The sequence below is a fragment of the Stegodyphus dumicola genome, chromosome 7 (genome assembly GCF_044657685.1).
Source record: "Stegodyphus dumicola isolate Sdum_Otavi_A_Nest chromosome 7, ASM4465768v1".
Taxonomy (NCBI): Eukaryota; Metazoa; Arthropoda; class Arachnida; order Araneae; family Eresidae; genus Stegodyphus; species Stegodyphus dumicola.
Genome location: NC_140774.1, coordinates 63054182 through 63198360, shown reverse-complemented (window position 1 = coordinate 63198360; position 144179 = coordinate 63054182). Strand labels below are relative to the sequence as shown.

The 144179-nt window shown below is 33.3% G+C and overlaps 3 protein-coding genes across 8 annotated transcripts in view; 2 read left to right on the top strand and 1 right to left on the bottom strand.

Moving 5' to 3' along the window:
- The window catches only part of LOC118183548 (retinoic acid receptor RXR-alpha-B-like), a 67651-nt gene extending 10677 nt beyond the window's left edge, over positions 1–56974 (bottom strand). Inside the window, exons 1-9 of one of the 3 annotated variants that reach the window (XM_085820343.1) lie at positions 56828–56959; positions 56425–56555; positions 49025–49066; positions 43667–43821; positions 43381–43496; positions 35745–35902; positions 25748–25881; positions 20022–20142; positions 13655–13879 (exon numbers count right to left, since the gene is read on the bottom strand). In XM_085820343.1, the coding sequence (XP_085676469.1) occupies positions 13655–13879; positions 20022–20142; positions 25748–25881; positions 35745–35902; positions 43381–43496; positions 43667–43821; positions 49025–49066; position 56425 (952 nt within the window). In that variant the 5' untranslated portion in view covers positions 56426–56555; positions 56828–56959. Of the gene's footprint in view, positions 1–13654; positions 13880–20021; positions 20143–25747; positions 25882–35744; positions 35903–43380; positions 43497–43666; positions 43822–49024; positions 49067–56424; positions 56556–56827 lie in introns of all 3 variants that reach the window. The other 2 variants (XM_035353143.2, XM_035353145.2) reach the window with 2 other exon arrangements.
- Positions 56975–93068: 36094 nt separating this feature from the next.
- LOC118183547 (uncharacterized) lies at positions 93069–110397 on the top strand. 4 transcript variants are annotated; one of them, XR_004757259.2, is made up of 2 exons: positions 93069–94914; positions 110060–110397. XR_004757259.2 is itself a non-coding variant. In XM_085820342.1 (2 exons), the coding sequence occupies exon 1, from the start codon at positions 93172–93174 to the stop codon at positions 94858–94860; it is 1689 nt and encodes a 562-aa protein (XP_085676468.1). In that variant the 5' UTR covers positions 93069–93171; the 3' UTR covers positions 94861–94883; positions 110060–110397. The 4 variants fall into 4 exon arrangements, 2 of the variants coding, with proteins under 2 accessions (XP_085676468.1, XP_085676467.1); XR_004757258.2 differs by lacking the exon at positions 110060–110397 and adding an exon at positions 104630–104780; XM_085820342.1 differs by having other exon boundaries at positions 93069–94883.
- Positions 110398–117978: 7581 nt separating this feature from the next.
- On the top strand, positions 117979–119807 carry LOC118183549 (uncharacterized). The gene has a single exon (XM_035353146.2). The coding sequence runs from the start codon at positions 118190–118192 to the stop codon at positions 119528–119530; it is 1341 nt and encodes a 446-aa protein (XP_035209037.2). The 5' UTR covers positions 117979–118189; the 3' UTR covers positions 119531–119807.
- Positions 119808–144179: the final 24372 nt, after the last annotated feature.

The window sequence follows — 144179 nt, the reverse complement described above, 5'->3', positions numbered from 1 at the left end:
TTTTTAATACTTAAAAGAACCAACGGATGGCAGCACAAAACAGATCTTTTTTTCTGTATTGATTTATACCTGGTTAAACTTCAAACATAAAAAATTACAATTTTTCTCACTAATTCCATAAAAAATTCATCTAGTTATCCAAGTACAACTTATGAATTTTTTTATTTATATACTCTTTTATTTTTAAAAATGCTAATATTCAGGGAAATCAATAATAAATTTTGCATTTTTTTTTTTTTTTTTTTTTATAATTTAACAAAATGTTCCTAGGTATTTTTCTGTTTGCTAGGGTGTAATATGATATGTAATACGATCTTAGAGATAAAACTTTCCTATGTATTTTCTGATTTCTTGGGTATAATGTGATCTATTTGTTACACAAGATGGGGGGTGTTATAAGTTTGGGGAGAAGGTATTGATTGCTCTTTCAGAAAAATAAATAAAAGAGTAAGATCTTTTTATTCTTTTATCCTCTTTTTCTAAAGATAGCTGTATCTTTTTACTTTACCATTATGTAATTATCAGAAAGGCATCACATGTTTTCAAAAGTTTCATAATTTGTAAAGTTGTGTGAATATGTGAGTAATAACATATATTTTAGATAAATTCTACATACTACTTTTCTTGAAAATATGAAGATAGAATTTTATAAAATTTTACATTTTTAACATTTACTTAATATATTTATACATTTAGAATAACATCATATGAAATTTGCTTCTGAAATCAGATCAGAATAAATAGTATTATTTGTACTATATTTTTAAATTATGCAGTTAATTATATTTAATTAATATTTGACAAATAATCATAACTAATTATACTTATATGTATTGCTATAAAAATCAATGCTAAAAAGTTCACTCCTAAGTTACCACCCATCTCCCTTCCAAGTTGTGCAACATTTCTTTTTCCTGTACATTTCACATTTAGGAAGCTCAAAGGTACTGGTATTCAATTAATTTCGTCAAACACTGAAAAACTTTTAATGTGCTCCTCAAAGGGTTAAATCAATTTTATAATTTTATCAAAGAAATTCTTTCTGAGGCACCTTTTACGCATATTTAGGCAGGGATATCCATTAGAACTGCATACTGATGCCTTGGCTGTGTACTACTCCAGTTGTCTGACAATGGCAGTTATCACCCAATCCAGTACATGAGCAAAAGGACAACAAAATGAAGATGAACACATACAACTGATTTAGAATTTAGTTATTGGAAAATGGAAACGAGCTGCTAGTAAGTACTGAGAGCATTACAAAACAAAATTATACTGAAGGTGCAAAAAAAAAAAGGGGGCGGACAGTTCTGTATCTCCTGTTCTACTGGGCCTATTGACGAAATTCAATTTGCATTTTTCAAGTCTCAAAAGCTCGACTTAGGACATGTATTAGATTTACATATAGCATTGTTCTAATATAGGTATTTTGACACAAAAGCAGACTTAATCTGAAATGATATGCCATTTTTTTTCCATATTTCGATCCTACAACTCAAATAATGCCAAACTGCCAAGTTCTGTAAAAATTGCACAGGTAGTTTTTGAAAAATTAGCTCTTCAATGTTAATTGAATTTGGTATATATTTATTAATCCCACTTTTTTAATTAAACTTATTTGATTCTTCCTTTCCCGTTTCGAAATTTAGGTTCATTCCAAATAAAATTTGCCCATTTTTTATGACTTATATTTAAAATCTGTACTTTTAAATAACTTTTATAAATTTTTTAAAAACATTTTGAATTATAATCTGTAAAATTTTTACCATCATCTTAACCCTCTGAGCGCCAAGGTCGGCTTTATCCGATGATGAGATTTTTTGTTACTTTGCAATTGTTTAACTTTGTTGTGAAAGTTCACTTTTTTTTCCTTAGGTGGAAGGATGTTAAATATTTGCATAATAGCCTCTAGTAATGGCAACCGCCGTCAATAAGAAGAGGTGCTTTCCTTAGTGGCACCGCAGTTCATTTTAGTTCAAGCCAGAATAGACCTGCCCGCGGAAGAAGCCAGGGGATGAGAGATTCCGGTTCCCGTCCTGTTCCGGTTCCCGTCTTGTTCTGGATCCAGTCCTGTTCCGGTTCCCGTCTTGTTCCGGATCCAGTCCGGCCGCTTAAGTCCAAAACACGTAGGAGCAGAAGTCTGAATCCAGCCAATGGAGATATATGCCGAAAGGGCTACATGGATTTTGTCTTTTAAAAGAAAGTGTTCTTCACCGTGCCGGCATAGCTGTTACTTTAAAGCACTTTGAATGTTTTCCACCTAAGATGTTAAGTTTTCGTTTATGATGTTAAGTTTTCATCATTTTTGAAGTTCCAGTTAAATAAACCTGTAAGTTTTAGACAAGGTTTTGTGTTCTTCAGAAAATTTTAGATTCGAAGTCAGACATATCACATAGGATTTAACGGAAAAATCAACATTTGGCGCCAAGCGACAGGACATTGTCTGCAAGGTAAGCGACTTTTTTATTTTTGAATCATGGAAGCCTTAAAGTTAGCACGAAGTCAATAATACAGAAGAATTTAGCAAAGCGTGTAATGAATTTGACAATGAAGAAACTAAATTTAATCAGGAAGAAAAATTAATTAAAATAAAAGTTATTGCCGAGAAAGCTAAGGTTTTGTTTGATACTGAAATGAAAATACGAGAATTAATGTTTAAAGAAATTACAGATGAGACTTTACCTATTAAGGTGAATCTGAATTATATTTTGGTAGTATATTTTGATAGCAATTATGGAAAGTAAACTAAAAGATCTTACTTCTGGTACCCCGAATGTAACTTTAACTGATCCGTCCTTTGTTCAGAATAAAATGTTATATTATCCGAAGATTAAATTGCCTATCTTTGACGGTAACGTGAAGAAATGGCTAGGATTTTGGGGGCAATTCCAAAAGATTGATAAAGATCCTACATTAGATAATAATGATAAATTTGCTTATTTGGCACAGGCTATGGAGAAAAATTCTCCCGCAGAGGAAATAGTTAAAAGCTTTCCGCCAACTGGCGATAGTTACAAGAGCGCAACTGAAGCATTGCAAACGCGTTTTGGTAACAAAGAATTACTAACGGAGATTTATATTCGTGATTTGTTAACCCTTGTTATTCAAAAACAAGGTACACACTCTTTGCGGAAACTATACGATGAACTCGAATCTAATCTAAGAGCCTTGGAGATATTGGGAATAAATAGAGGCAAATATTGTGCGATATTATATCCATTGGTAGAATCAGCATTGCCGAATGAGGTCTTAAAAACGTGGGAGAGACTTAGGTTTTCGCGTAAAGGATCAGAAAGTTTAACCGGCGAAAACGCCGAGTTAAGAGAAAGGGAATCTGACACTGAGCGCCTTTTATGTTTCTTGCGCGGTGAAGTTGAAAGTGAGGAAAGAATTTCTTTAGCAGCTAAATCTTTCAATGTTTTCGATCAATTGCCTCACGGTAATAAGAAAGGAAATTCGGGTTTAAAGATAAGAGAACCTCATTTAAAACCTACGGCAGCTGAACTGTTTACTTCTTCTCATGAAGATAGAAAAGGCTGCATATTTTGTTCCAGTATAAATCATGGTTATGCGGAATGTTTTCAGGCGCGTAACTTATCGTTGTCGGAAAGAGAAGTTTTGGTCCAAAGAACACGCTCTTGTTATCTGTGTCTGAAATTTGGACATTCTGTCAGGAGATGTAGATTAAAAACGGTTTGTTTTACATGCGGTAAAAGGCATCATATTTTTCTATGTAAGGGCCATTCACAAATGAGTGAGACAAGGGCAATGGAACAGCCTCCGAATCAGGCTGAAACACTTGCCAAAATTTCTTCAAGGTCTCCTAAAGTTTTGCTGCAAACAATAAGAGTAATAATTAAAGGAGATAAAAAATCTCATTCGGCTCGAGCTATAATTGATACTGGTTCTCAAAGGTCATATATTCTGCAAAGCACAATTCAAGATATGGGTTATAGGTATACGGTAAAGGAATACCTTAGCCACGCATTATTTGGCGGTTCAACGACCAGTTTGTGTGAACATAAAGTTTACAAAATTCATTTATCTAATACGTCTGGCTCGTACAGCTGTAACTTTGATACGTTAAGTCAGCCTGTTATTTGTAATAGTATACCTTCTATTGGACAAGGAATATGGCTTAAAGAGCTTGCTGACTGTAGAATAAGTTTAACAAATCGTTTAGAAGGACCTATAGAAATTTTAATAGGAGCCGATGTTGCAGGATGATTATCAACAGGGAATCGTAAGCAAATTTCAAACGGTCTTGTAGCTATTGAGACAAAGTTAGGATCGACGGTTATGGGAAAAACCGGGGAGTTGAATAGTGAAGGTTCCACATTCTTAGTTACTTCAATGTTGAATAAAGAGACTTGTATTTCTGATTTATGGGCCCTTGACTCGCTTGGTATTACGGACCCATCCGAACAAAAGAGTAAATTGGAATTGTATGAGGCTACCAGGCAACATTTTCTTGATACTGTAAAAATAGAAGACAACCGCTTTGTAGTGTCTTTGCCTTGGTTGGAAGGGCACCCTCCCCTGTCGGATAATTTTGAGTTATCGCTTAAAAGGTTGCACGGTACGATTAGGCAACTTGAACTGGATAATCTTCGCCAAAAGTATGAAAATATATTCCAAGAATGGCTCAAAGAGGGCATAATAGAGGAAGTATCCGTAAATGAATTGGATTTACCCCATCATTATTTGCCACATAGACATGTTGTTAAGGAACATAGTACTACGAAGTTACGGCCAGTATTTGACGCTTCGTCTAAAGCAAAGGGTTCTCCGAGTCTCAATGATTGTCTTGAAAAGGGATTAAACCTTATTGCATTTATTCCTACAATCTTAATACATTTCGCCAAGAAAAAATAGGGGTGATTTCTGATATTCGTAAGACCTTTCTACAAATTGGCCTGAATTCTAGTGACAGAAACTTCCTCCGATTTCTTTGGATAAAGGATGAAGATGGCTTGAAGCATTTTCGTCATTGTCGAGTCGTATTTGGTGTAACCAGTAGTCCATTTTTACTTGGAGCTGTTATTCAATATCATTTAAATTCAATTTTAGAGAAAAATGATGCAGATGTAAAATATCCTTCCAACATTATTGTTAAATTAATGAATAGTTTCTATGTTGATAACTGTGTAACAAGTGTCGGAAGTGAAGATGAATTACAGCGCTTCATGAAAGTATCTTCAGATGTTATGGCAGCACGAAAATTTGAATTACGGGGTTGGGAATATACCGACTGTAGTTTAGGAACCGAAACTATTGCGAATGTATTAGGTTTGTTATGGGAAAGACAAGGTGATACTCTTCAAATAAATGTTGCTAATTTACAAAATCTTCGTTTCAAGAAAGTCACGAAAAGAAGTATTTTGGCAATAGCCCATAAAGTATTTGATCCCATCGGTATAACATGTCCAGTCCTTATATTACCCAAGATGTTATTACAGCGTACATGGGAAACAAAAGTAAAATGGGACGAAGAAGTTAACACTGAAATTAAAAGTAAATTTTTGAAATGGATAAAAAGGGAAGAACCATGGGGGACATTTGTACAAAATAGAGTACAGGAAATAAGGCTTTTGACACGTGTGGAGGCATATACCTGGTCACCTTAACCCCGCAGATCTTCCAATTAGAGGGTGTTCAGTTCGCCAACTCTCCCGGTCAAAATGGTGGGAGGGTCCGAGCTGGCTTTTAAAATCCCAAGAAAATTGGCCGAGTGCCGAATTTATAACTGATGAAGCAGAAATAGCCAGCGAGAAAAAAAAGGCAGTGGTTTCATCTCTAGTGTCTACTGAAAGGTTTAGTTTGAGTGAGCGATTTTTTAGCTATCGAAGAATAGTTAGAGTTGTTGGTTGGATTCAATGATTTTTCTTTAATTGCAGAAATATGAAAAAAAGGAAAGGTGAACTCACTGTTGATGAAATTGATTTTGCAGAAAAGGTTGTAATTCGCTTGATTCAATCGGAATCGTTTCAGGATATAGAAAGAGGCACGCTTACGAATTCTTAGTCCATTTTATGATGCGGGAATTTTAAAAATTAAAACTGGTGCGTTTCGAAGAGATGACACGTTACAGTTTAGAACACCTATAATATTACCAGGAAAACATCCATTAGTTAGGAATTTAATTATGGAAGAACATAAAAGGAAAGGACATGCAGGTATACAATATATACTGAATACCTTAAGGGAGAGGTTTTGGTTGTTATCTGGCAGAAGAACTGTGCATTCTGTTTTGAGTAAATGCATTACTTGCAAGAGATATTCTGCTGTACCTGTCGACCACATATCAGCCCCACCGCCAATAGAGCGAGTAAATGATTCAGCAGTATTTCAAGTAACGGGTATAGACCTTTGTGGTCCTTTATTGCTGAGAAACAAAGAAAAGGCATGGACTTGTGTTTTTACATGTGCCATTTATAGAGCGGTCCATTTGGAGTTGCTGACTTCTCTATCTACAGAAGTGTTTCTTCAGGCTTTTCATCGGTTCGTGTCGCGAAGAGGTAAACCCACAACTGTGTACAGTGATAATGGAACTAATTTTGTAGGAGCTTCAAATACATTCAAATTAATAGATTTTGAACAAATTAATCGGCAGGCAGCCAATGAGCGAATAACATGGAAATTTATTTCCCCTGGTGCTCCATGGTGGGGTGGTTGGTGGGAACGTCTGATCGGAATGATGAAGCAAGTCCTTAAAAAAGTTCTTAAACATGCTTGTTTAAATTATGAAGAAATGTACACGATACTGTGTGACTGTGAAGCGATTCTTAATGACCGACAGTTGACAGTAATTCCTTCCGATCCTGAATTTAAAGCTTTAACTCCTGCCGACTTTTTAAAAGAAATTAGAACTAGCAGTTTGCGGGATATAAAATACGGTATTAAATCAAGTAATTTACAAAGAAGATTTCAGTATATTCAAACTGTACGAGAAGCATTTAAAAAAAGATTTCGTAAAGAATATTTGGGAATTCTCAAGGTTTCGCATAAAAGAGCTGAAAGGAAAGTTACTATTAAATTAGATGATATTGTTTTGATCGGTAGTAGTGACAAAAGACTTTTTTGGCAACTTGGTCGTGTCATAGAACTACTTCCAGGACCTGATGGAATAAATCAGCTTACAAGAGTAAAGACCCGAAATGGAATTTTGCTTAGAGCGGTTCGAACTCTGTATCCTTTAGAGGTAGCGCAAAATGATGTACCCGTGAAGCTGCAGAATGAAAAACAAGATTCGTTGTCTAAACTTAAACTCAACGTAGATGATAAATCTGTGAGACCTGTAACACGATCTGGTAGAACTGTAACTCCGCTAGACAGACTGGCATATCAAGGCTCTTTGCAATTGTTTAACTTTGTTGTGAAAGTTCACTTTTTTCCCCCCTTAGGTGGAAGGATGTTAAATATTTGCATAATCGCCTGTAGTAACGGCAACCACTGTCAATAAAAGAAGGTGCTTTCCTTAGTGACACTGCAGTTCATTTTAGTTCGAGCCAGAATACACCTGCCCGGGGGAGAAGCCAGGGGATGAAAGATTCCGGTTCCCGTTCTGTTCCAGTTCCCGTCCTGTTCCGGTTCCCGTCTTGTTCCAGATCCAGTCCTGTTCCGGTTCCCATCTTGTTCCGGATCCAGTCCTGTTCCGGTTCCAGTCTTGTTCCTGTTCCAGTCCGGCCGTTTAAGTCCAAAACACGTAGGAGCGGAAGTCTGAATCCAGCGAATGGAGATATATGCCGAAAGGGCTAGATGGATTCTGTCTTTTAAAAGAAAGTGTTCTTCACCGTGCCGGCATAGCTGTTACTTTAAAGCACTTTGAATGTTTTCCACCTAAGATGTTAAGTTTTCGTTTATGATGTTAAGTTTTCATCATTTTTGAAGTTCCAGTTAAATAAACCTTTAAGTTTTAGACAAGGTTTTGTGTTCTTCAGAAAATTTTAGATTCGAAGTCAGATATATCACATAGGATTTAACGGAAGAATCAACACTTGGTATATACTAGTTTATAATTTCAGATATTTTGCTTTCTTACTTTCATTAATAATATAAACATCATCTTAAAGAATGTAAGTTTATGAAAATAGAGACTAAAATAGCTAAATATACAAATTTAGCTAATGAAGGCTCTTTAAATATAGGTCTTCATGACAGATCCCAAAACCCGGGCCGCTCATAGGATTAAAGTAGATATATTTCTAAGTATACCTGCAAAAAAATTAGAGTTTTTTATTCAAAATTTCTGGATATTCGTGAATTTATATATATTGGCGAATTTTAAAATTTGGCATATTTGTTGAAAGCTATAATAACATCAAATGTGGTTCAGGCACTTTGCTAAAATTATTTGAAAGTACAAACAATGCAACATTTCTTCGCTCATGCAAAATGTAAAAAGGGAAAGGATAATAAGTTGCCATATATCAAGAAGTTCACCAAGTGAATTATTCTTGGTGCAAACTGAAAAATATGAACCAAGATAAATTTTTGAATTTCTCCGTAAATTTCCCACCAAATTTTACAAAATTTAATATTCAGACATAATCTGAGATGTAGAATCGAAATATTTATAAAAATTGGCATGTCATTTCAGAACAAGTTGGGTTTTGTGTCAAAATACCTATATTAAAACAGTGCTATATATAAATCTAATATATATCCTAAATCGCACATTCGAGACATGAAAAACAAAATTTGAATTTTGTCAATTGGCTCAGTAGAACGGGAGATATAGCACTGTCCCCACTTTTTTTTTGTACATCAAAGAAGCCATTTTGCTGTAGGGAAAACTGCAAATGCTGTACAGCAAGAATTCTGTATTCCTAGACTGAAAAGCAAAGTTGAAAAGATAACTGCAAACTGCGTACAGCATATATTATACAACAAGAAACAAGGAAAAGCAGAAGACTTTCTTAATCTAATACCAAAAGAAAACGTTCCATTAAGTACGTGTCGACTTTGGACCACTTTCATTAACAAACAAACAATACCAATGTATTTTCACTGCAGCTGTCACTTTCATGAAGTTTACTCTGTTCTAGCCAGTGAAATCTCTACCTATGCAGGAAGATATTGCAAAATCAAAGCAACATCAGACTGTACTTGGAAATTCCCCCAGAATCATTTCTGACTGAGGTAGTGCATTTACATCAAAAGAATTTGAAACTTATTGCACCAAAGAAGGAATACAGCATATCAAAATTTACTACCAGTGTACCATGAGAGAATGGATAAACTTGAGTGAATCCATAGGATTTTAATTGATGTTTTGTCAAAGCTGCACATGAAGATTTGACAAAATGGTTTAAATATGTTCCAGATGTGCAAAGAATAATGAATAGTACAACCACAACAAGCATAAAATAAAATAAGAGAAGAAAGAAACCCAGACTGTATAAGATTGGTGGTTTAGGAGTCATTCAGAGAACTCAGTACAGGATCAGGTTGAAATTACAATCTAAATTTCATGCACTTAACAAAGTTACAATCTATCAAACTAAATAATAGACATGAAGTTGAGAAAGTAGGATGCCGTGATGGACCTAGTAAGACATCCACTACAATTGATCATAAGAAGCCATGGTGAAGTGATTAATGAGTGTATTGTATCATCTCAAATCTAAGAACCTGACACTTTTTTTGGTTCTGTTCTCTTAACGAGACCGGATTCAGAAATGTACGAACATGTGTTTTCATTTATGTGCTTATGTATAAACACATACATTTGTACCTACATACATACATACATTTCTAAACCTGGTCCTGATAACAGAACAGTAACCTTTTTTTGTTTGTTTTTGCAGTTTGCCCCATGATCATGGTGATGTCCACACAACAGACATCTGGTCACATATCTCGGTTAGGAAAGGCTGAACATATGTGAGAAGGTATACTCATTAATAACCAACGACACTCGAGTTTGCTAGAAGCGCAGAGAGTAAAAAAGTCGAGCTCCAGATGTGAACAGAAGCAGACGTGCGTAAATTCCAGATGCAAAGCTTACGCCTTTGGACACCATAAGGTGGATATGGTGGTCAAAGGGTAAATTGGCAATAGCGATCAGCAATTGTTCGTGTAAACTTTAAACTTGTTCCACGAGATGTGAATTACAAGGACTTCGTAACTTCTCTCATGAGCTCTCTGTTTGGACTGTGCTATCTCCTATGGAATTATCTAGCTCCTATGTTATTTTCATATTTACCACTTTTGTAATTCATCATAGTAGTTTATTTAATAAAGTAGTTCAGTTCTAGAGCAATTTTATAAAAGTAAGCTTGAACTTTCGAATATGTCAAATAGAATTTCCGATGCTGAAGCTCCCAAAGGATCTACAAAGCGAAAGTATGTTTCGATGTCCATCAAACAAAAAGTGGAATTGCAGCAAAAAATGGATAAAGATATATCCTTTGTTTCTCTAACCATTCTGAAATCTGTTTATCAATTTCATGCTGCTCTGGGGGGGAAGGGGGAAATGTTGCAATGAACTGGAAGTTGATCTGTCAGCACTATCCTTATCTTCAGGGCAGATATTTTTATTTTATTCGGCTTATAATTTCTTACTAAATGTAGTATTTCATCTCAATGTACTCCGTCTTTGATATTATTTAAATCAAATTCCTCGTCATTGTAACTCGCTTCCGATAGTGAAGAAAGTGACACAGAGGTTATTGAAAACGAAAAAATTTCGATTGACAAATTAGTCGGTATTCTCGACACAGCAATTATAGAACTTGAACAGCGGAATAAAACGAAGCAACTTAAACAACTTACATTGAAAGAAATGTTTAATAAAGTAAACAAATAAATATTAAGCTTTTTCTTTTGTAAATTTTGATACCCTTTTGATCATAATTGTTCTTTATTTCATAAATTACGGTTTCATATTTTTAATTTTATAATTTCTGCATGCCATCTTACCAGATTTAAACTGATGATCTATAATCCGGAAAAATCGATAATCCGGAATCGCCGAAGTCCCAACGAGTCCGGATTAATGACTTTTGACTGTACAGTTTCTTCAGAAAGCACTTCATTAATTTGCAGATAGAGGGTTTTTTTTTTTAATGCTGGAGACCTGAAAAATGTACAATGCCCTCGCCAGGGCTCGAACCTGAACCTCTCAAATGCACATTGAATGCGCTACCGTTACACCACAAAAGCATGCTGGAAGGAAATAGAAAATATCACACACTCCCCCTTTTAAATGGCGACTAGGGATTAGAAGACCCAATTGTCAAATCCTGAATTAAATGGTGACAGACGATAATCCTTCACCTGGTGGTAAAGAATTATCATTTGTCACTATTGAATTCGGGTGCCACCATAGAGACATTAAGGTATTTTGAAGGAGGAGATGTGAAAAGCCCTTGCCGGGACTCGAACCTGGACCTCTCAAATATGAAACAAGTGTACTACCATGACGGAAAATACTTTATAAATTAATTCAAAGAGCTGCTATGATTAAGGAATTTGGGGGAACCATATTTAAAAAAGTTTAGTCACTTATAAAGTATTATTTAGAATCATTAATAAATTACACACATGGGTCAGAAAATTCTGGTTTCATACTAAATTTATGGATTTCTATTCCGCTTATACATTTCAGCATTATGCAGTCTGCATATTATAAGCAAGGAATATTATGTGACATAAAAAAACCCATCACCGAAACATGCACTGAGATATTATTTCTGTATAGAAAAGGATATAGAATTTTACTTCTTTTCCACTAGGAGTTGTTGCAGAATATTCCAAAACAAATAAAAAAGTAAAATATTACAATCTGAAAATTTTGAAATTAAACCTAACGTCTCCCACAATTTACCATTATTATTTTTAAAGCAACAGAACATCATATAATACACAACATTAGAAATAAATTTCATTCAACACAACAAAACTGTGAATGTTCATAAAACGTATCATTTGGATTTATTATTATTATATTAAATAAAGATTTAAAACTGGAGTGTGTTTTAAATCACTCAATGTACTAATAATAAAATTATGCAATTTAAAAGGTACTTTAAAGACCTTGTGCTTTTCAAATGATAACACTCTGAGAATCAGCTATGCATGAGGGTGGGCAGATTATAATCAGAGGGTTCATGCTTTACACAGTGGTGTGTTTGCAAACACACAATCATAAATGCTGTTTCTAGATGTTTTCTATTCTTCATCCTTCAGTTTCAAACAATGATAGTATGCATAGACTTTATCTTGCCTGGACATGATTCAAAAATAACTAAAAACAATATATGTCCAATATATACTAAACTAATTTGCCAGCAACTGTGAAAGCTAGTTCTCATCAGTCATAAAAGATGGCAGAAATCCTGCCAAATTTGTGCTGATCATTCTAGTGGAATTTTGAAGAAATAGATGACCCTTTTTTGATTAGATAATCACAGATTGCTTTTTATATAATCATATAATTAATAGCTAAAAGTTATGGACATAGTACACAAAAAGTTTTAAAAAATATAAGACCAAGCTTCGAGATTATTTGACAAACAAATTCATTAAAACTCATGCCAGTTATTCTGACAGTCAAAAACTATAATAGTATTTAAAATACTGTCAATTCGGTACCATATAAATTCATTAAAATATGAGTAATAATGTGCAGTTCCATTGTGCTTCTTACTACACCATTTTGCCCCACCTCAGAGTCTCAGTGGTTTGAGTATGCGCATCAGAATCTAAAAAATTGCATAAATGATTAACCTAAAAATTATTCAAATCATGTGGCTCGTAATTAGTTTTGTAAGTGGTGAAAGAGCTGGAAATGTTTTGTTGATCAGAAACAAAATGGATCAAATATTTTTATGTTGATTTAACAACAAAAATTAATAAATTATTACACAGCATAAAAAGAGAAATATGAAAATGCAGTGTATCCATTAATGGCCTTATGTCGCACATTTTGCCAACATTTCCTATTTTACTCCTGAGGTGGTTGATGGGAAAATTTCAAATTCAATATATAGGCATATGTGTGTAGACTTTTATCACTAGCAAGAAACATTTTCTTCTTGATCAGCTACTAGATAGCCATTCCAGATAATTGAATTTCTTATATTATGGCAAAGCACCCGAGAACTCTGCCTAAAAGAAAGAAGAACACTGTGAAGAAGTTTCTATGGGGAAACTGGCTTGTAATCATGCTACACATGAGAAAAATTAAGAAAAATCTATTCACTGGGATTTGAATTTAGGTGGAACAACTAGCATTCAGGCTAGAAGTAATAATATTGAAACAAGAAGCACTGGTTTGTAGTTAATATTATGAACATAAACTACTAATTTGTAGTAAAAAAAAAAAAAAAAAAATTAAATTAAATGAATTTTGATACTAATATTTTAATCATATTAGGATTTGCAAACTAGACAAATGAATCAAAATATGTACATAAGCCACATACACATTAAAAAAAATGTTTTGGCTAAAGATGCAAGTTTAATTATCAAAAGTGCACAGATTGCAAGTTTGAATGAATTCAGCATGTCACAGAAACAATTTTGACCTTGACTGTAGAGACTGTTTGCAGCAACATGCAACAAGGAAGATCTTGGAATAGTTCTAAAAGCATTATTAACACTATATGTTGAAAATTTTTTAATATTTTTTAAAAAAAAAACTAAATACCTGGATTGAAAAGAATGATTGCTTTAAGACAACCAAGTTCAGTTTTATCCATCTTCATTTCCCTCATCTTAATCACCAATTCTGACAGCAGTCTCTCAAAAATGGTTCCCACACCAGCATTGTGAGCACTGTTGCGGTGCACAATATGTCCAGAAGCAAGCACTATACCATCCTTCACACCAACAGATTTATGGCAAAAGGAAGCAATTAAAAGCTCATTCCAGCCTGCAAATACATCATGATACAACTTATGAAATATTAGCATATTATATCTTACACAATTTACATGAAAAATTCTATACAGCTGGTAAATTGTGAAAAAGTATTTATGCATTTTGAGCACAATAAGAATTCAAAAAATAACAAAAAATTAACAAAATTGATAATAATATATATATGTTTTCGGCATAAAGTATGAAATGCCAGCATTCTATATATATGTTTCCGGCAAAATATGAAATGCCGGACGTTTTTAGGCAAAGTATGATATCATATATAACATAGTATGAAACAGGAGAATTATTATATACTTTCCCTAGACATTGCATATAATCCCTATGCATTCTATAAAATGACAAATGCTCTTTAAGCAAAGTATGAAAAAAACATTTATGATAAGGCTATTATTTAAAAGACGTTCATTCCTCAAAAATACAAATGTTATTTTGAAAAATTAACACATTTTGTGCGGTCTATCTAACATATGCAACAATGCTGCTTAGCGGTAATATGAATAATAGTAACATATGATGTAATATGAAAACTTCATAAATGCAGTGTTCTCAACTAATGTGTTGATGGATATGTAGATGTCTCAGCACATAACAGATATCTGAACAAGCTGATTACAAATAAGTTGACTAAGTTAAAAATTTGTTCTAATAAAAACATACCAATCCATACATCATATGAAACATTATATTTCCCTTGTGTCACTTAAAAGTGGTGATTTTAAACGGTACTAATACCTGCCCCGCTTTTAAACGGCAATCCGTGGAACGGGTACTAGTACCTGTCCCGCTTATAAGTGGCAATCTGCAAAACGGGTACAAATACTCACTCCCGCTCATAATGTGTTAATGAAAGAGTGCCATTGAAAAACCTGTTATTCAAAATATGTAAACAAAGAAGTGGGATGATCTTGATACAACATAATAAGTTTATATTTTCTATCTGACTAATCCTGGGAACCAATAGAATCTAACTAACAACGGAAATTAAATTAAAAAACAATCATAAGTTTCACATAAATGCCCTTTATAATACTCTTTTTTTTTCTGGCAGGGCTCATAAAGATGGTTCTGCACTTCAATATCATTACATGTAACGTTTTTGTACTTGGTTGAAAATTCTTTCAACATTCTGTGACGTCATCCATATGCAGTACTCAAATGAGTTCTCATGAAATACAGGATATAACTCAGCGTCCGTGACGTAATACTGTACAGTACGGTTGCTTTCTTTTAATAGGATAAATGAATGCACTTTTGTTTTCCACAAAGATCACATCCCAGCGATTCAGTGGTGGGCAGTCCCATGGTTCCTTCTCAGTAGACATTTTGGCTTTTTTAAGTCATTTACTAACTTCTGGTAAGTAGTTTCAGTTCTTCTATATGAATCAGGAATGTATTTCATCGGAGGTGGCCAATCTGCGGCTCGCGAGCCACATGCGGCTCTTTGAAGGATTATTGGTGGCTCTCGATAAATGTACCCAAGTTCCCCTTTCATTTTTGTATTATATTTTAAAAAATTATTATCATTCCGTATGTGTTTCAAAATGTCTTTTAAATTACTGAAAACAAATATCAAAAACTAAGTGCAACGTTGTAACAAATTTCTTTTCTATCCACGTTAAGAATGGTATGACTCATCGAAAACTGTGTGAACAAACATAAACAGTGGCGTAACAGTTCCGTTCATCGGATTCTCTTCCCCTTCGACTGTGTCATGAATTATGAGAAACATACGGGAGTCAAGGCCTTGTCCAGCCGATTGCTTCTCGATGAATGACGATCTACATCAGGGATGTCAAACTCATAGGTACACTTGGGCCAAACAAACAAGGTTTAACTTTAAGCGGGCCGAAAAAAAAAAAAAAAATCAATATTCATAGAAATGTAGATTTATTTTGAATAATACAATAATAAACATATATATATATATATTTATATAGAAAAGAACAAGAAAAATTTAATGTTTACGTCCTGATATTTGACATCTCTTCTCTGCTCCTATCTTTCCTATTTCGGGAGAAATTTTGTTTGCAGTGATAACTTTCAATGCTGACCCAAGGTGAGCATCATTAATACGGTTTCTAATAGGAGACTTATTATCTTTTAAAACTGAAAATAACTGCTTGCACCGATAAGTGCTACCAAACATGGAAATAATCTCATATGCGAATTTTCGAGTATTTTCAAACCTGGCTGGTAAATATTTGTAAAATTCAGGCACACCCACTTCAATGAATTTTGCTTTCAAATTTGAGTTGCATTGAATCTCGATCACCTCCATTTGCATATGGCTGGGTACTAAGTCAATACTTATTGAGAAAATCGAAGAAAACAAAAAAAAATTTGTCTTCGAGGGAACTAAAATCATTAAACCTCGTTTCAAATTCAGTTGTTAAATTTGCAATTTTTTCTGCGTACTTTTGATACGAACAAGTATCATATAAACTTGATTTGTTCATGCTGCACGTCGGGAAGTGCGTCAAATCTTCATTTTTAAGTTGTTTTTCCCAAAGAACTAATTGACATTTGAATGCTTTAATTATGTCAAACATGTTTGTAATGATATGATCTTTTACTTGTCACGATAAATTTAAATCAGTTAAGTGTTTGGTTACATCAACCAAGAAAGATAAATCTTGTATCCATATTGGATTGTAAAACAAACTTACGTCTTGATTTTTCGTTTTTAAAAACTGACATATTTCTTCTTTCAAATCCAAGAATTGTTTGTGAATCTTGGAGCAAGATAACCAACGTACCTCGGTATAGTAGGACAAACCCGAATATTCACTACCTAACTCACTTAAGAAAGCAGTGAATTGACGCTGATTTAAAACTCAAGATCTTATAAAATTTATAACTTTTTTTATATATGACAAAACATTCTCCATATTTATTACTTTCCTGCATAGAACTTCTTGATGTATAATACAATGCATATGATGAATGTTTGAACCGTGAATTTCACTAAGTTTTTTTCTTAGTAATGCTACTAAGCCCTTGTTTTTTCCAGTCATTGATGGAGTGCCATCTGTAGCTACAGAATTTAATTTTGCCAAAGGTAGATTGTATTTCTGCAGAAGTCCAAAAACACAAGTAAATATATTTTCTCCTGTGGTAGTACCAGGCATCGGTATTAGTTCCAGTAATTCCTCAAAAATGTTAAAATTCTTGTCACAAGAACGAAGAAACACTGCTAATTGAGCTTTGCCACTAATGTCCGTGCTCTCGTCACAGGCAATGGAGAAACTTTCGAAACTAGATGATTTTGCTTTGATCTGATCACTTAAATTCGCGGCTAAATCAGTAACTCTTTCCGCAACTGTATTTCGAGACAATGAAATTGATTGAAAAGCCTTGACATTTCCAGGACAAACAATTTCTCCAGCTTTCATTAGGCATTCCTTGATGAAATCACAGTCAGTAAAAGGCTTCGAATGTTTAGCTATCAACTCGGACAAGACTTAGCTTGCATGTACCGCCGCTTCACTTTCTTGCAATACTTTACTAAACATGGACTGTTGCTTTTTCACTCCTAACTTGAGCTCTTTCAACTTTTCTTCTCTCATTAATCCTTCGTAATTGTTATATTTCGATTTGTGTTGTTCGTAATGACGTTTAATATTATATAACTTTGGTACATTAATAGTACTACTACATATCAAGCAGATTATTTTACCTTTTATTTCACAGCAAAAATATTATAATTCCCATTTTACTTGGAATATTCTATGTTCGTCATCGATTTTTCGTTTAATTTTACTACCACTTGGTTTTGATATAGACGTACTGAATACAAAGGGCTGGAATAAACACGGTTAACGTTAAAAAGTTAACAAAAATCTATCCTTTCCACAAGAGATAAATCAAAATGCTGAAATATTTCTACAAAAATATTCTAATATCACAAAATGTCAAACGTTTAGCAAAAGTCAATTCAAAACAGAGAAACTAATTCTATCTCACAGTGAAATCACTACAAATCAATCACAGCATTAAGTAAACAAACAGTTCGCTAGAACTACAGCTTCTATTGAGATGAGTTGTTTGTTCTCGGCTTTTATAAGCTTTATAATTAATTTCTCGAATATACTGGAAACATCTATTGGATTTTTGTGGATGGCAACAGCAATTACGAGATATTTATTTATTAGGTATTATTAAATGCACGCGCTGTTCTATTTTTAACCTATAATTTCTAACAATAATTTCTTTTCTGTTGTTAAATGGTTATCTAGCTACAACGTATTAAATCGATTTGTAGATTTGTTTGATCCGCTAACTGCATTTCTAAAAGAAAAAGAAATAAACTATTCAGAATTAGAAGACGACGAGTGGTTACAAGGCTAAATGTTTTTGACTGATGTCATGAAACATTTGCAAACACTGAATTCACAATTGCAGGGAAAAGATAAAATAATATCTGACCTCTCACAGTGTATATTTAGTTTTCAATCTAAATTACAGCTTTTTCAAAAGGACATTAAAAATAAAACATTTTGTCATTTTCCTCGAATTAAAAATATTTGTTCCACTGAATTCACAAAATATTAAACAAGAAAAACTCAACGAATATATAAAAAAGCTAGATGGAATATTGACAGAATTCCAAAATAGATTTCAAGACTTGAAATATTTTAAATCGTCTCTTGATTTTTCTCGGATTGCATTTGAAATTAACATAATTCAAAGTGAGTTTTCCATTTCCAATACAATTATGACCCAAAAAGCATCTGGAGAATTAGAATTAATAGAGATGTAAGAAGATCAAGCTCTATAATTAAAATATAAGTCGATGCCGATTACTGAATTATGGAAATTTGTACCAGAATCGAAGTATCCTGAATTAAAAAAGGCTGCTTGTCGAATTATTTCAATATTCGGAACAACGTACTTATGTCAATCATTTTATTCCACTTTAAAATTTGTGAAATTCAAACACCGATCAGTATTAACTAACCAGTATCTCAAAGAATTACTGAAAAGTGCTGTCACCAATTATTCACCAAATTTTAAAGAATTATCAAGAGAAGTAAAATAAATGTGTTTAATTTTTAATATTTAAATTCAATACACACATTTTGTACTTTTATTTATATGTGTTCAATAAATATAATTTCTGTAAAAAATTTCTTTAATACCTTTCAAATATGTATTTAATTGTGGCTTGCGAAAAATTTCAAATTTTGAAAAATGGCTCAGACTACCAAGGAGCTTGGCTTACCCTGCCATTTCATACTTTGCCGGAGTGTCATTTAGCATTCTATAGAGTGCCTAGGAAATGTGTGAAATAGGGATTATTTCATACATTGCCGGCTAGTTTCAGGCATTATATACAATGCCTAGGCATTCTATAGAATGCTGGATTTCAAACTTTGACAGTAACATATATATATTATTTATTTATAATATTTTACTCATAATATACATATATATACACACATAAAAACATATATTAAATAAATAAATTTAAAAAATTAAAAAGCATAAATGAAAGGAAATCTGAAATACGACATCAGTGTAAAGACTATAATACCTCAATTGCAAAAAGCATTTTATTCAAAGAATTAATTCGGGAAAGTACATTTATGTATTAATGTTTCTTCCAACAGAAAGAGATTTGTTGGAAGCAGGAGAAGTGAAAAAGAGCAACGCCTTCACCGAAAAAATGGACCTCTGGAATACGAGCTCAGTATGCAGACCACTACACCATGAAGGCACGCCAAGAAAGAGGGAGAAATACCTTACATACTCCCCCTTTTAAAGGGTGACTGGGGGTTTTTAGGGGATCTAATTGAAAAATCCTGAGTGTGGAGAATCATCACCCTTTTAGTTCGAGCACCACTGTAGAGACATTAGGTATTTTTTGGATGCAGAAGTGAAAAATGAGCAACACCTTTGCAGGGAATTGAACCACGGACCTCTGGAATTACCACCCAGCATGCTACATCACGAACGCACGCCAAGCAAGCGGGAGAAATACTTTATGAACTACATGTTTCCGAACTCACAAATTAGTAGAAACTTTCTATAGCTGCATATTTCAGGAATTGACACATAAGATATTAATGTTACATTTTTTATGTTAAAAATCAGTGACTTTTTTTCCCCACCAGAATATAACAAAGAATTACCAGATTTTAATAATATCGTTCTGTCTTCTAGAGGTAGATCATTAAAATGTGGTATATGTTTAGCCCATTCCACAAGTTGGTATAGTTGTTGATCTGCAACTTGGCAAATGTTGGTTACATCCTATAAATCAGAAAAATTTGGTAAATAAGTGAATCACAATATACAGTAGCTCACAAAATAATCGGACACTTCGGACTTTTATTTTGATTATATAACATATATAAGTTCAACATTTTTTATAGTAAATATATTTTCAAAAAGATGAAAATTAAATTGAAAAATCAATATCGTTTGTTTAAAGAAGAAAAATTAGACTTGTAATTTAAAATATGAGAAATTCAGTATTTATTCAGAGAGAATGAGCATTACTCAACCATGGAAAACAATTATATTCCTTTTTTTTTTTTTTTTTAATATTTTAAATAACAGTTCAATTTACAGAATTAATTTACAATGAGAGAAAAAAAAAACTATGCAGAACTAAATTATATTACAAGATTTAATGATGAAATTTCAGTTCAAAATAGAGAAAATAATAATAAGCAATATCTATTATATTCGCTTGGCACCTACAAATAAATACAATTTATTTTTCCACTCATATTAATATTTAAATAATTTAAATCAAAATTCTGAACATTTTGTAAATTTTTACTGTATAACAGTTTTCCCTTAACAGATATTGCAAGCAAAGTAATTTAAGTAAAAAATGGAACTTTTCTGGAATCAGAAGATAGGAAATTGCTTCATGCAGTCATCCTTTAACAGTTAAAGCTTAACTAACCGGCATACTCGGAAATTGCCGAATATCTGAAAATTCCGGATAGTGGAGCGTAACTGGTAAAAAGGGAAGGTGGGTAGATTGTAGCCGTTCTTTAGATTTTTCAGCTAAATAATGATTTTGATATCTGGTGTTCCATATAAGGAAGAAAAGTTGTTTATTTAGTTTTGGCTGGGGAAAAAAATCTGCATTCGTAAAAAAAAAAAAAAAAAAGCCTTACAGCAAAAAATCAGCACTGAAAACAAAAAAATAAGTGCTTTAGCGAAAAAGTAAGCACCTATGAGGGCTTTTATATTTTATTTTCAAATATAAGGACTTATAAACACTTGTAAGAACCGCTACAAACCCTGTAATTGGAAACTTTTAGTAATAGCCAAAAATGACAAAAACTAGCATTGGCTTTGGCTCTTAATTGTTACGTTATTATTAAATTGTATTTCATTATTTTAACTTCTCTCTAACTATCAACATACAAAAAAAATAGTGTGAACATCTATTACCATACTAAATATTTCCTGACTTAATATAATAGGAAATTTTATGAATAAATCTTTTTTAATGCCACAGAAATATTAAATGATTATAAAAATCATTGTAGAATATATACAAAAATAACATGTCAAATCTAGATGGGGGAGACTCAAAGTAGTCTTTTAACTATTATACAAATACTATTTAATCTATTAAAAAAATAAATACCTGAACAGTTGAGAAAATAAACTGTATAATAAGCTTGCTTCATTAATGTTGTAATATGCACTAATAATGTGTTATAGATGTTCTCAATTACAGGAATATCATATTTTAAAGAGAGGGAATTTGTTCAATTTTCAGATTGGTAGATTCAAAAGTTATCAAAAAGTTATTGGCAAAGATCAACTGCTATGTGGTTGAAATTCTAAACCCAAAAAATCAGTAAGAAGTTTAGAATATAACCTCCTACTAGTACAGTGAAATTAATAATTTTCCTTACTTACATCTATTAAATAATTTATATATTAATAATACATTACTAAATATATTAATGATATATAGTGAAACTTACTGAAGACAACCATCTACAGTCCCAGGAAATTTAAGTCTTTTATATAAATGATTGTTTTGGCAAATATAATTATTGATGATATACAATAATGATAGTCATCTATGTCCTCAGAAACGACATTTATTTTCATAGGTGGCCTTCTATGAGAGGGTTGTGAGAAAAAATTTGGGGATTTTATATTGTTATAAATTTTGTATACATGTAAATAATTTTAGTGAAATTATATGTAAATTCTAGTATTTCTTGTACAATGTAATGAATGGCATCAAAAAGTGAAACATCGCCAGAAAAATAGGATTACATGGTAAGTCCATTTAACACTGAGGTAAATGGTTTGGCAAGAAATCACCAAAAGTCACCATGCTTGACAACAATTTGGCAACACTTTTGTATGAGCTCTAAGTAATTGTAACTGCATCCAATCCTACAATAACTGTAACTGCCTTTCAACAGTTTTGAGAAATCAAAGGTACTCAATTTCTCCGTAAATGGGTGAAAACTATATTTAAGACAGCATCAGTTTTCAGTTGAGTTCAGAACATTCAAAGATCACCATGCCAGCCTTGCTTTTACATGCATTTTGCATTGCCTTATGCTTAATATTTTTAGAAGTGTAAATTGGTGACTACTGATTGTGCTGACATACTAGAGAAGACCTGTATAAATATTTTTGTCTGAAAAATTCCAGAATTGTAAGTTTTTTCTGGGAAAATAAACCTCATCAAGCTATCATCAATTCTGTGTGCATTCAATCCATTAAACCTGCACGTATGTAACAATTTTTGGCATAAGAAATGGAATTGAATGTTGGGACAAAAGGGTTGGAGGAGAAATTACGAAAGCTGGTTCCATTGCTGCATTCCTAGAAAAGACATAAGGAGCTGTCAGGTCCAACAAAGAGGAGATGAAAATGAGCCAAGAAAAGACAGACTATCAAGTCAGTACCAAGAAAAGACTGAAAAACAAGTCAAGTGGAAATTACTACCACAACAGAAAACAAATTTGATGTTATGGAAGGCAAAATACATATGATTGAAAATAAAGTTGAATAAATAAAACAGTTTCTGCTGTCAAATAACAAATTTGATGACAAAGTTTAAGCTGTTGTCAATTAGGCTGACAGATTGAAGAAGTCCATAGTGACAAGCGGAAACAATTTTGTTGGCTTTAAATTTGTATCTATGTCTTTTCAACCCTCTCAATTGTTCTCCACATGTAATGGAAAAAACTCCAGGCAAGAGAACAAGACTCTAAGTGACTATAGTTCTCTATAATAGTGGACACGAATGAGATTCTGAAGCTAAGGCCTGCCATCTCGCCACTTCTCCAGAAAGCAGATGCAACGAATATCATTCAGACTCTCTCCGACTAGAATTATGAAGCTCTATCTATTGCCTTGCAGCTGCACTTTGGCAAGAAGTATTTAAAAGACTACAGCACACTTCAGCTAAGCTTGCACCAACAGAGGCCCCATTTTAAAACACTTCATATTTCTGAAATGAGTGGTGGCAGTAACAGACTCTTCATCAAGAACATATAAATGGAGTTCTTTGCAATATAGCTATCAATACAGAAGCCAATATTAGATCATACGAACAGTTCCAGCTCAATAACGGGGAACTGAATTCAGCCAGGACGATGCCCTGTGTTACTCTCCTGACTGCAAATGGTAATAAAATTGACATTGATGAAAAGTTAAATGTTAACATCAGTTTGTAGGTGTAACATCATAACATTACATGGCATATGTGGCAGATATTATAGACCCTTGCATACTCAGTTTAGAGATTTTTCAAGGAAATACAATTTTTCATTGGACTTTAAAAATAATGGACTGCATTCTGCCTCTGAGGACATAAACCTCTTCGGAATCAAAGATAAAGGATTTAAATCCATCAATCCATCCACCAAATAATAGTTCAAGACAATACTGCAGTACCAGCAGATGGCAATAAAAACATTCTCATTGTCATGAATTACTTTGCAAAGTGGCCTGAAGTCTATCTTATCTTTGATCAAAAGGCTGTCACAGTAACAGAGGTAATGCTACATTGTTGGATTTCCAGGTTTGGAGTGCCTCTCCAGTTCCATTCTAATCAAGGAAGGAATTTTATCTCAACTGTCTTTTACGAACTCTGTAAACTAAGCGGCGTAGACAAAACCCAAACGACACTTTTACATCCACAGTTAGATGGCATGGTAGAACAGTTTAATCAAACCATCTTTAATAACCTCTTGCTGATGGTTTCCAGAAACCAACAGGACTGGGACAAAAAGTTATCTCTGTTTTTACTGGCCTTACTGCAGTGCTGTCAATGAGACTACCAGCCATTCTTAATTCCAGATGCTCATTAGTCGTGACCTTTGTCTGTCTTGTGATCTCTCTCCTCTTTGGTCACCCTCCAGATGCACCTTCATCACCCGATGAGTGAATTCTAAATCACCACACATGGTTTGAAGCAGAGCTGTGGAGTCGGTAGGGAAAATGACTGACTCCGACTCCTGGAATTTTAATGATTCTGACTCCTATTTCGACTCCCTCATATATATATGTAAACATATACACATGGGTTAAAAAGCATTTTTTTAATATAAAAGAAGTAATATATGTTACAGATAAAAAAATTGATGGCATAGCAAATTATTTATATTAATTACTATTTATTATGAAATGGAAAAACTGACATTAGTTATTTCTAAGTTCAAATGGATAACTTCGAAGCAGATTAAAAAAAGCTGAATTCAGTGTTACATACACCAAAACTTCAACTGAATACAAAGCAGAAGAGATACGCTTTTATTCTGATTCCCTCATAGAAAAGAGCTTTCGCCGCCCAACCGGTATAGTGGTTAGTGTCTGATGAACATAGTGACTGACACAAAAAATGTTAAATGATGCTATGTCGAATTTAAAAAAACAATTTTCGACAAATAACGAAATTTAACTTTTCCTTCGGTCTCCCAGTTCCTACACTCGGGAAAGTTTTGAACTCATTGTGAAAAATAAATTAGAAGTTTGACTCCCATATGACAAAAACTGGCTGGGATATTTAATTCAAAATGCAATTTTTTATGTCATTTTCAACTTGCCTTGAAGGATCTGGTAATGAAGTTAAAATTATTCAAGGAAATAACTTTAAATGAAATGCAGCAAAAAAAAAAAAAAAAAAAGGGGGGGGAGGTGTAATTTAATAGACGATACACGGATGTGTCTCCATATGAGATTTTTAACTATTAAACCTGATCCGATAAAAATCATTATCAAAATGTTGGCTCCCGGAAGGCTGGAATTTTTTTTTTGGGGGGGGGGGGTATTGCAAATTTATTGGGGGGTCAAATTTTTTTTTTTTTTTTCCCCCATAGGGTCCCTAGAGTTCTAGTCACGCCACTGGTTCAGAGAACTGAGTTGAGCCATGCAAGCTTAACTTTTAGATGCATTCTACATTGCCTTGTGTTCAATGCAATGGAAAATACAGTTCCTAGTAGTTTTAAGCAATAACTAGTAACTGGTCATATTGAGTAAGCTGTTGTATGAATATTTCTGTGTGAAAAGTGTTAATGTTTTTGGAAAAACAAATTTCACCCAGTCATCAGTTCTATGTGCCTTAAATCCACTGAAAACCCATACACACGTAACAATATGTGTCTTTATATGAAATTAAGCTGAAATATTTGATTTTCTATTTTATATAAAATGCACTATTTGAATGAGAAAATGTAATCGGGGAAGAAACGTTCTGACATATAAGTGGGACGGCAGCAGGTAGCGCTAGTGTAGCAAGTCAATTATGAAATATATCATACATTTGCAACATCATATCTTAATGCTACATACTTAACAAATTATTCTAATATGACATAAAAAATTATCAAGAAAATCATAAATATCAATAGCTTACCGGTTCTTTTTTGGCTTCCATCCATAATTCTGCTTCTAATATTCGGTCAGTACTAATGTCTGCTTGTATATTACTAGTGCTTTCAACTTCATTCTCACTTCGTTCTCTGTTTCTTTGCCGTTCTTCCTGTACAGCTACATGAAATAAGTAAATATTAATAAATTATGATGAAAACCTACATTAAATGAGTGCCATTAGCTACAATAACAAAAATGAATATTTATTTTTGCCAAATTTTTTTAACAAATTAAATCTATATAAAGCTAAATTCTGATAACTAAGTGAATGATTATTAAAAATTATGAACATGTAATAAAAGAAACACTCAACATTTAATCTAGGAAAAAAAATCACAACATTTACAACAAATATTTAACGGCTCACAATTTTTTAAGATGACATTTAGAGGAAGATATAGTTTGAGATAAAAATTATGTCTTTCGATAACTTTTACACTGGTTTTGAATAAATGAACAGTTTTAAATATTTTAAACTGAATTGTTTGCATTTCAACAACAAAATCTATATGCTTTCACAATCGAAAATTTAAATCTTTTAAATAGGAACCGAAGTGTTCCTAATCAGCTAGTGTGCGAAGCATTTATTATCTTTATCTCCCGAGCTGCCAGTGGAGAGTCTATGGCAAAGTCAAAAGGCACATCACGTTCAACATGCAATGCTAGCATCATCTATTTATTAATCAAAATAATTTCCACAACCATCTAAAGGTAATTTGGAAGGACAAAAAATCATAAATGTTGGTTTTTCTATTTTGTATCTTAAATCAACTTAATTTTTTCCATTCCATTTTATTTTTACCAAATTTTATATCTTAAAATATGCAAACTTATTCATTTAATATAAGTATTCAATTCTAAGCTTGGAATCTTGCAGATTCGAAAATGGAAGTTTGGGAGAGGATTGATTTAAAAATCAAAAATTAGTTAATGTACTTTTAAAATCAAACTAAACTTTTTCCCTTCCTTAAAACCTTCAATTAGCATTTACATCTAAAAATTATCCCTGGTCAAGAACCATCTTTATATAAATTTTAAAAAATCATCCAAAGGACTCCAGAAGAGTCAAAATGGATATTTCCATTGAAATAAGATACCCAAAATTTTTTGTGATTACAATACTTCCTTTACCTAGTACAAGAAAGTAATAATGATACTTTATTAAGTAACCACTTGATCTGGTTTATTTTTCATACAATGATAAAAAGGTAATTATTATTATCCAATTCAACAAATAATAACATCACACTGTCAAAGATGAGCACTTTGTGCAAAATACATTTCCACAAACTTCTGAAATGGAGGGTTCAATTTCAGTATTTTGCAAATCAAAGTAATTTTCTAATGGTATCATCTAACTATCATTTGGAAGATTTGAGATGGAAAGTTTGTATCCACTCAGAAGAAAACCAGGGAATAAGGGAAAGACAGCTGTATTAGGAAAAGACACCTGAAAATTTCAAGATATATAGAAAAGCATGATACTGCCACAGGAGAAAAAAAACTGCTTTTTTAAGGCAGTTTCTCTCGGCAATTACCTATAATAATAAGAATTCAATTGTTAAGCAGCAGAATCAGATTCTTCAGCTACTATTGTAACCTCCATAGCACAGCAAATTTTACACAGAAAGCTTAAGGAGAAAAGCATTTATGCTAGAAAATAGATGGAGATACAAATATCTCGATGGCCTCACATGAAAAGAAGGCTCTTCTGAATTATGGCAGAGAATATCAGAAGTTTACAATAATTTTCTCTTTTCAATGACAAATGAAGGTTTAGTTTAAGATTTAACTATAAATGTGTTTCTACCTGGACGGAGCCAAGAATATGAAACATTCCTATCAACATTAAAGAAATGAACATTGTGCCACTGTAGATGTGATGATATGGTAAGCAATGTGGTGATGTGATATGGTGCATATTGTGATAAAGTTTTACAATTTTATGCAAAGACTTTTTATACATGCATGAGGATCTAACTTTTACTTTGGGGAAGATAATGGGCATCTACTCTGAACAAATCTAACTGTTAAATTTTTTACACAAATGGCACACTGGCCAGAAAAATATCTTGATTTAAATCCCAGACAGAACTTACAGGAACCTTTGAAACAGTTTTCACTATGAAAACTATACTGGCAAATCAAAGAATTTAGCCCTCAAACTCTAATTACTGATAACAAAAAATTACTTTATAATATATAGACATAAGTCATGTGTACAGTTAATAGTACAAGTTATATAGATACTATTCTGTTATATATAGCTAATATGTGTACAGCCAAGTTAGGGAAGATTATATTACCTACTAACATAAAAAAAAAAAAAAAACCACTCATTTCTGAGGTACTCAATTTTTTCTTAAAATTCCATTGTCATGTATTATTTCAATTTTACTTCTTTTGTAATACAGTTTGGCCCACCAATAACCCAATGGATAAGACCCTCAACAATGATAGCTCACCCTTCGTTTTAATTCCAATTTACAGGTTCACTGCAAGGCATTTCCAAGATTTTTCCACATAATGTGAATGCAAGTAAATTTTCCTCTAAAAATCCCACATGTAGACTAAGCTTTCATTTTGTTATATCAATTAAATTAACTTTCATAATACAGTTTTGAGTTGTATGCATTTATAATCAAGCTTTTCAGTTTTTTTTTTAATATAATGATATGCATTATATTACTATGATATATTACTACTATAAATGCCATATTACTATGATATACTAAATCATTTCATTCAATATTTTTTAAACAATCAGCTTTTTAAGCAAATACAGGTAATTCAGGTCATCAACATATTAAATTAAGGAATCGTTTGCTATTTTATTTGATATTTTAACAGTACGATTTTTTGGATTACTTGTTTAATTTACACTTATATATACACTTCAATTATTATTCTTTAATTCAGCAAACATGATAAAATCAGCAGAAATGAACTTTATTCCTCATTTGGAGAATGCACCTGGAATTTGATAAAATTTTGCTTTTCCAATAGTAAATGCAAACATCAGAAATATTTAATTTAGCAATTCAGTACCGAGCTTCTGAATGGATCCAGCATTAAGCACAAAGTGATAGCAAAGTCCAACCTCTATATAGCAAATGTCTGTTTTGCAAATTTCTCTGCTTAGCAAATTTTTCAGTAGAATACTGAATGAAGTATAAATTAGGTATAAAAATGATTTTAAAATGAAATTCGTTCTCAAATTTTAGAGGAAACTCCCATTTTTTGAAAATTCTGTCAATTCATATTTTTTAATTCTGAAAAACATACTTCAAATTTATATGATACATAATACACATGTACACCTATAAGATCTGCCCTGTAAATGACAAGAATAAATTTCACCATATCCACTGTTAATGATGTTTTATGCTCATGCCAAACCAGAGATAGTTGCCATCCTTAAGATGTCAAGCTGAGAGAAGCGTATGTGTAACATGGACCTTATAAGAAATAGACTAACCCGGTGGGCGGGGCGTGCGTCACCGACATGTCAGCAAGAAAGAGTAGGGACGATCTGCTTTACTTTAACATTGAAACCTATGGCGTTTGTATCACATAACTCTTTTTAATTATTAAATGTGATACGTTGTATATTGATGAGATTATGAAAGCCACATTTTTTTCCAAATAGGATTTAATATATCTCATTAAAACACTTTTCACTGCATTTTGCGCATTTTTTTTCCACGTGTAATTCTTGTACAAACACCTTTACTTTGGTAAAAACTCTAAGCACAAAATTTATGAACTTAATTTTTGCATAAAAATAAAGTAAAATTAAATAAATTAAATAAGATTGATAGTACGTGACACTTTGAAATAAATAAGGTAAAATTAAACAAGATCTGACAAATTTTTTTTTAAAAATTTAATGAACATTTTCAAGACAGTGATTTTCCAAACTATAACAACATTCAAAACGATCATATTTATTTGATGACATGATCATTAAGTTATTAAAATTAAAGTGGATTAGTTATTTTAATAATTCATAAAATTCGGAGCATAAAATTTTCTGAGCATAATGAAGGGGGAAAAAAAGATAAAATAAAATAAAATCCAATCTAAAAGCACTCTTTTTTTAAAGTTTTGTGTGCTACCTATATTTATTGAATATCATGTTGTTCGGCCGTAAACCACATACATTTGAAAACAGCATATCTTTAGAATTTCCGCACTGGAGATAAAACTGTTATTTTCCATACAGTACTCGCTCTGAACTCGTTGAGTTTGTTAATCAAAAATTCGTTAAAGTTTTACAAAATATGAAATAGATTAAAACAAATTCGGACGTCCAGATGCCTATGTTCAGATGGAGGATTACATTATTCAAAATTTGATGGCTCTAGATACCGTCGTTTTTGTCACAGTGCAAGAAACATGCATGTATTCAAGCAGATTCTTCATTATTTAATTTCTTTAAATACAGGGCGATAATATTTGGTAACAACAATTTGCAAGGAGACACGGACATTTATAGTGAAACAGCGCAAAATGCCTCTTCCAGCTAATAAATTAAATTAACCGTAAATAAAAATCTTATGCAGAACTAAAAATAAATTTAAAAAATAATTACTATAAAATACAAGCAAAATTAATTATTACGGTTAAACACAATTTTAATATTAGAATTAAATGTATAAAAATTAAGATGTCAAAAGTGTTTATCACTATGATGTATTATGAAATGTAATTGAAATAAAATTCCTTTATAGAAATTGTGCTATAATACTCATCTGTAATTTTAAAAAAGCAGCACAAATTTGTTTTGAAATATTTCAATATTTTTTACTTATTTACACCAACAAAAAGCATAAAAATTGCTTGTTTGAAATTTTCTATTAGTTCAGATTTAAAATATTATTTTCTAAAAGTAGTAGTTACAAATTTCCTTACAGCATAGGAAAAGCTAAAAAAATATCCAGCCCTGAAAGCATGGAATAGCTTTATAATTATTTGAAACGATAATGATGCTCGATAAATATGCTAAATTGTAAAAATCAATCTCAGTTTCAAAAATAAAAATATGTAGAAATTCTAATTTGTGAAATGAGATGCTACATTACAGCTTTTTCTTGACAATTATACACGCTGCAATAGGCAACCACTGTTAAATTACTGGAAGTCGTCCCTACTCCTCCGGATGTTAACAAGGTGACAGCCGAGAACGCATCAGACGAGGTAGGAAACCCATTTGAGTTAGTCTATTTCTTATAAGGTCCATGATTCTTCGCTTCTGACGTATGCAAAACGCGATTATCAAGGTTCAAGGAAACTTCGCCTTTTATTTATCTGGTCAAAATTTTATGATGACTGCCCCTATCTAAATTATTCTGGCTCTTTTTCGGCACAAAATTAAGACCTTCTGAGATTTTTGCCTTTTTTTTTTTTTTTGTCTCAGTGTGAAGGTACTTATTCCAAGTCATTGGGCTTCTCAAAATTTTTACCCTATTAGACAATCCCTCTTTTTGATGATCTAAATTCCTATGATAATGTGGAGGTAAAGGCGTAATTGCCTATGAACTCCGTAAATTGCACTGGTGGTTGCCATAGTGTTGATTGTTGCAAACGGACTTTGTTTGCAGAGTAGCTCCTATGTTTATATGCGAAGACTTACTCATCGGCTGAAATGAGATCTTTACCCTTAGCTCGGTTTCTCAAATACGTCATGTTTATAATAAGTTATGTGAGATTCCTACGCAATTAAATTCAGGATGAGGATTATGCTCAGGAGCCTGCCAAACGTGACTTGCACCTAAGTCTTCAGTTCCAGCCCAACCTCCATGAAGGAAGGACGTCTCTTGTTATGCTGCCATAATATGCCTATAGCTTGTCCATCTTCGCTATAATTTGAACACAGAAACCTGAAAAGTGGTCTTTTACATAATTATCAATCTGTTATTTTAAAAATCACATCTTCCCACAGAACTTACTTCTACCTTGAATATTTTATCGTGATTACCTTGCTATATTTGCACTATTACATCAAGCCACATGCCAATGAGCCTATTAATCGTAAAATCTTTCCTATCCGCTTAAAAAAAAAAAAAAAAACTGTGAAAATGGGGGGGGGGGGGAACTTAAAATAAAAAACTACAAAAAAGTAAAATTTTGAAAGATGATTATAAAAACTAAAATTTCATTTTATTAATTGTTTATATTCATCTCTATCCCTAACCTTTCTCGAACATATGTGGCTCCCTCTAGCTTGCATCAAGTAAACTAACGCAATTTTCTTATTTCTGCTCACTTTATTTAATTCTGATGAGGAGGTAAATGGTTTTAAACCATAGGCGCTCCCTAATTTGAAATCATTGCCATTGGCAACATCCTCTATTCATCAACTCATTCCGAGCTGAGACTTCAAGTGCGTAGCACGTACGTTGGTTACATTCAACATTGGATCTGAATACTGACCCAGTACCGTAGGCGATCGGTGATTTTAGTCTTGATAGCAGTTTTGGTACCTTCGGGTAACAAAAACGTCCTTTTTTTTGGACTCCTCGAGATAGTTCAGATGACGATGAATACTTCAGCGAACGAGATTAACAGAGCTCATTCAAATCAATCCCCTGAGAAAAGATTACTGTTTCTTGATTGCTAAAGAAAAGCAAAGCGAAGAAGGCCAAGGCAATGTTGGACGCGGAAAATGATCATTCCAATAAAAAGAAGGACGTTAGAAATACCAAGAAAAAAGGAGAAAGCATAGTGATGAACACTGACGCGATGGAAATAGGTGGCGTGGTGGTGTATTTAATTATGGCAAAGCACACTAGGGCTATCTGCCTAACAGCACTTTTTACTGCATTTTGCGCAATTTTTTGACACGTAATTCTTGTACAGACATCTTTACTTTGGTAAAACGGTAAAAACTCTAAGCACAAAATTTATGAACTTAATTTTGCGTAAAAATAAAGTAAAATTAAATAAGATTGATAGTACATGATGCTTTGAAATAAATAAGGTAAAATTAAACAAGATCTGATATTTTTTTTCTTTTTAAATTTAATGAAAATTTTCAAGCAGTGATTTTCCAAAGTATAATAAAATTACAAAACGATCATATTTACATAATGAAAAATTACATAACGATTATATGATCATTAAATTATTAACATTAAAGTGGATTAGTTATTTTAATAATTCATAAAATTCGGAGCATAAAATTTTCTAAGCATAATGAAGGGGGAAAAAAAGATAAAATAAAATCTAGAAGCACTCAAATTTTATATTATAGGAACCTTTTTTTAAAGTTTTGTGCGTTACCTATATTTATTGATTATCATGTTCTTCGCCCGTAAACCACATACATTTGAAAACAGCATATCTTTAGAATTTCCACACTGGAGATAAAACTGTTATTTTCCGTAGAGTGCTCGCTCTGAACTCGTTGAGTTTGTTAATAAAAAATTCGTTAAAGTTTTACAAAGAAGAAATAGATTAAAATAAATTCGAAATTCGGCCATCGAGATGCCCATGTTCGGTTGGAGGATTACATTATTCAAAATTTTATGGCTTTAGATACTGTCGTTTTTGGCACAGTGCAAGAAACATACATGTATTCATGCAGATTTCTTCATTATTTAATTTCTTTACATAAAATACAGGGCGATAATATTTGGTAACAACAATTTGCAAGGAGACACGGACATTTATAGTAAAACAGCGCAAAATGCTGCTTCAAAACTAACAGCCTTTCTAGGCTACCGCCCCTTTAGGCTCATAAATTAAATGAACAGTAAATAAAAAAATCTTATTAGGAACTAAAAATAAATTTAAAAAAATAATCACTATAAAATATAAGCAAAATTAATTATTACGGTTAAATACAATTTTAATATTAGAATTATATGTATAAAAATTTTTAAGGAGTCAAAAGTGTTTATCACTATGATGTAATATGAAATATAGTTGAAATAAAATTCCGTTATGGAAATTGTGCTATAATACTCATCTATAATTTTAAAAAAGCAGCACAATTTAAAATTTTAAACAAAACTTTCAAAAATTCTTTTTTAAATATTTTAGTACTTTTTACTAATTTACACCAATAAAAAGGATAAAAAATGAAAATTGCTTGTTTGAAATTTTCTATTAGTTCAGATTTAAAATATTATTTTCTAAAAGAAGTAGTTACAAATTTCCTTACAGCATAGGAAAAGCTAAAAAAATATCCAGCCCTGAAAGCATGCAATAGCTTTATAATTATTTGGAACGTTAATTATGCTTGATAAATATGCTAAAGTTTTAAAAATCAATCTCAATTTCAAAAATAAAAATATATAGAAATTCTAATTTGTGAAATGAGATGCTACATTACAGCTTTTTCTTGATAATTATACACGCTGCAATAGCCAACTAATGTTAAATTTCTGCAAGTCGTCCCTACTCCTCTGGATGTGATCAAGGTGACAGCCGGCAACGCCTCAGACGAGGGAGAAAAATCGTTTGGGTTAGTCTATTTCTTATAAGGTCCATGATGTGCAAGCCCTAGCTGTTTATTCTGTTCAGAGTTCTGACTGGCTGTGATTTCAGTATGTTCTGTGTGTTGTGCCGTCAAATAAATATGGTTTAATGTGTAACCTTGTGTCTGCTCTCTACTTATTCCCTGGTTCTACATAACATTTTTGGTGTCAGGAGTGGGGTGATACCGGTGTTTTCAAGCAAGATTTTTTGGTGAAAAGCTGTTGTGAAGGAACACGTGAAGCTAAGCTGTTGTAAAGGACTGGGTGGCCACTCAAACAGGAAAATGAAATTCCCTGACTTTTCCAGGTGTGTTTTAAGTAAATTCCAGTCTATCCGCGTAATGCATATTGGCTGTCCTAAGAGGTAAATTAATTATGGTACCACTTGAAAACACAAAACTTTGCCAATTACATATGACTTATATATATGTATATCACATACAATATATAAGCCTCAAAGCATTACTATTATAACTATAATAGGAGTTGTTTTCTTCACTGAAGACTGAGATTAGAATCTGCCCAATCTGGATTTAAAAAATGTCTTTTTTTGCAGACATTTTGCAGCTAAACAAAAGAAAAATCTATTTAATGATATTTTAAAATAAATTCAGGTATTTTATATTTATTTAATAGCATGCATAAGCAAAAAATATGTGCATTAAATTTTGTGATGGTATGTCATCATACTGCTAGAATTAATTTCAGGATTATGCAGAGAAATTTTCCTGAAATTTTGAAATTATTATTTACAAATAAATAATAAATAAATTTAGAGAGAAGAAACAATATTAAATGACACAAATAACATTAAAATAAAGATAATTATTTAAAAATTGAATTAGAATAATCAACAATATTTTGGTGAATATAGTTATATTAAATGGTTAACCTAGGTTACTGATTACTATTTTTTTATTTTACTGCAAAATGACAAATAAGGCATTTATTAAAAAAAAGGGGGGGTTGAAATTATTTAATAAGCTACTAATTTTTTAGAAAGAAAGTATCATGCTTATTAGTTTTCTTTGTCCCACTTTTGCTTTAAGCATTCAATATTCTTTATAATATTGCATTATTATGCATATTATGCTTTATTTTTCATTAACTAGCTCATATTTGCTTTTGTACTTTGTCTTTTTCTCAGGTCAATTTTAATTCATTTCCCATTTACTTAACTCTGTCTCCAATGCAACAACTGATTAAGTTTTCCCATCTTTCCCCCCCCCAATTTGTATTCAATCTTTTTACACTGAGAATGTAGCTTTCATTTGTACTCACTAAAATATTTGGTTTCATTTACTCAATTAAAAAATATGAGATTTAATGCAAAAACTAGAACACTGAAAAATAAAAGAATTCTTTGAGGATGGGAACCTAAAATAATTTAAATCACTTCTTGATTTATGCTAATAAATTTAATTAAGAATGCAAAAAATGTAATACATTTCTTTTTCCATGTTATGGAAAGGTATGTTTGCAAATATTTTAACTTACCTTCTCGTTTCATTCCCATTGACAGACATTTCTGATAACGGCAATACTGACAACGGTTCCTTTGACGTTTGTCAATAATACAGTTGCGCTCTTCTCTGCATGCATATGTTAAATCTTTCCGAACAGTTCGCTTGAAGAAACCTTTGCATCCTTCACAACTATAATAATAATAATAAAAAAAATTTTTTAATCTGAAAACTTTTTTACAGATTTTACATTATGCCTACAGGGGAGTTTTTTTAAGGTTTTGTATGTCACCTTTATTTATTAAATATCATGTTCTTCACACTTAAACCATAAAATTCAATTAGACAGCACTATCACAAAATAATTTTTAAATTAGCATATCTTTAGAATTTACAATACGCAGTCTTACGTGCTGGAGATAAATTCCCCCCCCCATACAGTGTTTCCATTGCTCGCTTTAAAATTGTTGAGTTCGTTAATCAAAAATTTGTTAAAGCATTACAAAATATGAAATTGATAATAAAACAAATTCAAAATTAAGGCTTCCAGATGCCCATATTTAGTGGAGGATTACATTATTCAAAATTTGATGGCCCTAAGTACCGTTGTTTTATCACAGTGCGAGAAACATAAATACATTTACACGGATTTTCCATTACTTAATTTCTTTAAATATAATAGAGGACTCTATTATTTGGTGGCAACAATTTAAAAAGTGAATCAATGCAAAATGCCAAAACGAAATTAACAGTCCTTCTGGGCAAATTGCCCCTTTGGACTAAACAAAAAGATATAAAATTTATATATTTAAGAAATATGTATATTTGGGGGGGGGGAGGAACCAGATGCCTATATTTTTGGTACTTTCTGATTATCTGTACCACTACTGATAAGTTGGAAATTCATTGACAACTTTGGAGAGTAAAGTTTGGATCTCATTAAGTCTACTTCAACAATCTATGCAGAGCAGCCTATTTTTTATATTCTTCTTTTTGCATAGAAGACATGTACATAACTATCTCTTCTGACTAAAAAAACACAGAACTGCACAAACTCAGCATTGTACACAACTATGCATTGTGCACCAACCATGAGAGGCCAAATTCCAAAGTTCCAAGATGATTTGTTATGACTAGAGCCGTGGAGTTGGGAGGGAAAATGACCAACTCTAACTCAAGACTCCTGGAATTTTAAAGACTTCCTCATATAGATGCAAACATATATACATGTGCTACAGTTTATGGTTTTTAAACATAAAAGAAGTAATAGATGCTACAGAAAAAACAATTGACGGCATAGCAGATTATTTATATTAATTAGCATATATTATGAAATGGAAAAACTGACATTAGTAATTTCCAAGAAACAGTATAGCTTTGGCAAGATCTTCTTTGATAGAGAACTGTACATTTAATCTGATAAACTTCAGAGCTGAGAATAGTCTTTCCACACTAACTTGAGTAGGAGGAAGAGCTGCTACTGTTAGGGCTACTTCATTTAACTTTCCAGGATAGGTATGCATAAGTTCTAAAAGAAGTGTCTTGCAAGAGCGATCATATTTCTCTATTTTTTCAAGGCCCATGTAAAAATCTTGTTGGTAATTTTCAATTTTATACCTAAAGGCTGTTGGTCCTTTATTTTCATTTGCTTTGCCTTAGCCTTTTCTATATTATACAAATATTTCTCAAAAGCTAATTCATCACTGGAATAGGATGATAAGAGACTCATTTGCAATGTCTGCAGTCTGACTGTCCTGATTTGAATACTCTGAGAATAATTTATTCTCAGTGAAAGTTCATAGATGGCTTTCTTTGCCTTTTTAATTTTTTCATCATCCAACAAAATTCGGTGTTTTGGATCTACATAAACGTCATATATATAAATAATAACTCAGTTTGTCATTATTTTTTTTTTTTTTTTTTTCAATTTGGTTTACTTTCATTTCAAATTCAAACTGTCCAACAAAAAGTGGAGTCAGAGTCAATGTGTTTTTAGACTCCAGCTCTGACTCCTTTTACCCCAAAACCTGCATAACTCAGATTCTGACTCCACAGCTCTTATGACAAAAACAAATATATTCAGTGTAAAAAGAAACGCTAATCAGATAAATGACTGTCAAATTTGAAAAGTGCAAATCATTGTACACACAAACATGCATGGTTGCCAAGTGAATACTTTTTGACAACATGGTGCATTGCCTCATTTATACTTTTCTGTGGCAGTGAGGATAATCAGAAAGCACCATTTCCATTATCATTTTAGAATAATATTTGCTTGCCAATTATAGTCAGTTTTACAGTCTAAAAGAAGCTGCTCAACTTTTCCTTTATATTTTTAGTACTTTTGATGGTTTTTTTTTATTTTTATGCCATTTTGTCACTTTCTCATTAAATTTTTATCACCATCTGAATCAATACTTTGTTTTGATTACATGATGAATTTGGATCCAGTTAAAAGAGTCAGCTATTATAATTTTATTCAACATGTTTCATTTATTTTCCAATACATATGATGAAATATGTCTACTATAATTAGGAGTTTCAGTACACAAATTCATAGCCTGAATGGGAAACTTACTTTAGAAACAAGAAAATATTAGACTGATTATTTCTTTAGAACACATATGGTAGTAGTAGTAACGGAGGGCGTAGGCACCATCCCTCTACCATTACAGTTAATCGGTTCTGCCCACGTCTGCTCGTCCAGTATTTATTAATAATTCTAAAATTTTTACATTGCCATATATTGTGACTGATTTACAAATAAAGTCTATACAATAATTGTATTCACATTATTATCATAACTTATTACATAAATTTTGGTTGGAGAATTTTCTCTAATGAATTTCTTTCTTTTGTAATTTCTCTTTATTTTCAAGCAGTCTATATACTATTTCTTTATCGTGAAGTTTCTCTTTTATTATTTGCACCATTTCAACTAGAATGTTGCCAAAGTCCTCTTGCAAAATTTCTTTCATTTTGCTGCAACTCTTTCATGAGTTTCTCAGTTTCGAGGTTTCTAATGTATTCCTCACATTATGCCTTATATAGTGCGCTAATGTCTTCCAGGAATTTTTTCTAAAGTTTTTCGTCTTTTCCTTTTGTGTGTCACTGAATCCTATCTCTCTTTGATCACATCGAATCAACTTGGGTATGCTTTCTTGTAACTTGATTTTCAAGTTTATAATATCTTTATGACAATTTAACTATCAATGTGTCATGCCTTCATAATCGCAAAAAGTCAGTATTTATTTATTATAATTTAAATGCATGTACATTTTAAATATAATATAATATGTATATTTTTGCTAGAAATTAATTACTGTTTCAAATGATAAGCACTGCTGTTATTTGCTTTACTCTATTATAGATTGCATTTATTACTTTACTCCTTTATTTATTATACTATTACATCTTTATTATAACTTGTTATATGAAATTATATTACTTGACATAAATCTGTGCCCAGTTTTGTTAGGATGTCCATTGTTTTTGTGATCTTTTGCACTGTGTATTTTTGTTTTACTAATGTGCTGCCATATCATTAGTGATGTCATCTTCAGGGAATACTATATCTAAAATATGATTGATAGTTACATCTGAAAGATTGGAACCTTGGGAGGTTGTCGGCTGAAGGTGTAGTTTTATTGGTGTAAAGACTTTATCTGTTGCAATTTTATGATGCAGACCAAATACATTTTTATTTTTGGTACAAAACTGATGCATATCTGGTACCATGCTCCTATTATGTATTATTATTATAAGGGCACAGGCCCGATCCTCCTAGCCAGCCATATCATAAAAAAAGGGGACTGGCCAGACTCCTATTACGTATATCTACTTTAAAGTTATGTCCTTGAGCCATAATGCAGCCATGATGCCATGCCATAATGAGAGTCACTTCAACAGCTGAAAAATCTCCTGGAACTTACAGACCATACAGCCTCCACAGCTATGCAGATCAATTCATCTAACAACTGTAAACTTCTTCTAAAATAGAATTAAATAGAAACCAAAAGGAAAGGAAAAAAAATAGAAAAAATCTGCAGGAAGCAAAGCTGGAGAATATGGAGGTTAGGGCAATACAATTATTTTAAATTGCAAAAGAACAAAATAACAGACACCAGCACTATCTTGAAAACAGAGAAAATTCTTGTTTCTTCAAATGTCAGGGAACTTCTGATTGATAGATTTCTAGAGATAACAGCAATACGACCGCAAATTATTCTTTTTTTACTATTGCTCTATCAGGAATGAATTCCATGTACATGATTTGTTTGGCATAGAGAAAAACATATAAGATAATGTGGCATTTATATCTTTTTTGAGTGGTTTACAAGAGATCTTCTGGTGGCAGAAATCTGTTTTATTTGCAGATCAAATATTAAGCAACAATCATGATACTGTTAAAAATGTTGGATAACTATTCATGAGATCCCAGCAGATGGGTCACCTGTATCTCCCACTTTATTGGAAAATTTGTTTATTAACATGCTTAAGAGAAAATTGCTATGCCATTCTAATTCTTACTGTTTTTAAAGTTTTACTTCTAGCACAGAAATTATTTTCACAGACAGTTTGTAGTGTCTTATTAGAATTTTGTTCTGGTTCTGACAAACACCAGATGCTTTACATGCATTTCATTTTCAGTGGATTTCCTGCCCATAGCAAATAACTAGTACTAGTTGAATATAATAGAGCAATTAATAACACATCTCCATATATTTCTCAGATAATTTAATATGTTTCATTTTCAAAGGGCCTTAGTTTTTGATGAAACGTAGTATTTGTATGCTGCTCCATTTCAAAATACAACATTTATAACTTGCATGTGGCATGGTGACGACTTTACAGCTGTATTAAATCATAATGAATCAGCCACATACTATGATCTGACCACCCCACAAGATAGCACTCTGAGGTGACAGAATGTTGTCAGTAAATTCCTTACAGAACTATCATATGGCAATGAATCTAGAAACTTACTGATTCTAATATAAGTTGGAATGGATGAACACTTCTAACAAATAAACACTGCTCATAAAAAAAAAAAAAAAAAAAAAAAAAACCTCAATTAATGATGTATTTTTATATTAATAAAATGACATGGTTGCCCCTAGAACAAGCTGCTGCTTAATAAATCTAATAAATCAACTTTTGTTCATTATTTATTCTTTTTTTTTTCTTTTTGTAAAAAGAAAATACCTCTTGAACAGTCATAATTAATGAGCAGTCATAATCAATGATGAAGAAACTGTTTCCTTTAATTTTACAAACACTTATTATTATAACAGTTTGTTCAAAACCGCTAAAATTGTTTCCCTTGCAGATTGTTCAATAATTCTTATATATATCAAATTACTTAACCATATTGAATGCTCATGATATTTTTCACAAAACGTGCAGAACAGTTGTTTACTTATTTAATAATAAGGAGTACATATGCACTGGTTACTTTTTCAACTGCCCCAAAACACACAAAAACAGAATATTTCCTGAATTTCTATTTTAGTGATTTCTGATCAAATCTGACAGTGTTAACTAAGTGACAAATGCCTGCTTATGGAATAACACATAACCAATGGATAATCATGCATACTGAACAACAAGATAATTAAATAACATGATAAGATATACTTTTTCTCACACTTCAACAGCTCCTGCATTTCAATTACAATATTATATTTTTAAGCAAGTTTTTACTGAAAGTTCCCATTTTTGCGTTGCCTTATTTGCTTTGACTTCCCAGTTACCCAGTCTCAAAAATGCTTTTTCATGCATATAAAATAGAATGCATTTTCTCTAAGCTCATCTGCATATCTACAAAGAAATATCTTGTTGGTAGTGATGAAAATTCATCAACCAGTTGTACTATTAGAAATAAAATGGCATCACACTGAAATCATAAAAAGCTGAAAGTTTGGAAAGAATGTTCATGGAAAAAAACAGTTAATGAATTTCTGAAATAAAATATATAATGTATGAATTTGCAAAACATGTTGTTGAATGAATTTATTTAAAATATAATAATCTCCAGTTTACTATAACTGTGGATATTTATTTATGTACTTAGTGTTGTCAGTATTATTCCAATATAAAAAAATCTGATGTGTACACCACATAACTTCCTTGTACGGAATATTAAATTATACGCATTTTTTTTTTTTTTTAATTTCATTTAAATTGATTGGATTGAATTAAATCTACTTCGTCGACAGCGCATAAACCACAATAGAATAAATGCACTCTTTAAAATTCACTATATTTGTTTACTATACCGACACTCTGAATTCACAAAATTTACTTCATTTGAAGAATTATCGTTGCCACATGTTCTATTCAAATACTATAATAAAGCTAAAACGATGTATGAAGGAAATTAAGCAAACAAAACAGAAAAGAAACAGTTTTTCACAGACGATTTAGTATTTCTTGTTCAATTAATTCAGTTCTCACTTCGCGACAAGGCAAAAATACATAAAAACTCTAAATATCTGCTTTAAAAATTACGAAGTAAATCTTAAACACTTATTTCCTTGAAAAAAATTCCAGAAAGGATTAAGCATGATTTAATTCACAATAATAAATGAAGGCATTATTTTTGTGTAGCGAAGCTTAGTCTCTCTAGATTGGCAACAAATCTACAATTCTGCTGTTTGAAATGTAAACAAATATGTCCGCCAAGTTATTTAAAACTTAACTGCACTTAAACAGCTTTTACATTGTTGATAATTGTACAAATATTGCTTCCAAAATTACGAAAGGCATAAAAACCTTAACCGGAAGATAAAAAACAACATAATTCAATCATTTTTAAAGCAAAAAATATACAATTTACAAACATATAAGAGTAAGGAAACACATCACTCAGCCGGGTAACAGAGTGGATATATATATAAATATATTTATATACATTTGGTGCGGCCGATTGCAACCAAAATACGAGGTGCACATCTACATGGTATAGTTGTCCTATATACAAAATTTCAATGTTCTGAGGCTACTCGTTTTTGAGTTATGCGAGATAAGTACGTACACACATGTACGTACGTACATACGTTCGTACAGACGCCACCAAAAATTCTCTTCAGAATTAATTTTAAAGCAGTTTTATAAATTTTTTGGAGGAAAAGTCTTTTATTCAGATATCACGCAAAAACATCGTCAAATTGCATTCGATAGAGGTCAAAATGGATATTTTCATTGAAATATGTTGCCTGAAACTTTTCACGATTACAAACTTCCTTTTTACTTCGTATAAGGCAGTAAAAATGCATACTGATAAAAAATTGTTTAAATTATTGAACAGTCAATCTTAGCTAAAAAAGATCTGAATAGAACTATGAGTGGCATAACCTATAATTTAAATACTTTGCTTTCTTACTTCCTTTAACGATGTAAATATAATCTTCATGAATGGAAGCTTATGAAAACAGAGGCTAACATACGTAATTATACAAATTTGGCTAATTAAATGCTGTTTAAATATACATTTAGGAGCAGATTCTAAAAGCTGTGTCATTCAGAAAGTTAATATAATTACTACTTCTATTAATACAATTATTAATTTTAATCACATTTAGTAACCAGCATGCTTCATAATAAAAAGCTGTTTAACTTTGAAAACCCTCCAATTTAAAATCCAGTATTTTTAATATTTATGGTTTTACCTGTATACGCCATAATGCTTTCCAGAAGCTCGATCTCCACAGATTGAACACAAATGCTTAGATCCACATAAAGGATGATTTACAGGATACTGAGGAGAAGGGGGATTCTGAGATGCCTAAAGCACAGAAACAGTTTGTCATGAACTTCAAAAGAAATATGTACAAATAAACTATTAAGTTGCTTACATAATTATTACATGTAAATGAATTAAACTGATTAAATTAATAAAAATACAAAAATGGATTTTTCAAAAATCTCAAATTTAGGTTAAAAAAATTCTCTCACTGAAGACATCTGGACATAGCTATTACTGTGGATGCTTGAGAAAGCAGAATTGGCAAAGCTACTAGAAACAGTGGATGAGATTCCTGAAGATGACAACGTCGAAGCTCCATTACTCACAGATGAATTAGATAATGTGTTATTCATGGCAGTGGATTCTAGAATGCAGTGACCAGAATTAGCATTACATAGTTAGCAATTATTAAATCTTTTACAGTAAAATTCAGTATATTAATTTCTAATTTTTCAGTTTTAAATGAACATGATGTTATAACTATGCTCATATCAAAAACTAATTTTAAACTAATTTTTTATTCAAACCAATTTCTAAATTTTTCACATGTTTACTCTGATTTTCAAAAAACACACAGTAAAATTATAAAACTCTACACACTATTAGTTTTCTGAATAATAATTACATTTCAGTATTACAATGCCTATTAAACAATATATGGTCACTTCTATTATTGGAACCGGATTCAGAAATGTATGTATGTATGTATGGATGGATGGATAATGTATTCAAGTATGTATGTATAATGTATGTACGTGTGTCTAGACACACACATATATACACATACATACCTACACACATACATTTCTGAATCTGGTCCAAATAACAGAAGAGTACCCAATATATTTATATATGCACAGATAACCTACGATATACATTTTTATTGGTGTACCAATAAAAAGGCATGTAATAGCAGTATATCAGCACTTCCTGAATATGAAAATCGTGTTTTAGGTTAAATACAGAAACTTACAAAACAATAGCTAACAAGTTGAAGTCCTCATTTATTAACAAATAGCACAATCACAGCAGCTACAGTTAAACTTCTCAAATGTTCACACAAAGAGGTCTCAGTAGAATATTCTTATTATTTTCTTTAAGCTTTATTCAATACTCTCCCTCCCTTTATATGTATCACATCTATTCGTATATGCCTCCATTCTTTTGAAAGTTTCAAGTCTTCAAAATCATGAAGGAAAAATTACCAGGTGCATACTTGACAATTCTAAGAAAACGGAAAAGGGCTTATCACATTAAAAGGCACACCGAAAAAGGAATGCATTATTTTCATCCCCCTGAATGATATAGTAGTTAGCAGAGGCCAACTACCAGTCTGAATTCTAGGGGGCTGGATTGATAAGTGTTGGTTGTCTGTGTGTCATTTTCCTTTCCCAGCAGATGTAATATTGCTATGTCCCCTGTAATACACCACAGCAATACTCTAGATGATGAAATGACTAATGAGATAATTATTTGAAACAAAAATTATTATTCTTTTTATTTACATAACATATTTTGCTATGCAAATTCATATCTTCTATGCTATTAAAACAATAGCTTGCAAACTATGCATTAAAAATGCCAGGGGGGTAATATTCAAGTAAACACAGCACATTTAATTTTTAACACGTTGACTGCCACAGCACTTTTCAGATTCCAGTCCGAGAAGCCAATTGATTTAATCATATTATATTATTAAAAATACTAATACTGATTCATAACAATCATTAAACAGTTTACAGGAATTTTGGGGGGGGTTAGAAGAAAGGGTCCTACGAATTATCTTGTTAGACAAAGCTCATCGCAGACGCCCACTACGAGTTGATTCGTACAGATATGCTTCGGCTTGTTGCCACGGCACAGCTAAAACAAGTGCTAAGCGACTAAGTAACTCATAGTGGCAAGTCAAGGAACTACGAGATAACTCGTATTGGGCGTCCTGAAGAAGAGCGCTAATACAAGTTATCTTGTGTTGGGCAGTCAGCGTGTTAATTAAAGTATTGTTTCTAATTCACTATATAATTTGATATTTTTACATTATGAATAAAATTTATAAAATGGACATATTATTTATATTGTGGGAAGTCTCATTTTCAGACCATTATTTTTCAACAATTGCTATAACAGTGGGCCTAGATAGCCCACTACTGAAAGATATGTTAGAAGATCAGAGGGCTAAGTGATAATTCTTTTGGCAAAAATATATTTCACGCTGCCCTTTGGCAAAAATTGGCAACTGGCCAGCAAGGCACAATCTCAAGATGGCCGCCACACGAAACCAAAATAACAAGTTAAAGAATTCCACAAACTCGGTGTCTATGTACACATCGATATATTTCACTTAAAAAAATATCAGAGAATTGCAAAAACTCCGCACCACTGCACACTCCCTTGACTTTATCCATGTACCCATCAATTTTCACTTAAAAAAAAAAAAAAAAAAAAAAAAAAAAAAAAAAAAAACAGGAGAATGATGACATTATATTAAATTAAAGTTACTTATCACCACAATTGAACAAAATTTGTAGCCAATCGAGGCTCAATAAACTACATTTTAAATCACACAATGAAATAAGATAAAAAAAAATGCATGTTATTGCATATGCGCACTACATAAGGGAAATATCAACTTAACTATATTTAGAAATTTCCGTGTCTTCAATTTGTGGCACAGAAAAATTCCTTGAAAGCATCCAAAAACTTATGTGAACTAGAATATGCATACTACCATCTTCACATAAATTCACAAAAACAAGTAATATAAAAAGAATTCCTACTTAGGTCAACAAAGAAAATTTTTATTTTAGTTACTTTTTTATAACATTATTAACATTTTTTCATTTCTAATTTATGAAGCTGATGGTGGTCTATAATTTCTCATTTTATCCATCTCTTGTAATGCTTCATTATTGCAAGGAACCTTTCCAATAAGTAATATAAATGGTAAAAGAATATTTTAGGGTACCCCTTGGCGAAACTTGGCGATTTTTGGCGGTACATGGATACAGAGTTTGTGCAATTCTTTGACTTGTTATTTTTGGCCTGCGTAGTGGTGATTTTTGGCGCACAAACTGCCATTACGCAAGCCAAAGTAACAAGTCAAAGAATTGCACAAACTCAGTAACCATGTACACATCAACCTATTTTTACTTAAAAAAAATCCCCGAATTGCACAAAAATGGCATTGTGCACTCCCTTGACTTTATCAATGTACACATCGACGTATTTTTGCTTAAAAAAACATCAGAGAATTGCACAAACTGCTTTACGCACTCCCTCGAGTTTGTCCATGTACACATCGATATATTTTCACTTAAAAAGTCAAAGGCGCACCCAATTCTACAGCAGAGGCAAACAAAAAATACATAATCTCAATAAACCGCATTTTAAACCAAACAATAAAATAACACAAAAAAGGAAAAACCTGTTATATATTTTTGCACTACAAAAAGCAAATATTCCCTTACCTTATTTAGAAATTCGTTCGTCTTCAGTCTGTGGCACACAAAATTCCTTATCAGCATCCAAAAACTTCCCAAAATTATTTGAACTACAATTTGTATATTGGCGTCACCACAGAAATTCACAAAAATAAGATTAAAAAATATACTACATAGTTCCGGACTATGGCTATTAAATAAACTTTGATTTACACACCAGTCAATTAATGCACTTTTACCCTTTCGTTCTAAATCGTACAGAAACTTCAAATTAATCCTACTACATTCAGCCATAGTACTGTCTAAACAATGAAACAAGCAATGCACTTCCTAAACAACACACACCACTAAAGCCCTTGCAAACCATCCCATGATTCAAAATTTCCCAGAATAATGCAAACGATTACGTCATAATAGGATTTCCATAACATTCAACTACTCAGGTTACCATAAATGATACAACAATTTAGTGATAAATGAAACAACAACTTCGTGATAATAAAAGGGGTACCTTAAAGTCAACTCTAACCATATAAATATTATTTAAAAAAATTAAATAATTTAATTTAAGTAATATAAAATAATATTCAAATAATTTAAATATTCAAGTAAAAATTGTAATAACATTTAGTGTCATCTATTACAAGTTTTAAAAAAATGTATTTGAACTTGAGTGGATGAATAAAAAGTATTTCATTAACGATTGAAAATTTGAAGATATAGAGAGAGTATGAGCTAATAGTAGGAATTTAATATGAGTAAAAAATATCCTCAGTAGTGCCGGACTGTCGGTGGCATTTCTTGCATTAATCTTTCATCCTTCATACAAACAGGACATTTAATAATGACTAATAAGTAAACCTTCATTTACACACCAGTCAATTAATGCTTTTTTCCCCCTCTTGTCCCAAATCGTATAGAAACAAGCTCTTACAAATATTTTCCCATCAGTCAAATTCACCACAATCAAGCAACCAATCATGTCATAATAGGGTTTCAATAGCATGCAACTACTGAGGTTATCATAAATGAAACAACAATTTGGCAATAAATGAAACAACTTGGCGATAATCCAAGGGGAGCCCTAAAATATAGACTAACCATTTTTTCTTATTACAATTCATTTTGCATTATGGTAATAATTAGTGTGTACTTTCAAGCATAACTTCCTGAAAATAAAAAAACTGTCACATTATGTACACCTTTTCTGAGCTTATAAATAAAGAATTACTTAACCCATGCCCCACACATTTTCTGAGCCTATAAATAAAGAATTACTTAACCCATGCCCCATTCTGAGCACTTTTTAAGAAAATACTTTACTATGTAGTCATAATATTGCATTTCTGAGAAATTCTGGTACAGTTTCTTCTATTGCAGGCAAATCTCACAAGAATGCATTTTAAAACTGAGTTTGACACAAAAAGTACCATAGTTTGACTATACAAACCAGGGGTCCTCAACCTTCTTTGCTCCATGTACCCCTTTTACACTGTTAGATGATCAGTCCCCCCCCCCTCCGTTCCAAAACTTGCAAAATACATATACATTTAATTAAATTAATACCATTTTTAATATATTTTGTAGATTAAACAAGAAAAGTAAAGAAACTGTTGGTAAATATGAAAACTTGAATAAAAATAGAATTTTATATTCATAAGCTGAAACTAAACGGGTAAATAAAAGGCCAACCATATTACCCCACCCCGGGCTAGGAACTCCTGAAATAGACTACGAGATCTTGAAATAATATCCCCCCCCCGAAAAAAAAAACTGTTAGTTAAAAACTGGAAAACAGTAATATGCATGGCAGCTGAAGTTGGCACGTTCTAAAAATCTGGCGACTTTTGCTAAGGTTGCAATAAGTAAAGTTTTATAACAAATGGTAATTTTCAATATTATTTTTTTAATTCTAAGGCAAAGAGATATTTGTAAAGTAATTACTTATTTTGTATGAATTGTTTGATTACAAACTATGCATACAGAACTGAATTCATGTACATTATTCATACGTAGTGTTTTCTTATTACCGATAAGACATAAATTTACACTTTCATCCAGAATCAACAACATTATAATTAAAACATATGACATTTTGAACATAAAACTAATATAATGAATGCTTACCAGGGAAAAATTCAGAAGAGTCATCATCAGAAAAATCAGCCACTGTTAAAAAACAAAATATATAAATAAATTTAATGTATCCATAAATATAATTATTAGTAATATTAAACTGAGTTAAAAAGATTCTTATTACAGAAAGGGGGAGTATTAAATAAATCTATAAATGTGTTTCCTTGCTAATTATTCATAGCATTCTGAATTAAAAAAATAGAATAGCTCTTGGTTTGTTGAACTCATCTAGAAATTTGATTACAAAAATTTGAAAAATAAAGATATTCAAATACCAATATCAAACACTTCAAGGAAATAATGTGTGAAAATGGAATTTATAATAAAAAAAGAAATGGTTTCAAATAATTGTTCATGACCACCATGCTATAAGAGGGAATACATTAAGAGATAATACAGTACAAAGTCTTTAATCCGGAATGATCTATAATCCAGACCTCAAAGCTACAAACTTTCTGCACATGTGTAGCATCTACGCATGCGCATTATACCTTTATGCATGTGCATAATACGTTTATGCATGCGCATTTAATGTATAACGGACGGTATAAGCTAGGCTTAAATTATCTATTTCAGTTAATGTTGCAGATTGTGTTGTTCCTTAATCTTCTAATTGGATACGGCTTATTATTTTTTGCTTTGCAGACTGTTAGAGCAATTTTATAAAAAGTAAGCTTGAACTTTCGATTATGTCAAAAAGAGTTTCCAATTGTGGAGCTGCCAAAGGATCTACAAAGCAAAAGCTTGTTTCAATGCCCATCAAACAAAAAGCGGAATTACTGCAAAAAAATGGATAAAGGCATGAAGAAAGTGACAAAGAGGTTAGTGAAAACGAAAAAATTTCGATTGACAAGTTAGTCGGTATTCTTGGCGGCAATTACAGGACTTGAACAGTGGAATTGCTTAACTGAACAAGAAATTATGTCTGTTTATAGAATTAAAGAGAAAGTATTAGCACATAAAACGAAGCAACTTAAACAACTTACATTGAAAGAAATGTTTAATAAAGTAAAAAAATAAATACTAAGCTTTTTTTTTTTTTGTAAATTTTGATACCCTTTAGATCATAATTGCTCTTTATTTCATAAACTACAGTTTCATATTTTTAATTTTATAATTTCTGCATGCCATCTTACCAGATTTAAATTCATGATCTATAATCCGGAATCGCCGAAGTCCCGACGCGTCTGGATTAGACTTTGTACTGTATAAAGTAATATCTGAAGTGAAAATTCGGCTGATCTTTGGAATATGGTAACTGGTAGTTTGGTGACATTTTGGAGGCAATAAAGGTTACTACCTAGGACTTTGGTAATAATGTGAGAAGTACTCAGTTCCGATTACGCATTATTTTGTGTGAGGGAAATGAGAGATCATGAGATATGTCATGTGACATTAATGGACGAATTACAGTTCTTTAATCGGAAAAGGGGGGAAATCTGGAAATTTTGTATTTAGCTTTATTCTGTGTTGTGTGAAACAGTGTTGGTTAATTTTTGGATCCTATGGCCCTAACTAAAGTGAATTCGAAATTAGTATTTAGTGGTATTAGTGGGTATTAGTATTAGTGGTATTAATTAGTATTAGTGGGTATTTAGTGGGATTGAAAGGGGTAGTAATAAGTGTTTTTTTTAAGGTTGTGCGAGATAGAAGTAAAGATGTTTTATCAAGTTATTTATTTTACCTGGTACCTTGCTGTGAACTATAAGTATGATTTTAAAGATCCTGAAACAGGCGCACATACGCTTGCTTTTTATTTAGCGGAGGAAATAAGAAAAGTTTATCGGCCACATAATCAAGACTCTGAAGAAGATTAGGTAAGTTAGTATTTTTAATTATTTGAGGATATTATTTTTATGCATTGTTCTAAATGTAAGGAGTAAATAAAGTAATATGGTATTATTGGAAAATTGTTATTAGCAATGATTTAGTTTAAAGTAATTAGGATTGTAAGCTAATTTTTATTAATTTAATGTATGTGCTTATTTATATTTTAAGCAGTGTTTTTGAATTTAATTATATTTTAATTAAATGATAGTTATTTTGTGAATTATATGTTTGTAGGAATTTTGTATATGTTTCAGTGGAAGTAAACGTGTATGGAAATAATTTAAATATTTGACACTAAGTATTGGGTTGTTCGGAAAGTAATTTCGTTTTTTCCCCGTCAGAGGACTTAATTACATTTTTTCGAAACCAACTTCACACTTAAGCCGCATAACCATTATATGTCTTGAGAGCTGATATTACAAGGCTTGTGTGTGAAAAAGTTCTATTAATTCTACGCAGTAGTTTTTGGTTGGTGCCCTTTTAAATATGGAGAGCAATAAGCAGCATTTTCGTCATATTTTACTTTTTTACTTCAGAAAAGGTAAAAATGCTGTCCAAGCGAGAAAAAAATTGACGGATGTGTATGGAGAAGGCGTGTTAACAGTACGCCAGTGCCAGAACTGGTTTGCAAAGTTTCAATCCTGCAGTTTTGATGTCGAAGATGCACCATGGTCTGGAAGGCCGGTCGAAGCTGACAAAGATGCGATAAAGGCATTAGTTGATGCAAATCGGCGAATAACCACACGAGAGATCGGTGAGAGGTTAAATTTGTCGAATTCGACTGTTTATGGCCACTTGAAAGGCCTGGGCTTAACCTCGAAGCTCGATGTGTGGGTGCCCCATGTTCTTACGGAGAGAAATTTGTGTGATTCGCTCCTCAAACGTCAGGAAAATGATCCATTTTTGAAGCCGATTATTACTGGGGACGAAAAATGGGTCGCATACAACAATGTGAAACGCAAGAGGTCATGGAGCAGAAAAGATGAACCGGCTCAAAGTGTTTCAAAAGCCAACATTCACCAAAAAAAAGTGATGCTGTCCGTTTGGTGGGATTTCAAAGGAATCGTTTTTTTTTTTTTTTGAGCTTTTACCGGACAATACAACTATTAATTCGGAAGTCTATTGTCATCAGCTGGACAAATTGAATGATGCACTTAAACAGAAGAGGCCAGAATTAACCAACAGGAAGGGTGTAGTGTTCCACCAGGATAATGCGAGACCTCATACAAGTTTGGTCACTCGCCAAAAGCTTTTACAGCTTGAATGGGACATACTGCAGCACCCACCATATTCTCCAGATCTGGCGCCTTCCGATTATTTTTTGTTCCGGTCCCTGCAAAATTTTTTGGATGGTAAAACCTTTACCTCAAATGAAGATGTCAAAAACCACCTGAATCAGTTTTTTGCCAGCAAGGACCAAAACTTTTATGAGTGGGGAATCATGTTACTGCCAGAAAGATGGCAAAAGGTGTTGGACCAGAATGGCCAATATATAATTTAATAAAATATTTATTCATTATACGAAAATTGTCTTTCATGTTCCCCCCCCCCAAAAAAAAACGACATTACTTTCTGAACCCAATATTTGTAACCATTTGTAATGTTTGAGGTATGAATTCCTTGGTGACGTTTATAATAGAATAGATAATTTAGAGGTAAAAGTTTTGGGATATTTTATTTATTTTATACGTGGAAATGTTCATCTTTCAAAAGGGTATATACTTTTTCGCGATCAGGTAATTTCATATATGTTCTTTTTACCGGATTTAAAGATTCACAAAATTTTCATGCATTTTCGTGACATTTTTCTAATTTATGAGAAAAAAGTAGCATACATGGATATAGTGAAGAGTGTGTGCAATGCCATTTTTGTGCAATTCTGGGATTTTTTTTAAGTAAAAATAAGTCGACGTGTACATGGTTTAGTGATATTTTAATTAAATGATAGTTATTTTGTGAATTTTATGTTTGTAGGAATTTGGTATACGTTTCAGTGGAAGTGCATGGAAATAATTTAAATATTTGACACTAAGTATTTGTAACCATTTGTAATGTTTGCAGTATGAATTCGTTGGTGACGTTTATAATATAATAGATAATTTAGAGGTAAAAGTTTTTGGATATTTTATTTATTTTATACGTGGAAATGTTCATCCTTGGAAAGGGTATATACTTTTTCACGATCAAGTAATTTCATATATGTGCTTTTCACAGAGTTTAAGGATTCACAGAAGTTTTTTGCATTTTCGTGCAAATTTTTGTAATTTATGAGAAAATAGCAGTGTAGATGGATAAAGTTAAGAGTATGTGCAATGCCATTTTTGTGCAATTCTGGAATGCTTTTTTAAGTAAAAATAAGTCAACGTGTAAATGGTTTATGTGTATGTGCTATTCTGAAAAACTTGCAAGGAGTTTGCGATTGTGCACTTTTCCCCAATTTTGCAGTTAATATTTGTCATGATTAAGCAGTTTTGTTACATAAAATTTCTAGCATAAGTGTAATTCGGCTAGTAGATTGTTGGAAAAAGTGTTCAGTAAATAAAAAGAAAAGAAACATGTCTTTACTTCGTGAAGACAAAATGGCGGCGAAAAAAAAATAGAGGGTTGCTGTAGCAGAGTTGGTCACCAAATTTTCGCCAAGTTACCATAATCCAAAGATCAACCAAAAATTCTAGCCAAAAGTGAAGTTTTATATTCAAATTTAAAAGTTACAAGATTACGTGCATTATACAACACAACTACATAATAATGTAACCCATTTTATTTCAGTATTATTATTTAATTTTATTCAGTATTAATTGTTAAATTTTATTTAATTTAACAGAATTATAGAGATACTAATATCACAATTGAAATTTAAATTTAAGACACAATTTACCTTTAGATAGACACAAACACTGTAGTAAAACTATGCATTTTAAATACAACAGGCATATATTCCTCTTCTAAGTCATAAAAAATTGTAATTTATTTTCAAGTAGATATAAAGCTCTTACCAACAGTACGTGGTGTGCATATATATAAATATTACCACAGTAAGGAACCTGGTTTTTGAAGCAGCTAACCAATTGCTAATACAAAAGTACATACAGCTTCTGCAGTGGTATATAACTTAATTTCATGCCCATTTTTGCAAATTCAGGCAGAGATAAAATACTTACACTGATAATGTTTGTCAACTACAACAAATATCAATAATTTGGTAAACTTGAAATGACAAAAAAAGGCTGTCAAAATTTTTAATATTGGATATACATTAAATTTGGCAATATCATTATTAGATAATGATTGTAATCTGGTAACCTGGTAATGAAATTGTTGAATATTTCTGTCTTGGTCATGTATTATCTGATTTTGAATTCTATTCGTAACTTTTAAAACTGCATCTTTGAAAATATCTATGTTAGATTAGTGCATGAGAATGGATTAAACTGCATATAAGGTTGAATGTCTTATATGTAATGATGAGATGTATTTAGTAGACAGCCGGGACACAATGCAGAGTCAGAGGAATTCTCCGACATTGTCTTAAAAATAAATCCCTATGAACATGAACAGAAAACAAACAAAAATTGCTAAAGTGAGTTTTCTTCAGATAACTGATAATGTTTGTCAACTACAACAAATATCAATAATTTGGTAAACTTGAAATGACAAAAAAAGGCTGTCAAAATTTTTCAACTTTCACTTGAGAAAGTAACTCTTTGGTTATTGGGTCCAAATTCAGATATTTAGGTATGTATGCACGTACATGGAGGGATGTGTTCATGTATGAGTGTGTGTACACAAACAAATGTACATACATATATATATATATATATATATATGTATGCATGCATGAACATACATACATTGCATTTTTGAATCCAGTCCCAATAACAGAAGAGTAGTGTAACAGTAAATTACTTCTTTCTTGGAAGAATCCAATAATTTTATCTTCACTAGATGGTAAATAAAAAAAATCATCATCATTTTAAGTCCTGGGAGGAGGGAAGGATTTCATATGAATGAAAAAAACAATTTCACAATTCTCATTACTTGGTACTGATTATGGTTTTAGGTTTTTTAATTGTTTGGCAATAAATGCAGGCAAATTTGATCATTAATGGCTGACCGCCTATAAAATAAAATAAAAAAAAAAAGATGATATAAGAAATTTAGTTTTTTTTAAGAAAAATCCGAAACAGTTTCTAGGACTTATTTTTTTGTCTATGACGATGTTGTGGTGCCCCCTGCACTTTTTCCTGTCCTGTCCTGCTTGCAGGATGGTGTTTGTTTTATTTGATTATGACAAAGTATATAAAGGCAATCTATCTAAGGGGAGGGATGCCTTCATAAAGGACTTTCTATACTGGCTTGCATTTATATTACACATAAGGAAGTTCAAAACAATGCCTAAGCAACCAGTCTGTCTGCTGAGATTTGAACAGGAAACACTAACAGTGTTCAGCACCTTTTATCACTTGACTGCTAGTGGGCCAATGCTTGCAAGAAAAAGTTGGCATTGTATCTGCATGCACTGGCTAATTTGAATTTTCAAGTATTTCATGGTAGTGTCACAAACATCCATCACTCTTCAACCTACTAATGATATAACACATTTTCCCTAATCCATTACCAATGTTTTAGTCTAAATTTATGGGTCAAACAAACAAATGCTTTCTAATTATTTGTTCTGATCAGTAGTTTCTTATTTTTTTTTTTTCTTTTTTTATGAAACTTGCAACTAAAGAACAATGATCAAATAATTATTTTAATTTTAATGAGGAAAAAATCGCAGATGATCATTTTACATCATATTTGAGCAGAATAACCATAATCTGAAGTTTAACTTGATTTTCTAAAGGACTTTGTAATTACTCCGAGTAAACAAAACTTTTACAGTAGGTACTTCATATAAAATTCATGTGCAGAGTAAATTTATGCATTTTGAAAAATTTCCAGCATGAGCATCTTTTAACAATAACATCATAAATCATTCAAAATAACAATAATTAACACAACATAAAATGTTTAGCTTTAATATATTGCTTGATTTCACCAATGTTCTCTCAATATGCATTCTGATGGCATATAGTATAATTAATTACAAACAAGAAGAGAAACCATTTCTTTTAGAAATTATTTAAAAATAATGTGGTTATTGAATAAATGATATCACAAATAAGTATTGTTAGCAAATAAAAATTTTTAAATCTACTTAATATTATATCATCAGAATAGAAAAAAGAATATTACAATACAGTTTAGTAACATAAAATAAGAAAATAAGCCTTTTCCTGTTCTTCATATTTTTTTTTAAATTATAAAGCTATTTAATTTTTTTAATAAATTTACTTACACATCATTCTCTATAATAAAGAATACAAAACTATTTTAAAATGTAAAAGCATTGAAAGCTAATAGATAAACAGGTAAACCACTTATAAAAATTATCCTTATTTCATAAAAATCAATTGTACGTGTCCCATGAACATTCCAAGTGATACTGTACCCATCATCACATTGTTGGCTATGAAAGAAATACTAAGAAAAATTAGCATATATAAATTAACATTTACTTTTTTAATTTGTAGTATAGGATTCGAAAACACCGTCACTATAAGATTATTATCGACGATATGAAGTTAAACAAGAGCCATCAAAACAACGATTGCCATTATCTCTGCTTATCCGTACAAAGGGCATCAACCTGTAATCAAGAGGTTAACATTTGATCTGGAAACTCACAATGAAGAAACACACAGCGAAACACGTAAGCATTATTTTAATAAGAATTTCTGGTAACAATAATGCATATTAAAATTAATAAATAAATCTGAAACTTTTTTTTTTTCATTATTAGTTATTGATTGCTTTCAAGAGAGATCGTTCACCCTTTAACGATAATTTGTAATCGATTGGTGACGTACATTACTTCGTTCTTGAGAGAGGATTAAAAAGTGCAAAAAACATAAAACTTACTCCTTTCCACATCTGCCATTTCTTTCCTTTCGGTTTTAGCATACAACTTTTTAAGCTTTTATGTTTTGATGCAATAATGGATTTTATTCCCTCACGAAAGAAGACACATCTGTCAAGAAACGTGTTGCCACTTCAATTCATTTACTACAAAGTACGCATTGATGTTGAAATAATCTCCTACTCCCAAGATCGAATGATTTTTTAGAAGAATGTAAAATTTAATGTTACGTTTCAGGGTTATTAACGTCTGATAATAGAATTAACGTAATGCAAGATATTTCCTCTATGTTTGAAAATCAATATGAAATAAAGTGGTGAAATTACGCAGATTTAAAAATTTTACAAGTTAAATGCTTTTTTAAATAAATGCATTTAACTTGTAATATGTATGATCTCAAAGAATAATTATTTAATTTAAAAACCTTCCACTTGATGCACTTCAATGACCGTAGCGTACAGTGCCTTACCAGTTCTTTAGTTAAAGTTCAAACTTCAAATATAAGTTTGCCTCTGTTGGCTAAAAAGGTAATTTTAATAGAAAAGCTTTAAAAGGCAGTTGGCCTTAATAAACATACTTCAATGGAAGAATTTCTGTCCGAAATTAGCATTTTACTTAATATGTTTTAAAGTGTTCAACTGCTCAGTGGAGTAGCGAGCATAACTGGCGCCCGGCAAAATACCTTTCTGGCGCCCCCCCCCCGTAAAAAACACAGTGATATGATGAAAATTGTATTTGGAGACCATTTGGCGCCCCTCTGCGAGCGGCGCCCGGGGCATCATAACCCAGTTTTCCCCCTCGCTACGCCACTGCAACTGCTGGCTCGGAGACCGACTGCTAGCCCTTGGTTTCTAAATCATCGTAGATAGTGGGAAGATCCGTCTTTACACGTCCATTGCTTGCATTACGCATAAACATGCTTAGAAGATCTCTTACGTATATCTGTACAAGTAAGTTTTCTCTTCCAAACTGTTGTGAAATGAACTGAAGTAATAACCGGCGCGAGGCGCTGCTGCTTGTGACGTCAGCCTGCGTGCTGAGTTTTTTTTCGAATGTTTTACGTGTAGACGAACGAAAGCTGAGCTCGGAAGAGTGATACTGTTTTGATGGAAATAAAGAATGATTTATTAAGAATTTTTTTTGTCTTTATTCATAATGCACCCAGCCTCGGGTAGAGGCAGGCCCGCAACTGAACGAACTGTTTTAAATATATTTGATTTATATATTTTCTGTGTTCTTCGTAACATAGTGGTACCCTCGGTGGGACCGGGTGCTTTGAATTAGAATTTTCCGATTGAACTTTTGTTATTGAATTTCGATTTTGAATATACTTTGAAGATGGATTTGATCGCTTTAAAGGCTCAAAGAAAAGGACTTAGAATTGCGTTTTCGCAAACCTCAAGGAAAACCGAAAGTGAATTAACTAAAGAAGTAAGAAATTTGAAAATACTTTCGATTTTGAAGTGTCAACTTTGTGATAAATTCCAGAGACTTGACGTATGCCAGAGTGCTATATCGCAGCAAATTCTGCAGACTGAAGATGGAGAAAAATTATTTAGTGATGATTTTCAAGAAGCGGAGAATTATCGAGATAAGTTTCTAGAACAGTGTGCTCAAATAGATGCGGAAATACAAGCCTCTTCTCCTTCAAATAATTCCGAATCTAGGAAATTTAAATTGCCTAAAATTGAGCTTAAAAAATTCAGTGGTGAAGCTAAAGATTACCTGACTTTTTGGAGTCAGTTCCAGAAAATCCACGATGACAAAAGTATCGCCGATGAAGATAAAATGCAGTATTTATTGCAGGCCATGGAACCCAAATCGAAAGCAGAACGCCTAGTCCTTAGCTTCCCGGCAACGGCAGCTAATTATCCTAAAGCCATCGAACAACTAAAAGAGCGCTTTGGACGCGAAGATTTACTTGTGCAAATCTATGTGAGAGACTTGTTAAGCCTAGTGATGAAGAACGCTGTAACCGGAAGAGCAAAAAAGGATCTACCCTCCCTGTATGATGAACTAGAAGGAAAATTGCGAGCGTTGGAAAGTTTGGAAAGAACCCAAGAAAAATATGGGGATTTTTTGACCCCCTTAGTGGAAAGTTGCTTACCAGAAGAAGTACTGATGGCATGGGAAAGAAGCAGAAATCACGACTCCATTGAAACTAAAGGGAATCGATCTTTGAAATATTTAATGAATTTCTTAAAACAGGAAGTTAAGGGGGAAGAGATGGTTCTCCTCGCAAGAACTGGTTTCGCTTCCCAACAGAACCATCGAAAGAAAGATTATAACCACGAACAGGTAAAGCAAAATGATCCCGTAACAGCATCAGCTCTAGTAAGTCTTGAGAATTCAGGTAAGAGTGTTCCGAACTGTAATTTTTGTGAAAAGAAACATTTTAGTGAAAAATGTTACTCTGCAAAAAAAATGACTTTAGCTGAAAAACAACAATTGTTGTTGAAAAAAGGTGCTTGTTTTTCTTGTCTGAAAAGAGCGAGTCATATTAGTAAATTTTGTCCTTTCAAAGGTAAGTTAAGTAAAGGTAAGTTAACTATTTGCAAAAGTTGTAATCATTTTGATGTAATGTGTAATCAAAAGCTAAAAAATAATGATCAGATAAATGTTTCAAAAGAGAGTTCTCTTTCTAACTGTAGCAGAAGCGAAACTGTATTTTTGCAAACGCTTTGCGTTCGAATTCGGTGTCAAGGTCGCGAGAAAATTATTCGCTGCATAATTGATAGTGGAAGCCAAAGTAGCTACGTTAGTGAAAATATGATGAGTCAGCTTAAAGCATCTCCACTTCGGGAGGAGACAGTTATACATGCACTGTTTGGGGGGGACGAAACGAAACCTAAACAACATGAAGTGTTTTCGGTCGAGGTCAGCAATTTAAAAGGAACATTCGCATGTAGTTTTGAGGCATTATCGGAAAAAAAGATTTGCGGTTTTATTCCTAAGGTTAAGGATAAAGAGATTTTGAATGAATTAAAAGAAAAAGAAATCGAATTTTCGGATCCATTGCGAAAGGAAATTGAAATTAACCTTTTAATCGGAGCAGATGTTATAGGAAAGTTATTGACGGGAAATTCTATTGAATTACAGTCCGGGGTAACGGCTGTCGAAACGAAACTTGGGTGGACGGTATTTGGCAAACGAAATTCGGGTGAAAAGGATAATATTTTGAAAACATTTTCAATGCATGTCAGGAGAATTCCTCTGAATGAGTTATGGGAACTTGAAAAAATAGGAATATGCGCTCCAAACGAAACTGTTAAAATGAATGAAAGTTTTAATTTATCTGAATTTGAGAACAAAATGAAAATTCTTCCAGATGGAAGATATGAAGTAGAACTTCCGTGGAAATGTGATACGACACATTTAACCGATAATAAAGAATTATCCTGGAAAAGGTATCAAAAGATGATCTATAAACTCAGATGTAGTAAATTTTTCGATGATTATCAAAATGTGTTCAAGGAATGGGAAAGGTTGAATATTATTGAACGCGTACCAGAAAACGAATTGAATAATGAATGTCATTATTTGCCGCATAGGCCTGTAATCAAATTAGGAAGTGAAACCACGAAAATTCGTCCTGTTTTTGACGCTTCTGCATCTGAGAAAGGGAGACTCTCTTTGAACGAATGTTTGTGTAAAGGAATAAATCTTATTGAATTAATACCTGATATTATAGATCGTTTTAGAATGTATCCGATTGGTATTAGTGCCGATATTGAAAAGGCTTTTTTAATGTTATCCGTCGCATCTAAAGATAGAGATTTTCTCAGATTTTTTTTCCCATGCAATGAAGAGAAATTAATTTATAGGCATTGCAGAGTTGTGTTTGGAGTTTCTTCGAGCCCCTACTTGTTGAACGCATCTATAATGCATCTATTAGAAAACTGTCCACGTCAATATAGTGAAGTTGCTCAAAAATTGAAATCGTCATTTTATGTGGATAATTGTTTATCTAGTGTTTTTAGTATTGATGAACAGTTTATGTTTATTGAACATTCCAAATTAATCATGTCAAATGGATGTTTTAACTTGCGCGGTTTTGAAAGCAATGTGGCTGGTACAAATGTTGACAAACATTCAGGGGATACTTCCGTTTTGGGGGTAATTTGGAATTTGGATAATGATACGCTGAGGTGCTGCACAGACACAGATACATTGACCTGTGATACAAAAATCACAAAGAGGACAATTTTGGCAATTGTGCAGACAATTTTTGATCCTATTGGTTTAATAACGCCAACTACATTGCTTCCAAAACTGTTGCTGCAAAAATTGTGGAAAGTGAAAATTGCATGGGATGATGAATTGTCTCCGAATGATGTAAATATATTTTTGAACTGGTTTAAAGAACTTAATGTTTTGAAAGATGTTACTTTGCCTCGATACTTGTTTATCAATGACACGTCTGAACTACATGTATTTGTGGATGCTTGCAAGGGGGCGTATGCAGCGTGCGTCTTTGTTCGATCAATATTTAATTCTGAAGTAAAAATAAATCTCGTACGGGCGAAGTCTAGAGTATCGCCTTTGAAATCTTTAAGCATTCCTCGCTTAGAATTAATGGCCTGTTGTATAGGTTCTAGACTTGCAAATTCTATTATCAAAGCTCTCAGTTTGCCCGATTTAAAAGTTACCTTCTGGTCTGATTCAACCACTGCCCTTTGGTGGATAACAGAGCAAGGAAATTGGTCCGTTTTCGTCGAAAATAGGGTTAAAGAGATTCGAGAGTTGACGCGAGGTCATTCATGGAGACATATCCCAGGGAAACTAAATATTGCCGACTTGTTGTCGCGCGGATGTTTTCCGAAGCAAATGCTTCGGTCTAGATGGTGGGAAGGCCCCTTGTGGTTACGAGAAAGCCCTGAAAACTGGCCCACTGGTGAGATTATTTATTTGCATGAAGAAGTAGAATTGGAGAGGAAAAAGATAAAAAGAGTGAATATTGATCTATCAAAAGACGCACCCCCTTGGCATCGAATCAGTGTATCCAATTATGATAAAATGATTAGAGTATTTGCATGGATATTTAGATTTGTAAATAATTGTAAAGGTGGTTCTGAAAAGAATGGAAAGATTGAACTTTCACAGTATGAAATTGAAAATTCTGAGAAAAATTTAATTCGTTTGGTTCAAAATTATTATCTGACTGATAAGAAATCTTATAATTTTATTGAAACGCTCATTGATGATGATGGTATTCTAAGAGTTAAAACGAGAATACTAAATAGAGATGACTATGAATCTTTTCTGTATCCAATACTGTTACCAGAAAAATGTGATTTTACTAAGTTATTAATCAGAAATGTGCATAATAAGAACTGTCATGCTGGTCTTCAGATGATGCAATGCATATTACGAGAAAGATTTTGGATAGTCAGAGCTAGAAAGGCCATTAAAAATGTCCTCTTTAACTGTATCGTTTGTAAAAGATTTAAAACTAAGGCCATGTCAAGCGAACCGACACCTCTGCCGCCAGACCGAGTTACGGATTGTGCGCCATTTGAAATCATAGGGATTGATTTGGCCGGACCGCTGTTTTTAAAAAATGGAGGAAAGGTGTGGATCGCGCTGTTCACCTGCGCTGTGTACCGTGCCATTCACCTTGAACTCGTAAATTCTCTTTCTACTGATGCGTTTCTCCTGGCGCTTCGACGATTTGTTGCTAGGCGCGGACGCCCTAGAATAATCTATAGTGATAACGGGACAAATTTTCGGGGTGCGTCTAATGATTTATCAAAACTAAATTGGACTAAAGTAGTAAAGGAAACGGGAACTGAAAGTATAATCTGGAAATTTATTTCACCTACTGCAGCTTGGTGGGGTGGCTGGTGGGAGAGGTTGGTTCGTACAGTAAAAGAATTGTTAAAACGTACTTTAGGTAAAACAGTGTTATCATCTGAAGAACTTTGTACTATTATTTGTGATTGTGAAACTATAATTAATTCTAGACCCTTAACTTATGTTTCTGAAGATCCGCAAGAATTAGTACCTCTGACACCCGCCATGTTTCTTATCGAGAACAGAAATTCCAATGTTGAAGATCTTGATGAATTAAATTCGTCAAGTCTTAATAAGAGATTAAAGTATAGAACTAAATTGTTAAATGATCTGAGACAACGATTTAGAAAAGAATACCTTAGTCAACTGGTTCAAAAGCATAATGAAAAGCGATCTCGGGAACCTGTTGTAGGAGAAATAGTACTGATGGGGGATGATAACAGAAAACGTTTATTTTGGCCTTTAGCCCGAATTACAGAATTGATCCCTGGACGTGATGGAAAGATTCGTACGGTTAAACTTAAGACCCGGCATGGAATAGTTATACGACCAATACAACGCATCTTTCCTCTGGAGATACAGTCCAATGATAGAAACATAATTCCTGATAAGAAACTGGGTGCAGAGGAATCTAATTCTAGTGCTGGGTGTACGTTAAAAAAGAGTATTGCACCTGATAAAATGGTGATGCAACAATATTCCTCCTCTGGACGACTTGTAAAAGTTCCAAAAAGACTTGATCTTTTAAATAATGTTTGTTATGAGTTTGAGACTCAACCTGAGTCTCAAGGGGGGGGAGGATGTTGTGAAATGAACTGAAGTAATAACCGGCGCGAGGCGCTGCTGCTTGTGACGTCAGCCTGCGTGCTGAGTTTTTTTTCGAATGTTTTACGTGTAGACGAACGAAAGCTGAGCTCGGAAGAGTGATACTGTTTTGATGGAAATAAAGAATGATTTATTAAGAATTTTTTTTGTCTTTATTCATAATGCACCCAGCCTCGGGTAGAGGCAGGCCCGCAACTGAACGAACTGTTTTAAATATATTTGATTTATATATTTTCTGTGTTCTTCGTAACACAAACCTCTCTCGAAGCTGAGCGATTGCTTTCAGATAATTCGACGCCGTTGCTGGACAGCTCTTCCCTACCCGTGCAGCTCTGGACTGAGAAACAACTGTTTGCAGAAGTTACTGGAATTTATCTTCAGCTGAAATCGCCGGATCTTCAAATACTGGCTCTAAAACGTCAAAAATTCTTTTGCTTCGCCGTTGAATTTCTTTAGTTTGATCTTCGGCAGTTTAAATTTGCGCTTCTCTGGTAATTCAGTCGGTAAAGGATTCTTCAACAGCTTTTTCGATTTGAGAACACTGTTCAAAATATTTATCGCTAGAAGGCTCAGACGAAATAAAATCTTCTTTATATAGCCTTTCAGCATCTTTAGATTGAGGAATTATCGACATTACTTAATTTTGGCAAATTTCGAGTCGATTAAATTTGTCTTTAAGCTGTAGTTCCAGAACCGAAAGTAGCTTCATATCGTGAATATCTGATTTCAGTTCTGCATCAATTTTGTTTGCACATGTGGTAAAGGAAGTTCTTAGACATTTCTGTTCAGTTATGTTACGGAATGCGTTACGTTTCTAACAATGGCTAGCTCAGAAAGGATTCATAAGTCATCTACTCGATGAATTAACAGCTATCTTATCATAAATGGAGTACTTCAAATCTTTTCAACTTAATGAAAAAGGTTTATTAACACTTTTGTACAAGTTAAATGAATAAGAAATATCTATATAGCTACATCGTACAAGCATCGTCCTTAGCTATCTAAACAGACACTTCTCGTTTTTCTCTGGTTTCCTATGACGTCAGTCTCTGTCTGGCCTTTGATTCGCTGGCGTAGTGACGCCATTCCTAGCACAATGTATTGAGAGAACAAAAAGGGACGCTGCTTGCTAGGTAGGGTTTCATTCGCTGATAGTTGGGGAAACTGAGAACCCTCCCTCCTTCTATTCCAGTCATTTTCTAATCCTAATCCGCTACGGAGATAAAATCGCGGATTCGTTGCATGGCAATATCACGATTCGGGCTGGCGGACGCCTAAAGATCAAGATTAAGGCTTTAGAAAGTCTTGGAAGAACGTAAGAGAAGTATGGTAATTTCTTAACGCCTTTAGTTGAATCCTGCCTCCCCGAAGAAGTATTAATTGCTTGGGAGAGAAACAGAAATTTAAAAGAAGCACCTCAACTTGATGACCGCTGCCTTGAAAATTTGATGAATTTCCTGAAACAGGAAGTGAAAGGAGAAGAAAGGGTCGTGTTAGCCCTCACTGGGTTTGGTTCAAATCATATTTTTAACAAAAAGGATACACTAAATAAAAATATAGAATCCGCCACCGCAGCTGCACTAGTAAGTACATCAAATTCTGAGAGCCCAGGTAAGCGCAATTTTAACTGTCTCTTTCGTGAAAAACGGCACCCAACTAAAGAATGCTTTTCTGCTAGAAATAAGACATTAGAAGCTAAGAAAATATATTAATTAAAAAAGGGGCCTGTTTTGGATGTTTCAGATTGTGACACACTTGTAAAACATGTCGAGTAAAAAGTTCCTACATGTACTGTAATAAAAATCTTCATTCTTTAATGTGTCCCAATCGCCAAGAAAGAAGCGCAAATGAAAAGTACATTCGCAAATGAAAAGTTTCAGTGACGTAACTGAAACCAGTACATTAACTAATAACTGTGGAATAGAAAATGTTTATTTAATGACTCTAATAGTTAAAATTAAATTTAAGACTATTGAGCTTTAAGTACGCGCAATATTGGATACAGCTTCTCAGCATTCATATGTCAGTAAAACATTAGTAGAGAATTTACACTTAAAACCACCAAGGCAAATTAAATTGAAGCATTCGTTATTCGGGGGGGGGAGAAACGCAAGCGCAGATTCACGATGTTTATAATTTGCACATTTCGGCAATACATGAATCTTTCTCTTTTCAAATCGAAGCACTATCAGGGAGCAAAATTTCTGGCACAGTGCCAAAAGTGAACGATTGTAAAATTCTTAATGAATTGAAAAGTAGAGGCGTCAGTTTGACTGATTTGGTTTCTTCTGATCGTGAGATCGATCTGCTTTTGGGAGCGAATATTGCCGGCGCTTTATTTAGCGATAAATATGTTCGGTTGTAGTCAGGATTATTTTTGATTGAGACTTGTGTGGGACATGTGTTAACTGGGAAGCATGAGTCATTTGCAGATAGCAATGATGATACAGTTTTGAATATAATTTCGTTGTATGATAGTATTTATTCGATAAAAGATTTATCGTCTTTAGAATCCATAGGTATTCCAGATCCCATTGAAAATAATAAAAAGAATTTAAACATTCTGGAGTTTTGGAAAAGTTTAAAAATAATGTGAAAATTCTTTCGGACGGTAGATATGAATTTTGTTTACCTTTTTAATTTGATATGACCGATTTGCTAGCAAATAAGGATTTAACCTCGAAGCGGCATAAAAGGATGTGACAGCGAGCACAAGATAAAGCATTTTTAGAAGAATATACTACGATTTTCTGGGAATGAGAAAAATTGAATATAATAGAAAAGGTAACTGATAATATTGACACGGGGCATTTTTTACCTCATAAAGATGATGTTGATGTTAATGATGAAGCCAACGACAACGATGATGATGATGGCAGTCATGAAGCTAATAAATAATGATGTCGATAAATGATCCAATCGTGAAGAATAATGAAGAAACTATGCAAAATCAACTGAATAAATTTGAACAAGGATGTGCTGCTCAAGCAAACGAGAAAACACCTGCTAAAAGTGCAGAAACTCCCAAAGAACAGAAGCATAATTCATGGAAAATACTTATTTTTGACATTCCAGCTGACACTACGGTTTCTCAAATTGTCGAACTTTTTCCAAAAGCACCTCAGATAACTCTGAATTTATCACCTGTACATCCAAATGCTACTATCAGTTACATATAGGTTGGTGTTGGTGTATTTAATTATGGCAAAGCACACTAGGGCTATCTGCCTAAGGGGAGGGATGCCTTTCGTGGAGGACTTTCTAAGGGAAACTGGCTCGTATACACGTTACACATGGGGAAAACCACGAAAACGCCCATGCAGCCAGCCCGTTCGCGGGATTCGAACCTCGGACCGAACTACCAGTGTTCAGCGACTTTACCGCTCGGCCGCTGGTGGGCCCCAGTTACATATAGGAAAAAGATGCAGTTGAAGCTTTTGAGACAACAAAGAATGAAATATCTGGAAGAAAAATTACTGTTTCATATTCTTTAACCGCTTCACGCCAAAAAAGAGCCTGCAAATACAAAGTTGGAGACCAAATGCCAATCCAACTTGGACTTTGACTGAAACTTGGACTTAGATTTCGTCCCAAATTCTTCGGTCCTTATGAGACAACGAAAGTTCATCCCTCTCCTCTGATTGTTACGAAGTACGAAAGATACGCCATGAAGGCTCCATTATCTTGTCAACTTCTGCTGATCAGATGAACTGGTGGTGCATAAAGCTAACATTCGCCACCTGGACATTGACTTTTTTCACTTTCTCTATTTGTTTGTTTTTTCCCTTTCTTTTCAGATCCACCCCGGTCTCCGGACCCCACTGATGTTTCCGATGTATGTGACAGTTCTAAGACTATAAAGACACGAGCTGGTAGAACTGTTAAGATGCTACTAAGATTGAACTTGAAAGATTTGAATGTTTTGAGTAGATATCCAGCAACTCAAAAGGAGGGACGATCTTGGGAATGGCATCACTACGCCAACGAATCAAAGATCAGATAGAGACTGACGTCATGGGACGCCAGAGAAAAACGAGAAGTTGCGGTTTAGATACAGGACTTAAAAGATCTATTTATCTCTGCTTTAGATAACTAAGGACGATGCTTGCACGATGTAGCTAGATAGATATTTCTAATTCATTTAACTTGTACAAAAATGAAAATAAACATTTTTCCTTAAGTTGAAAAGATTTGAAGTGCTCCATTTATGATATGATAGCTGTTAATTCATCGGGTAGATGACTTATGAATCCTTTCCGAGCGAGCCATTGTTTGAAACGTAACGCATTACGTAACACATTGCATTACGGCAGTGAAACGAATGTTTTTCTAAGCTGTGCGTGCATGTATTTTCCAGTAAAAATATGTTAAATTTATAATGAAATGTGTCGCTATTGTTAAATTTTTGTTTTAAAGATGATATCCACAATTTACTATGTACAGAAAATAATTAAGATATATTTCGATATCTAAATCCATGTGTATAACATTAAAGCCTTTAAAAATGATGTTTCTGCAAATTTCAAGGATTTGTTTAGGTTTTATTTTCATCCTGTTGGGTGTAATTTCCAGATTTACTTTAAGGAGCGATATTTCTGATTTATTCTAAATATAATCATCAATTATTAAAGAATCATTTCATACAAAGTTTAAGATATAGGAAAGAAAGTTATTTTGTTTTAGTATGCTTAAGTACTTCCGATTTAAGTTGTAATACACTTAAACAGAAATTCACATATTTAAGCAGTAATTATCTAAAAAAATAGTCACCGGTTGCATTTTCTTTAAACGAAAGTTTTAAATGTATCCTGTTCAGAACCAACAACCTTATAACAACAAGAAAATAAATATTAATAATATAAAACAGATTTATGTGAATTTAATGATATCAGTTTATGCGTGTTTCATATTTATTAATCTCAAAGAAATTGCCTTGAATTAAGCTGAATAACAGAAATATGCCTATATAAATTTTTAGGTACATCTTTCCACATGTTCAATTAAGTAAATATTTTACTTACTGTTATCGCTATACTGCCCAAAAATTTGTAAGTTTATGCAAACAATTTTTAATAAAAGAATGGTTTATCTTTATCAACTGTACAAATTATATTCATAACAGTTCACGAAACTTAAAAACGATTAATAATTAATACATAAAGAAAAAGAAAAGCATTACTTTATTTAACACCTTTACAATTCATAAAAATAGTAACAACTGATTTCTTGCATTTCATGAAAATTATAAAACAATTACCAAAAACGTTCAAATTATACAGTTTATATCCTAGCATATATCATTGTATGTTAAGGAACGAAGATACCAGCTATAAACAGAAACATTTAAATGTATTTAACATATTTTGATTAAGTCCTTTCCTATCTGGAAAGAAAATAACATGAGACTGTAATATTTTTCAACATATTTATCAAATTACATAAAAAAATCAATATTTACGCGTGAAAAATAGTCCCAGGAATCTTTTTTGAAAATCGATTTGTGCATCTGTATGCAACACAAGATGACATGCATCAAAAAGAAAAAAAAAATGTTGCTATGTCAGACTTCCTTGCACAAGTCCACGGAGTACTCAGTGCACAAGTCACAGCGACAGTAGTAACATAGTCGCCAATATTCACGGTTTGAGTTAAACCTTCCCTCCTTCTATTCTAACCTTCTTGGGATTAGAGTACCTGATCTGTTCGCTGCCGGCACGGGTGCACGCCTGCACAAACGATGAATCATCCATCCAAGCAATATGATTTGAGAGTCGTCAGTCATCAGTTCTGTTGAAATAAATCGATAAATGTTCACTGCAGCGGCTACCAAACCAATTTGCGTCTGACGAGTTTTAAAGTAACACTGTTAATTACTTCGTATATTCTGTGGTGTGCTTGTTGATATAAGACAGGCCAGGGCTACCGAAGAGAAAAGAAACTAACCACTCCAACCACGAGAGAAAAATGAGCTATTATTAAAATCTGCTGGAGAAGAAATAGTTTGTTTACTATGCAATACGTCAGTAGCTGTATCAAAGCGATCGGATATTGAAAGTTTTCATAAAACTGTTCATAAGCTTTCAACGTTAGATATCCACTTAAGTCAGCTGTAGGTAGACATAAAGTTTAAAAATTGAAATTCAGGACTTAACTTGTAAATTAGAAGTGCCGAAGCTCTAAGGAAGACTGTCGAGAAGGAAGAAAATAAATAAATAAATAAATAAAATTACTAGTAAAATAATCAATAATTAAACAATTAAATAATTCATTATTAAAATTAAATTATTACTGATTAGACACATGAAAAAATTAATATTAAAATTTAATAAAAATGTAAAGAGATAAATAAAAATATGTTGAGTTATTAAATAAATGGTAAATTATTAAATAATAAAATAAAACCCTGCATCTTGACTTAATTTGGGTTTTCGGCTGGACTTAGAATTTCACACAAAAAATACGAAACAGCTCAACCTGTCTCCGGTTTAATTTAAGCTCTTAATATAATGTATTACTTCAAGGGATGATAGATATAAAGACCATTCTTTTTTCAGCACACCAAAGGAAAATGTAAACATGGATAAAGCCTCAGTAATGAAACTAAAGAGAATGCTATAAACAGTAAGATTCTCTCTATATTAATAGAGAAAATTTTAAAGGATGACCTGTAGTTATGAAAGCAGAAATTTTCACCGAATCCAAGAGTAACAATAGAGTAACAAAAAGTAACCGAAAATAACAAGTAACAATTCTAATTCCTGTCTTTGGCTATATCGTTCCAAAAAGTCTGCAGGTGCTCTTTTCCGTGGGAAGACACTCGTGTTGAAAGAAAAATTTATCAGCTGTCATAAATTCATTTTACTTTCTGGAGAATAAGCCTTTGATATATGGGTGGGAGATTTTCATTTCTTAAAAGTCTCAACCTTCATCCAAAGGTTTGTTTCCCAAGGAAGGAGAATGCATTCAGAAATTAGAACCGATTTTTAATATAATTTTATTATTAAAAATAAAATTTTCTAGATCAGATTTCTGCTGAAATTTCTTTTCAGTTACATTAAAGAAGAGCATTTCTTACTTAAGGCTGCAGTACGCTCTGGCTAAAATTATGATTTATTCTCAAAATTAAGAAGCACCGGAACTGGGCTCCGGCGCAATTTAAGCTCTGTTGAAATCTTCTCTAAAAGCTCAAATCAGTCTGTTTATCCTAAAAAAATGAAGCAGAGAATCACACAGAAGCTTCTGCAAAGTAAGTTACATTCTTGCATCACGTAAAAGGGCATACTGAGACTGGACCATTGCGGAGGAAGCTGTGCTAGTACTGTTAGTGTTTTTATTTCACACTTTGAAAACAAAAATGAAATAATCACAGTTATAAAAGATGTTTCTCTGTCACAAAATAAGGTTGCCCTACGAGTGGACAATATAGTGAACGATTTCTACGTACAAATAAGATCTGATTTGCAAAAATGGGCTTATTTTTCCCTAAAGTTTTATGAATCCGCTGATGTTACTGACTAACCGCAACATTTGATATTCACGAGAATGGTTTTTTTTTTACTTTTCTACGAAAGAAGCATTGTCGACCATTCTGATTACTGCACAATATACTGGAGGAAGAGACATATATGACACAGTTAAAAACTGTATTAATGGACAGAAGAACAGAACAGAGAACAATAGAAAAATTCTTCGCAATTACAACGGATAGTCCGCCAGCTATGATCAAGAACAATACTGGATTTATTCGGCTCTGTAAGGAGGAGGACACTATTACCAAGTTTTATTACAAAATTGTATTATTCATCATGACAATCTGGCCCATAGAAAGCTCAAACTGAATCACGTAATCACGTAATGACTATTATTGTCCGCATTATAAATATTATCAGAGAACTGCCTTTGAATCATCAATCTCCCAAAGCTTTGCCTGATGAGCTAGATAGCGAGGATGGTTATACGCACTTCTGCATGCACTTACCATGCAAAAGTAAGGTAGCTGAGTGAAGGAAAAGTTCTAACATGATTTGTTGGAATGTTTTTGGAGATTAAAACTTTTTCACATCCAAAGACAATTATGACCAAAAATTGGATGACATGGCATGGCTTGTTGACTTGATATTTTTAACCAATATCACTGGAAAATTCAACGACGTAAATATAACGTTACAAGGAAAAGCGAAACGCGTATCAGAAATAAGGAGCTAAATATCTGCTTTTCTAACAAAATTCGATTTGTGAAAGAACAACTTATTGGAGAAAGACTATCAACATATTTCATCATTTTCCCTCATTCTAGACCTGCAATTTATTTTGCAGCATGATCCATCTAAGAGTGCTGAAAACTTGCGGTTACTTAGAATCTGAAGATTCCAAGACATGTTTTTTGTGAAGTAAATTTATTGTTTGCAAAAAAATCATCCTTTTATCCCTTCTTAGCAGTAGACATAACAGAAGAGATTTCATGATAAAGGAAGCGACTTCAGAAAAAAAATTACAAAGTGTTATGCTGAATTAGAGATAATTATTGCTCTTACTGATAACATTCAAAAGAACAGAAAATTAAACTAATGGGCCCTATTAAATACAGAAAGATATTTAGGTATGCACTGATAGTGAAAGCATTTTTTGAGTAACATATCTCTGTGATCAGGCTTCTTCACAACTTAAAGTAATAAAAGGCAAGTACAAAAATAACCATTTAAATGCGCCATTAATCTAAACGGCGCCATCTATGCATGAGAAAGCATAATATGTTTTGGAATACGCCAAAACATCATCGTTTATCATCGTTCTAAGATATTTTCGCACGAAATTTGATAAAGAACCATGGCATTGTTACAACATCAAACGTGGGTGAAGCAGTCTTAGGACGCGAACTGCTTGTATAAAGAAAACCATCCCAGGACGAACAGCAGCCAAAAGCGAAGTGGTTGAAAATATTCGCGAAATACTTTTACATAGTCCCACAAAATCAACGTATAGTGCGAGTTCTGAACTTAATGCTCCTCATGTTACTTGATTAAAACGAAGGGTATACTTTATGTGTTTTGCTTTGTATAATTTTTATGGAGAATTTGAAACATTTGGCGTGTGTTACGATGTGTGTCATGGAAGGAAACATCTACAATTTTGGACATACACTTCTCAGATTTGTGAAGGTGTTAAAAACCTTTCTACAAATCGTTGCGTAAAGTTGTCTGTGAAAATTTGCAAGATAAGCTGGAGTAGATGGTTTTGCGAGCAGATTTGTGTTTACGGATGAAGCCACTTTTCATGTTTCTGGCAAAGTTTATCCCCATTATTTACGATATGAGGACCCGGGAAAATTCACACCGTGTAATGGAACATCAGCGTGATTCCCCATAAGTGAACGTTTTCTGCGCTGTTTCCAACAGCTGCGTTTTTGCTTCTTTTTCCTTCGTGGAAAAATTGGGTAACATGTGCATTTACCTGTGATGTGCACAAAGTGATTTTTCCTTCACCTAGAGGAAGCGGTCCAGGTCTATCCTATCGCTAAATTCGCCGCGCTAGGTCAAACGATATGTAATTGCTTTGTTGGCTACCGAGATTCCCATATCTAAACCCTTGGGATTTTTTTCATATGGGGTTCTGTTAAAGGCAACGTGTTTGTGTTTCCATTTCCCTAGGAATTAGGGCACCTGAAGCAGTGGATAATTGAAGTGATTGAATCATTAACAAAGGATATTCTGTCAATAGTGTGGCAGGAAATGGAACACTGCCTGAATATTTGCCGTGTCACCGGAGAGGCATACATAGAACATCTATAGAAACTTGGATAATGTAAATTTTATTTATCATAATTAAGTAATTACAGCGTTCACTTGTGTCCATTCTTTTTGTCCTATTCAATACGAAACATTTGTATGTAAAAGCCAAACACCATCCAGTAAAATCACATATTTATTTTCCAGAAATAAAACACCGGGTGGTGCCTTCGAGATCATAGACCTTAACTGTACTATTTTTAATCAAAATTCTCCGGCACTCGTCTCTACAAACTGGGACAATTTTTGTTTCAAACTTAAAAGTAAAAATTTGCCCTCCCTTGAAATTAAATCCAGCCATGATATTGACTCGGCAGTTAATCATTTAACGACCATTTTAACAGATACTTATAAGGAAGTATCAAAACCCACCCTTAGACCCAATTTTCGTAAATTACCTCAAGAAATTAAACTCAAAATTAAAGAAAAGAATAAAGTACGGAGACTTTGGCAAAGAAATAGAAATCCTGGACTAAAAATTCAACTCCGTACTCTCCAAAATGAGATCAAGGCATCATGTGACCAGTTCTTCCAATCACAATACACGAATTACATTCAGTCCCTAACGACCAATGATAACAGTCTTTGGCGCGCATCAGCCCGCCTACGCAAGCACAAATCTAACATTCCGTCCTTAGCTATGGACGCAGCGGTGGCTCACACAGACGCTGAGAAATCCGAACTAATTGCGGATTCTCTTCAAACTCAATTTACACCACATAATGAAGGAATTTTTGCGAACAGCGCAAGTTCTTTCCCACAAGATGTTGAACGTTTCCTCTCCTCGCCTTTCGCGAGAGAAATACAATATACATCCATGAGTGAGGTAAGTGATTACATTACCAAGCTCAAACCCAAAAAAGCCCCTGGTATGGACTCTATTTCTAATCGTATGATTAAAAATTTACCCACCAATTATCTATTTTTCTTAGTAATGCTTATAAATTTTATGATTCAGCATTGCTATTTTCCTCAAAGCTGGAAACAAGCACTTATCGTGCCTATTCCAAAACCAGGCCAAAGTCATTCTAATCCTCAAAATTATAGACCTATCAGCCTCCTATCTTCGTTATCAAAGATATACGAATTTGTGTTACTTAAACGCCTGAATGATTTTCTCCGAAATCACAACGTTCTGATTGATGAACAATTTGGATTTCGAGCAAAACACTGCACTACGCACCAGCTGCTGAGGACAGTGGAGTTCATTCACGAAGGGTTTCGTAACAAAATGCTTACTGGCGCTTTATTTCTTGACATAGCCAAAGCATTTGATAGGACTTGGCATATAGGAATTATTATCAAGCTCATACGACTTGACGTTTCGGCCCATTTAATTCATATAATTAATTCGTACCTTACTAATAGATCTTTCTCTGTACGAGTTAATTCTTCCATTTCGACACCCCGTCCTATACTAAGCGGCGTCCCCCAAGGGTCACTTTTAGGCCCAATTTTGTTCAACATTTTCATAAATGACATACCAAAATCACCTAGTATCACTCTTGCACTTTATGCAGATGATACGGCCATCCTAGCCCAACACAAACGCCTCGAAAACTTGGTCCAAACAATTCAGAGTTACCTCTCTAGCCTTGAGCACTGGCTCATCACTTGGAAAATAAAAATTAATGTTGCTAAATGTGCTGCTATGATCTTCAAACGTAGCCCCCTCCTGTACCCTTCCATTAACATTAAATTCTTTGATGACTATGTTCCCTGGTCAAACTCTTACAAGTACCTAGGAGTTGTACTTGATTCAAAATTACTCTGGCGCCTTCACATTGAAAATGTTCTCAACAAAGCGAAAGGTGCTAGAGCCCAACTTTACCCCTTTTTGGCTCGAAAGAGCCATCTGTCAATTAAAAACAAAATTCTTCTCTATACATCAATTATAAGACCTGTCTTTATGTATGCATGTACAATCTGAGGTACTGCTGCAAAAACTCATGTGAAAAAACTTCAATCTTTTCAAAGTAAAACCTTACGTATGGCCCTAAATGCAGCCTGGTACGTCCGTACAGATGTGATTCATTCGGACCTTAACATTAAACCTGTGGATTATCTTATCAAAAAACATAGTCAAAATTTATTCCTTAAAATTGAACAGATTGATAACCGAGCACTTCAACAGATGCCAGCGTACGATCCTGCTATTCGCAGCTCACAGAAGAGACCGAGAGCCGTGATTGGCCGAGAGTTCGGCATCTATCCGCCATCTAAAAGGGCAAGACACGCCCTCTCAACATCAGTTCCAGCCCCCGCGCCATGAAGGAAGGACGTCTCTTCAGCGAGCTGCCATATAATTGCCTACTCCATCTTTTTCTACTGCAATCAAGATCTTCAAGCAAAGTTATCAATCTGTTTACTTAAGAATCACATCTCCCGCAGATTTTAAATCTGCCTATGAATATTTTCACCGCGATCCCATTAATTATTTGCACTCTCCAACACAAGCCACATGGCAATGAGCCTATTAATCGTAAACTCTTTCCTATCCGCTTTTTGCTTTAGTGTTTGTACTGTGTATAAAAAATTATAAAAAACCAACATAAAATATAAAATACAAAAAAATTATAAAAACCTAAAAACTTATAAAAAAATTATGATACTTAAGTTTTTATATTCTCATCTCTATCCCTAAACTTTCTCGAGCCTGTGGCTCCCTCTATTGAGCATCAAGTAAATCACTTATGCCAAATTTTTCCAATTTCTGCTCGCTTTTAGTAACTCTGATGTGGAGGTAAATGGTTTTGAACCATAGGCACTCCGAAATTTTTAAATCATTGGCATTGGCAGGAGGAGTTTAAAAGTAGCTCTTAAGGCAAAACCGGTTGGACACTACAGTACTTATATAGTCTGTCCTGTTTAATTACTGGATATCAAACCCAGAACGGATTGCTCAAGTTCAGTAGTCTTATAGTCAGTGGTAGATGTGTTCTTTTAACTCATTCCATGCTTTAACAGTTAATATTCTTTCATTTAGTTGTAATGATAACTAACTTTTTTTCCCTACTATATACTGATTATTGATGGCTTCTCTGATACACGTATGCATTAAGTTTTGCTAAATTTATTGAAGCATTCAAATGTTTAATGACAAATGCATTTTCAAATATTTCAAATTCTCCATAAGAATTATACAAACAGCAAAAACGCGTAAAGTATATCCTCCGTTTTAATTATCCTGATTAACTTTACTCTGACTACAGTTTACATGCAGTTATAGATTTGAGAAGAACAGAAATTTCAAACGGACCATTCTAGATGTTAATTAGGGTTCCGATCAGGGTTAATTTAAAGAAAAGTTATTAATGTCTTTTTATTTTTTAAAAAATACTTAAATTAAGTAGTTTCTATAGTTTCATTTACTTTTTCATTTAATGTTTACTTTTATTGCCATTTCCTGCGTAGCAGTTATATATGGCTTCGGCAACTTCGCCTATGCCTTCTCATTATGCGCACAATGACATTTCATCGTTATCATAATTCTGGTCGTCAATACTATCGAATTTGTAACTAACCATCAAAAATAAAAATTTTCTCTCTGTGATCCATTTAAGATACTTTATTCAAAAACTCGCATAAGCAAATATTTACATTATTCTTTCGTTCTAGAAAAATTATACTACTCGAATACTGATCTTTGATGCAAAGTATTTATATTAACGCGACCTTTTGACGAACTTTACATGGTTTCAGGGTTGTCAAGACGTTAAAACCACTGTTGAAGCGTAAGAGTGGTTGAGAAGCAAATGTATTGTCAAATTCAAACTCTCCATACAATATTTTCAAAGCCATTAACTTAATGCCATTATTATCAGTAGTTAATGTGATTTATTTGCCCTGATTAGTGAAGTTAGTTTGATATATAATTACACATTCCGAAATAAACATCCCTTTAGGCATATATTAGTCTTCTAACTTTTTATCTGTTCTAAATTTCTGAAGTCTGTGAATTTTCAATTTAAAAAAAGGAAGGCAAACTGGTTTTTGCTATAAAAGTGTCATTAATTTGTCAAAATTCCTAAAATAAAAAAATATTACAGCTTTTTAAACAGTAGATCAAAATCTATATTTTAAAATTAAATAACCGCAACCATAAAGTTTACAGTACTTAGAGGCTGCAGTAACAGATTCATCATAGAGGTCAAGCCTACTTTGTTGTGGTCTTGTGTCGATCGTTGTGAAGTCTTAATTTCGCTGTTGTTTCAAAACCCAAGGCATTTCTTATAGTTAAAAATAAAAACCTAAAGAATAAATTTTCTTTAAATCAGACCATCACGTAGAAGCTGAAGTATTTTGTGAGACTCCATTGCAAAAATATGTGTAAATTAAATAAACTTAATTTATGTGAAAAACTATGATGTAAAATACCAAATCTAGGTTTGTGTCATAGTAATATCCTAGCATTTCTATGACACATGTCCTACATGTAGTAATGTCCTAGCATTTCATCCCTTTCATTTGATAATTTAAGTTTTGGACTCTGGACGAAGCATTTAACCGAGGATATATATCAACTTGTTGACGAACTAAAGCTACTTCTCTAAGCGATTCAAGCAGGCTATTTGCTTCATCAGTGGCCCAGTGGTTAAGATCGTAGAATAGTGGGATTTCGACTCGGGATAAATCCCTGGTGAATGGACTGACTGTATGATTGATTTCGAGGTTTTCCCACGTACAGTTAGTCAATAAAGTCTGCGTACATCAAGAAAAATAATATCAAATCCAAATTTTAAAGTGCGAAAAGGGTAGTTTCTTAAAGTTTTATTTTTTAAATATTTAGTTTCAATAAGGGACTTTGAAATTATTTAACTGTAATATTTTCATATTTAATAATTTATGCGCACTAATTTTTAAAAGATAAGTGGCCAGAAATCAAAGCCAATAAAGTTTGCGTACAACGCGAAGGAGGCGGGGGATTTCTTATCTAACTTTTAAACTTCAAATTTGAGAATGCAAAGGAGAATACACTTTCAAGGTCATTGACCTCCGAAGCAAATTTCACGTTGATTGGAAGTTGCTATTTCTATTTTTCTTTGACGAAAATGACAACCAATAAAGAAATTCCTTTAGTTACGAGACAACTAATTATCAAATTGAGAGATGAAGGTAAAACTCTTCGTTATATTGGTAAAACCATTGGAAAACCATTTTCTAGTTTGCAAAGAGTTATTCAAAACTATCTTGACACTGGTGGTCTTGCTGTAAAACCAAGATGTGGGAGACCGAAGAAGCTAACGCAGAGAGAAGAAAGAAAAATTCTTTTACGAATTAAACAAAATCCTAAACTTTCTGCTGCAAGCATTGCAAAAGACATTTTTTTAACTAGCAACAAGGAAATTTCTCCTGAAACTGTACGAAAAGTGCTGCGAAAGTCCGATTATCATGGACGCAAACCTAGGTCTATGCCATACATTTCCGAGACAAATAGAAAGAAAAGAATTGCTTTTGCCAAAACATAGTTAAACTCTTCGCAGGACTTCTGGAACAATGTAATTTTGTCAGATGAAAGTAAATTTACAATATTTAAAGTTAATGGCCACCCTATTGTATGGAGAAAACCAGGAACAGAACTGAATCTGAGAAATTTAAATCCAACTGTCAAACATGGAGTTGGCGGTGTGATGGTATGGGGGTGTATGTCGTCGAAAGGAGTTGGAAATTTTCACATTATTGATAAAGTCATGGATAAGTATGTTTATCTGGATATTCTGAAGAAAAATCTACGAGACAGTGCTCGAAATTTAAACCTTTCTAATACCTTTATTTTCCAACAAGATAACGACCCGAAACATACAGCTAAAATTGTGAAGGAATATCTCCTCTATCATACTCCAAGACAGTTGCGTACTCCTCCACAGTCACCAGACCTCAATCCAATCGAACATTTGTGGGCAAAATTGGAGAAACGAATTCGAAAACACAATATTACGTCGCGAAATAAGCTAATTAGTAAATTGCAGGAAGAATGGGCGAAATTTACGTCGGATGACACTGAAAAACTAGTTCAGTCAATGCCCAGACGTCTGCAAGCTGTTTTGAAGAATAAAGGATATCCTACAAAGTATTGAAGTAATGTAAAAAACTTATATTTTGCTTTTCTTTTTAAAGTGTACGCAGACTTATTGGAGGGAATTTCTGAGTTTTTTTGACAAAATATATTTTTGAAAAAATGTAAAAAGTATCACACTGATATTATTTACTTTTTATTTAAGCTTACAATTTTAGCTAATAGAAGAAAAAAAATGCAATGATTAAAATACATTTTTCTATGCTTTAAGTGTTTTTTTAATTTAAAATTTAGTCTGTACGCAGACTTTTGTGACTAACTGTATAACGTGAATGTGAATCAATTTCCCTCAGGAAGTCCTTGCGCAATGTGGCCCACCAACCACCATGCGGTAAAGTCGCTGAACTCTGGTAGTTAGGTCCGGTATTCGAATTTCGGCGAACGGGCTGGCTCAAAGCCCGATTAAGACCATCAGAGGCCCTAAGCACTTAAAAGATTTTTTTGTTCTCACATACATTTCCGCCAGTTTTTCTTAGGGAGGTAACCTTCGTATCTTCGTGTGCTTTGCTATATGCAAATAATCTAACCTATCAGAATATTTCACGTTGTACTTCCTATTATTTGTGTTTTCATGGCATTTTTTAATTTTTTAAGCAAGGTACCTTATCTGGGATGATTTCTGAAACATATTTGAACAAATATCATTTGATTAGCAATATTAATGATTAAAATATTGATTAGAACATTCATATAAATTATAAAAATCAATAAAAGGACCACCTTTCTAATTTGTTCCTATTTTTTGCTCATCACATGAGCTTTTATTTCATACAAGCATATTTTGTTTTTTAAAATTTTGTTGCTGTTGCTTATAGTTATTTATTTCTCAGGCTCTATATGTATAGAATTATATAAAACATGCGCATGACTAAATAACAATAGGACTAAACCAACAGCCTTAAATCCCCGCATAAATACCGACAATTTCATCGCATAAACAGAAAATCCAATTATAATTTAAAATAAAATAAATTAATTTTTGCAAGAAACCTTAAAAAATAAACACATAATTTCGTTTTTATGTTCGGTATATTAAATTAAATCTCCGGGTTTTTTTTATTTTCCTGGGAGCCTCCAGGAGTTACAAGAAGGCGAGCTCCAAATTTCGTAACTTTGCTACCGCACGTGACCTTTACATACTGAGTTTAAATTAAATTAATCATTGTTTTTCACGGACGTAAAATAAGAAACATCACATCAAGCTGTGTACCAATAATTTATATTTTAATTAAAAAATCATTTAAATAAACGGAGAAAAATTTTTAATTAATTGGTCTAGCAAAGAAGAAGGGATTAGTGTAGGAGGAGGTCCGGAGTTTATATCAAGAACAAAACTCAATGGCTCTGATTCTTTGAGGAAATTGTTCTTGTGTGACCTGCCATAATCGATTAAACAAACATATTTTCAAATATCCGAATTTCTGCTGTTAAATTAAAATTGCTCCAGTTACAAAAATTCTAAAATGTCGCACATTGACCTCTTAAAAGTGATGGAAGAATTGAAAAAAATTTCTATTACCCTTATTTAAAAAAGTATTAAAAAAGGGTTTTAAAAATAAGCTTTAGTTTAAAACTCACAAAACAGTTACTGAATTAAAAATGTAAAATTTACTTAGTTTAGTGAAAAAGGAAGTTAGGTGTTAATGGGAACAAGAGATTAAATAATTATAATTAGATATTTCATCTACAGTTCTATATTAAGAATAATAAAAGCGTTGGTAACCCTTGATAAATTTGGAAGGACTTTTTTTTTTTTTTTTTTTTTTTGTTTGTTTGTTTGTTTATAACGTGCTCCGCCCTTAGGCACTCCACGGAAGGGAAAGGATGCCTCGTGGAGGTCTTTTTAAGGATAAATCGCTCGTATCCACGGTTACACATGGGAAAACCACGTAAACGACCATGCAGCCAGCCCGTTTTCCGGGACTCGAACTCCGGACCGAACTACCAATGGTAAGCGGCTTTTACCCCTCGGCTGCTGGTGGGCTTGAAAGGACATTGGCATATACTTTTGACAATACAATTAAATGCATTGATTTCATTATTTAAGTGCTCACACGCTTTTATTATTCCTGATATGGAATTGTAGAGGATTGATGATGAACTAACTATAAACTATATGTTAAATTCGTTTTTTATTTTTTAGTTCATTAAGTGTTTTCAGAACTTTAAATAAAATGATATTTTTAAAAGGTGTTTTCTTTTTAGTTTCAGTGGCACAGTATCAATCAAAAAATTGTTTTTTAACAGTGACAAATCTCTCTTTTACTTCCAACAAATCTGTTGCGTGAAATGGTATTACAGTACTTTTGCCAAAAACTGCAGAAATTATGTTAAAAATCTCATACCAATTCCATCTAAAAGATATTTTCGTACTCTAACCGATAAAGTTAGCAATAAAATTATAAGAATTTTAGCTTGTTTTTATACAAAAATATGCGCTTTTTTGTATATATTTTATCAATTTTCCATGCTTTGAGATGACTCCGTATATTATAGTAGTTTTTCTTACCTACTGCGCGGACCTATTTAACCACGGACCTCTCGGATTCGCGCCGAGTGTGCTGACCACTAAACCACGAACGCATGCTAAGAAAGCGCGAGAAATACCTTATACAACTATTTATTTAACGGATAACTGCGTCAGAATGAATTGATTTAATTAATTACTGCAAAGTTGGTGATGGGTATTTGTTTAAAACAAAAAATGAGTTTGAAAAGGCTTTCTAAAGTAAATTTACTTATGTTTCAGACAGGGAAACACAGCAAAATTATATGTAGCCAGCACATATGTGAGAACTAAACAGGGTAACCTAGCAGTATACAACGATCTTATTCAAATAACAACTGGTAGGCAAGCATTTATACAAAATCTTCCGTTTCTTTTGCAGATTTTTTAAACATCTGAGTACTGAATATGAAGTCACTTATGTACTGAGACTGAATATGAAGCCACTTATGTGGCTCCAGAAGGAGCCTTAATAAACTAGATAAGAAAATTAAGCCACTGAGAACACGTGACTTTTATGAGCTAGAAGTGAAATCCAGTATCGGTACAGAAAGTGAGGTAAAGTGGGGAGATCATAGCCTTCTTTACTGCATGTGTGTCATAATGGATTTTTGGTGTGTGTGTGTGATTATGGCAAAGCCTCGAGGGCTATCTTCCTAAGAGGAGGGGTGCCTTCGTGGAGGACTTTCTAAGGAAAACTGGCTCGTATACACGTTACACATGGAGAAAACCACGAAAACGCCCATGCAGCCAGCCCGTTCGCGGGTGTGTCATAATGGAAAGCGACGAGAGTCAAAAGTCAAGCAACCCAAGTAAACGCTGGCAGTCAAAGCTATGCTACGAAGCTGTGATCTCTAAACATGTGAGTTGCAAATGGTCTGATCAAATTATCTTCTGTAATGATTTAGTAACTAAAAAAATTTGCAGCATCATATAGCATCATGCGGTAGCACTGCATGGGGTCATCGCGGCAAAGATAATGCAGTTTTCATTTCGAGATACAGAAATCTGATATTTTATATAGTTTCCGCTTTGTCACTTTTGGGAAGACTAACCAGGAATAATAGTAGTCGTATATGTTCTCCATTTCTTCTTCGAATCAGTTGCTCATTCTTTCAAGGGTTGGTATCCCAGAGAAATTATTCCTGTTGGATATCCTCTGTTTCGGAGACTGTGGTAAACCCTTGGTTAATTAATTTAAGGTTGCGTTCTTTAGGTAAGATAAAGGAGTGATATTTAACGCCCTATTAGTCAAAAAGAGCAGTCATTGCTTTGTCAGTCTAAGCATTGTCATTGTGCTTTGTCAGTCTCACAGTCATTTTAAAGTTCATGTCAGACACTTTATAATTCCTTTAAAGTTCATGATATTGGAGTCTTTGATCATTTTTATAAAGTCCTTCCACTTAGACGCGGAGTCCTTTACTACAACAGGAGGTACTCTTAGGAGGGTATGAAATATTCTCTTTAACATTTATTTACATCATCATTGGAATTGTTTAGTGTGGGAGCTTCACCCATTTGTTTGACAGGAGAGGAGCTGCCAAGTGCTTTTATGACGACTTTTATGACGACGCGAATACTTATCCTTTTTTGAATTTTTGCTTTAACTTCTTCCTCATCTGTCGGAATGCCATCATACGGATTTGTTACAGAAACGTTGTACTCAGAAGTCAAGCTTCTTAATCATTAAAGAGAAACTGCATAAAGGAAGGATGCTTTCATGGAGAGTCCTCTATAAGGAACCAGCTCGTATTTAGGTTATGCATGAAGAAAATACCATGTAGATAGTTGTATCATCCAGTTTTTAACCTGATAGCTATCTTATCCATTAAGCCAATAATAAGCTGGAACAGTTTCGGAAAACTGACAAATTTAGGTTATAAAATTCCAGTTGTTTTAATTAAAACAATTTCAGTAGTTTATTTCAAAGATGATGTAACAGTTTTTACCGATCTTGTAGAACTAGATGGAACAATATCTGAAATAATTTTTTGAAAATTTAAGTTAGGTTCTCGAAGAACATTATAATGAAAAATATTTACTTTTATGTCTTACCACAACTACTGCTAGTGTAATTTTAAGGAGAAAAATTTTTGTTTCGGTAAAAATTGAAGAAAACTGCGAAATGTTGGGGAATGTCTAGTTCATCACATTCTTTCATTTCCGACTCGTATAATGAAATATGTAAGAAAAAGGAAACATTTTCTTACTAAATTTTCTGTCCTTTATTTGTACTTTAGAGAGAAAGATAATCCAACATGTTTCCATAGAAGTTCCATACTTAAAATATTTGGATTTCAGTATAATGACATTCTAGAAACATATTCGATGCCTGTAGAACTGCAGAGCCAGAATCTGAAAATAAAATCAAGAAAGCACCCACAGTTTGGTTTGGTTTATTTCGATTATCGAAAAGCACTCAAGTTCTGCCTAACAGGAGGGATGCGTTCTTGGAGGACCTTTCTAACGTTATATTTTACACACGGGGAAAATCACAAAATCGCCATTGCAGCCAGCCCCTTCGCCGGCATTCGAAACCTCGTACCGAAGTACCCGGTGTTCAGCGAATTTACCGCTCAGCCGCTAGTTGGATGCATGTTTTGGCAGCCTGTTTTACTCAGCTTGATTCAGACTGCTTACTTGACTCATAATAGCAAAACACGGGGATTGATCCCCGGAAAATGCTTGAAAGTACGTAGTATCTTTGTAGTACAGAAGCAATTAAAATACACGGCGAAATGGAGTACTCGCGAAATGCTTGAAAGTATGAAAAGATACAGGGCAGACACTTGGATCCGTTAGGTTCCTTGAGTTCGTGGGGATTCTCCTTCAAAATTGGGATGCAGCTGGGCACAGTTCATGCTTGTCACCTGTAAGGCTTCGTTCAGACGATGGTTTTGTAGTCATAAAGCTTTGTGGTTTAAGGCATAAAAGTCATTAAGTCCATTCACACCTGTTAGCAGGGTTTAAGCCGAAGCTAATCGGCGAAAGGGAAAGTTGTGTAAATATGTAGCTGACTCAGGGAAAACCATCGACCAATATTTGCTTCTCTGCGATTGTTGGTTCTAGTACCAACTTGGCTGTTGGTACTAGAATGTTGGTTCTAGTACCAACTGGCATAAAGTTGAAAAGTTAGAACCTTCGGATAAAATCTTTAAACCAGTTTTTATTACGTAGCATTACCTAGTTGCATTATCAGCCAATCTCGGCTTAAACCTGCTATGATTTTAAAATCTACCTTGTGAACGAAGCTTGGCGCATGTGAACGATAAACGCAAACCTACGTTCCTCATCACGATAAAATTAGTTGACTTGTCCTGATATTACCGTTACACAAGTGACATAAATCATAACATTATTATTATATTTATTCGCTTCTTTTCATCTTTTTTCCAGTTTTAAATAGAGTTGCCACACGTGTTTAAGCTACCGTCCTCATGACTGAATGCACTTTAAGACATTTGAAGACTGGTAATTCGACATATATTCAAATTTCGGTGAACGAGCTGATTTGTTGACAATTTTAGTGTTTTTTTCCCGTACATAATGTGAGTAACAGCAACTTTTCCTAAGAGAAACCTTCCAATAGGCAGATAGCTTTAACGCATATTAATGTAATCAATCGTTATAAAGTTTTTCATCTCATACGATAGCTAAAAATTATTGTTTTGTTTTTCATTGAATTTAAATAAAAGTGCGTAACTTAAAAATTTTTTATATATACACACACACACACACATATATATATTATTTTGCATTTATTTTAGAGAATCCGAGAAAATAAAAAAATAAAAAAAAAATTACCGCCTTTAACTGTAGGTAAGTTACGCCTTCTAATCAACATAGTAGTAATGATGCGCCAATAGTGTAAATTTACATTCAATTCGTTTAAATTTCTGTTTGATTTAAATGTAATATCTCATTATCAATCAAATCAAGGTAAAGGCTGTTAGCAATAAAGGATTAAATCTTTTGATTTAAAAATTTAACAGTCAGATATAGTCTAATAGCTTAAAAATTACTGAAATTAATAAATTACTTTAGAAATTCTGAAAATTTTTCATTTGAAAGACCATTTTTGACTTCTTTGCGTGAAGATCACAAATCTGCGTTACCTAATTTGGTCTTTATACAAAGATGTGTAAGAAAATATAATTTAAGTCAAAAATAAATTATATTTAACTTTCAAAAATTTCTGTGAAATATTTTATGACTGTGGTAAATGTGTAAAATATTTTTTAAATTTCAAGAAAATCAGGTAAATAAAATAGGCTCAAAATTTTTTTCGAACTCACCACACGTCAATGCGATAAACTTATCACAAAACACATAATACTTACTTCTTAAGTAATGTTAGTCTTTTTAATGCTGAAATCAGAATTAAAACAAACAATATTTAAATGAGCTTTCCAACTCAGACGGCCGCCAGGGCTCTCGAGGAGAGAAACGATGTCTTCGAAAAATGAGCCCAGTTCACAAGGACGAATTTGCCTTACGTTCTTTGTGACGAACCTTGCGTTCTTTGTGAGGTACGACGTGTTTAAATGCTTCAAGAGAATTTAAATGCTCAAACTCGCGGCCCCGAAACAATTTTAAGCGGCCTGCAGATACATTTCAATTAGTATTTGTTTCAAATGCGGCGGTTATAGATATAGAGATATAAAGATTGGTCTGAGCTTATGTGCGCAACTGCTTTTGAAGGGAAAAAGAAAGAACTAATAGGCTTGGACTTTACGTTAATTGTAATTGCAACAAGTAACCATTATTATTTAAAATTTTAATACAGTTTAACTGCGGCTATAGTTACAATGTAACTGTAATTTGAAATCTTTCAATTTGCAATGTCATTGTAATTGTAAATCGGGCAATTACAATTTAGTTTCCATTACATTTAATTCAGTGGCTATGTAATTGTATTATACATTTTACAATTATAATACAATTACATAGCCAGTGTAGCCATAGTTCCAGTGTAATTGCAATTACATCCAATCTGATTACAATATTATAAATTAGAATTACAATATAATTCTTCTAATTGCAGTTAATTGAAGTATGAGTAAGTAATTGTATTTGCACGATTTTTAATTGCAGTTGCATTACAATTATAATAAAATTATAGCCACAGTTTTAATTATGTTATATGTGTACTAACTAGAATTACAATTAATTTAGCTAGTACTCGCGGTTTTCTACACCTTGACGGGGGCGTGTTATTTTTACTTATGTTATAAAATATTATCCTTGGAAAATCAAGACATGTCTTGGACATGCAAGACACGATCATGCTTCGTAAACTGACAGACGACATGAAGGGAAAAAATCTGGAATCTTTGATTCCGGGCGAGAGCATTGCTCGTTTTTCACCTCTCCGGCTTCTAAATAACCTAGTGACTCTGCAAGTTCTATATGAAACATCCGAAATGAATTTTTGTAAATATATTCTGCTTTAATTATGTTTCTTTTACATATTTACTGAAAATATGTGTGGTATTTAACAGAGGATTAGTTAATAATTTATTTTCATATTTCAAGATGCAGTACCTGCAGAAATTAAGCAGGATGATTCCAGACTGAAAATACTAATAATTTTCTGATGAGCGATTAACCCTTTGTATTATTTAACAACTCATTACCTAAAATAGTGAATCATTTCAGATATACTGTTATTTACTGTAATGTTCAATTATAATCACGATTTCCTAAAGTTATGTATCGAAATTATATGGATCAGTTACTTTCCTAATTACGCAATTATAATTACAGTAGGTTAATTATAATTAAAATTACGTTGCAGTTGCAAGTAGAATCTCAATTATATAGTAACTCTAATTAGATTATATACTTATTTTGTAACTACAGTTAGAATATAATTGCAATTATATTGTAAAATGTAATTATATTATAGAACAATTTTGTAATTAAATTTAGAATCTGATGTTAGTAATTAGAGTCCGAGAATATATTAGCAATTACATTGTAATTTAAATTGAAAAAGCAGTTATATACACACCGTAGGTTTGAGACCACTGGTCTGAGGTATGTCGAAACTGAAGAAAAGGGACAGAAGAAATGCACTTAAAAGTAATGAGGAGAAAAACTGTGCGAAACGTATAAATTTATGAAGGTAAAAGTGATAGAATATTACTAATTAAAAAATGCTCAAAACATGGTTTAATGAATATCATTCGAATTTGAGCATGTAAACAAACATCTGTTTACACGCTCAAATTCAAATGATACATTAAGAAATGAAAGCAACTTTAATTTATGTTTTAAGAAAATTGTTGTATGGGTTCGTAATAGAGTGAATGCACACAGAACCGATGATAGCTTGATAAAATTTGTTTTACCAAAGGAAACTCTTAATAGTTCTGGAACTTTCCACAAAGATAATCTCAAAGATCTTCTCAGTATCACAGAACGCAATCAGTAGTTATACTTGAAACTATTAAGGACGTTAGATAGAACGTAGTGCAAAGCACATCTAAAGAGTGAACCTCACACGGAAATAGCTCAGTACTCCGAAGTCGATCATAAACTGAAAAACTGAAAGCAGATGTTCTTTCCGGTCTTATATATATTTGCCTCGTCAACTGAGAAACCTCTAGTATCTTCCATTTCTCGAAATTACTGGAGGGCATATGAGAGCCGAATACGGTTACAGTTGAATATAGGATCAATTACAATTATTCAAATACCAGTTATAGTTACACAAGGACTGGACCAAAATGTCGACAAGTTGGCGACATTTGGCAATTTCTTGCCAAATTTGGTGATAAAAATTAGTCGCCAAACCCATTGCCACCTTGATGATATCTTCCCGATTTAGCGAGAATATCTTAATGTTAAATAGACTTGCCCTTGGAATCTTTTTTTTCCGGCTTCACCTTTTCAAGAATTCCACGTTACGGTATGCTAAAGATACTAAATTTCACATATAATTTGACTAAAATTATTTACATATATACAAAATTCGTAACAAAGATAAGCTTCGTTAATAAATCTATTACGATTTTAAAATCATTTCTTCAATTATTTTATAATGGTTAGAGCTGCTATCAAGGTATATTTATTTTCGACAAATTTAAAGCATAATCATTTAAAGGATGGTTATTGAATTTTTTTATTAATAAATTAAAAATAGCTAGAAATAATAATATAAAAAAATTAATTTATATAAACAAAATTTAATTTACCACAAGAAGAAAAATAATATATTGTATTGGCAAGAAAGTGACTTTTATTTTGACAAATAGATAGCACTGGGTTCATTTTGTTATTCTTCAGTCAATTTTATAATCTTTTTCCTTTTGAAGTTTAGCATCTGACACCTTTCGGTCGGTATCGAAAAAATTCCGTGTATCGCTGTGCGCGTACGGATTCGTTATAGACTGAATGCACACAAGTCCGATATGAGGTTAATAAAATTTATTTTTAGTAGGTGAAACATTTCAAAGTTCTGGAATTTTCCACAGAAATACTGTTCCGAGTATCACAGAGTATATTCAGTACAAACACTTCAAACTGCTAAGAACGGTACACAAAAGGTGCTTAAAGAGAGAGCTAACTCGGAGATATCTCATTTCACGCTGAAGTAACAATTCGCAACAGAAAGAACAACAACTGATTAAAAGCAGATGCTCTAAGCTCCGGCCTTAAATAATTTTCAACCTGCCGCCGAGATATTTCTAGTAATTTTTGCTTCTTGAAATTACTGGAAAGTAATATGAGGGTCGAATTACGGTTGCAACTAATATAGTACTGTTAGATTACTATCAACTTTGTACTCAATTGGTGAAGCATTCTATAGTCGCTAGGCCAGCCAAGGTACGGGAGAGAACCAGAGATGCCAGCTAAATAAAAGAAAATCTTAATGGTATATTAATATTTGAAGCAGAGTTTGTAAAGTTACTTCGGAAGTTAGATATTTGTGACCTGTGGCTATTTTAAAGAGATACTGTCAAGACTTTGACTGTCGCGAACAAGAACTCGAGCAATATTTTAAGCATTGTGAATCTGAGTTTACAGAGAACATTTACTCTAGAAGTTAATAATAACATGGCCATAGGATATCTGCTTAGCGTTTTGTACCGGTTACTGGTATACACTTGAAGAAGGGATTAGAAAATAAGTTCATTACAACACCACCCACTCAGCTGCTAGATCTGTGCTGAGAGCATTTTTTAGTCTAGATTGCTTTCACATTTTCGCGGTTCATTGCCAGGTAGTCTTATGAATTTTTTTTTTTTAATTTGTATCGTAGTAGCTTACTCTTATGGAGTGGTTTCAGCCATCCCCGTCAATTTTCAGCTGTATACAGACGGCCCCCCAGGGAGTTGATCAGGAGACGTCCTGGGAAGCACTGGTTAGGATCTGTACCTAGGCAGTCTCAACCACTGGGGTATAAAAACACTCTTCACAGGACTAGAACCCGAGTATTGTACTCAGGTAGGTTCGGGCTTGGCAGGGACAGTACTGGTACTGTCGTATCCGTTCCCCCGGCTGTTGTGGAGCTGATATGTAGATATAAGCGGGGCTTTTCGATGGGGGTTTGGCCCTCATAGTCCCAGTGACGGGGACTGACTGAGTAAGGCAAGGCACCGAGCCAGAATTAACTGATGCTGAGGGAGTGGTGCCCCGAGGCAAAGGTGACTTTTGAATCATTTTTTTTTTTTCGTCTTTGAATTTTTATAACCTCGCTGAGGCTGACTATAAAGCCGGGCAGGGACTGTGGGGTCTGCGCCGCCACTGATGAGTCCCATCCAGAGCCCGTTTCATCTAAACTTGTACGGAATTTCCAGGTCGAAGGTTCGGTCTCTGGCGCCCATGTATACAGACGGAAATCAAGGTCTTTGGTGGTTCCGCACTTGAACATATAGTGATCGATGGTAACTCTGTGTAGTACAATCCGAAGCGAAAGACATAGGCTGAGAAAGGGCCATGCGCCGTCAGGAAATATGCCATTGCTCTGCCTGTAATTGTTAATTCCCTCGAGGCCACCGGGAGGAAGTTAAATGTCCTCCTGCCTGTTAGCTCTTGTGTCCAGTTAGTTTTTCACAGGGAGAGAAGACAAAATAAAACCACAATTGTATCGAATCTTCATATAATTATGCCAGAAACTGCAAAAAGGTTAAGTGTATCGCACACAACAATTGGAAAACCCGCCAACTGCCAAGGCGGGATAGTGATTAGAGATCTTACTGTTGTACCGAGGGGCCCGGATTCGAATCCCGCAGAAGGTATGCATGTGCTTAAATATATACTTTCCATGAGGCATGGGGGCACTCTAAATATACGGCGAGCCGAACGTCCTCTCAAGGGGTTGTGGGAGGTGAAGAGGTACAAGTACCTGTAGTAACTGCACCTCCATAATACCAAAAGGGATGCTGGTGCTCCCAATCACAATTGGAAGCGGAACTCAGCCGAGGTACCTGTATAGTGCTGAAAGCTCTTGACAGGATTTTCCAACAACAAACCACATCAGATGTCTTCGACTCGTTAAGGAACTCAATATTTGGGTTAATTATGATATGGAAGAAATTCATTTAAGGAATCACTACTAGTGATACCTATTTCAAACCTAACGCAATCGTCTCTTTTTTAAAACGAATTTGCACTGATGGTGAAAAATGGATCGTCTAAAATAATATCAATTAAAAATGATAATGGGCCAAGCGTAATGAATTAACACAAATTCTATCGAAAGCTAAATCGCATCAGAAAAAGATTACGCTGCCAGTTTAGTTGGATTACAAAATTATTGTGCGTTTTGAGCTGCATTCAAGCAGCCAAAGGGTCATCTCAGATGTTTACTGACAACAGCTCATGAAACTGAAGGAAGCAATCAAAGAGAAAAGGTCAGAATTGGCAAATCGTACTCCACCGCGACAATGCGAGAACTCGCACAGCTTTAACCAGACGTACAGAATTACTGAAACTTGATTGGGAAGTGACGTCGCATTCTTCATATAGCCCCGACTTTGAACCGTCGGGTTTTCATTTATATCAAAGTTTACAAAACTTCTTAAATGTTAAAAATTTCAGTAATAACTCTGATGACAAAAAGTCATCGAACAGAATGGAAACTATTTGACTGATTATGTTAATTTTTTTACAGAAAAAAATGACTTTTACTTCACAGTAAAAAGGAAGAAAAGGAATTACTTTCCTGCTAACAGAATAGTTTTCTGGTAAAGGTAAAAAATATTTTCCCTTAAAATAATACACCCCTTAACCAACTTAAAATTAATTATGCAGCGTTTATTTTCGTTATCGTTAGTCATATGCTTCCGATTACAGAAGTGTTTTAAATAACGAAAACATTCATTCACATGGCAATCTTAATTTTAAAAAATAATTTTCGTAAATAACGTAATTTAACTTTTAATAACGTCTCCCGTTTCTATACTTATATCTGAAATGTTTTATATTAGTTACTGAAAAATAAAATTACAATACTTTGACACCCATATGTCAAAAATTGTTTTTGGTGTCATTTTGAACTTGAGGTATCTGTTATTCAAGTTAGTATAATTGGAAGAAATAAGTTTAAATGAAGTGCAGCAAAAGAATGCGCATAATTTAATAAGCTGTACAAGGAAATAATGTGGTGTCTTCAATATCGCTTTGTAAAATTTTACTCTGTGAACGTAAAAATTGAAAACATTTGGCCAATTTTTATAAAATTGAAATTGTTTTTCCAAACTGAGCTTTAATTTTATTAAATATTAAAGATTTAAAAATTAGAAATGGATATGTATTACTTTAATTTAAGATGAAAGGCGAAATATTTGAATCATTTCTCACGATTTAAAATTTATATTTTTAAAGTTTTAGATGGTTAATTCTAACTTGAGATGTTAAATTAAACTCTGAAGTTTCCAAGATGGAAGTTGTTATAACAAATATTATAATATTTACTTAGTGAAAGTCTTTTTCTTGAAATCGATATTAACAAGTAAATATTAGAAACACAAATGCATGTGGTTTTATATTATTTTAAATATATTTTTATGTTAAAATAAAGGATTCGTATTTAAACGTGTCGTTAGCTGATTGGTTTAAACTTTGCCCTTTCTTTATTTCTGTATTACCAAAAGTCTTCACTAATGCAAATAATTCAAAATATCTCTTGCTATAAGCCAATACAACGACGAAAGTATCAAAGCATCAATGCAAATTATCCAAGTGGCGATTTTTATCCCAGAAGCCTCAAAATTCAGAGCCACATCTTATATAAGATGTAAGAATGATAAATCGAGTTGCTGTTGCCGTTTAAGTAGCAAAGTGTAACTTGCGGTGCTGTTCCTGGCTAGATTACTTCATTTTGCCGCTTTAAAAGAAAAAATTGGTTTCGATATGACAGATAAAAAGGAGAAAATGATGGACCTTGACAAAACAACAGAAGTTTTAAGTTTGAAAAAAATTAACGATGGAAAGGAAATTAACGATCTGAATTTGAAAGCCCAGCACCCCTTTGAAGTAATGTTGTACGTAAACCACTTTAAGTCTTCTGAAATAAAAGTAGGAGTTGATGGAAGAGTAGTCATTGTGAATGGTCATCATGAAGCTCGTACTGATGCACATGGATTTATCCGTCGAAAATTTTCTTGCAAGTATAATTTGCCTAAAGACGTTAAGCCTGAAAATTTACTTGCAAATTTTACTGAAGACTGCATCTTCACTATCAAAGCTTACGACGAAAAGGAATACATGAAGCATGATGATGAAAATTTCGATATGACAGATAAAAAGGAAAAAATATTGGACGGTGACAAAAAAACGGTAAAAACCCAGCACCCATTCGAAGAAAGGTTGTACATAAACCACTTTAAGTCTTCTGAAATAAATGTAGGAGTTTATGGAAGAACAGTCATTGTGAATGGTCATCATGAAGCTCGTACTGATACACATGGATTTATCCGTCGAAAATTTTCTCGCAAGTATAATTTGCCTGAAGCCGTTGAGCCTGAAAATTTACTTGCAATTTTTAATGAAAACGGCATCCTCACTATCCAAGCTTACGATGAAAAGGAATACAAGAAGCACGAGGATGAAAACTTTGATGAACGAAGAAACCCTTTCGAGACTAAGGAATTCAAAGATGGGAAGATGTTCTCACAGAAGTATAAAGGTTTGAAAAACGATGAAGTGAAATTCATTGGCGGAGTTACGCAGCTGCTCGAAAAGAAACAATCCATTGAGGATCAGGAAACTAAGCCGGCCAAAGTCAAACCCTGCGTTACGGATCTGGCCTCGAAGAGCGATAAGTCGAAGCAGACACCCACCGCGGGTCAGGCTGAAATAAAGACCCCCGCTACTGTTTATTCTCCGAAGCTCGACGAAGTGAAGAAAGCTTCCGATGCCGTTAAAGATCCGAAGTCCGTCGTTGCGAAGCAGACTCCCGCCTCTGGTCTTTCCCCGAAATCCGTCGTTGCGAAGCAGACTCCCGCCTCTGGTCTTTCCCCGAAATCCGTCGTTGCGAAGCAGACTCCCGCCTCTGGTCTTTCCCCGAAATCCGTCGTTGCGAAGCAGACTCCCGCCTCTGGTCTTTCCCCGAAGTCTGTCCAAACGAAGCAGACTCCTGCCTCGTGTCTTTCCCCGAAGTCTGTCCAAACGAAGCAGACTCCTGCCTCGTGTCTTTCCCCGAAGTCTGTCCAAACGAAGCAGACTCCTGCCTCGTGTCTTTCTCCGAAGTCCGTCCAAACGAAGCAGGCTCCTGCGTCTGGAGTTTCTTCGAAGTCCGTCCAAGGGAAGCAGACTGCCACCGCAGGTCAGGCTGAAGTAAAATCTCTTGCAGCTGTTAAGTCTCCGAAGCCCGTCCGCGTGATGAAGACTTCTGTCTTGGTTAAGGATCCGAAGTCCATTGAAATGAAGAAGCCGGTCGGTGAGGGTCAAGCCTCAAAACCTGGCGAAATGAGGCTCTGCAAGATGCAAGCCTCAACGTCCGATGACGGGAAACCAACCAGTACGAGTCAGGCCTCAAAGTCCCGTAGGAAGTCCGATGAGAAGTCACCCAAGTCGACCACTGGGCATGAAGAAAGGTGAAAATTCTAGACCGTGAAGGCCAGGTGAGGAAAAGGCTGTCAACTAGTAGTAAATGTAAGTCAAGTAAATGTGTAAGACCCCTAAAAAACCTTGGATATTATAACATATCTAACTTATGATAGCTAGCTGCTGTTAATTCTGTTAATATTGGGAAATAACGAAATCTGCATTTTCATGTAAAACATTTGTTTATTGAAATTAAGCGGTTACTGAATATTGTTGCTATTCCCATTTTTAATTTCTTCTTTCTTATAAGTTAAAGTAATAAATCGGATTCTAAATTCTCTTTGTAATACAGTAATTAAGTATACATCAAAATGTTAGTCATAACACTCTCCGCTTCCCGACAACTGATTTGAAAGGAGGGAAAGAAAGACAAAAATCTTGGTTTTAAAGTGGCATGTAAAAGTAAGAAAAGTTAAGCATTGAAATGCTTCGATCCTTAAATTTCATTATAAATATAATCTTAAGTCTAAAAATAATTTTAATCTAAAAGGAAACTCGAGCACTTACTATCAGAGAGTATTTACTTTACCTTCAGTATTTACCCGGTATAAAAAAACCCGAGAGTATTTGTTATACCTTCAACATTTAACATGTTCAGTTTTAATGCTTGTTCTCTGGTCTATTGGTAAAAAGGAAAAATTTTTAAAAGTTCATTTATAGGAAACCTGACACATAACACAATTAACTAAGTATATTTAATAAGAAATTTCGTAAATTTTAGTATTTCATTAGCTTCAGTACAAAACACTCTCTTTACTTAAGTCAATATTTTTTATCCAGAACGTACTCCAGTTTTCCTTAAGTGATTATATACTAGATTTTTATTCCTGAAATCCGACTTTATTTTTCCCTCTAAAACTTTTTACTTTATTATCTAACGCTTTCTCTTATTTGATCAGAGCTTACAATGATGTACTGATTAGTTAGCTCAGTTTTATTAAGTAGTAATACGTTTTAATGGCACAGAAATTTAGTAAAATGATTAAACGAAATTCTAAAAACTTCTTGCAGGAAACTCTAAATTCCATAAACATCTAAATCGCAATGTTTCGTTTCATTTCTGTATTTTCTCCTTCAAAGGCCCACACATTTCTGAGCTATCTTAATTGATCTTATGTCATATCACTAATGAATTGCTGCTATATCTAATGAAACAAATACAATCTTTATTGGCCAGCAAATTTAACTCGTATTGTCTTTAATTATACCGTAGGTATGCTTTTATAGAAATTAATTTTGTACTGAACTACATTAAAATTTATGTAAGTATTCTATGGTCTCGTGCGATTTAGCAGTCGGAGATACTTCAAAATTTCCTCTTCTTTGTAATGCTGTATTTTGTCAAACTTTGATTTAGTTAGAAAACTTAGCATCTGATAACATCTTAGTCTTCAGTAAAATCTTACCTCACAATTTATTTTGGCCTAAATTGCAATGTAGTTAACGTTGGGAAATATATTTATGGTACATAATTACCTATTCAATGGTTTTTAACCTATGTTTAGAGACATGAAAAATCTTCCATTAAGAATTATACGGGATATTAGATAAACATATATTGATGACATCATATTCAGGTACTTTGAATTTTAGTTATATAAACAAGGTTCTTAAAATTTTTAGATGGACATAGTAATTCTATTTATTTTAAGACTGAATTTGCTCTGCTAATTCAAGAGAAATTCAAGCAACGACTAGTTGTAAGGATTCTGGGTTAGTTTACGGCTGACGGAATGGAATTGCAGGAGATTGGACCTGGATGCAAACCCAGGAAGTGAGCTGACTGAATGGGCATTTTCATAGCTTCTGCCGTGTGTGATATGAATATAAACAAGTTTGTCTTTGAATACCCTTTTCACTTGCATCCCCTATTTGACCGAGCTGAGGCCCACCAGTGGAATGTAGAATAGAAGTTATTCAGAAATTCTTTTTAAGTGAGCCAAAAAAATGAGCAGACTGCAGTGATATGCTAGCTCCCGAATTGTGCTTTAAAAGAATTTTTAAATCTATAATGTAGAATATTAGGTGAAATAATCGACATATTTTTCGTCAGTTTTGCATTAAATTTATGTTCAAGTGATTATATATTTGAACTGATCGCAAATAATATTCTTTTAAATCTGTATTCTCTTTGTGTAAAAATTTTTAATCTTACCGGTTAGTGATTAAGAGCACTTCGCTTTAAAGCACTTTTTGTAAAAAATGCTCCGTGTTTCATTAACCAAATGTGAACTTCAGAACTTAAAATGAAATAAAAGAAATACAAACGCATTAGAACTGCTTACAAAGCCTTATTTCGCATACACTGGCAATGAAATATAAGCATTAATTTGGCACAGTTCAAAGTAAAACATGGTTCAAGCATATACATAAATACGCAAATAAAATTACGAGGGAATAATAAATTATTTACCCATATATTATGTAATAAAAATTCGGAATTTAAATATCAGCAAAAGATTCTCTAATTCCTGTCGTTAAAAGGGATAACTGATTAAAAATCATTCTCAAATTTTCTCGTAATGGAAGTAAGAATTTTATGCAAATTAAATTTTAATTAATAAAAATTCTACAATTAATGCGAAATTCTAATTCTTTTCATGATAGATATAGAATTGTAGATTATCTAAATATTGCCTTCCAGAACTGTTTCTAAGGAATGTTCATAGAGAAATAATTTAACCTAACATTCTTCAAGGATTATTAAATTATCTGTACATGAAAAAGTACGCCAGAGCTACTTGTTTAAGGAGAGGAATGTCTTTCATGAAGAATTTTCAAAGAGGAACTGGCTCTTATCCATGTTACATATGGGAAAATCCAATGACGCAGCCAATCTGTTCCCCAGTAATCGAACTTCCAATATTCACTAGCATTTTAACAGCTCGGTCAGTGGTGGGATATTTTACAGAATTTATTTCCTCATCGTTGTTTAAACATATAATTTCTGAATATTGTTTCTGACCTAATACTTTGCAAATGCATGATAATGACATTCAGATAAAATTAAATTCGGATACTGCTACAGTTTTTGATATCAACAAAATCATGCCAAAGATCCATCGTACTTAAGAACGTAAATAGAAATGCATTGAAAAAAAATATATGAAAATGGAATCTTATTTTTAAAAAATGAACTTCTTAAGAACAATGCAGGTCTTTTTTCCGGCTTACAAATTCTTGACGAATCTAGCATGTTATTGCCACTGAACTAAAACAATTTATATACTGGATAGATCTCAGAAAAACACGCCTACGAAAAAAATTTCTCAGGTTTGGTAAAATTGAGCCATGGTTTTTACTTGTGTCTTTATACGCTCATTGGCGAATACGCTCTACTTTTGAAGCCATATGGAAAGTAACGCAAAAAATTCTTTTAGCTAGTGGGGGGGGGGGAATGCAGATCCATATTTTTGGGATAATGTTGGCATATAATTTGATAAATTCTTTCTTTCGGCCATTTTGCATTGCTTTGAAATAAGTTGCGGTTATTTAATTTTCCCAACCATATAATGATTACCAGATTAAAATTATCTATGCTTTTGGGAAGCACATTTTAGAAATGAATAAAAATGAAAATTTTGGTTATTTACATTCTGTATCTGTAAAGACATGAACATATCCTTATTTCTTCTCGAGTTCGGCTGAAACTGATTTGGGGGAAAACGACAGTGATTTATGTCCTTTCTATTCATTTTTAAGCAGCCCACCAGCGGCCGAGCGGTAAAGTCGCTGAACACTGGTAGTTCGGTCCGAGGTTCGAATCCCGCGAACGGGCTGGCTGCATGGGTGTTTTCGTGGTTTTCCCCATGTGTAACGTGTATACGAGCCAGTTTCCCTTAGAAAGTCCTCCACGAAAGGCATCCCTCCTCTTAGGCAGATAGCCCTAGTGTGCTTTGCCGTAATTAAATACACCAACACCATTTTTAAGCTGTTATGCAGAAACAGAAGACTAGTTTTGTTCAAAATGCTGAATTTAAAGGCAACATACAACGGTCAATAAACGATTTCAGGAATATAGTAGTTCCCGATTCAGAAGGCAAAGCATGCAAGGACTGCTTATTAAAAAGATCGCCTTTATGGAAGATTTTCCAAGGAAAGCTGACTCGTATTTATAAGAGGAAAAATTTACAATTCCTTTTGGCCAATTCCTTATTTTCCTTCAGTGTCTATGAATCCCTTTTTTCGTTCATAAGGATCAAGTTAGAGGAGAAATAAGGCTTGCAAATAAAATTAAAATTCCTTTTGGCGTGTTTTCGTTTGGCTGTTATTCCATCTTGCACATTTTCTCCCCCTTATAAAACACTTTATTGAGCATAATAAAATGCTGCTTCTCCGATGACTAATCATGAAGCAGTTTTTTTTCTATTATTTTTTATTTCGCAGAAGTTAAAAGAAATCGGGAATGACCACAAGACCACAAAAGTCTTTCAATAAGTAATACGATGTTTCCGCAGAAACATTATTTTAGAATCATTCACTAATATATAGCATTAAATAACTTGGATACGATAAGTACAATTCATGCTGTTTCTGAGTTCAGGATAGGGATTGTTTCATCTAAAACGTTTCAACTATAGCTTTGGTGCAAAGTTGAGGGTTAAAATAAATAAGGTGAAGATTGATAAAAATAAGGAACAGATTTTTAAACTTGAATAACGATTGTATGCTCTATTTGTCAGTGGAAAGTGGCATTTGAACTACCTGCTTACGAGAATGAACGGCTTTTTGGAAGGCTTTCTCAGAGAAACTAATCTGTGTTTACTTAATATATCAGAAAGCGGAGTTTCACCAGTGGCAGAATAGTTAAGAGCACTGAATAATCGTAGTTCGCGCCGAATTCAAACTCAGGGTAGCGGGCTAGCTAAATGGTTGTTTTTGTTGTTTTCCCTCATGTATAATAAATCCACCAAAGGCCGAGTGGTTAAATCGATGAGCACTGTTAGTTCAGCTTGAGATTCCGAGATTGGTTTCAGGTTAAAGGGCCGGTTGCATGGTCGTTTTCGTGGTATCCTCCTCGTGTAACATGCATACGAGCAAGTTTCTCTTAGAAAGTCCTCCAAGAAGGCATCTGTCCCCTTAGGCAGATAGAGCTAGTAAACCAACCAAAACTTTCCTTAGGCTTCCCACGTGTGCGTCTCCGTATTCAAATAACTTAAGCTGACTCAATATATCGGAAAAACTGTGAAAATAATCTTCATCGGGCATGCAGCTAGCCAGCTGAACAATTCCAAGTTAGATCACAAGACAAATTAGCAGTATATCATAATCTCAGCTGTACGATTCTTATCCAATTTGGGAATAAATAAATGAATTGTAAATAACGGTATAAGTTGTGGTTGAACTGGTTAAGATCAGACTACAATTTAAAAATTAGTTGGCATTTGCTTTCACCAAAGCTAGTTTTTATTAAAATAAAATGCAAATATTTCATGTATTAGTAGAAAAAATTGAAACAAATATATTTTAAAACTTCAGTATTAGGAAAAATGTTTCCGCCAACTATATTCTCTAAGTTTAATTTACAAATTACGGATATGTACCCAGTTTCTGAATGAAAAGCTCAATGACGAGAGTTTGTCCTAAAAGGGGCAATTTGCTCAGGACTATTAATTTCGTTTTGGCATTTTGAGTCGATTCACGATAGGCTTTGTTTCACTTTTCAAATTGTTCCCACCAAATATTATCGCCCTGTATTATATTTAAAGAAATTAAAAAATGAAGATTCGGCATGAATGTATGTTTCTCATATTGTGATAAAACAACGGTACCTCGAGCCATCAAAATTTGAACAACGTAATCTTCCATAGAATATGGACATGTGGAAGCCTTAATTTGTATTTGAAATTTGTTTTATTATCGATTTCATATTTCGTAATACTTCAACGAATTAAAAAATTTTTCATCTCCAGCGCGCGAAACTGCATCGGAAATTCTAAAGATATGCTCCTTTTAAAATTATTTTGCGATGATGCTGTTGAACTGAATTTTATGGTTTGAGTACTTAGAACATGACATTTAATAAAGGTAACACACAAAACATTAAAAAAACTCCCCTTTCGACGTAATTTAAAATCTGAAACCTTTCAGATTTTTAGTTTAATAATAAAATAGCTCAAGGTTAGAACATTACGTATTTATGATATTTTAAATATTCTATTGTTTGCGCTTTATTTTTATTTAATTTGTAAACTTGTGTCAGTCTTAAATTGGGAAAAATATCCGGGTTCAAATCCTGACGAATGGTTGGCTGCATGAGTTTCTTCGGTATTTTGCCCATATGTATTGTAGATATGATTCAGTTCCTTTAAGAAAGCTCTTTCTCAAATGCATCCCTCTTAGATAGATAGTACTCATGTATTTTGCCATGATCAGCTAAATGTACAACATACGCAGCCTATCTTTATAAGATAAAGGAAGCAGTTGCGGAGAACATTCTTGAACAAAAACTTGGCTCATATTTGAGTTACACATGAAGAAAAATAAAATAATCTCCTATAATCAACATCTTTTAGGCAAAGTAAGTCATCAATCCATTTTAACCTCAAGTCTTTTCCGAAATAACTTCTAGTATTTCATCATCTTATCTATTTTTCCGTTGATAATTCTCTTTTAATGAAAAACTTGCAGATTATATTGCTTTCAAAATATTTTTTTTGAAAGCAAATTTGCTTACATATTACGACTTCATATTCCTCAGGAATACTATTGTGAATTTCTCAAAGTGGATCATACATGAATGTTACGTACTGGCTAAAATTATCAACCCTCTACAGTGTTAGACTCGTGTAATTATAGTCAGCGGAAGCAGTTTAGCACTTATCCCACCCACCACCGACAAGCTAAAGAATTTAAGTCCGAATGAAACAAACTTCTAATAAATGGCTTCGTTGTCAATCAAGAATTCATTAGATTTTAAGCGTATTAAGATTCACCTGGAGCAGCAACTGATCACAATTCAGTTATAAAATATACTGATACAAGACTGTCAAGATACATTTGAACAATTGTGAATAGTATTTTAATTATATTGCATGTGTAATAATTTAAAGTATTAGAAAAGTAAAAATTATTAATTTCTGTGAAAAAAGTGGGCCAATTTAAAGACATTAGGTTTAAAGATTTCTTCTATGACAAACCTGAAAGTTGCTTTAGTCGGTTTCAACTTCAATGTAGTAAATAAAAAGCTTAATTTTAGATTTTCCTGCCTTGTTAAATAACTCTTTTGAACAAATAAGAATTTTTCTTGCCTTGTAATATCAGTTCTTTGTTAAATTAATTAAAAAATAAAGACTAATTCATTGGATGCATTTTAGAGGTTTTCGTAAGTAATTAAACGAGAAAATCTCGGATAAAAAAAAACAATTAACTAACATTCTGTTGCATTAAATAATTCACAAGTTTGAAAGGAACCAAAACATTTAATTTCAGTAACATGACAACATAAATATCCTTTTCTTCATATCCAAAAAATCTTTACCTGAATGTGATTATTTAAAATCTGGGAATCTTTTCCGCTACAATAGGATAACATGAGATGAACAGCCCATGGCTTTTTTCTTCGCACACTTTCAGGAAAGAAATATTGTACCCTCAGATACATACATATGTAGGGAAAGTGGGATCCAAATCACTTCATCAAGAATTTTTTGCTAACAAGTAAATATCATCTAAAGTTTCCAGAAGCCGATATTTACGAATATATCAACTATGCAATAAAAACCAATAATTAAGGACAAAAAAATAGAGGCGATTATCAACTATGTCTCAAGCAGAGGAGAGGAAATATAACGTGCTTCAAACTAATTAAACAGATATGTAATATATTCAGGAGAAATGTCAACAGACTAGTCATTCTGTACTTTTAAATAATGTATAAGAAGTTTATGTAAAGGAATATTGCATAAAGGAATAACAAAATAATTTCTGCTCAAATAAACTTTGGATAAAGGAAAAAACTGTACATAGCATAAAAGAACTTTGTATTTAGAAATTGTACACAAATATTTTATAACAAGTGTTGAATTCTAATTACAGAGGAACTGTTGGAGATTTGTATGTATAAATTTTTGCCAGTGAGAAACGTACCAACTGTCCTAAATTTTTACCAGTGAGAAAGACGCCAGCTGTTCTAAATCGTGTTAATTATGTAAAAAGCACCAAATGTTTTAAATTTTTGTAAGTATGAAAGGCACCAACTTCTTAAATATTTGTTACTGCGAAAGACTCCAACTGTTCTAAATCATTTAAGTGCAAAAGGCACTGACTGTTCCAAATTTTTGTAGTGCGAAAAGGGACAACTGCAGTAACATTTTTCAAGGTACTCAGCGGGTTTCCGCGGTGCCCCGAGATGTGTTGCGGCTTAAATAATTAGTGCATTTGAATAGATATACCCTCGTTATCTATAGTTAAAGTGTGGGTGTCTGCAGTATTTCAACCTGACCTAACCTTAAACTTGCCTGCTCGCCAGCTCTCGAGCAGTAAAAGTCAGGATTGTTTTATAACCCTGAGAAAAAGTACTGAACACAGGTAGCTCGACCCTAGTTACTACACCTGGCTTGCCGAGGGATTACTTTCCTTAGACACATAGTCCTCGAGTTGTTAAGAATAATCTAAATAATCCAATTCAATTCACTCCGACGGAGGCAAAATCTTTTTTAAACGTAAGTACGTATCTTAGATTTGTTATGTCAATAAAGGAAGAAAGTTAATAATAAACTATAAACATATTCTATTTATATTTCTTTAAATACGAGAAGACTGAAGAGATAAGAGCAATAATATGATGGTGGCTAAAAGGCAATGTTAATGTATCTATTGCTCTGTAGAAAATTATTTGGCGCGTTGTCCTGTAACAAAGAACACTCAAAATTACTTCTTTTTTTTTTCTTTAAAACTTTTTAATTGTGGTAGACCAGGTCAGGGTTTTTTCCCCAAAATTAATTTTTATCAGATATTTAATAAACTAATTTCTGGAATGTTCGCTGGCCATTTCAGACAATAAGAATATTTACTGATTTAGAATAGTCTTTCATCGATTTCACTAATAATTCATGGATATACAATTGTTTGATCTTTTCTGAGTCGTGTGGCCCAATAAAACTCTGAAAAGAATTTTATCGCATGACAAAAATATACTCACTATCTCAAACAGAAGACTAACGTAAGATATTGATTAGCCAAGAGCATCTACAGTCCGTAATGAAGATATTTTTGAGTAATTTCCTCCATTTCTACAAATATTATCAAAACTTAAAGCGGCATCAAGTGCCAAGCTTTAGTAAAAAAATAGAAAAATGTATGTTACTTAAATACAACCGCATGTATTTTTTCTGCAAGTGTCGATAAAAAACTTAATACGTAAAAGAACGAGAATAGTTTGACGTTATTTATTCTCAAATTTTGTTCCATTGGGAATGTGTTTCTGGTAAGTTTCCATAAATTGTTTAAGTTTATATTAAAAGTAAGTTATTTAGTGGTTAATTTAACAAGTTAGAATTATTTGATTTATTATTATTTCATCCAAAAATTTAATATTTAGCTGTTACTACATTTGAATTCTGAAATAACAAACAAACAAAAAATTGTAACCAAAAAAATATTGCACACAGAAAATAAATAGTATAAAATTGGATTTTTTTTATTTGTATTATTAACATTGTTTATGTATGTTTTAATAAATATTTAGTAAGTGAAATTTGAAATTTAGTTAGTTATAACAAATTTAATTTAAAATTTTGTTTAAAAAATTCTCGTCCTCCAGATCACGTAGAACTGCAATGCATGCAATTTGAGTTTGAAACCACTGATATACTGCTACTAAACGCCTCGTATCGGCTCGCGACAGTTCCAAGAACATTACAGAAATTGGACACTATGTATTTAATAAGCGAATAAAAGAAATTATTGACACAAGTAAAGTGCATTTTTTTCTCTCTTTTGTGGAGATTCATACTCAAAAGTTAAGCTCTTAATCGGTAATATTTTTGCCTAGAGAAAAATAAGTGAACCAGGTTGGTAAGTTACTAGTTACGTCTAGAAGATATTTAATTTCATCTATATGTTTCAAATGTTAATAAGTTAGGTTTTGTCATCTTTTTAAAAAAAGTATAAAAATTAGGGGAGGGGAAGCAACTGGTGACCAACACTGTTTTGGAAAGCTGTGATGGAAATTAATTACATATAAACGCAGCAGTACATCGAAAAAAGAGATAATTAAAATGTACTGGTGAAATTTGAAGAAAAGATGAAGTTAACGTAAAAAGTATATCAGTTTGTGAAACTGACTAGCGGCTAGTTTCGCGCGTTACGCCCTGCTGTCTTAAAAAGCAGGACGCCCTCTATAGTTAGCGTACTTCTACGAAAGCGCCCTTGGTAAAACAGATGACCATATTTTTCCAAATGATAGTCAATGCTTATGCTCAAAACTTTTACCAGAATTTTTCAAAGGCAATTCAGAGGCCAACCTATGTGAACTATTTTTACTTTTAGGCTTTCTGACATTTTAATTAGTTTTCTGAATAAACGTAACTAAAACAACTGATGAGTGAGTAACTACAGGTTTATAATAATTTAGGCATAGACTAATATTGCTTTATTAACTGTTTGAGTTCGGCGAAGCGCTATCGCGCTTCACTTGTCGTATGCCAAAAATACGGCGCAGCGCGATAGCGCTTCTCTTGTTTTGTATCGAGAATGCGAAGACGCTGCTGTTGGTTAATGTACTTTACGCAATTATTGAGAGCAGTTGTAGTGATATCAGTAGCAGTTGTTTTATAGGAATTGGAAATTGTTTTCATTTTTTTACCAAGTGTTATACTGATAATTATGAAATAACCCATGTCAAGTTCCGATTCATTTGAAAGTGACTACGTTATGTGAAGTGATAATGAAGAATATAGTAATGACCTTGAAAGTGATAGTGGAAGTGACATCATCATTCATTCTAAGAGATTACGAGTTATTAGTGATAGCACTGATGATGATGAAGTAACTGCAAGTACCTCCGATGACGATATTATTGATGAGTTTTTACCCGTGGATACAATTTTTTCGAACGAATCGAATACTTTTTCTGAAGTACCTGGACCAAAGCATGCCCCTCCTCCTCATGCGAAACCAACTGAATATTTCAAGAATTTTTTTTCAATTTTTCAATATTTTTTTTTTCAAGTATACTAACCAACAGCAGCGTCTTCGCATTCTCGATACAAAACAAGAGAAGCGCTATCGCGCTGCGCCGTATTTTTGGCATACGACAAGCGAAGCGCGCGCCGGACTCAAACGGTTAACCTCTTCGTCGTCCGTTACGCGTCTAGCGTGTTGCGTGTTCAAGTGAAACTTCCGCAGGGTGGCCTTAACGCGTTTCAAGCGTTCTTTTACATTTTAAAACTTTAAACGTTTAAAACGCTTTCTAAATGTTTACTTGTTTGAGTTCTTATTTTTGTTTATTTTAATACCTCCTAGAGGGCAGTCGACTAATCAGGCATTCTATTTCTAATTGAATTTGCCCCGGGTTTTATGAATATTCGCGCCATTTTACATTAGATACGAGCCAGTGAGAGATGGATTCAACGTCTACTCAGCAGGAAAGAGAAAAAATGAGGTTGTGAATTGGAAAGACAAGGATATACGTTTGATGAGTACAGTCCATAATAACTCGATGATTGATGTTGGAACACGGAAAAGAACTGTAAAAAAAAAACCAATAATTGTAAAAGATTACAGCAACAAAATAGGAGGAGTGGACCGCCTGGATCAGATGTTATCAAATTATCCTGCTGTTAGAAATAAGCAGAGATATTATTTTTCCATTATGCTTTGTTTCCTTATAATTTTACTTAATATTCATTGAAATTCATCCACTGCGAAAGTCATGTATGGAAAGTTATGATGTACGGGGAAAACAACATTACACGCTACAAAAAACAGACGGTCGCTGGAGGGGGACTTTCGCGGACGGTAGAGGGCGGCGAAAGGGTTAAAGAAAATTTGAGAAAGGATTAGGAAGTTAAGAATGAATATGATCAATACTCTCAATGCTCAAGTGCTTAATTTATTATCCTGAAGCCTGTGCTTAATATATTTATAATTATTTAATTAAATTATCATTAATTATTTAATCATTTATACTTACATTATTAAATTAATATATATATTTTTTAATTTAGTATTGATAAAGCATGAATATTTTCCTCATTTATAACACTTCTGTAATTGAAGCGTATGCGAAAATAAAAATAAAAGCCGGGTAAGCGGGAAGGGGGGGAAGAAGTGCATTACTAGATGTTATAGCAATCACATATGCAAAATTTCAATGTTCTATGGCTAATCGTTTTTTAGTTATGCGAGATGCATACATACGTTTTTATGTACAAAGAGACGTCACGGAAAAAAAATCGCTTCTGAATACACTTGAAATCCATTTTACAATCCTTTTTGGAACAGTCCAGTATGTACAAACGTCACTTAAAAAAAAAATCTTCTAAATGAATTCGATAGCGTCCCTCTTAAATATTCTCCTAAGTATTCAATTATAGTGCGCTCTAAGCGTCTTTTTTTACATTGTAGTGCGAAAGATAGGTTATTAATAAATAATAATATAAAAAGATGTACTTTTATTTGAATATAGTGCTTATTAATAAAAAATACAACACTATATAGTTACCAGTCTATTTATTAAATATTAAAAGCATACTGCAATATACTTTTACAAAAATAAACTTTATTTCTAAAGCAGCATTTTAATATGATAATAGAAGATATAGATTGGCAGTAATGTATCAATATTAACTGATTCACAATATATGTTTATAAAAAATTATGTTATTTGGTTCCAATTTATAATATAAATCTTTTTTGCCCCATGCACTCTTTTTACCATCGCTAGATCATCTTCCTCCTTCCTACAGATGCGCGCATGATATCTGTAATGTATCCGAAGCTTTCCATTGGACTTCATGGAACTTGGAATCTTTGTATGTGTGTGGGGGGGGGGCAAGCTAATGTTGGTTGATCTTGCGACATATTCGTAACCAATTTGGGGGCTACTTGTAAGGTTACAAATAAGCTGTACTTGAGTTTTAGTCCTAGAACCCTACTAGGGAACTAGCGAAAGAATGCAAGAGATAATTCCATTTAGGTAGAGGTGACAGAACTGTAATTGCATTTAATTGACATATAATGTAATTGTACAGGGTGCGGCAGGGAAACTATCTTATTTTAAAAATGAATAGCACAGATAGTATAAGCGATATCAGTTTAAGTTTTTTCCAAGTTATAGAGAGATACTTAATTTTTTTTTTAATTAAATTTTTTTTTTATTGCGGTTTAAAAATAATATCACTAAGGTGGCCTCTGTTCTGGTCAATGCATTGAGATAGTCGAGTTTTGAAGTTTCTTTCCACTTGTACCAGCATATTAACAGGTATGTTGTCGATACAAGCTTGCACATTGTTCTTCAGTTGAGCCAGGGTCTTTGGACGTTAGAGATTTCAGATAGCCCCTCAAAAAGAAATCACACGACGCTAAATCAGGCGAATGCGCTGGCCATTTACAATCGCTTCGTAAGGAGATAAGGTGTCCAGGCAAATGTTCTACAAAAAATCATGGTCCAATGATGCCTATTCTGGATAATGCACACCAAACAATCACACGTTCTGTATGGAGGGTCTGTTCATGAAATTCTCGCGCATTCGTGCCACTCCATTATCGCATGCTGCAACCATAAAGATGAAAATGAGCCTCATCACTAAAGAACAAAGGGCATCATGAGGTGTATTGTCAAGAACGGCTTTGCATGCATTTTTTCGTGAAAGAAAATCGCTTAGATTAAGTTTTTGCACCACTGCCAATTTATATGGATGAAAATGCAGTACGTTCAAAAGTATGACTCCACGGAAAACGCGCGCTCCTCTCTCGTCCACTGCATGATCGGTTATAAACTTACATGATATAAAACTTTAGATACCGCTCTTTTCAATGAGCGCTACCTCACCCTTCTCGGAATAAATGTCGCTAGATGGCGCGCGTTTCAAATAAGGCAGTTTCCCTGTACTTGCACGATTTATAACTGCTATTGCATTACAATTACAATAAAGTATAGCCACAGTTATAATTATATTTATTATATATACATTAACAAGAATTATAGTATAATTGCAATTAAATTAATTAGTACTCGCGGTTTATTACGCCTTGAGGTAGGCGCCTTATTTTTTACTTATGATATAAAATATTATCCTTGCAAAATGAAGACATGCAGACACGATCATGCTTCGGAAACTGACAGACGACATGAGCACGAAAAATCTGGAAACGTCTTTCGGGAAGTGCTGCCAGAGCGCAAAGTATATGATCTTAATTAAACTTTCAAGTGTCCTCACTTGTAACAGTTTCTCAGAATTCTGTCATTTAGCAAAATATAAAATCTTTAATTTATATTAAAATCTAAGAAATCCTTATTGATTGAACAAAGCTGGCAAATCATTACAGTAAATTTATAGTTAAATTTATAATTAACGAAGCTATAATTGCAGTTATAATGGAATGACATTTAGAATTATAATATAACTGCAACAATTAAATTTTTAGCTTAACAGTAAGACTTTATTTTATTTATTTATTTATTTATTTTGATAGCGATATATCGATTCGGATTCGAATTTCGTCGAGCAATATATATATATATATATACGGATATTTTCATGGTTTTCCTTCCAGGAATGCAAAGCAGTTTCCCTTAAAAAGTCCTCCATGAAGACATTCTTAAATTTAGATGCTTTGTGGCGTTCAGTTAAACAAGCAATTAGCTCATACGTTTAACAATGTACACACATTTATCTTTATTCTAAATATTTCCTGCATAAGCAATTAACTTGCAGCAAATGTTAATAATTTATTGCAAATATGCTTTGTATCTAATAAAGTTCTAACTTATAATTTATATCATTTAATTAACCAGGATAAACTCGTATACAAAATAATACCAATTGTCTGACGGCAACAATCATATTCAGATACTTTTTAATGTTTGTTTGTTTCTATCTAAAGTTGTAGAAAATAATTCGAGCAGATCCATTCTCTTGTAGAAAAATAATGTGTTTTAACTATTTATTGAAAATGACGATTATATTTAATAAAAACCTTTTCGATAGTGAATATCAACACTGTACGTTGTCTGGTAATTTTGCAGGATGATATCGTATGGAAACATAAGGTCATTTTTCTGCATTCAATACCCACCAGCGATCGAGAGGTAAGAACGTTAATATTCTTAGTGCGACCCTCATTTGAATCTCCGTGAACGGACTGCCTGGATAGGCCTTTTCATGGTCTTACCCACTGTAATGTGAAAAAAAAAGCCAGTTTCCATCAGAAATTCCTCGACAAAAGCATCTGTTTCCTCAGGAAGATAAAGATTTTTGTGCTCTCCTTAAACCGTACAGCCGAATGACTATTCTCGCAGAAGGTTATTCACATTAAGGTTATAGTCATCTACAGGCACTAAACAGAATTACGCCTTTTTTATTTACCTGAAGGCCTGGAAAATAAATCGTGCATTCACTTGTAAGTAAATAAGGTATTTTAACTATTTATTGAAAATGTATGTTGTATTTAATAATAAACGAATTCGCAATTGTAGCTGTTGCTGAAAATTTTAGTACACTTAGCAGCAAGATGATTATAAGTCAGATTAATTTTTCTACGAGCAAAGGCAAACAGTTATTAAGTTGGAAAAGATCATGAAAATTAGTTTAGCCCTGTTACGAATCCTGATGTTTTTCGTGTGTAATTAAAAAAAAAAAAAAAAAAGTTATGCCTTGACAAATTCCCCCACAAAGGCATTCCCTTCCAGAGGTATACAGTCTTTGTTTGCTTTTCCTGAATCGAAGAATTCAGATACACATATCTGTCTTCGAACATCATAAACACATATTTGTTTAACGAAGTTACGCCTACTTAATTCTATATGAAACATCCGAAATGAATTTTTGTAAATATATTCCGCTTTAAATATATTTCTTATACATATTTACTGAAAATATGTGTGGTATTTAACAGAAAATTAGGTAATAATTTATGTTGATATTGCAAGATGCAGTACCTGCAAAAATTAAGCAGGATTATTCCAGACTGAAAATGCTAATTAATTTTCTGATAAGCGATCAATCCTTTGCAGTATTTAACAACTCGTTATCCAAAATGGTGAATCATTTTCGATATACTGTCATTTATTGTAATTTTCAATTATGATCTCGATTTCCTTAGATTATGTGCATGAAATTATCACAGTTATACTTTCCTAATTATGCAATGATAATTACCTATTATAATTGCAGTTAAAATTACGTTGCAGTTGCTGTTGTAATTGTGATTAGATTAGACACTTATTTTGTAACTACAGGTAAGATTAATTTAATTACATTGTAAAATGTAAGTAAATTATAGAACAATTTTGTAATTATGATTAGAATCTGATCTAAGTAGTTAGAGTCCGAGAATGTAATAATTAGAGTATAATAGCAATTACATAATAATTGTAATTGAAAAAGTAGTTATATACTTTAGTTTGAGACTACTGGTCTGAAGTACTTCGAAACTGAACAAAAGCGACAGAAGAAATGCATTTGGAAGTAATGAGGAGAAAGACTGTGAGAAACTTTTACTTTTATTAAGGTAAAAGTGATGGAATATTACTAATTCAAAAATGCTCAAAACATAGTTTAGTGAATATCACTTCAATTTCAGCATGTAAACAAACATGTGTTTGCATGCTCAAATTCAAATGATACTCACATTAAGACATGATGGCAATTTAAATTTATGCTTTAAGAAAATTGTAGCTTGCGTACGGATTCGTAAGAGACTGAATGCACACAGAACCGATGATAGCTTAATATTTTTTTTTAAAACCAAAGGAAACAAATAACAGTTCTGGAACTTTCCCCAAAGATACTCTTAAAGATCTTCTCATTATCACAGAACGCAATCAGTAGTCATAGTTTAAGCTATTAAGGACGTTAAACTAAACACAGTGCAAAGCTTCGAAACTCGCAGGGAGATATCTCAGTACTTCGAAGTCGATTCTGAACTGAAAAACTGAAAGCAGATGTTCTTTTCGGTCTTATATAGATTTACTTCGGCAACCGAGAAACGTCTAGTATCTCATTTCTCGAAATTACTGGAAGGCATATGAGGGCCAAATACGGTTACAGTTGCATATAGGATAAATTACAATAATTCAAATACCACTTACATTATACAAGGACTGGACCAAAATGTCGCCAAGTTTGGGAATAAAATTAGTTGGCAAAACATCGCCAGTTTGGCGATATCTCACCAATTTAGCCAGAATACCTTAATGTTAAATAGACTTGCCCTTGTAACCTTATTTTTCCGGCTGCACCTTTTCAAGCATTTCATGTGACGATGCAAAAGATACTAAAATTTCACATATTATTTGACTAAAATTATTTACATGTATACAAAATTCGTAACAAAGCTAAGTTTCGTTAATAAATGAAATTTATTTCGATTTTAAAATCATTTCTTGAATTTTTTTACAATAGTTAGAACTGCTATCAAGCTATATTTATTTTCGATAAATTTAAAGCATAAATATTTAAAGGATGGTTATTGAAAAATTTTTATTAATAAATTAAACAGCGTTGTTTTCTACAGATCCACAGAATAAATATAGCTAGAAATACAAATGGAAAAAAGATTAATTTGTTTAAAGATAATTTAATTTACCACAAGGAGATATTATTATATTGGATTGGGAAGAAAGTAATATTGATTTGTACTAATAAATAGCACTGTATTCATTTTGTTATTCTTCTGTCAATTTTATAATTTTTTTGCTTTTGAGGTTTAGCACCTGACACTTTTAAGTTGCTATCGAAACAAATTCCGTGTATTGCTGTCTGCATACGGATTCGTAATAGATGGAATGCAAACAAGTTCGATAAGAGGTTAATAAAAAATTTTATTAATAGGTGAAACACTTCTCAGTTACGAAATTTTCCACATTAATCCTCGTACGGATGTTCCGAATATCACAGAATATATTCAGTACAAACTCTTCAAACTACTAAGAATGGTGAACACAACGCTATATAAAAGGAGCTTAAAGAGAGAGCTAACCCGGAGATACATCATTTCACGCTGAACTAACAATTCGCAATAAAAATAACAACTGATTAAGAGCAGAGGCTGTAAGCTTCGGCCTTAAATAGTTTTCAACCTGCGGCCGAGATATTTCTAGTACTTTCTGCTTCTTGAAATTACTGGAAAGTAATATGAGGGTCGAATTACGGTTGCAACTAATATAGTAATCAATTACATATATTCAATTACTATACCTGTTACGGTGATACAGGGATCGGACAACATGTCACCAAATGGTCGTCAAGTTTGGCTACTTTTGGCGATTTCTTGCCAAAACTGCCGTCGGCTTGGCGTATCTCCTCACATTGCCGAGATACCTATTTATTCAATGTTAAATGAACTCACCCCTGCATTCTTACTTTTCCGGCGTAGCTTTTCTCAGTCAGATTTTTTCCTTGTGTTACATTACACAGAAAAATACAACAATTTCACACATAATTGCACTAATATCATATATCTATATACGCTGCGAATAAAAGGGGGGACAGTTCTATATCTCCCATTTTACTGGGTAGATTAACAAAATTCAACTTTCGGTTTTCATGTCTCGAAAGCGCGACTTAGGATACGTATTAGATTTATACATAGCACTGTTCTAGCATAGGTATTTTGACACAAAATCGGACCTTTTTCTGAAATTTCATGCCAATTGTTTCCCATATTTCGATTCTACGACTCAAATTACGACAAGCTACCAAGTTTTGGAAAAATCGCACGAGTAGTTATTAAAAAATTAGCTCTTAAAATTTTAGCTCCTCAATGTTAATTCAATTTGGTATGTATTCATTAATATCTCTTTTTTTTTTTTTTTGTTAAACTTATTTGATTCTTTCTTACACAGTTCGAAATTTAGGTTATTCCAAATAAAATTCACCCAATTTTTAAGATTTATTTTAAAAATTTGTATTTTAAAATAATTTTTATAAATTTTACGAAAAAATTTTGAATTATAACCTATAAAATTTTTACAATCGTCTGAAAGTAGATGTATTTTTAAGCATACTTGCAAAAAATTAGAGCTTTTTATTCAAGATTTCCGAAGATATACGTGAATTTATATATTGTCGCATTTTGAAATTTGGCATGTTTGCTGAAAGCGATAATAACGAAAATGTGGTTTACACACTTTGTTAAAATTATTTGAAAGTAAGAACGAAATAACTTTTTTCCCCACTCATCTGCAATGTAAAAGGATAGCAAAGAGGTGCCTTTTTTTTTTCCGGTCCAGCATAATAGAAGGGTAAGGAAAATAGGTTGCCATATACTAAGAAGTTCACCAAGTGAATTATTCTTGACGCAAACTAAAAAAATTGCGTCTAGATATATTTTTGAATTTCTCAGTAAATTTTGCACCAAATTAAAAAAAATTTAATATCTAGGTATAATTTAAGTCGAAAAATGGAAATATGGGAAAAAATTGGTATGTTATTTCCAAAAAAGTCCGATTTTGTATCAAAATATTTAAAAAAAAAAAAGAAAGAAAAAAAAAATTCGACATATTTTACTTTTTATTTTCATAAAGGCAAAAAAAGGGCTGAGGCTCACAAAAAGGATACGTGAAGTTTAAAGCATTGATTATTTAAAAGAACGCATGTGCAGAATGGGTTTAAAATATTTCGTTTTGAAGATCTTTCACTTGAAGATGATCAGCGTTCTGGCCGATCTTCTGAACTTGATGATGGCAAAATTAAAACCTAACTTACTTTACCTTACTTCCCACTAGTTGAGTTGCTGTACGACCTGTTAGATGACTACCAGCTTTGTACTTAATTGGTGAAGCATTCTGTAGTCGCTAGCCCAGACAAGGTACATCAGAGGACCAGAGATGTCACCTAAATAAAAAAAACTCTATGGTATATTAATATTTAAATCAGAGTTTGTAAAGTTACTTCGGAAGTTGGATATTTGTGACCAGTCGTTATTTTAAAGAGAACCTGTCAAGATTTTGACTATCGCGAAGAGGGACTGAGTTTACAGAGAACATTTACTCTAGAAGTTAATGATAACATGGACGTAGGAAGTTATTCAAATGCATTATACTGAACAATATCAGCTGAGTATATTCATATACATCATATATGCAGCTGACATATTTGCAGAGTTCCCATCTAATATTTGCTTATCACATTCATAGTAGTCACTTGTGCTATTCACTTATTTACAGTTCGCTTACAGGCCGCTGAGAAATACAAATCAGTATGTAGAGCTGAAAATTTATGTGTTCATTGAGAAGCATATGTGGTCCACTTTTATACAGAGCACAGTTTTATATCTGCTTAGCGCTTTGTACCGGTTACTGGTAAACATTTGAAGAAGGGACCAGAGAACAATAAGTTCATTACAACACCACTCAGCTGCTAGGTCTGTGCTGAGAGCATATTTTAGTCTAGATTGCTTTCACATTTTCGCGGTTCATTGCCAGATAGTCTGTGAAAATTTTAAATTTGTTTCGTAGTAGCTTACTCTTTTAGAGTTGTTTCAGCCATCCCAGTCAATTTTCAGCTGTATACAGACGGAAATCAAGGTCTTTGGTGATTCCACTCTTGAACATATAATTATCGATGGTAGCTGTTGACCCGCATATTCATGAATCTGTGTAGTGCAATTGAGGCAAAAGAGATAGGCTGCAAAAGGGTCATGCACCATCAGGAAATATGCCATTGCTCTGCTTGCAGCTGCTAATTCACTTGAGAGCACCTGAAGGAAGTTAAATGTTCTCCCGCTTGTTAGCTCTTGTGTCCAATTAGTTTTCCAAAGGGATATAAGACAAAATTAAAACCATAACTGTATGAAGATTCGATACAATATGCCAAAAACTGCGAAAAGGTTAATTGTATCGCACACAACAATTGGAAAACCCGCCAACTGCCAAACCGGGATAGTGATTAGAGATCTGACTGCTGTACCGAGGGGCCCGGATTCGAATCCCGCAGAAGGTATGCATGTGCTTAAATATATACTTTCCATGATGCATGGGGCACTCTAAATATACGGCGAGCCTAACGTCCTTTCGAGGGGTTGTGGGAGGTGAAGAGGTACAAGTACCGGTAGTAACTGCACCTCCATAATACCAAAGGGGATGCTGGTGCTCCCAATCACAATTGGAAACGAAACCCAGGCAAGGTACCTGTATGGTGCTGAAAGCTCTTGCCAACGACAGGATTTTCCAACAACAAACCACATCAGATGTCTTCGACTCGTTAAGGAACTCAATATTTGGGTTCCTTATGATATGGAAGAAATTCATTTAAGGAATCACTACTAGTGATACCTATTTCAAACCTAACGCAATCGTCTCTTTTTTAAAACGAATTTGCACTGATGGTGAAAAATGGATCGTCTACAATAATATCAATTAAAAATTATAATGGGCCAAGCGTAATGAATTAGCACAAATTCTATCGAAAGCTAAATCGCATCAGAAAAAGATTACGCTGCCAGTTTAGTTGGATTACAAAATTATTGTGCGTTTTGAGCTGCATTCAAGCAGCCAAAGGGTCAACTCAGATGTTTACTGACAACAGCTCATGAAACTGAAGGAAGCAATCAAAGAGAAAAGGTCAGAATTGGCAAATCCAAAAGGAATCGTACTCCACCGCGACAATGCGAGACCTCACACAGCTTTAACCAGCTTTAACCAGACTGAAACTTGATTGGGAAGTGAGGTCGCACTCTTCATATAGCCCCGACCTTGAACCATCGGATTTTCATTTATATCAAAGTTTACAAAACTTCTTAAAGGTTAAAAATTTCAGTAATAACTCTGATGTCAAAAAGTCATCGAACAGAATGGAAACTATTTGACTGATTATGTTAATTTTTTTATAGAAAAAAAATGACTTTTATTTCACAGTAAAAAGGAATAAAAGGAATTACTTTCCTGCTAACACAATAGTTTTCTGGTAAAGGGAAAAAATATTTTCCCTTAAAATAATACACCCTTTAACCAACTTAAAATTAATTATGCAGCGTTTATTTTCGCTATCGTTAGTCATATACTTCCGATTACAGAAGTGTTTTAAATAACGAAAACATTCATTCACATGGCAATGTTAATTTAAAAAAATAATTTTCGTAAATAATGTAATTTAAGTTTTAATAACATCTCTCGTTCCTATACTTATGTCTGGAAATGTTTTATATTAGTTACTGAAAAATAAAATTACAATAATTTGACACCCATATGTCAAAAATTGTTTTTGGTGTCATTTTGAACTTGAAGTATCTGTTATTCAAGTTAGTATAATTGGAAGAAATAAGTTTAAATGAAGTGCAGCAAAAGAATGCGCATAATTTAATAAGCTGTACAAGGAAATAATGTGGTGTCTTCAATATCGCTTTGTAAAATTTTACTCTGTGAACGTAAAAATTGAAAACATTTGGCCAATTTTTATAAAATTGAAATTGTTTTTCCAAACTGAGCTTTAATTTTATTAAATATTAAGGATTTAAAAATTAGCCATGGCGATGTATTACTTTAATTTAAGATCAAAAGCAAAATATTTGAATCATTTCTCACGATTTAAAATTTATATTTTTAAAGTTTAAATGGTTAATTCTAATTTGAGATGTTAAATTAAACTCTGGATTTTCCGGCATGGAAGTTGTTATAACAAATATTATAATAGTTACTTAGTGATAGATTCTTTTTCTTGAAATCGATATTTACAAGTAAATATTAGAAACAAAAACACATATGGTTTTATATTATTTTAAACGTATTTTTAATTAAATTAATTATTATTTTTAATTTATTAAATGTCCTATGTTAAAATAAAGGATTGGTATTTAACACGTGTTGTTAGCTGATTGGTTTAAACATTGCTTCATGAATTTTCCTCATTTCTGTATTACCAAAAGACTTCACCAATGCAAATAATCCAAAATATCTCCTGCTATAAGCCAATACAACGACGAAAGTATCAAAGTATCAATGGAAATAATCCAAGTGGCGATTTTTATTCCAAAAGCCTCAAAATGCAGAGCCACATCTTATGTAAGACGTAAGAATGATAAATCGAGTTTTTACTAATCTAAGTCGAGCAAAAGCGCTTGATCTTCTCTTTTCAGCCAAAGGCCTCAGAGCACAGCGCCAACTAGAGGTGAAAACTTCTAGCACTCCTAGCGGTCAAAGCTTCAAGAACCACCAGCGATGTTTGAAATCGAGTTGCTGTATTTAAGTAGCAAAGTGTTACTTGCAGTCCTGTGCCTGGCTGGGTTATTTAATTTTTCCATCTTAAAAGAAAAACTTGGTTTCGACATGACAGATAAAAAGAAAAAAATAATGGACCTTGACAAAACAACAGAAAATTTCGCTTTGGAAAAAATTAACGATGGAAAAGAAATTAACGATCTGAATTTGATAACCCAGCACCGATTTGAATTCATGCTGTACGTAAACCACTTTAAGTCTTCTGAAATAAATGTAGAAGTTGATGGAGGAGCAGTCATTGTGAATGGTCATCATGAAGCTCGTACTGATGCACATGGATTTATCCGTCGAACATTTTCTCGCAAGTATAATTTGCCTGAAGCCGTTGAGCCTGAAAATTTACTTGCAATTTTTAATGAAGACGGCATCCTCACTATCCAAACTTACGACGAAAAGGAATACAAGAAGCATGAGGATGAAAATTGTGATGAACGAAAAAACCCTTTCGAGACTAAGGAATTCAAAGATGGGAAAATGTTCTCCCAGAAGAATAAAGCTTTGAAAAACGATGAAGTGAAATTCACTGGAGTTCCGCAGCTGCTCCACAAGAGACAAACCGTTGAGGATCAGGAAACAGAGCAGGCGAAAGTTAAACCCTGCGTTACGGATCTGGTCTCGAAGACCGATAAGTCGAAGGAGACTCCCGCCGCGGATCAGGCTGAAATAAAGACCCCCGCTACGGTTTATTCTCCGAAGCTCGACGAAGTGAAGAAAGCTTCCTGTGCCGTTAAAGATCCGAAGTTCGTTGTTGCGAAGCAGACTCCGGCCTCGGGTCTTTCCTCGAAGTCCGTCGTTGCAAAGCAAACTCCAGCTTCGGGTCTTTCCTCAAAGTCAGTCCAAACGAAGCAGACTCCCACCTCGGGTCTTTCCTCGAAATTCGTCCAAACGAAGCAGACTCCCGCCTCGGGTCTTTCTCAGAAGTCCGTCCAAACGAAGCAGGTTCCTGCTTCTGGTTTTCCTTCGAAGTCCGTCCAAGTGAAGCAGACTGCTACCGCAGGTCAGGCTGAAGTAAAATCTATCGCTGCGTTTAAGTCTCCGAAGCTCGTTGACTTGAAGAAGGCTTCTGGCCTGGTTAAGGAGCCGAAGTCTACTGAAGTGAAGGCGGTCGGTGAGGGTCAAGCCTCAAAACCTGGCGAAACGAGGTCCTGCAAGAAGATCCAGGCCTCGAAGTGTCATGACGGGAAACCAAGCAGTACGGGTCAGGCTGCTAAGTCCCGTAGGAAGTCCGATGCGAAGTCACCCAAGTCGGCCACTAGGCCTGAAGAAAGGTGGAAATTCTAGACCGCGAAGGCCAGGTGAGGAAAAGGCTGTCAACCAGTAGTAAATGTAAGTCAAGTAAATGTGTAAGACCCCTAAAAAACCTTGGATATTATAACATATCTAACTTATGATAGCTAGCTGCTGTTAATTCTGTTAATATTGGGAAATAACGAAATCTGCATTTTCATGTAAAACATTTGTTTATTGAAATTAAGCGGTTACTGAATATTGTTGCTATTCCCATTTTTAATTTCTTCTTTCTTATAAGTTAAAGTAATAAATCGGATTCTAAAGTCTCTTTGTGATACAGTAATTAAGTATACTTCAAAATGTTAGTCATAACAACACTCTCCGCTTCCCGACGATTGATTTGAAAGGAGGGAAACAAGGCAAAAATCTTGGTTTTAAAGTGGCATGTAAAAGTAAGAAACGTTAAGCATTAAGATGCTTCGATCCTTAAATTTCATTATAAACATAATCTTAAGTCTAAAAATAAACTTTTTTTTAATCTAAAAGGAAACTCGAGCACTTACTATCAGAGAGTATTTACTTTACCTTCAATATTTACCCGGTATAAAAAATACCCGAGAGTATTTGTTATACCTTCAAAATTTAACATGTTCAGTTTTAATGTTTGTTCTCTGGTCTATTGGAAAGAAGGAATTTTTTTTAAATCTTCATTTATAGGAAACCTGACACATAACACAATTAACAAAGTATATTTAATAATAAGCTTCGTAAATTTTAGTATTTCATTAACTTCGGTACAAAACACTCGCTTTACTTGCGTCAATATTTTTTATCCAGAATGTACTCCAGTTTTCCTTAAGTGATTATATACTAGATTTTTATTCCTAAAATCCAAATTTATTTTTCCCTCCAAAATTTCTTGTACTTTATTATCTAACGCTTTCTCCTATTTGTTCGGAGTTTACAATTAGTACTGATTACAGTACGGGACATACTGATTAGTTAGCTCAATTTTATTTAGTAGTAATACGTTTTAGTGGCACAGAAATTTAGTAAAATTATTAAACTAAATTCTAAAATCTTCTTGTAGGAAATATTAAATTCCATAAGCATCTAAATCGCAATGTTTCGTTTCATTTCTGTGTTTTCTCCTTCAAAGGCCCACACATTTCTGAGCTATCTTAATTGATCTTATGTCATATCGCTAATGAATTGTTGCTATATCTAATGAAACAAATACAATCTATTGGCCAGCAAATTTTAACTCGTATTGTCTTTAACTATATCGTAGGTATGCTTTTATAGAAATTAATTTCGTACTGAACTACATTATAATCTATGTAAGAATTCTATGGTCTCGTGCGATTTAGCAGTCGGAGACAATTCAAAATTTACTCTTCTTTGTAATGCTGTAGCTTGTCAAACTTTGATGATTTAGTTAGAAAACTTAACACCTGATTACATCTTAAAGTCTTCTGTAGAGTCTTGGGTCACAATTTATTTTGGCCTAAATTACATTGTAGTTAACGTTGAGAAATATAGTTATGGTACGTAATTACCTATTCAATGGTTTTTAACATATGTTTAGAGACACGAAAAATCTTTCATTAAGAATTATACGGGATATTAGATAAACATATATTGAAGACGTCATATTCAGGTACTTTTAGTTATATAACCAGGTATGTAAAATTTTTAGATGGGCATAGTAATTCTATTTATTTTACGACTGAATTTACTCGATTGACTCAAGGGAAATTCAGGCAACGATTAGTTGTAAGAATCACCAAAATTGTAACGGTTCTGGGTTCGTTGAGGGCTGACGGAATGGAACTGCAGGACAGTGGAGTTTGAACTGGATGCAAACCCAGGAAGTGAGCTGACTGTATGGGCATTTTCATAGTTTCTGCCGTGTGTGATATGAATATATGCTAGTTTCCCTTTGAAAACCCTTTTCGCTAGCATCCCTTATTTTACCGAGCTGAGGCCCACCAATAGAGTAGTAAAGTAGTTATTCAGAAATTCTTGTTAAGTGAGCCGAAAGGTGAGCAGACGACAGTGATAGACTAGTTCCCGAATTGGAAACTTTAAATGTATTATATAGAAAAAAAGAACTTTAAATGTATTATATAGAAGTGAAGTTTTTGTAGAAATTCATAACTACAAACATGCAAAATTGTTTATGGGACTTTCCATTCACTTAAAAATAATAAATGCTTAATTCTCAATATTGACGCAGCTCCTCGTAACCCGAAACTCTCATTTTACCTAATACTTATCTGTTTAGCTGGAGAATGTGCATGTGTGTCTTGGTAATATTAGGTGAAATAATCAACATATTTGTCGTCAGTCTTGAATTAAATTTATGTTCAAGTGATCATATATTTATACTGATCACAAAAAATATTCTTTTAAGTCTGTATTCTCTTTATGTAAAAAAATTTTAATCTTGCCAATTAGTGATTAAGAGTACTTCGCTTAAAAACACTTTTGTAAAAGATGCTTAATGTTTTATTAACCAAATGTGAACTTCAGAACTTGCAAATGAAACAAAAGGAATACAAAACCATTAGAACTACTTACAAAGCCTTATTTCGCATACACTGGCAATGAAATATAAGCGTTCATTTGGCCCAGTTTAAGTAAAAAACATAGTTCAAGCATATACATAAATACGAAAATAAAATTACGAGGTAATAATAAATTATTTATCGACATATTATGTAATAAAAATTTGGGGGGTTTAAATATCAGCAAGGGATTCTCTAATTCCTGTCATTTAAGACGTTGAGCTCGGCGCCGGTGAACTTTCCGTGCGGTCGATGGCGGTGCCTGGGGACCAGCACTAGAATTTTCGTTTGCCTGGCATTGGTGCGCGGGACCGACAGTATCAACATTCGCGACCACGAGCTTTGTTACGTCGCACAGGCAGGACTTTTATGTCAGTAGCCGATAAAGCTCACCAACAGATAAGCTCTACTCAGTGCATGAAGTAGCTGATGATCCTGCAACATTGCACCGCTTGATCCAAGGTCCGTTCACTGTACGGACCTTGTGCTCGATCGCTTGCGCCGGCTGAACGGAAAAGACAGCAAATTCGGCGCCGGGCTAAACGTGACCTTTAGTGGGATGACTGATTTAAAAACATCATTCTGAAATTTTCTCATAAAGGAAGTAAGAAAATTTTATGCAAATTAAATTTTAATGAATAAAAGTTTTACAATTAATGCGCAATTTTTCTCATGATAGATACTGAATTTTTTGTTAATTCTCTAAATACTGTCTTCCAGGACCCTTCCTAAGCAGTGTTCATAGGGAAATAATTTAACCTAACTTTCTTCAAAAATTAGGAAATTATCTGTATATGACAAAGTGCACCAGAGCTACTTGTCTAAGGGGAGGAATGTCTTTCATGGAGAAACCTTCAAAGAGAAACTGGCTCTTATCCACGTTATATGTGGAAAACTCCAATCATGCAGCCAGTCGGTTACCCACGGATCGAACTTCCAGTATTCAAGTTTTAACCGCTCGGTCAGTGGTGGGATATTTTATAGAATTTATTTAAGCACCGTTGTTTAGACATAATAATTTCTGAATATTGTTTCTTACCTAATACTTTGCAAATGCACGATAATGATATTCAGATAAAATTAAATTCGGTTACTGCTACAGTTTTTGATATCGACAAAACGGTGCCAAACATCCATCGTAGTTAAGAATGTAAATACTAGAAGAGCATTGAAAAAAAGATATGAAAATAGAATCTTTTATTTTAAATAAATTAACTTCTTAAAACAATGCAGGTCTTTTTTCCAGCTTACAAATTCTTGACGAATCTAGCATGTTATTGCCACTAAACGAAAACAATTTATCTACTGGATAGATCCCAGAAAAACAAGTAGTATATGAAGAAAAATTTCTCAGATTTGGTAAAACTGAACCATGATTTTTACATACGTCTTTATACGCTCTACTTTCGACACCATATGAAAGCTAACGTAAAAAATTTTTAGCTATAGGGAAAAATGCAGATCCTTATTTTGGGAATAATGTCGACATATATTTTGATAAATTCTTTCTTTCTGCCATTTTATATTGCTTTGAAATAAGCCCAAGGTTGGGTTACTTAATTTTATCAACCATATAATGACAGCCAGCTTAAAATTGTTTTTGCTTTTAATAAGCACATTTTAAAAATGAATAAAAATAAAAATTTTGCCTATTTACATTCAGTATCGGCAAAGACGTGAAAATATACTTATTTCTTCTCGAGTTCGTCTAAAACTGAATTGGGGAAAACGACAGTGATTTATGACCTTTCTATTAATTTCTAAGATGTTATGCAGAAAACGAAAACTAGTTTCGGTCAGATTCTTTTAGTCAATAGTTTTGAAATTGTCAATAGTTTTGGACAAAAATGAATCTTTCTTGTCTTGTAATACCAGTTCTTTGTTAAATTAGTTAATAAGTAAAGGCTAATTAATTGGATGCAATTTAGAGGCTTTCGTAAATTAAACGAGAAATTCTCGGAAGAATAAAAACAATTAGCTAACATTCTGTTGCATCAAATAATTATTTCACTTCGCAAGTTTCAAAGAAACAAAAACATTTAATTTCAGTTACATGAAAATATAAATATCCTTTTCTTCATATCCAAAAAGCCTTTACAAGAATGTTATTATTTAAAAACTGGGAATCTTTTCCGCTATAATAGGACGCCATGCGATGAACAGAACATTCTTTTTCTTTGCACACTCTCAGAAAAGAAATATTGTACCCTCAGATGCATACATATGTAGGGAAAGGGGAATCCAAATCACTTCCTCATGAATTGTTTGTTAACAAGTAAATATCATCCAAAGTTTCAAGAAACTGATATTTACGAATATATCAACTATGCAATAAAAACCAATAATTAAGTAAAAAAAATAGAGGCGATTATCAACTATATCTCAAGCAGAGGACAGGAAATATATAATGTGCTTCAAACTAACTAAACAGATATAATATATTCACAAAAAAAGTCAACAGACTAATGATTCTGTACTTTTAAATAATGTGCAAGAAGTTTATGTAAAGGAATATTGCACAAAGAAACATTGTAGAGAGAACTGTATATTTCATTCACAAATTTTGCATAAATGAAATTTTAACAAAATTATTTCTTTACACAAATAAATTGTGGATAAAGGGAAAAAACTGGGTACTTTTCCGTTGGACCGGCGCAAATCTCGCCAAGCAGACTTTATTGGCGACAACACACAGTATACACATAAAAAATTTTAGCGAATGTTAATTCTAAGAAATTTTTATTTTAAAGATATGAACATTTGAATATCGCTTAAAATTTTGTAAAAAAACATTAAGAATTTACTACGCTTTTCATGGTAAAACACCCTGATTCGCAGTTTCTTATCACGTGACTCCAAGTGATCTCATCTCACGTAAACTCCGCTTCAAAAATCTAATTCTCTCAGTAATTATCTACATTAATTTCAAGTTAAATCTTAATTTGGAATACAAGTTTAAATACAAAAATTATTTCAATTCGTACGAGTAGCTTACTCCGAAATTATGCAAAACCGCAGTACTTTACTTCGCTAGGGCATTCTCATTAGAATTGATGAATTAAACCCTTGACTTTGTCTTTTTTATGTTTTCACCTTCGGGTGAGAGTTTTGATTGCATCCTAATTGACTTAATTGCCGCGAATGGCCTTGTGGTGTGAAATTGAACTATGTGGGTGAAAATTCTCTGTAATTGTATACCAGTATTAAAAGAAACAATCAATCTGATAAGAAAAGGCTGCAACTTGTATTGATTACCAGCGAGGATATTTCGTTTGGTATCGGTTGTACCATTTTTGGCGACTTTATCGCTTGCGCCAGCAAACTGAAAAAGTACCAAAAAGGGTATATGGCATAAAAGAATTTTGCATTTAGAAATTGTATACAAATATTTTGTAACAAATACGTATTGAGTTCTAATTGCACAGGAATTATTGGAGATTTGTATGTGTAAATTTTTACTAGTGAGAAAGATACCAGCTGTTCTAACTCGTGCTAATTGTGAAAAGCACCAGCTGTTTTATATTTTTGTCGTCCAGAACATACATTCCTCGACTGACGTCATACCTAAAATAATTACAGCCTTGTTTCAAGATGAAAAAATTTGCATAAAACATTAATCCACAGAATTTTTAAGGAACGAATAATTAAACCTTGTTAAAGAAAATAATTTAAATTTGCCAAGTCTTGCAGAAATTACCGTATTTCACGGCAGATAAGACGCACCCTTATTTAGAAGGCCACATCCAGCACACTTTTACCTCCACGAGAGAAAATTTCTTTCAGGTTTCTACTCTGTCAGGCTCCACATGGGATCACATCAGGAACTGGCAAGAGCAGGATTTTAATTTCCTGCTGAAAGCCAGTATAACCGCAAAGTTCCAAAGTTCCAAAGAAGGCCACACACATGTAGATGTAGAAAAAGTTATGTGTGTCTAGACCTTTATCCGGGCTAAAAATAGCATTCAGTATTGAAAGTTAACCTGTGTCCTTCACGTATAAGACGCAGGTAACTTTTTTTAGACCAAATTTAGGAAAAAAAGTGCGTCTTATATGCCGTCAAATACGATAAATATATTATCAAAGCTTCAAATCGTAAAAAGGCACCAGGACCAGATGGTATTGATAGCAACATATTAAAGAAATTCTTAGCAAATAGCAACCGTATAGAATGTTTTGTGCACTCTTTGCTGGAAAAATTCTACCTTTCCAGATATACTCAAACAAGTTGAAATCCTTCTTCTCAAGAAAAATAAACCTGAATGAGATTTATTTTCCTATAGGCCAATATGTCTTCTACCAACTTTCTTCAAGCTTTTGGAAAAACTAATCCTCACCAGATTAAACTATCACCTAAAGCAATACAATAAAATGCATGAAAAATAATTCTATTTAAGAAGCAATATGTCAATCGATCATGCACTACAAACAATGCAGTATACCATTAACATTAATAAATCTAATAATAAACATTATCTATTAATTTCTCTAGATATAAAAACAGCTTTCGATTCACTTCGATGATAAGACATTCTGCAAATTCTACTATAAGTGTCCTGCCATATTGTATAACCTCATAAAAGACTACTTAAGCAACAGATTCTTGCAATTTACGTCAAATGAAAGAATTTAAACGTATAAAATCACAAAATGCTGTCCTCAAGGCTCTTGCCTTGGGCCTACATTGTGGAACCTAGCAACTAATGAAGCTCTTCTCTAAATAACCTTTCAAATACCCATGCTCAAGCATATGCCGACGACATTCTTCTAATAATCAATGGTAATAGTCGAAGAAGTATAGAAGAAAATGCTCATCGTTCATTAAAAGTTTTCAACATTGGGCTACAAAACATGATCTTAAAATCTCACTTTCCAAAAGCTCAGCCATTTATATCCCAAAGCCAGGCTCCTGCATAAGAAATATCAGAAACCCCATCATTAAATTTACAGAAGGTAATATCAGAATAATAAATTACTTCATGTACCTAGGTATCATAATAGGTAAAATTCTTTCATGGCATCAACCACCTCAAAAATAAAACAATGATACTGTTGAATTCATTAAAATCTGTCTCAGTCAATTCATGGCGAATATACCCCAATCTACAAAAACTATGGTATAATGCTGTCATAGAAAAAATCATTCTTCATGGAGCTTCTGCATGGGCATTTAACCTAAATTATCAAGCAAAAAGACAACTTCTCTCACTACAAAGACTCTTCTTGATCTCTATTCCTAAAGCGTACAAAACTGTTCCCACTAATGCACTACAAATCATTTCTGGCATCCCACCTATCAGCTTAGCCCTAGAAAAGGAAGCAATTAAAATCAAAGTATGAAGACTCAGGCTCACAGGACATTTTAATAAGAAAACTTATCAACCTTCTTACTATGAAGATATCACACTGTAATCAAATATCAATCCTATTAATTTAATCACTAATGATTTCAAGCTCAATACTTCTTAAAAAAGTTTTCCTATTCATATTTATACAGATGGCTCCAAAACAGATAAAGGAGTAGGCTGAGCATATTGTGTCTTCAGTCATAATACTCTATGTAAAACCTGGCAAATCATATTAAATATAACAAACTCAGTATATCAAGCAGAATTATTATTAATCAAGGAAGTACTCACTTTTGCAAATCAACTTCAAGAAAGAAGTGTTATAATTATCGAGAGCTTTTCCAGTTTTCAAGCAATAACCAGCCTCAACCGATTATCAATAGTTAAAGACATTCAAATAATACTATTGAACTTCTCAAAAAGAACTTCAAAAATACGTTGGACTAAAGCCAGCTTTGCGGTTTAAAGCCATGGCAACGAAGGAGCAGATCAGTGAGCCAGGGATGCAGCCAATAATTCTTCAGTGCTGCATTTATTCATTCCTAATCCTATTTCGTTTTTAAATTGATGCCTAGAAACCAATCTCCTCTCCAAATGGAAAAATAGCTTGATATCCGAAGAAATAGGAAGAAGAACATTTCAATTTTTATCTACCCCTCCAGAAATCTCATTACTACAAATCGTTCAATCACCTACTTTTTAACAGTTCATGGACCATTCACTGCTTATCTGAACTTCCGCTTCGGACATGATGAAGTCCGATCATAGTAATTTCCTTGCATCTGTGACTTACCTGGCACCATTGACCACTATATATTTGAATGCCCAATTACTAAAGATCTTCACTTTCAACACTATGTACAACTTTGGTTTTCTAAATTATTGAAAAGTAAAATTCTTCGTTATAAACTAGTTATATGGTTCGTTCGTTATTATTCTTCGTTATACTGTCATAAAATATCCCTCGACATATTGTGATTATTTCAAAGGCACTTAATCATCACTCTGGATAGCTACAAGACATACTGAGTGTATAGTACTCTTGCAAACTTTTCCATATTTCTGAACTAATGATACCTATACTAATATTAAAGCATGTTGATGTAAAAAAAAATCTGGAATTTTTGTACATACATGTAATATATTTATGTAAATTTTCCAAATTGTAACCTGTTTATATAAAATTTCTAAATTGAAAAATTTGAATTTTTGAAATAAATGGCATTTTGGGGTCGGTCCCTCTTGGGATAGCCAGTAGTAGGTAGCCCCACATCAATGAACAATCAACGGATATGCCTAAATAGCGGTACAGTTATCTATATTGTAGTTCCCTGCAGTGTCTAAGGTGCAAAACCCTCAGCTTAATTATAGTTAAAGCTAATTTGCCTTTTGGTTAAGAATATGGAAAGAAAAATTTAAGATTAAAATCGTAATAATTGGTTAATTAACGTAAGAAACTTACGCTTAAATTTGACAATAACGAGTAAAGAAAATTTTGATAAGTACTCAAAATTGAGTAAAGGTGTAATTTTTATATTTATGAACTAAATGCTTGACAGCTGAATGAAATGCTGACCGAATTCCCCCTTCGAAACTATGTAATTTCCTTCAGGGTTGAATTTGCCCCTGGCTGAGAGAGCCTGATATAATATTATTGGTTCTATCTAAATAGTCTATTTTAAGTGTTGTAATATCTTCAGTATTTATCAAATAGTATCGTATCATTTTATTCGTCATGTTCAGTTATTGGAAATCCACAGTCATCTTTATTTTTACCACAGCCTGCTGATTATTTTGCTGATCCTATTCTTCCTTTTTGTAATCTGGTCCTTTCATTGGTATCTATATCATAAATAAATCTTCCAGTTTCATTTTCAGGTCCTTCATCGGTTCTTAAAGGGTTTACATTGTGTTTCAGCTTTCTAATCAGTTCTTTTGGGTTCTTTTTCAGCTCTTTATTCTGAATGAATTATTAATTTAAATGTCAAACGAATTTCTGCATATTGTTCTTTTTCCTTTTGTCGGTTTCGCTTGCAGATCTTCCGTTCGCTGTTAATGTCTACATAAAATAAATAAATTATTAATGAATAATAGTTCTTTATGTGTTCAGAAAAATAAAAGTTATACTTTAAGGTACTAGCAAGTTATTTGAGAAGATTCCAAAGTGGCTTTTCTTTCAAAATGTATACAGAGTTTTATTTCAAATTTGTCACTATGTTTTTTAAATTGTAATTATAACGTATTTTCTCCCTCCTTTCAGTATGCCTTCGTAGTGTAACTGGAAGCAAGCTTGATGCCTATTTGGGAGGTGCAGAGTTCGAATCCTGGGAAGGAGCATTGCACATTTTCACGTTCCTGCATCGATAAAACCTAATTACTTTACATAGTAATTATTAACAGAAATTTTCAATAATTCGCAGGCACGTGATTTGATTTAAATAGGTTATAAACATTGTGTCTAATTAAGTTGGAAACATATACAAAATACACTAATTTAAGTCTTATATGCTAATAATTTATAATGATAAACGTTTTTATTATTGGTTTGACAAAAAATTTCAGCCTTCATGAATAGTTTTACTTACTTTGAAACTTCTAAGAGCGTTTAGCTAAAATTTTGTTGTTATACAGACCGGCTACAATAATCTAGTTTCTATTTTCAGTTTCAAGTAAAGGGGTTTAATGCACAAAATAGACAAAAAAGCTACTTGAAAATGTTGTTTAAAATTAAAATTTAAACTCAAATACAAAGCAGATAGCTAAATTTTTCTTTTTATTTAAATTTTCATATTTTCTATGCAAAAAATAGTTATATTAGAAAAATAGAAAAACGATTTATCATGATTATAATAATCTATAATGATAATAATTTATCATTATGATAATAATTATCATATTTTTCATATAAAAACTATACAATACCAAGATCAAATATCAAAACTAACCAAAAAAAAAAAAAAAACAATTAACATCATATTTTTTTTTTTTTTTTTTAAAGTTTAGATTTAAATTTTAAGCAACTTTTCCGAGCAACATATTTGTGTATTTTTATCATTAAAGGTACTTGACCTGACATGGAAAACAGAAATTTGATTACTAAAGCCCCCCGTATTAATAAAAAAAATATATCTACTAATTTATTATACTCTTTAGTGCTCGTCGATATTCTAAGATTGTTTCGTTCCAGTGTACTCGATCTCAGTGTACGTGTATATCGACATGTCGTATGCATCGGCCAAGATACCATAGATCTGGTAATAATACTGAGTGTTAGAATTTTATTAATCTGGTAAGTTCCCATATATATTTCATTAATATTTATTCAAGTAAATAGTGATGCTTAGAAATAGAAAAAGTAAAATAATGCATATGTGATTGTTTAGTTCTGTTCATTCTGCGTCTGGTTCCTGATTCTGGGTAAGTTCTTAATTATATGTTTCTTCCCCTAGGTCACACATCTCATCTCATGTTTCATGTGTATCAATGGGTTTTGCGGACACAACGTAATATTGCGGTACTCATATTATAATACGTACTTATAACTCATTTTAACAATTGGTAACTTTTCTCCATCAGCACAACTTATTTTAACAGTTAACTACCCTTTATTTCACTCAAAATAGGATGAACAATTGGCCCTTTTCTTGGGCCTACAACAAAGCCTCCATTTGGGCTTAAAAATAATAAATAAGAGCTTAGAACTAACTAAAAGAGACTTATTCTAAGCTAACACAAATCTAACATAATTGGCTCTTAGTTTAAACTAGGCGGCGAATATCAAAAGGCATGTAATATACGGCCGAGCGTAACAGCTTCTCGAGAGACTTAGCACGAAGGCAAACTCGCGCTACTCAGGGTTCCTAGCTGTCCTCTCTCAAAGTAAGCTGAACCTTACTTCTAACTCATTTGCATTCAACTCTATTCTAAAAACTCATTCTGGTAGGGAATTTGAAACTAAGTGAGTAGTAGTTGCCTGGTAGGTAAGCGGAGAACAATAATTGAAAGAAAAGGGTTTCAAAATTTAAATAAGTGTTATAAAATTAGAATATATCTTACAGTTTTCCAACTTAAGCAGAGACATTGTATAACAATTCTCAAGTATCGGACGAAAATTGGAAATTTAAAGTCCTAGGACTTTTAGTTTTATTTTTCATCATTTATGTTAAATCAAGACTGAAATCGTATGAAGTAAAATTTAAAATTTATTTATAACTAATACGAGTTAATTTACGAGTTAATAATACGAGTTAATTTATAACTAATAAAGGTTCAGCAGAAAAAAAAAATGCGTATTGTAAAAAATGGCCTGCAGTGATCTAAAAATATAGAAAGCTAAAAAAATTGAAAATTCTCGGTATATTTTCTGTTGCCAGATTAATACATAGTTGCATAGCAAGTAAAAGCCCAGAAATAGCATTTTTGACAGTAACCAGAACGAGGCCTTTTCACGTCTTTGGTTCGCTAGCACAAGATGGGATGTATTTTGAATGTACTGGGAAAGTCGAGATCTTTTGGACCGCGTCTGCAGAATTAGTGACAATTCAGAAGCAAGGAAAACTTTTGCTTTTGATGCTTTTATTGGCAATGGTACAAAGTCTTATTTGACGTGGCTTTGATATTATGATTTTTCAACTTACAAGCTGAAGGTTTAACTAGAGAATTTACATTTGAATTAAAGAAGCTTCGGATGTGCCCACCTCTCATGAAGAAGCCCAATGAGGGAATATAGATTCTTGCGTTAGGGCTAGCTGATTGTCACACAAACCCCAGAAAGGCTTTTCCAAGCACAGGAAAATTACGGAACCCTGAAGTTGCCGACCCGAAAATTTAGAGAGCATCTCTTTTACATTAACAAGTACAGTTAAATACCATTCTTTTAGTTGAAACAATGACAAATTAGTGTGTTGGAGACGATACATCGTTCCACAAGTTCCGAGACCCTCCTATCCAAAGATTCGGGGCTCTACGCACTTGCAAATACGTGGGCACTTTTTCACCGTTTCGAAGCCAGGACCAAAAGGGTTGTAATAGACTGGCTTACTACACTGGATTTGGGACTTTGTATTTCTTTACGTAATCAATCTACTTCATACTGAAGATTACTGAAAAGGACATTTCTCGATGGTGGTAAGTCTTGACCAGAAACTCCCTTGTTACACTGTTCAAATTCCTCCCAGTTCTCGAATGAAGAAATCATATGGCAGAGTAGGACAGGATAGGTCAGGTTATTTAAATATGCAACAGCATACAAAGGGCTACTTGCCTAAGATGAGAGATGCATTCGTGGAAGTCTTTCGAAGGGAAACTGGCTGACGTTACACATGGGAAAAAACACAAAAGCCAGCTATGCAGCCAGCTCTTTCACCAAACTTCGAACCCCGGACTACTAATATTCATAAGTTAACTGTGCGATCACTGGTAGGACCCGAGAAGAGGAAGACAAATTAGTAGACAAAAAAGAGGAAGCAAAGGAAAGCTCATTGAGATCCCGTGGTCGTGACATCCGTGCTCACCAATGAAGTGATATGCTGACATAACTTAATTTTTTACAATAAACATAATAAAAACAAAACTTTTAGGAATAGATTTTCATTTTTTCTCTTTAATTAAATTCCAGTATTTATAATTAAAAAGATACATAGAATAAAAGTCGAATTTCTCGTTTTAAGAAGCGTTATTTTAACTGACAAATCGACACCCCGCTATGTTTTCCTTGTACATATTATTATTAGCTGGCGAAACTTACACATTTCAGTTGACAACTCAAAAATTCTAAGTTTTTTTTTTGCTTATTCGTTTTTTTTTATAAACTCTGAATCATTACTTCCTAGTTGTAGTTATACGATCCGAATTAAAATCGTTAGTATGGCTCATGAGCCTTATCCTGAAAATACCTGCTACAGACACTTTTGATATCAAAGTGATGACATAAGAAAATGTGAAAAAAAAAAAAAAAAAAAAAAACCCACCGACGTATTCATTAACTACGAAGATGAGAATTTTTAAAAATTGACACTACAAGCAGATGTTATTGTTTACACTGTCAAAACTTCGTGTTCGATAAGGGTAAGAAATGTTTCCACTAACTATATAACAGCTTTCATTTATCTTCTAAATTAGCTACTTCCAGTCTACGGATATTCAATTATGGCAAAGCACACGAGGGCTATCTGCCTAAGGGGATTGATGCCATCGGGGAGGACTTTCTAAGGGAAACTGGCTCGTGTACACGTTACACATGGGGAAAACCACGAAAACGCCCATGCAGCCAGCCCGTTCGCGGAATTCGAACCTCGGACCGAACTACCAGTTTTCAGCGTCTTTACCGCTCGGCCGCTGGTGGGTTCCAGTCTACGGAATTTTTCCTTGCTGTATTTGGAATTTAATTGATTTGTCGAACTGAATTGTTTGAACGGATTGATTTGCCAAACGTATGTTGACATAGTATGGGTTCCATTTGTACGGAATGTCATTGGTAAATGAAGGATACTTTTCAGCGACGTGGTATGCAGTGGCAAATATTTCATTTGCCTTTTAAATTAAAGAATTTATTCTCATTCAATGGAAATAAAAAAAAATAAATAAAAAAAGCACGTTCATCTCAATAATGCTGCGATACTTGCAATTCTTTTTGTTTGAGTTTTATTTAGATAGCAATATTTTATAAAGCGCAGAATAGGAGAATTCGTTTTTGGTGGTGCTGGGGGGTGGGAAAGGTAAAAGGAAGAAAATGACTGAGTCCGTTTTTTATTCTAGAGTTTAAAAAATTAGCATTTTTGTCTTAACCCTTTGTTGCATACAAATAATCTAGAGAAGTTAAACGAAAATGTTTGTGTTTCTCTTCCCAACGATTTACGGTCATTGCATTTGAAATCGTGCCTTGTTTGCAGTGATCATTACCATCTTCTAAATGGTAAATCTACAACTGACATGTACATGCAGATCCCCCAAAATACCTTCATTTCTTCGATTGTGATTGAATTCATTTTGCTACGATTAATTTTGTAACCTGTACCTATTGGATTCAAATGTCAAATGATCTAGAAATTCCTTGCCAAACATAAACATTTCCAGTGGTGTTTTGGCTTGATAAGCAGTCCATTTGTGTTTCAATTAACTCTTTTCGGTAGATCTTTATGTACCCACTCCAGAATTTTCTCAAGCTCACATTTAAAATAAAATGTCTAAAATTACTAATTATGAATAAAAAATGGCAGTATAAGAAAATGTAAACAATATTATATAATGTTTACTATGAGAAATTGTACTAACTTGGAAACAGAAGTAGCAGCCGTTTTCCAAATAGTAATGCTTTACTTAGGGATACTTATACAGCCATCTATGATCGACTGTTGAAAGTTCTAATAATATAGAATGAATAAACACAAGAATGGAATCTGTTAAGGCATTTACAGAAGAATAGACAAATTTAAACTTTTGTCTACTAGAGTGGACATGATGCAACAAAGAGTTAAGCTTGGAATCTGACTACAAGTATTAAATTGCAAGGTTTTAACACCTCGAAGAGTTCTTATTGTTTTCATAAAGTTGTATCTTTTAAAGGGAAAAAATACAAAATAAATGTATGTTAATGCGAATCGGTAATGCATGAGAACTTTTATTTATCTTCGAATTATAAAATAGTGCTTTCAGTGTACGAAATTCAATCATCTTTAAAGCTATTATTTCTACTTTTAATAAAATTGCAAAACAGGTGCAATTTAATAACGTAAATGTGATAAATGCATTGCTCAATAATGATATTACAATATCAAGAAGAAGTGTGTGTGTGCGGGAGGAGATTAAATATAACTAATATTTACAAATGACATTTTTAAGAGTCTAGCTGGAATCAGCACTATGCGAGAGAGACTTGTACGGATTATTTAAATTTTCTAATAGTTATTTTTAATTTTGAAAAGTTTTCCTTTATTCTCTTGTTCCCCACCTACGACTTCTTGCCAGAATGAGTTTTCAGTATTGCGTTTAGTGTAAATGAGGTAGAACCAGTATTTAACCAGTATTAAGTCTCGGTCACTTCGTAGACACATGGGACGATCACATGCACAGAATCACTAGCAAAGCACTCGGATTAGCATTTCGGCTATTTCCTCTGAAAAGCGAAGATTTGTCACTCAACCTTAAAAAGAGACTTTATCTCTCGGTCATCCGGCCGATAGTCATGTTACCTTTTGGATTAAGTTTAGGCTAACTTATTGAACTCAGTTCGTGTATCAAAATTAATTATGATTTAAATATTTTTATCTTTTTATTTTTGACATGATTAAAAAAGCCCAATTTCTTGTTCGATCAGGGGTAGGGCCTTCGGCCCAGGCACCCTGGTGTTCTAGAACCGGTCCAGGTGACCGGTCCAGCTTCGGCAGCAGCTAGTGATAGTGAAGGTAAGAAATTGCAAGTACTTCCAAATACGGTGTTAAGCATCATCATCAATGCACCGTACTACGCAAGAAATAAGATTCACCACTATGACTTGAATATGGAAACTATTCCGCACTTCATTTTCAGAATGAATGGAAATTTCTTAAATGAATCCATCTGCAATAATCCTTCCAATTTTTCAGACATCCTAGCACACTAGATCCTAGCAGAGGATAAAAGATACCGTCCATCTCCGAAAATAAGATCACAGACCAGTCAAGAGTACTTCCCTCTTTGAACGCACCAGTCTAGCAGCTAACATACAGAAGCAAGGTGCTTCTTTTTTTTTTTTTTCTTCTTTCAGATGTACCTCTACAGAAGAAAATCCCCCTATGGATTCACAACCGTCAGGCCCAGCTTGGGATACATCAAGGAACTGGCAAGAACAAACCAATACATCGCCTGTTGAAAATCAGTATAATCCCCTTCCGTAGAGCTCAAAAGCTCCCGATAGAGCGTTTTCTGCCCTCTGGGCATGTCGTTGTTTTTAGGCCTAACTTACTAAGTTCGACAGTAGCCTTACGTGCCTGTTCGCCTATGAGGTTTAATTAAGGGCCAACTCGGTTAGTTATTTCTGTACAGCTTCGGCTGAATTTTAGTTAGAATTAAGTTAGTTTCTTATTTTCTATCTTAAGTTTGCGGAGGGTTTTCTGTAAGCCCCAGAGGAGCCAATTGTTGAGTGGAATAAAAGGGTATTTTAAACCTCCTTCGAACTTCATCTCTGCAGTTGTAAGAAGAACAGCAAATAGTCGCTTCTAGTTGCCAAGGACACATAATTTAACTAGAACTGTATATGATTAATTAGTTCAAGCCTTCATTTTAAATTGACCTTCCACGACATTTAAGAAATCGGATTAAATTTTGTGTTTCGATAGTAAAATGCCTCGAGTAGTTAACATCTTGCCAATTAACATAGCAATAAAAGAGACACAGATCCTTGAAATAGATGTTGTTTAGTGACTGCGGCAGAGCGTTACGCATTTACGCCGATTTATCAGCACAATTCAATCTTGCAAATTTCAGTGGCTGCAAATCGGCTAAGAAATCCAAAGACAGCAGGTGACGACCAGAAACGAATTCCTGGTTGGATGGATCGTTGAATAAAAGAATAGAGCGTAATGATCCTTGGACGTCACATAATAAGTTCAGGAGGTCTTTCAGTGTCCCCTACAGAAACCACCAGAAGATACTTTTACAATATTATTCTAAAATTCTGACGACTAGCAACAGGCATTCCATTTAACCAAAACCATTCTCTAAAGTCACTTTGGCGTGTATACAGGTAGTATTGGAAGATTATCCTCTTTTTCGGTGAATTTTGCTTTAGTTGGGGAAGCACTTAAAGTCGGTCGAAAGACCACATGACCAATATGATCAACAAACGTTTATGAGAGAGCTAGGCTCCTGGAATAATTGTATGAGCAGTATAATATTGTAGGCGGACTCTTCCAGTCTTCGTTTCTGATACGCTGATAGCTAGCTCTACATTACGTTGATTTGGTTCGGCTATTCCTATACGGCGTACTAAGAGCTGTTTTTCAACATGACAGAAGAAAAAAAAAAAAAAAAAAAAAACTAATTAGAATAATTTGCGTGCAATTTTAGATCATTTGCAAATCATTACCATAGGTATCCAAGTTACCAATGGTATCAATCATACCATTTTATAGGTTAACAATGGTAAATATTTTTATTCAAGAAAAGATATTATATATATTCGTATTAAATTTTGTTTTGTATCTTTCAATTTTTCAATGAAAAACCTATTTTGAAGTTTTCTGTAATCTGATATTTTTAAGTTCTCTTCTTTTCTTCTCAAATTTCATATATGATCCTGAATATTTATTTTTGATCCAGCGATAACTACAAAATCTAGTATAAAAATTAAAACTCAAAGTAGCTATTTCACAAATTATTTATTTCGAAATTTCTTGGCATTGTTCCATCTCAAACAGTTCATTATTTCTTCAGCAGATATACTTTTTTTCTTGAACTTTTTTAAATACACTTCAAAGGGAAGATAAGAGCATTTCCTTCTGCAAAGATATGTGGTCTCCCTTTTTCATTTGAAAATCGAAATTTTCCGAATTCCGGAAGTTGCTCTGCAGCTACGCAACACAAGTCGCACGCCAGCGTAGGCATGTGGAACGAATGTTTGACTCTCGCTCAGTGAAGCATACTGAGACATTTATAAACAGCTATTTGACATTTTCCCACTCTCTGGTGTTTATTTTTGATATTCAAAATTAGAGCAGATTTTATTCCCTGTTAGAATATTTTATAGAATAATTTTCAAGAACATCTGAAGAAATTTATAAAATTTCGAATTTCTTAAACGTTTTTATTGTGAACTTTTAATTCAAAACGTTTGACATAATACTTCGAAAAATGGTATTTAGATCTTTTCTGAATTCGATATCATCTTTTAAATAAATTGTCTTTGTACATAGACAAAATAGCATTTGTAGGAAGTGGTTTCCGTAATGAAGTAAGAGAAATATATAAATAATATAAAAAGCAGAGTATTTCAAATTATTACTAGAAAAAAAATGGCGTGTTAAAAGTTAAGAAAATCAAAAGTAAATCCATTACATATGCTGAATGTGCTGTAGACTTAAGTAACATTCATTAACAAATATTCTGTTTTAAAAAAGAATTAAAAATCACAAACATGCTGAACAGGACAGGACAGGACAGGAATCAGCATACAAGACACCAGTATTTCGCCCCCATATGATGACATAAGTACTGTCCCCTGATACTACTGATCTAGTGAAGCTTCCTACAGAAGCTCCTTTGCAGACATGTTTCTAAAGAAAAATTCCACCATTAAAAAGTATATTATAGCTGAGAAGAATTAACGTATTTCCTTGTGTGTGTGCTCTTAATGTGAATTTTTAGCACGTCGAAAAGAGGGTTGCGATTTCGAATCCATTTGGAGAGATAGTTACGTTTTTCCTGCCTTCTCTAGAGAAAACTCTGATTGTCTTATACTTGCGCCTGAACTAAGAATCTGGTGGATGATGGTCTGCATTTGGGTTTGGTGTACTTAATCTCGTGCCTCTTCACAGTCGCTCTTTAAATAGAGAAGAATGTAAAAAGTTATCGCATTTTTCTTAGTATTCTCGTAGTATAAGTAGTTAACCCGAAGATACAGTTAACTGAAAGAATCGCACACTCATGTCCATAAATTAAGGATAATTCGGAGTCACGCGGAAATCGAAACATCTTCAAGAATCATATGCAAATTTCAGGAAGGAACCAGATGACACCGATGCTACGTCACAATGACAAGACTGTAAGAGAGTGATATATAAGGAATACAGACAAAGAAGTAAAATTGTTCGCAGACGCTTTATAAGCATTTCAGTGCAATAACCGAATAGTTATGACACAAAGGACGCATTTGGAGGATTTTTTACGTGGTAGAACTATCGGCTGTCTGGAATGTGGGCGTACCCAACTGGAAGTATCAGACGAACTTGGAATTGCACAGAGTCTCATCTCCAGGCTTTGGCAACGATTCCAAGATGATGGTGAGTAGACGTTACAGCATAGGTCACCCCAGAGTTACAACGCCGAATGAGGACCGGTATTTGGCAGTTACTGCCAAAAGAAACAGGCAGGGCACAGCCTCAGACCTGTCTCGTCAGCTCTCTTCAGCCACTGGTACAACAATTTCAAGGCAGACCGTGTACAGACGCTTAGGGCAGATTGGTCTATATGCTCGTAGACCTGTCAGATGCGTTCCACTTACTGCAACTCACTGTCGCCTGCGGTTAGCCTGGAGTAGAGAGCATGCATTGTGGACACCGAAACAGTGGGCTTGTGTCATGTTTTCCGACGAGTCAAGGTTTAGCTTGCAGTCTGATTCTCGCCGGACTTTCATATGGAGAGCTCCAGGTACCCGTTACCACCAAGAAAACATCATTGAACCACACCGTTGCGGTGGTGAAAGAGTGCTCGTTTGGGGTGGAATTATTCTGGGTTCCAAAACTGACCTGCATGTTCAAACTGGAACCATGACAAGCCAAATCTATCGGTACGTCATTCTGGAACAATATGTACGTTTGTTTCGGGGTGCCATGGGCGCATAATTTGTGTTTATGTATGACAACGCCAGTCCTCACCGGGCAAACATCATAAGCGAATGCCTTCAATCGGAGGATATCACCGTATGGACTGGCCAGCATTCTCACCGGACTTGAATCCAGTAGAGCACGTATGGGACATGCTTGGCCGAAGAGTTGCAGCCCGTCAACCTCCTCCTACATGTCTACCGGAACTTCGGAGAGCAATCCTTTTTGAGTGGTGTAATATCCCCCAAGATCAGATTGATAATTTGATACTCAGCATGCCTAGGCGTTGTACAGACTGTATTGCAGCATCTGAGAGACGTACAATGTATTAACAATAATATGAACCATGTAATACTGGTTTTTTGTAAATAGGTTTTTTTTGTAATTTGCTCTAGGAGAAAAAATCGCTAATTTTTTTAATAATATCAAACATATAGCATCTTTTTTTGCTCTTTACCTTTTGTTTAATAAATAAGCTTTACAAATAAGTCAAATTTGTTTTGCTTCTAACTCTTCCTTTGCCTGATTTTGCATTATCCTTAATTTATGGACATGAGTGTATATAAAACCTCGACCAGGTCATAGTCTGCTTTGAAAATTCCTGAAAATCTCTGCGCAGTGAAGAGTGAATTTTAAATTCATCAGGATTTATATTCCAGAGGTTTTCCCACCGCCTTCCGCCGAACAGAGCACAAAAGAAAATTTTTGCTGAAATTATTATTACTGCCTTAGTTTTTAATATCTTTTTCCATTTGACCCTAACAAATTTATTAAATAAAATGCTCTTCAGAGCGGTACTGTCAGTAAAAGAAAAATTAATCAGGAATTTTAAAACCTGAATTCATATGTCCTTCTTGAGAAAAAGGGTTAACATTTCATATTATTTTGCCCTAGCATTTGTATCCTACGTATTATTCCAGTTTTTGATTTTCCTTCACGACACTTTTTCACTCATTTAAATTCACCAATATTAATGGATTAACTATCATAGATATTACATGTTATACTGAAAAACGAAGTAAAATTCATACTCTTAAAATAGTAGACAAATTTTAAAGATCTTCTAGAGACTTATAAGCCAAGTATTTGAAATAAATTGGACAGTAGGATTTTAAATGAAGAAAAGAGACTATCCTCGGTGAAACAGGACGAATGAGAAGCCAGACAGTATGAGAAAATGACTAGGTTAGATTAGATATCAAAAGATAATGATTATTTGCAGGCTGACAAGATATCAGTTACATTTAGTTACTTGTAATTTTCTGCTGAAATTTAACTTATACTCTCAGTGAGTATGTCACAAACTAATTTCTTCGCCTCATATGATTCTCCTCTCCACATAGACAAACGGAAAGCGTTGTATGAAGTTTGCTGCTCCAACGATTTTGCATTTTAAGTTCCATTGTATTTAGGATCAGACTGCGGGCGCATGCATATCCAGATATGTGGTTCTTACATAAATAATGAAAGAGAGAGAGAGACTGACTTCTTATAGTGCTTTTCATTCATAAAGAGGACGATTTTATTAATCGACTGTTACGTTCTTAATTACAGCGCTTTTCGTTTCCACTTCAGTATGGTTCACAATATGGATTCATGCATTATTCGAGTATAATGATGGCCCATGTTGATTCAGTTCAGCACTTGCACAACGGTTTCTGTTTCAAAATAAATGAATTTTATTGGGATTATTTATTTTAAAAAGCATGAAGCGTTTGATCTTATTTAACTGTTTTGCATGTGTTCGAAATATATTAGTAGTATTTTAATTTCTATTTTCGAAAGCTTTGATTGCATACAGTTTCCAAAGATTTAGGTTTTGCTCTTTCCAGTATTAAGATAGCTGGCTAATCAGTTGAATTTTGTTCACGTTATAAAAACGAGAGAAAGCATCTCTTCCGATATATCTTCATGTACAGTAATAACTGATGAACCCATTACAATGTAGTGTTCATTGTATTCAATGTCTTCGTTTTACGGGTGTGCACCCAAAGGACCGACTTCTTTGCAAACTTTGTAATTAAGTAATTTTTGTTTTTTAAATACTTACCAATGGTATTTATTGTGGAGTTACTTATCTTATTAAACTTTTCAATGTTAAGAAAGATTCTCATGATACTTTATCATGTGCTCCCTCTTTTCGTGTTCTAGAGCAGAAGTATGTATCATACGATACACTTGTCTCATCTTTCGTTCTTACGCATTCATTATTCACTTTACATTTCTTTGTTGTTTGTAATGATGTAAGCAAGAAATTTCCTCTTTCATATTAAAATACTGCTACTTAAGGAGCTTCTAGGGAAAATTTTCATCAATAAAACATCACACTGCTTCACAGATTAAGCATTCGCTACCTGAGACTCAGAAAACACTACGAAAGAAACGACAAGAAAAGAATGTCAGTAATAGAACTATGGATATTGTCAACCAAATCCTTCTACACGTAATCACAATCAAAACGTTTTGGTACATAGAGATACTTTGCTCGCTTTGAGTGAAGAATTTACATATATACAGATTAGCTGCTGCCACTGAAGGAAGCAATAGGACTAACCACGCTAGATTCTAACTATCAACGTTGCAGGTGGCTTAGAACAGCTTGTATTTATTTGCCCCCGAAGATTGCCAGTTACGTCAATGATCCCCTGGCATATTCAATGTTCAAAGATGTTTGGTTTTTTTGCTAAGATGAGCAGTACTTCTAGTGAGTTTAAATGCAACTAAACACCTTTGTTGCCAATATACGTACACCAGATAAAATTTAAAAAATTGTATAAATGTCCATAGCAAATTTCTAGCCGATTTAGTGGGAACTCCATCATTTTAAAGTTTTATTTGCTGCTGTTAGATTCAAAGAACTTTAAGGGCTACGCACAACTCTGTGTCCTCCATTCTTCTAGAAAAATAATATTTAAAATATTCGAATTAAAGTAATTTTTTTTAACTACAAAATGAAAAGCTAGTTTTAGATCAGAAGTTTGAACAGTAGTTGAATTCAGCTGCAAAACCTCCTATTGCAGACTTTTAAGAACATTTATAGAAAATTGCTCGAGAAATGTAGGGTAAGGAAATATTAGAAAATGCTCATGATCTTTTAAAGCTGTATGAAGGTTAAAAGTCTTTAAAATCTCACTTTTGAGCTTTTCACCTATATTTCTCTTCTCTCAGTCTAGAACAATGAGAGGTTGGCCGAAGTCTGCCTTTACTGAAAGTTAATGTTCAGTCTAAAACGCTAAAAGAAAATTTTGATTTGGTTTATTTGATTACAGCCCAGCAAGCGAAGGCATAACGGAAAGGGTGTGCCTTCGTGCAGAGCTTTAGGTCAAAAAAGCTAAAAAGACGCATACATAAAACAAAGTGAAGTTTTACATAAAGTATAAATATTTGTAATGGGATTTCTGAACTAATATATAAGTTAATGAGTATTTTTCAAATTTATGACATAATGGGAGATGCTTGAATTTTTTTTCCAGATATAGTACTTTTCTAAAAGATTAGATCAGGAAAAGTAAAGAAGAGAAAGATAAATATTTAAAAGTTTTAATAGAAAAGTAAAATTCAGTGTACCAAAATAACTGAATCTTAAAATCGTTTACATAATCGAAAACCATCTTTTTATACTTTTCTTATTTTTATTGGTAAAATTGAAAACTGAAACAGGATTTAATGCGATAAAAATTACTAAGCAGAACTTACACAAACTATGATTCCTTTCTCATTTCTAAAATGTTCTTTTAATTGATGAGTTATCAACTTAAATTTACTGTTATTAATTTATTTTTAAAATCCAGTAAGTGGAAAAGAAACAGATCTGGAACCTCTAAATTTTATGAAAGTGACCTCTACGGTTCTAAGCGTCATGTACCTAAAAAGGAGCTCTTTCCTTTTACCCCATGATCAGATTTTCTAATCTCATAAGATTTGTGCCTTGTTTGGTCTTAGGTTTCATTTCAGACTTTATCACTGAAATACTGAAAGCAAATCCATTGAGTTTTATTAAAAATTCTTGCAAATCCGTCAAATTTATTCCAAACCTGACATACTCGTAGTCGTGTCAAAATATAAAAATTCTGATAAGAAGAAAATTTATAATTTTTGTCCATCAAGTGTAAAGTTGAAAGACTTTTTTTTTTGTTACGATGGTTTCAAAATACTTTATATAATTGTCCAGATACTTGTTTTTCATGTTAGCTTAAATAAATGTTGCCTTTAACAGATTTTTCTCATCTTCAAAGGTATTTTTCTCTCACCTTCATGGCATGCCTTC

Bases quoted from the DNA above. Each gene is read 5' to 3' on its own strand.
- LOC118183547 (XM_085820342.1), top strand. From the start codon at position 93,172: ATGACAGATAAAAAGGAGAAAATGATGGACCTTGACAAAACAACAGAA.
- LOC118183549 (XM_035353146.2), top strand. From the start codon at position 118,190: ATGTTTGAAATCGAGTTGCTGTATTTAAGTAGCAAAGTGTTACTTGCA.